The 140,105-nt window shown below is 51.3% G+C and overlaps 14 protein-coding genes across 14 annotated transcripts in view; all 14 read left to right on the forward strand.

The window, feature by feature from the left end:
• The first annotated feature begins 1,235 nt into the window (after window positions 1-1,235).
• LOC135578737 (feather keratin-like) lies at window positions 1,236-2,153 on the forward strand. Its single transcript, XM_065054655.1, has 2 exons — window positions 1,236-1,324; window positions 1,537-2,153. Exon 2 carries the CDS (start codon window positions 1,557-1,559, stop codon window positions 1,857-1,859), a length of 303 nt encoding a protein of 100 aa, XP_064910727.1. The 5' UTR covers window positions 1,236-1,324; window positions 1,537-1,556; the 3' UTR covers window positions 1,860-2,153.
• Window positions 2,154-7,307: 5,154 nt separating this feature from the next.
• LOC135578738 (feather keratin 1-like) lies at window positions 7,308-8,174 on the forward strand. The gene is made up of 2 exons (XM_065054656.1): window positions 7,308-7,345; window positions 7,558-8,174. Exon 2 carries the CDS (start codon window positions 7,578-7,580, stop codon window positions 7,878-7,880), a length of 303 nt encoding a protein of 100 aa, XP_064910728.1. The 5' UTR covers window positions 7,308-7,345; window positions 7,558-7,577; the 3' UTR covers window positions 7,881-8,174.
• Window positions 8,175-14,354: 6,180 nt separating this feature from the next.
• LOC135578739 (feather beta keratin-like) lies at window positions 14,355-15,198 on the forward strand. Its single transcript, XM_065054657.1, has 2 exons — window positions 14,355-14,385; window positions 14,598-15,198. Exon 2 carries the CDS (start codon window positions 14,618-14,620, stop codon window positions 14,918-14,920), a length of 303 nt encoding a protein of 100 aa, XP_064910729.1. The 5' UTR covers window positions 14,355-14,385; window positions 14,598-14,617; the 3' UTR covers window positions 14,921-15,198.
• A 3,452-nt stretch (window positions 15,199-18,650) lies between these two features.
• LOC135578740 (feather keratin-like) lies at window positions 18,651-19,519 on the forward strand. Its single transcript, XM_065054658.1, has 2 exons — window positions 18,651-18,683; window positions 18,897-19,519. Exon 2 carries the CDS (start codon window positions 18,917-18,919, stop codon window positions 19,217-19,219), a length of 303 nt encoding a protein of 100 aa, XP_064910730.1. The 5' UTR covers window positions 18,651-18,683; window positions 18,897-18,916; the 3' UTR covers window positions 19,220-19,519.
• Window positions 19,520-24,672: 5,153 nt separating this feature from the next.
• LOC135578887 (feather keratin 1-like) lies at window positions 24,673-25,520 on the forward strand. Its single transcript, XM_065055260.1, has 2 exons — window positions 24,673-24,705; window positions 24,920-25,520. The coding sequence occupies exon 2, from the start codon at window positions 24,940-24,942 to the stop codon at window positions 25,240-25,242; it is 303 nt and encodes a 100-aa protein (XP_064911332.1). The 5' UTR covers window positions 24,673-24,705; window positions 24,920-24,939; the 3' UTR covers window positions 25,243-25,520.
• A 3,502-nt stretch (window positions 25,521-29,022) lies between these two features.
• LOC135578742 (feather keratin 1-like) lies at window positions 29,023-29,883 on the forward strand. The gene is made up of 2 exons (XM_065054660.1): window positions 29,023-29,053; window positions 29,267-29,883. The coding sequence occupies exon 2, from the start codon at window positions 29,287-29,289 to the stop codon at window positions 29,587-29,589; it is 303 nt and encodes a 100-aa protein (XP_064910732.1). The 5' UTR covers window positions 29,023-29,053; window positions 29,267-29,286; the 3' UTR covers window positions 29,590-29,883.
• Window positions 29,884-36,061: 6,178 nt separating this feature from the next.
• LOC135578741 (feather keratin-like) lies at window positions 36,062-36,921 on the forward strand. The gene is made up of 2 exons (XM_065054659.1): window positions 36,062-36,092; window positions 36,305-36,921. The coding sequence occupies exon 2, from the start codon at window positions 36,325-36,327 to the stop codon at window positions 36,625-36,627; it is 303 nt and encodes a 100-aa protein (XP_064910731.1). The 5' UTR covers window positions 36,062-36,092; window positions 36,305-36,324; the 3' UTR covers window positions 36,628-36,921.
• A 5,095-nt stretch (window positions 36,922-42,016) lies between these two features.
• LOC135578888 (feather keratin-like) lies at window positions 42,017-42,883 on the forward strand. Its single transcript, XM_065055261.1, has 2 exons — window positions 42,017-42,047; window positions 42,261-42,883. The coding sequence occupies exon 2, from the start codon at window positions 42,281-42,283 to the stop codon at window positions 42,581-42,583; it is 303 nt and encodes a 100-aa protein (XP_064911333.1). The 5' UTR covers window positions 42,017-42,047; window positions 42,261-42,280; the 3' UTR covers window positions 42,584-42,883.
• Window positions 42,884-49,376: 6,493 nt separating this feature from the next.
• On the forward strand, window positions 49,377-50,267 carry LOC135578743 (feather keratin-like). The gene is made up of 2 exons (XM_065054661.1): window positions 49,377-49,438; window positions 49,651-50,267. The coding sequence occupies exon 2, from the start codon at window positions 49,671-49,673 to the stop codon at window positions 49,971-49,973; it is 303 nt and encodes a 100-aa protein (XP_064910733.1). The 5' UTR covers window positions 49,377-49,438; window positions 49,651-49,670; the 3' UTR covers window positions 49,974-50,267.
• A 6,210-nt stretch (window positions 50,268-56,477) lies between these two features.
• Window positions 56,478-57,332, forward strand: LOC135578744 (feather keratin-like). The gene is made up of 2 exons (XM_065054663.1): window positions 56,478-56,505; window positions 56,718-57,332. Exon 2 carries the CDS (start codon window positions 56,738-56,740, stop codon window positions 57,038-57,040), a length of 303 nt encoding a protein of 100 aa, XP_064910735.1. The 5' UTR covers window positions 56,478-56,505; window positions 56,718-56,737; the 3' UTR covers window positions 57,041-57,332.
• A 5,639-nt stretch (window positions 57,333-62,971) lies between these two features.
• LOC135578889 (feather keratin-like) lies at window positions 62,972-63,834 on the forward strand. Its single transcript, XM_065055262.1, has 2 exons — window positions 62,972-63,004; window positions 63,218-63,834. Exon 2 carries the CDS (start codon window positions 63,238-63,240, stop codon window positions 63,538-63,540), a length of 303 nt encoding a protein of 100 aa, XP_064911334.1. The 5' UTR covers window positions 62,972-63,004; window positions 63,218-63,237; the 3' UTR covers window positions 63,541-63,834.
• An 8,411-nt stretch (window positions 63,835-72,245) lies between these two features.
• On the forward strand, window positions 72,246-73,108 carry LOC135578890 (feather keratin-like). Its single transcript, XM_065055264.1, has 2 exons — window positions 72,246-72,278; window positions 72,492-73,108. The coding sequence occupies exon 2, from the start codon at window positions 72,512-72,514 to the stop codon at window positions 72,812-72,814; it is 303 nt and encodes a 100-aa protein (XP_064911336.1). The 5' UTR covers window positions 72,246-72,278; window positions 72,492-72,511; the 3' UTR covers window positions 72,815-73,108.
• A 6,276-nt stretch (window positions 73,109-79,384) lies between these two features.
• On the forward strand, window positions 79,385-80,281 carry LOC135578891 (feather keratin-like). Its single transcript, XM_065055265.1, has 2 exons — window positions 79,385-79,446; window positions 79,659-80,281. Exon 2 carries the CDS (start codon window positions 79,679-79,681, stop codon window positions 79,979-79,981), a length of 303 nt encoding a protein of 100 aa, XP_064911337.1. The 5' UTR covers window positions 79,385-79,446; window positions 79,659-79,678; the 3' UTR covers window positions 79,982-80,281.
• A 19,623-nt stretch (window positions 80,282-99,904) lies between these two features.
• Window positions 99,905-140,105, forward strand: part of ARHGAP39 (Rho GTPase activating protein 39) — a 159,533-nt gene continuing 119,332 nt past the window's right edge. Inside the window, exon 1 of the mRNA XM_065054666.1 lies at window positions 99,905-100,062. Within this exon, the coding sequence (XP_064910738.1) occupies window positions 100,052-100,062 (11 nt within the window). The 5' untranslated portion in view covers window positions 99,905-100,051. The remainder of the gene's footprint in view (window positions 100,063-140,105) is intronic.

The raw sequence follows: 140,105 nt of genomic DNA on the forward strand, positions 1-140,105 counted from the left end.
GTCCCTTCATCTTATATAAGCAGCACATTTGCCAACCTCCAGCCAAGTAGGACCTCCCTGGTGAGCCAGGACTGCAGATAAATGAAGCAAAGTGGCTTGATGAGCGCCTCCGCCAGCTCCCTCAGTACCCTTGGCTGGATCCCATCAAGCCCCATAGTTCAGTGTGTGTCTAACTGGTTTAGGAGGTTTCCAACCATTTCCCCGTGGATTCTGGGGGTTTGTTCTGCTCCCTGTCTTCTACATCAGAGGCTTGGTGTCCAGAGAACAACTGGTCTTATTAGAAAGGCTGAGGCGTAGAAAGTATGAATTTTCCTCATCCTTTGCTCTGCGTGAGTGCCCCCACATCCAGTGAAGGATGGAGATTCTCATTAGCCCTCCTTTTGTTGATAATGTGTGTCTGGAAAAAAATTCTTGTATTTTAAAACAGTACCCAGATTATGTTGTACTTGCACATTCCCAATTCTAATTTTCCCCTGCATAACCTCATGACATCCCTGTAGCCCTCCTGAGGTACCTGCCCCTTCCTTTAAAAGTCATAAACTCTCTTTGTTTTCCCCGAGATCCAGCTAAAGTTCTCTGTTTAACCTGGATGGTGTTCTTCCCCACAGCTTCATATTTCTGCACATAGGGACTCTCTATGAACATTACAGAACCTTTGAGAACCTTACCTCAGAAACCACCCCTGCAGCTCTCTTGCTCCAAAAACTGGTGTCATATAACAAATCCACACAACTACAAGTTTAAAAGCAAGACGGGCACCAAGACACAAACAGATCAAACCCAATCAGGGAAGCCAGGCCTAAAGACAGGCTTAGAGAGATGTTAGCAAAGAAGAGAGAGACCAAAGACCACGTAAGAGGCAGCTCCTCATGCTCGTCAGAGCTCCAGAGCCCACAGCAGCCTGCCAGGGCTGTGAGAAAATGAGGCACCATCCACACAATGCAACCGCAAACCACACGAGAGCTGTGGGATGACCTCACTGACGACACCCCACCTCTCCTGTGCTTCAGCCGCATCCTCTGCCCGACCCGATACACACCATCAACGCCAAGTCTTTGGCCTCTAATGCTCGCACTTCAAAGCTGCCGCCAGGGCCAAGTGGACACGTCCTCAAGACAGGAACAAGAAATTGGAGCATTGTGGGAAGGAAAACACACCCTCCTCAATCCTGGCCAGGCTGTGGCATCAGAGAGCTGCTGGCTGCAAATTGTCGCCATGCGCAAAGGCTGTCCCGCCCCTCGGGGACCAGCATAAAAGTCGGCCCAGCGCCTCTCTCCCTCACACACTTCTCCTGACACCTTCTCCTCCCTCCGCGCTCAACAAGGTGAGCCTCAACCCCCTTCCCCTCCTTCTCCTGCCCCGCCTGGCCCCTCTCTTCCAGCACGCTCTGCCCCAGCCTCAGCAGCCCTCACGCCTCCCCACCGCCACGCTCCCCACAGCCCCACACCAGCCTCCCCACTCCCTCGCCCTCCTGCAACACCGCTCCTCGCACCCCCACGCCCCTGCGCTTGCTCAACAGCCTCTCGTCCCTTCCAGGGCTCCTCCACACCACACACATGGCCTGCTACGACGTCTGCCGCCCCTGTGGACCCACCCCGCTGGCCAACAGCTGCAACGAGCCCTGTTCCCTGCAGTGCCAGGACTCCCGCGTCGTCATCCAGCCTTCCACCGTGGTGGTCACCCTGCCAGGACCCATCCTCACCTCCCACCCCCAGAGCACCGCCGTCGGATCCTCCGCATCGGCTGCCGTGGGCAACGAACTCGGTGCTCAGGGAGTTGCCATCAACTCCGGCGCTTTTGGCTATGGCTTCGGTGGCCTGGGCTGCTTTGGTGGCAGAAGGGGTGGCTACATCTGCTAAGGGCTCTCGCCACCACCCGTGATGCCAACCACACACACCCTGGAAGCCACGCCACACATTCAGGACATGCACCTCTAGGCCCTTCCTGGCACATGGACCTGCTGTCCATGGCTCCTCGTCTGCAGGCACCAAGCACGGAAGCAGGGAAGTTGCCAGCCTGGGCTGCCTGCGTACCTCGATGAAGGTCCTTCTCCTCTTCTCCCACATCTTTCTTTGCACCTCAGACTTGTGCTGTTCCACTTGGCACTCCTGCCTTTTCACACTTCTCCCTCAATAAAGTTCTCCTTCATCCCAGCTTGAGATGCAGCCTATTGTCTTTTTCTCCTACGGCTCATCCAACCTCACTTGAGAACAACCAGGACTCAATAGCCAATCATGGTGGGTGGAAAAGAATAACACGACCTCTTCCAGGAAATATGCCACCACCACCACCACCAGTGCCCACTGGCATCCAGGATGTGACACAAACCCATCCCTGGCTCAAGCAGAGCCTTCCACATGACAATGCTTCCCTGTGCACATCTTGGACAAGATCATGCCAACACACACATCATTAACTCTCTTCCCCAGCTCTCTCAGCCTCTCCTCCGGTGGAACATGTTCCAGACCCTTTAGCATCTTCATGAAACTGCACTAACACATCCATGTCCTTCTTCCACTGGGGAACTCAGTCCTGCACGCACGACTCCACATGGGACCTCACCAGTGCTGGGGAGAGAAGAACAGCCACCTTCCTTAACCTCCTGTCAAGTCTTTTCTCAATGCTGCCCTGGAGACTTGATGGCCCCTATTGCGTAGAGGGTTGATTTCCAGCTTAGGGCCCATTTCTTCTCCACCAGAACCACAAGACCCTTCTCTGACAAGCTGTTTTCTGTTCAACTGTCCCGCAGTCATTCCTGCTGCCAGCTCTGAGTCCTCCCCAGAACAGGACTTGGCCTCTCCCCTTGCTCAGGTCCATGAGACTCCTCTGTGGCCACGGAAATCAGGAAGCTCCATCGTCAAACGTGTGTTTAAACCACATTTTCCCACAGATTTATACAGATCCATATACACAACATCTCCCTTTCTAGGGGGCAGATATGAGTCCACTGGACTCACCGGCTCCACCAGCCCAGCCCTGCACTGGCCCAACCTGCCTCTTGCCTGCCAGGTGCTCCAGCACCATCAACACACACACACAGAGACCCTTCCTGCCCCACCTCATCTTCCTCACCAACAAACACTGCTCATGCGCTGAACAACCCTCACAACACTCACGACACATCTCGGGACTCCAGAGATGTTCTCACTCACTGCAAGCCAGCCAACGTTATTCCAGTTTGTAAAAAGGGTGTGAGTGAAAAGCCAGGAATCTGCAGACCTGTTAGTCTGACCACAGGACCTGGAAAATTATGGAGAAGGTGCAACCAAGTTATGCTGAAAGGCATTTAAGGGCAATGTAATCATCAGGTACAGTCAACAGGGGCTCACTACGTCCTGTGTAAGTGATTTCCTTTCCTTCTACAAAAAGGTCACGTGCCTCGTGCATGAAGGGAAGATGGTGGACGTAGCTTTTCTGGATTTTAGTAAAGGTTTTGATCTATCCGAATGGGGGGAATATTGTGAGGTGTTGTGCGAGGTGTTTAAGACGAATGTCAAGGTACTTGAAAGCACCCACAGGAGGGTAACAAAGTTGTACGAAGATCTGGAAGGCATGTCCTAAAGGAGCAACTGAGGACAGCGGGTTGGTCTAGTTTGGACAGAAGGAGGCTGAGGGGCGACCTCATTACTCTCTACAGCTTCCTGAGGAGGGGATGTGGAGAGGGAGGTGCTGACCTCTTCTCCATCAGATCCAGTGACAGGACATTTGGGAATGGATCAAAGCTGCACCACTGCAGGTTTAAAATTGACATTAGAAACATTTATTTACAGGGACAGTGGTCAAACAGTGGAACAGGCTTCCTAGAGAGGTGATCGATACCCCAAGCTTGTCAGTGTTTCAGAGGCATTTGGACACTGCTCTTAACACCACGCTTTATCTTTTACTCAGCCCTGATGTGCTCAGGCAGTGGGACTACATGGTCACTACTGGTCCCTTCCAACTGGCTTGCTATGGTCCCGTTTGTTCTGCTTCCCCAACCCTTTCCCATGCAAACATCCCCTCAAGGGTCTCAGCTTCACAGCCCCAGGCACCACGCACACCTCCCATTGCCCCTGCGCTACGCCCAGTCCCACTCTGGCCCCACAAACACTGCACACAGAAATGGCCTCACCCCTCGGCGCTCACCCCACATTCACCCCCAAAGCCGTCACTCACCAGCCTCCCCTGCCTGCCGGTCCCGCTCCCCTGGGCCTCTCACCGGCCTCACCAGCTCTCCCAGACCTCACCAGCCTCAGCCCCCAGTCGCAGCCTCCCCTCCCCACAGCCAGGCACTGCCTCAGCACTCACTGACCAGCCAGTCAGGGGGCAGGTAACAACCTGACCATCAGGCAGCAGGTAACAACCTGCCAATCAGGGGACAGATAACATCCTTACCATCAAGCCACAGGTAGTTTACCTGCCAATCAGTGGGCAGCTTACAGGCACTATAGAAGCACCTGGAATGTTCCAGAAGGTGCCTTTCAGGACCTCAAAATCAACACTTCTTTTACAATACAAAGACCTCAGACTAGTGTAGTTCAGGGGACTTGGAAGAGTAAGATGGAGAGAAATTGTCCTGATTAAATAACACCCCAAAAAACTGTGATCAGTAAATACATCAACAGACCCTGCACTGCTTGCCTGCTCTAGAGGTGCCAGGGCACCCATGTGGGGTCCCTGTCATGGCCCCCCCTTGCTGTGGTCCCCAGCCCAACCACCTGGCAGTGCCCATGACCCCATCTTCACTCACGGTCAGGTTCCAGGGACAAAACCACGGAGTCCTGTATCCTGCGTCCCCTTGCTGCCAGGACCCCGGGCAACACATGCTGGGTCACCCCCCCCTTGCTGTGGGGTCCTCAGCTGACCCAAGTGTGGGTCCTTGTTGCACTGTCCCCCTGGCCCCACAGTCCCAACTCCACCTACGCAGGAGTCCCCAGACGTCTATCTCACCTTGCTGTGCGGGACATAAAGCAACCCTCCCTGTGCTCTGAGGTCACACAGAAAGCCCCTTTGTGAGGTCACCGTCCCCCTCAGTGTGGGGTCCCTGAGGCACAGCCTGGGGCACTGAGGACCAGGAGCAGGAACAAGCCTGTGACCCTGCTCTGCTGGCAAGATGGGGCTCTGGGCTGGCCTGACCTTGGCTGGATGGCAGGTGCCCACCAAGCTGCTCTATCACTCCCCCTCCTCAACTGCATGAGGGGAGAAAATCTGAGGAAAGGCTCCTGAGTCTTTGTAAGGACAGGGAGATCTCCAGAGGCTGCAGTGGGACAATCTGCTCCAGCGTGGGGTTCACAACGGGCTGCAGGGGAATCTCTGCTCCAGCACCAGGAGCTCATCCTGCACCTCATTCCTCACTGAACTTGCTGGTTGTAGAGATTTTTTCTATCACATCCATCCATCCCTCTCTCTCTTCCGGTTACAATTGTGCAATCATTTTCCCCCTTCTTAAAGATGTTCACACCTCTGTGCTACCACCATTGCTGATTGGCTCAGGTTTCACCAGCAACCAGTCTGGTTGGAGCTGGCTGGTGCCTTTGAACAGAATCAAAGAATTGTTTCAGGTACAAAAGACCTTTAAGATCATCATCCCAAGTGTTTACCAAGCAATACCAAGGTCACCACTAAACCATGTCCTCAAGCACCACATCTACACATCTTTTAAACACCTCCAGGGATCATGACTCCACTACTACCCTGGGCAGTAAATGCTTGACAACAATTTTGGTGAATAAATTTCCCTAATATCCAATGTAAATCTCCCCTGGTGCAGCTTGAGGGCATTTTCTCTTGTCCTGTTCCTTGTTCCTTAGGAAAAACACTGACGCCTACCTCACTACAACCTCCTTTCAGGTAGTTGCAGAGAGCGAGACAGTCTCCCCTCTGCCTCCCTTTCTCCAGGCTACGCTTACCGAGGGTCCACTCGATCCCCTCATCAGACCATGGAGACAGATATTAAACAGAACTGGCCCCAGCACTGAGCCCTGGGGAACACCACTTGTGAGCAGCCACCAACTGGATTTAACTCCAGTCACCACAGATATTTGGGCCCAGTCATCCAGCCAGGTTTTTTGCCAGTGAAGGATACACCTGTCCAAGCCATGAGCAGCCACTTTCTCCAGTTGAATCAGTGTCAAAGGCTTTAATAAACTCTAGGTAGACAACATCCACAGCCATTCCCTCCTCCACTAAGTGGGTCACCTTGTCATAGAAGGAGATCAGGTTGGTCAAGCAGGACCTGCCTTTCATCACCCCATCCTGACTGGGCCCGACCCCCTGGTTGTCCTGTACTTGCTGTGTAATGTCACTCAACATGATCTGCTCCATGACCTGAAAGACTAAGGGGAAGAAATCATTTTCCCCATCCTTTGCCCTGTGATTGCCCCCACAACAAGTAAAGGATGGAAATTCTCATTAGCCCTCCTTTGGTTGATAATGTATGTCTAGAATCATTTTATTCTATTTTGTAACAGCACACAGATTTTGTTGTAGTAGCGTCTTTGCAATCCTAATTTGCTCCCTGCACAACCTCATGACATCCCTGTAGTCCTCCTGAGTTACCTGCCCCTTCCTGTAAAAGTCATAAACTCTCTTTGTTTTACCAAGTTCCAGCTAAAGCTCTCTGTCTAGCTAGGATGGTCTTCTTCCCCATAGCTTCATATTATTGCCCAGGGGGACTCTCTACGAACATTACAGAATCATTGTGAACCTCATCTCAGAAACTACCCCTGTAGCTCCCTTGCTCCAAAACCCTGTGTTGGATAACAAATCCACACAGATACAAGCTTAAAAGCAGGAGGGGCACCAAGACATGCACAGATCAAACCCAATCAGGAATCCAGGCCTAAAGACAGGCTTAGAGAGATGTTAGCAAAGAGTAACAGACCAAAGCTCATCTTAGTGGCAGCTCCACATGCCTGGCACAGCTCCAGAGCCAAGACCAGCTGGCCAGGCCTGAAAGGAAATGAGGCCACCTCTTCACAAAGCACCCGCAAACCACACGAGTGCCATGGGATGACCTCACTGACGACACCCCACCTTCTCCTACGCATTCGCTGCGTCCTCTGCCCGCCCTGACATGCGCCATCAACGCCAAGTCTTTGGCCTCTACTGCTCGCACTTCAAAGCTGCTGCCAGGGCCAAGTGGACACGTCCTCAAGACAACAACAAGAAATTGGAGCATTGCAGGAAGGAAAACACACCCTCCTCATTCCTGGCCAGGCTGTGGCATCAGACAGCTGCTGGCTGCAAATTGTCGCCATGCGCAAAGGCTGTCCCGCCCCTCGGGGACCAGCATAAAAGCCGGCCCAGCGCCTCTCTCCCTCACACACTTCTCCTGACGCCTTCTCCTCCCTCCGCGCTCAACAAGGTGAGCCTCAACCCCCTTCCCCTCCTTCTCCTGCCCCGCCTGGCCCCTCTCTTCCAGCACGCTCTGCCCCAGCCTCAGCAGCCCTCACGCCTCCCCACCGCCACGCTCCCCACAGCCCCACACCAGCCTCCCCACTCCCTCGCCCTCCTGCAACACCGCTCCTCGCACCCCCACGCCCCTGCGCTTGCTCAACAGCCTCTCGTCCCTTCCAGGGCCCCTCCACACCACACACATGGCCTGCTACGACGTCTGCCGCCCCTGCGGACCCACCCCGCTGGCCAACAGCTGCAACGAGCCCTGTTCCCTGCAGTGCCAGGACTCCCGTGTCCTCATCCAGCCTTCCACCGTGGTGGTCACCCTGCCAGGACCCATCCTCACCTCCCACCCCCAGAGCACCGCCGTCGGATCCTCTTCATCGGCTGCAGTGGGCAACGAACTCGGTGCTCAGGGAGTTGCCATCAACTCCGGCGCTTTTGGCTACGGCTTCGGAGGCCTGGGCTGCTTCGGTGGCAGAAGGGCTGGATACATCTGCTAAGGGCTCTCGCCACCACCCGTGATGCCAACCACACACACCCTGGAAGCCACGCCACACATTCAGGACATGCACCTCTAGGCCCTTCCTGGCACATGGACCTGCTGTCCATGGCTCCTCGTCTGCAGGCACCAAGCACGGAAGCAGGGAAGTTGCCAGCCTGGGCTGCCTGCGTACCTTGATGAAGGTCCTTCTCCTCTTCTCCCACATCTTTCTTTGCACCTCAGACTTGTGCTGTTCCACTTGGCACTCCTGCCTTTTCACTTTTCTCCCTCAATAAAGTTCTCCTTCAACCCAGCTTGAGATGCAGCCTATTGTCTTTTTCTCCCACGGCTCGTCCAACTTCACTTGAGAACAACCAGGACTCAATAGCCCATCATGGTGGGTGGAAAAGAGTAACACGACCTCTTCCAGGAAATATGGCGCCACCACCACCAGTGCCCACTGGCTTCCAGGATCTGACACAAACCCATCCCTGGCTCAAGCAGAGCCTTCCACATGACAACGCTTCCCTGTGCACATCTTGGACAAGATCATGCCAGCACACACATCAATAACTCTCTTCCCCACCTCTCTCAGCCTCTCCTCCGGTGGAAGATGTTCCAGACCCTTTAGCATCTTCATTAAACTGCACTAACACATCCATGTCCTTCTTCCACTGGGGAACTCAGTCCTGCACGCAGGACTCCACATGGGACCTCACCAGTGCTGAGGAGAGAAGAACAGTCACCTTCCTTAAGCTCCTGTCAAGTTTTTTCTCAATGCTGCCCTGAAGACTTGATGGCCCCTTTTGCGTAGAGGGTTCACTTCCAGCTTAGGGCCCATTTCTTCTCCACCAGAACCACAAGACCCTTCTCTGACAAGCTGTTTTCTGTTCAACTGTCCCCCAGTCATTCCTGCTACCAGCTCTGAGTCCTCCCCAGAACAGGACTTGGCCTCTCCCCTTGCTCAGCTCCATGAGACTCCCCTGTGACCAGGGAAATCAGGAAGCTCCATCGGCAAATGTGTGTTTAAAACACATTTTCCCACAGATTTATACAGATCCATATAAACAACATCCCCCTTTCTAGAAAACAGATGTGAGTCCACCGGACTCACTGGCTCCACCAGCCCAGCCCTGTACTGGCCCAACCTGCCTCTTGCCTGCCAGGTGCTCCAGCACCATCAACACACACGCACAGAGACCCTTCCTGCCCCACCTCATCTTCCTCACCGACAGACACTGCTCATGCGGTGAACAACCCTCACGACACTCACGACACATCTCGGGACTCCAGAGATCTTCTCACTCACTGCAAGCCAGCCAACGTTATTCCAGTTTGTAAAAAGGGCGTGAGTGAACAGCCAGGAATCTGCAGACCTGTTAGTCTGACCACAGGACCTGGAAAATTATGGAGAAGAAACAACTGAGTGCTGCTGAAAGACAATTAAAAGACAATGCAACCATCAGGCAGTCAACATGTGTTCACTAAGAGGAAGTCACATTTAGTTATTTTGATCTTCTTCTACAATAAGGTCACCTGCCTCGTGGATAAAGAGAAGGAAATGGATGTAGCTTTTCTTGATTCTAGCATGTTTTTTGATTCTATCCATCAATGCGTAATTCTGGACAAGTTGTCCAGCTGTCAGATGAGCAGGCACCTGGTACACTGTGTGAAGACCTGGCTGAAGGCCAGAGCTCAAAGTGTTGGAGGCAATCTGGCTACGCATGGCTGGTGACTGGTCACCGGCGGTGTTCCTCGGGACTCGGTCCGAGAACCAGCTCTTTTCCAGATTTTTATCTACGATCTACATGAAGGAGCTGATTGCATCATTAGCAAGTTTTCTGATGATACCAAACTCTGAGGTTCTGTTGATTCTCTTGAGGTACAAGAGGCCTTGATCAGAACAATGGGCAAACATCAATTGCATGAAATGTAAAAGGAACAAATGCCAAATCCTTCACATGAAATGAAGCAATTCTGGACACAAGTACAGACTGGGAGAAGAGTGGCTGGAGAGCAGCCCTGCAGAAAGGGATCTGGAGTACTGGCTGACAGCCGCTGAACATGAGCCAGCAGTGTGTGCCCTGGCAGTCAAGAGCACAAAACCCATCCCGGGAAGCTTCAACCACAGAATCACCAGCAGCTCAAAGAGATTATTATCTCATTGTATTCTGTGCTGGTGTGGCCTCATCTTGAGTACTGTGGGAACTTCTGGACCCCACAATTTACAAAGGATCTCAAAGTGCTTGAAAGCATCCAGAGGACGGCATCAAAGTCGCTCAAAGGGATGTAAGGCAAGTCCTAGAGGAACAGCTGAGGACAATGACTTAGTCTAGATTGGAGAGAGGGAGGCTGAGGGGCGACCTCATTGCTCTCTGAGGCTTCCTGAGGAGGGGACGTGGAGAGGGAGGTGCTGAGCTCTTCTCCATCAGATCCAGTGACAGGACACACAGGAATGGTTCAAATCTGCACCACTGCAAGTTTAGACTTGACATTAGGAAATATTTCTTCACTGAGCTGGTGGTCAAAGACTGGAAGAAGCTTCCTAGAGAGGTGTTCAATACCCCGAGACTGTCGGTGCTTCTGAGGCATTTGGACACTGCTCTTAATTCCATAATGTAACGTCTACGGAGCCCTGACGTGGTCAGGAATTTGGACTCAATAATCACTGTCCCTTCCAACTGGAGCACTGTAGCGTCATCTATTCTCCTTCACCAACCCTTTCCCATGCAGACATCCCCACCAGGTTCTCAGGCTCACAGCCCCACACACCACGCACGCCTCCCATTGCCCCTCCACTACGCCCAGTCCCTCTCTGGCCCCACAAACACTGCACACAGAAATGGCCTCACCCCTCGGCGCTCACCCCACATTCACCCCCAAAGCCGTCACTCACCAGCCTCCCCTGCCTGCCGGTCCCGCTCCCCTGGGCCTCTCACCGGCCTCACCAGCTCTCCCAGACCTCACCAGCCTCAGCCCCCCGTCGCAGCCTCCCCTCCCCACAGCCAGGCACTGCCTCAGCACTCACTGACCAGCCAGTCAGGGGGCAGGTAACAGACTGACCATCAGGCAGCAGCTAACAACCTGCCAATCAGGGGGCAGATAACAATTTGACCATCGAGGGCAGCTGACAGGCACCAGCTGCTCTAGAAGCCCCTGGAAGGTTCCAGAAGGTGCCTGTCAGGACTTGAAAATCAGCAGCGCCATTAGAATAAATAGATAATCTTCAGCAGACAAACACAAAACAACTGCTGGGAGGGCTGGTGAGTGAACAAGGAAATGAATGAGTAGAAATGCTGCTGAAAACTAAACCAAAGGCCTCGCAGGACAGCAGCTGGGGGACTTAAGAGGACCAAGATGGTGTGAAAATGCCCTGATTAAATACCAATGCCGCTGAAAAAAAATTCACTAAATCAATATATATCAACAGACACTGCACTTTGTGCCTGGCCTGCAGGTTCTCAGGTCCACCCATGTGGGATCCCGTCTCCACATCTCCCCTTCCTGCCAGGAACCCGTACAAACCAGACAAGGTACCCAGGTCACAACGCCCTTGCTGAAGGGTCCTCAGCTGGCCCAGGTGTGGGTCCTTGTTGCACTGTGAGCCTGGATGAACAGTCCCTGCTCCACCTACAAGGGAGTAACCGGCCACTGACTCACCTTGTTACAGGGTGGAGCCCGGGGTAGAGCATCCCATCTTCATAGCAGGGCGACACAGTGACCCATGCAGGGGGTCTCTGGACCACCAGCCTCCCTGCTGCAGGGTCCATGGAGCACCAGTGCAGGGGACACCAAGCAACTGTCCCTGTGCTCTGAGGTCACACAGAAAGCCCCTTTGTGAGGTCATCGTCCTCCTCAGTGTGGGGTCCTTGAGGCACAGCCTGGGGCACTGAGGACCAGGAGCAGGAACAAGCCTGTGACCCTGCTCTGCTGGCAAGATGGGGCTCTGGGCTGGCTTGACCTTGGCTGGATGGCAGGTGCCCACCAAGCTGCTCTATCACTCCCCCTCCTCAACTGCATGAGGGGAGAAAATCTGAGGAAAGGCTCCTGAGTCTTTGTAAGGACAGGGAGATCTCCAGAGGCTGCAGTGGGACAATCTGCTCCAGCGTGGGGTTCACAACGGGCTGCAGGGGAATCTCTGCTCTAGCACCAGGAGCACATCCTGCACCTCCTTCTTCACTGACCTTGCTGTTTGTAGAGATTTTTCTATCACATCCATCCATCCATCTCTCTTCCAGTTAAAATTGAGCAGTCATTTTCCCCCTTCTTAAAGATGTTCACATATTTGTGCTACCACCCTTGCTGATTGGCTCAGGTTTCACCAGCAACCAGTCTGGTTGGAGCTGGCTGGTGCCATTGAATAGAATCAAAGAATTGTTTCAGGTACAAAAGACCTTTAAGATCATCAAACCCAAGTGTTAACCAAGCAATACCAAGGTCACCACTAAAACATGTCCCCAAGCACCACATTTACACATCTTTTAAACACATCCAGGGATGATGACTCCACCACTACCCTGGGCAGTAAATGCTTGACAACAATATTGGTAAATAAATTTCCCTAAAATCCAATGTAAATCTCCCCTGGTGCAGCTTAAGGCCATTTTCTCTTGTCCTGATGCTTCTTCCTTGAGAAAGACACTGAGATCTACCTCCCTAAAACCTCCTTATAGGTAGTTGTAGAGAGCGAGATGGTCTCCCCTCTGCCTCCCTTTCTCCAGGCTACACTTACCGAGGGTCCACTCGATCCCCTCATCAGTCCATGGAGACAGATATTAAACAGAACTGGCCCCAGCACTGAGCCCTGGGGAACACCACTTGTGAGCAGCCACCAACTGGATTTAACTCCAGTCACCACAGCTATTTGGGCCCAGCCATCCAGCCAGGTTTTTTGCCAGAGAAGGATACACCTGTCCAAGCCATGAGCAGCCACTTTCTCCAGTTGAATCAGTGTCAAAGGCTTTAATAAACTCCAGGTAGACAACATCCACAGCCATTCCCTCATCCACTAAGTGGGTCACCTTGTCAGAGAAGGAGATCAGGTTGGTCAAGCAGGACCTGCCTTTCATCACCCCATCCTGACTGGGCCTGATCGCCTGCTTGTCCCGTACATGCAGTGTGATGTCACTCAACATGATCTGCTCCATGACCTGCCCTGGCACCAAGGTCAGACTGACAGGTCTGCAGATCCTCAGATCCTCCTTCTGTCCCTCCTTCTTACATAAGCAGCACATTCGCCAACCTCCAGCCAAGTGGGACCTCCCTGGTGAGCCAGGGCTGCAGATAAATGATGCAAAGTCGCTTGTACAGCGCCCTCGCAAGCTCCCTCAGTACCCTTGGCTGGATCCCATCAGGCTCCCTAGATTTGTGTCCAACTGGTGTAGGAGGTTTCAACCATTTCCCTTTGGATTCTGGGTGCTTCGTTCTGCTCCCTGTCTTCTACATCAGAGGCTTGGTATCCAGAGAATAATTGGTCTTATTAGAAAGACTGAGATGAAAAAAGGCATTATTTTCTTCATATTTTGCCATGAGATTGTGCCCACAAGCAGTAAAGGATGGAGATTCTCATTATCCCTCCTTTTTTTGGAAACGTATCTCTAGAAAAATTTTATTATATTTAATAACAATAACCAGATTATGTTGTAATTACGCTTTCGCAATTCTAATTTTCCCCCTGCATAACCTCATGACATCCCTGTCGTCCTCCTGAGTTACCTGCCCCTCCTCTAAAAGTCAGATACTCTCATTATTATCCAGAGATCCAGATAAAGTTCTCTTTTTAGCCAGGAATGTCTTCTTCCCCGAAGCTTCATATTTTTGCAAATAGGGATTCTCTATGGAAATTACAGAATCCTCGTGAGCCTTATCTCAGAAACTACCCCTGTAGCTCCCTTGCTCCAAAACATTCTGAATGTATAACAAAACCACACAGCTACAAGCTTAAAAGCAAGAGGGGCACCAAGACATGCACAGATCAAACCCAATCAGGAATCCAGGCCTAAAGACAGGCTTAGAGAGATGTTCGCAAAGAGGGGACAGACCAAAGACCATGTAAGAGGCAGCTCCTCATGCCTGGCACAGCTCCAGAGCCCAGATCAGTCTGCCAGTGCTGCAAGGAAATTGGGCCCCCTCTTCACAACACACCCTCAAACCACACGAGTGCCATGGGATGACCTCACTGACGACAGCCCACCTTCTCCTGCGCTTTGGCCGCGTCCTCTGCCCGCCCTGACACACACCAGCAACGCCAAGTCTTTGGCCTCTAATACTCGCACTTCAAAGCTGCTGCCAGGGCCAAGTGGACACGTCCTCAAGACAACAACAAGAAATTGGAGCATTGTGGGAAGGAAAACACACCCTCCTCATTCCTAGCCAGGCTGTGGGATCAAACAGCTGCTGGCTGCAAATTGTCGCCATGCGCAAAGGCTGTCCCGCCCCTCGGGGACCAGCATAAAAGCCGGCTCAGCGCCTCTCTCCCTCACACACTTCTCCTGACGCCTTCTCCTCCCTCCGCGCTCAACAAGGTGAGCCTCAACCCCCTTTCCCTCCTTCTCCTGCCCCACCTGGCCCCTCTCTTCCAGCACGCTCTGCCCCAGCCTCAGCAGCGCTCACGCCTCCCCACCGCCACGCTCCCCACAGCCCCACACCAGCCTCCCCACTCCCTTGCCCTCCTGCAATACCGCTCCTCGCACCCCCACGCCCCTGCGCTTGCTCAACAGCCTCTCGTCCCTTCCAGGGCTCCTCCACACCACACACATGGCCTGCTACGACGTCTGCCGCCCCTGCGGACCCACCCCGCTGGCCAACAGCTGCAACGAGCCCTGTTCCCTGCAGTGCCAGGACTCCCGCGTCGTCATCCAGCCTCCCGCCGTGCTAGTCACCCTGCCAGGACCCATCCTCACCTCCCACCCCCAGAGCACCGCCGTCGGATCCTCCGCATCGGCTGCCGTGGGCAACGAACTTGGTGCCCAGGGAGTTGCCATCAACTCCGGCGCTTTCGGCTACAGCTTCGGAGGCCTGGGCTGCTTTGGCGGCAGAAGGGCTGGATACACCTGCTAAGGGCCCTCGCCACCACCCCTGATGGACACCAACTACCACACTGAAGCTACACCATGGATTGTGGACTCACCTCTGGACCCTTCTTGGCATGTAGGCCTGCTCTCCATGGTTCCTCCTCTAAAGGAGCCAGGAAGATCTTGGTGCTCTGGCAAGATCTATGTCACAGAAGCAACCTCAGCTGATGGTCACCCTACATGCAGCTTATACTTGCCACCTTCTCCTTGGTGCTCCTGCCTTTTCACTCTTGTTTTTCCTCAATAAACTTCTCTTGCATCCCAGCCTGAGACGTCTCACTTTACTTTCTTCTATCAAGGCTCTTCCAACCTCACCCAGCACAAAGCCAGGGCTCAAGAAGCAAACTGGATAGGGGGAAAAGGGCCACAAGACCTGTCCCAGGAAACATGTCACCACCTATATCACCAAGAACACAGACGAGAATCTGGGGGTCTTCCACAAAATGATACAAGCCCATCACTGGATCAAAGAAAGATTTTGACACGACCACACTCTCCTCAACATGCCTCTGGTGAGACCTCCCTATGACAACACACACTTGACCATCTTTCTTCCCCAGCATCACCCTCTTGCTCCACGAGAAGCAGAATCACAGAATCATTTAGTATTTAGACTTTCCTCACAGGTTCATGGGTCCTGCCAATTCTGTGGTCCAACACAGGCTTCCTACAGGATCACATTTCCTGTGGGTGCACCCACCTGCTCCAGCGTCAGGTCCTCTACAGGCTCTACGTGGTTATCTCCTGCACTGTGGACATCTCCTGCACTGTGGACCTCCATCAGCTGCAGCGGGACAACCTGCTTCAGCCCAGTTCTTCACCACAGCCTGCAGGGCAATCTCTGCTCCAGAACCTAGAGCACCTCCCGCTCCTCCATCATCGTTGATCTTGGTGTCTCTCGAGATTTGTCTCCCACATTTATTCCCTCCCCTCTTACGGTTACTATTCTCAAGTAGTTTTTTTCCCCTCATAAACATGTTTTCACAGAGGTGCTACCACCATTGCTGGCTGGCTCAGCTTTAGCCAGCAGTGGCTCTGCCTTGGAGCTGGCTGGCCAGTCTTGTAGAATCATAGAAATGTTTGGTCTACTAAAGAACTTTTGGATCAACAAGTCCTGCTGTTAACCTAACAATAGTCTACCACTATTAAACTAACACAAGTCTACCACTAAGCCCTGTCATCAAGCACCACATCTACGCATCTTCTGCACACTCCACCACTGCCCCGGGCAGCCTGTTCCAATGCCCCAAAGCCCTTCAGGAAAAGCCATTTTTCCTAATAGCCACACTAAACCTCCCCTGGGGCAACTTCAAGCCACTTTCTCCAGTTCTGTCGGTTGGGAGAAGAGACCGTCACCCGCCCCTCTACAACCTCCTTTCAGGCAGTTGCAGAGAGCGAGAAGGTCTCCCCTCAGCCTCCTGTTCTCCAGATTGAACCCTCCAACTCCCTCAGCTGCTCCCCATCCCAACTGTGCTCCAGACTGTTCACAAGATTCCTTCCCCTTTTCTCAATTCGCTGCAGAACCTCAAGCTCTTTCTTGTCATTAGGGGCCCAAAAATGAACCCCAGATTCTGCGTGCAGCCTCACCAGCACCAAATACAGGGGGATGCTCACTGCCCTGCTCCTGCTGGTCACAATTGTGATGACACAGGCCAGAATGCTGTTGGCCTTCCTGACCACCTGGCAACACACTGGCTCATGTTCTGCCAGCTGGTCACCAGTAGCCCACGTCCTTTTCCAACAGGCAGCTTTACAGCCTGTCTTCCACCAAGCCTCTAGTGTTCCATGGGGTGGTGGTGATGCACGTGCAGAAACCGACACTTGGCCTTTTTGAACCTCAGACAATTGGCAGCTTATCATCGATCCAGCCAGCCCAGATCCTTTTCTAGACCATTCTTACTGTCCAGCACATCAGCATTCCTGCCCAACTTGATGTCATCTGCAAACTTACTAAGGGTGCACTCCATGCCCTGGTCCAGATCACGAAGAAACAGAACTGGCCCCAGTACTGAGCCCCAGGGAACACCTCTTGTGAGCGCCCACCAACTGCATTTAACTCCAGTCATCACAACTCCTTGAACACAGCCATCCAGCCAGTGTTTTAGCCAGTGAAGATTACGCCTGTCCATGCCATGAGCAGACACTTTCTCCAGGAGAATTTATGTCAAAGACTTACCAAAATCTTACTACATAGCATACACAGCCATTCCCTCATCCAATAAAGTGGGTAACCTTGTTCATACCAGGAGATCAGGTTGGTCAAGCAGGACCTGCCTTTCATAAACCCATGCTGACTAGGTCTGATGACCTGCTGGTCCTGTACCTGCCATGTGATGGCACTCAGGATAATCTGTTCCACGACCTTACAAAGCAACAAGGTCCAACTGACACATCTGTAATTCCCCATATCCTCTTTTCAGTCCTTCTTCTAGACGGGTGCCACATTTGCTGACTTCCAGTCAACGGGGACCTCCCCAGAGAGTCAGGTCTGATGATATATGACGCAAAGTGGCTTGGGGAGCATCTCAGCCAGCTCTCTCAACTCCTGGGGAGAACCAATCTGGCCCCATTCACGTGTGTGGGCCAAGTGGTGTAGCAGGTCACCAACCATTTCCCCTTGGATTCCTGTGCTTTGTTCTATGCCCCATCCTCGTCTTCCAGCGCAGGGAGCTCGGTGCACGGAGAACAACTGGTTTTATGCTTAGAGACTGAAATAAAGAAGGCATCAAGGCCTTTTCCTCATCCATTGTAAATGGGTTGCTCCCTGAATCCACTACAAGTTGGAGATTCTCCTTAGCTCTCCTTCTGTTGCAAAAAATATACCGAAATAAGTTTGTATTGTCTTCTATAGCAGGAGCTGGATTAGGTTCTAGTTGGGCTTTGGCCCTTCTAATTTCCCCAATGAATAACATCAAAATACCCTGGTGTTCCTCCTGAGTATCTTGTCTTATCTGGCAGACATCAAAAACTCTCTTTTTTCTCATCAGTTCAAGCCAAACCTCTCAGTTAAGGCCAGGCCAGTCTGCTTATCTGCCAGCTTGTCTTTTGGCATACGGGGACTGTCCCTCACACATGGGGAATCTTCTGGTACCTTCTCACAGAAGAAAACCATGACACCCATATGCTAAAAAATCTGTGCTGCATAAAATTAATACACACAGCTATAAGCTTACAAGAAATAGGGCACCAACACAACCACAGAGCGCAATCAAGACCAAAGGCCAGGCCTAATGAGACGCTTAATGAGATGGCAGCAGTCAGGTGAGGGATCAAACACCATGGAACAGGCAGACCCTCAAGCCCACCACAGCTCCAAAGCCCAGACCACTCTTCCAGCTATGCAGGAAATGAGGCCCCATCCACACAATGCAACTACAAACCACACGAGTGCCGTGGGATGACCTCAGTGACGACACCCCACCTCTCCTACTCTGGCCGCGTCCTGTGATCGACCTGACACACACCATCAACGCCGAGTCTTCAGCCTCTAATACTCGCACTTCAAAGCTGCTGCCAGGGCCAAGTGGACACATCCTTAAGACAAGAACAAGAAATTGGAGCATTGTGGGAAGGAAAACACACCCTCCTCATTCCTGGCCAGGCTGTGGCATCAAAGAGCTGCTGGCTGCAAATTGTCGCCATGCGCAAAGGCTGTCCCGCCCCTCGGGGACCAGCATAAAAGCCGGCCCAGCGCCTCTCTCCCTCACAGACTTCTCCTGACGCCTTCTCCTCCCTCCGCGCTCAACAAGGTGAGCCTCAACCCCCTTCCCCTCCTTCTCCTGCCCCGCCTGGCCCCTCTCTTCCAGCACGCTCTGCCCCCAGCCTCGGCAGCCCTCACGCCTCCCCACCGCCACGCTCCCCACAGCCCCACACCAGCCTCCCCACTCCCTCGCCCTCCTGCAACACCGCTCCTCGCACCCCCACACCCCTGCGCTTGCTCAACAGCCTCTCGTCCCTTCCAGGGCCCCTCCACACCACACACATGGCCTGCTACGACGTCTGCCGCCCCTGCGGACCCACCCCGCTGGCCAACAGCTGCAACGAGCCCTGTTCCCTGCAGTGCCAGGACTCCCGCGTCGTCATCCAGCCTCCCGCCGTGCTGGTCACCCTGCCAGGACCCATCCTCACCTCCCACCCCCAGAGCACCGCCGTCGGATCCTCCGCATCGGCTGCCGTGGGCAACGAACTCGGTGCCCAGGGAGTTGCCATCAACTCCGGCGCTTTTGGCTACGGCTTCGGAGGCCTGGGCTGCTTTGGTGGCAGAAGGGGTGGCTACATCTGCTAAGGGCTCTCGCCACCACCCGTGATGCCAACCACACACACCCTGGAAGCCACGCCACACATTCAGGACATGCACCTCTAGGCCCTTCCTGGCACATGGACCTGCTGTCCATGGCTCCTCGTCTGCAGGCAGCAAGCACGGAAGCAGGGAAGTTGCCAGCCTGGGCTGCCTGCGTACCTCGATGAAGGTCCTTCTCCTCTTCTCCCACATCTTTCTTTGCACCTCAGACTTGTGCTGTTCCACTTGGCACTCCTGCCTTTTCACATTTCTCCCTCAATAAAGTTCTCCTTCATCCCAGCTTGAGATGCAGCCTATTGTCTTTTTCTCCCACGGCTCGTCCAACTTCACTTGAGAACAACCAGGACTCAACAGCCCATCATGGTGGGTGGAAAAGAATAACACGACCTCTTCCAGGAAATATGCCACCACCACCACCACCAGTGCCCACTGGCTTCCAGGATGTGACACAAACCCATCCCTGGCTCAAGCAGAGCCTTCCACATGAGAACGCTTCCCTGTGCACATCTTGGACAAGATCATGCCAACACACACATCAATAACTCTCTTCCCCAGCTCTCTCAGCCTCTCCTCCGGTGGAAGATGTTCCAGACCCTTTAGCATCTTCATTAAACTGCACTAACACATCCATGTCCTTCTTCCACTGGGGAACTCAGTCCTGCACGCAGGACTCCACATGGGACCTCACCAGTGCTGAGGAGAGAAGAACAGTCACCTTCCTTAACCTCCTGTCAAGTCTTTTCTCAATGCTGCCCTGGAGACTTGATGGACCCTATTGCGTAGAGGGTTCATTTCCAGCTTAGGGCCCATTTCTTCTCCACCAGAACCACAAGACCCTTCTCTGACAAGCTGTTTTCTGTTCAACTGTCCCCCAGTCATTCCTGCTGCCAGCTCTGAGTCCTCCCCAGAACAGGACTTGGCCTCTCCCCTTGCTCAGGTCCATGAGACTCCTCTGTGGCCACGGAAATCAGGAAGCTCCATCGTCAAACGTGTGTTTAAACCACATTTTCCCACAGATTTATACAGATCCATATACACAACATCCCCCTTTCTAGGGGGCAGATATGAGTCCACTGGACTCACCGGCTCCACCAGCCCAGCCCTGCACTGGCCCAACCTGCCTCTTGCCTGCCAGGTGCTCCAGCACCATCAACACACACACACAGAGACCCTTCCTGCCCCACCTCATCTTCCTCACCAACAAACACTGCTCATGCGCTGAACAACCCTCACAACACTCACGACACATCTCGGGACTCCAGAGATGTTCTCACTCACTGCAAGCCAGCCAACGTTATTCCAGTTTGTAAAAAGGGTGTGAGTGAAAAGCCAGGAATCTGCAGACCTGTTAGTCTGACCACAGGACCTGGAAAATTATGGAGAAGGTGCAACCAAGTTATGCTGAAAGGCATTTAAGGGCAATGTAATCATCAGGTACAGTCAACAGGGGCTCACTACGTCCTGTGTAAGTGATTTCCTTTCCTTCTACAAAAAGGTCACGTGCCTCGTGCATGAAGGGAAGATGGTGGACGTAGCTTTTCTGGATTTTAGTAAAGGTTTTGATCTATCCGAATGGGGGGAATATTGTGAGGTGTTGTGCGAGGTGTTTAAGACGAATGTCAAGGTACTTGAAAGCACCCACAGGAGGGTAACAAAGTTGTACGAAGATCTGGAAGGCATGTCCTAAAGGAGCAACTGAGGACAGCGGGTTGGTCTAGTTTGGACAGAAGGAGGCTGAGGGGCGACCTCATTACTCTCTACAGCTTCCTGAGGAGGGGACATGGAGAGGGAGGTGCTGACCTCTTCTCCATCAGATCCAGTGACAGGACATTTGGGAATGGATCAAAGCTGCACCACTGCAGGTTTAAAATTGACATTAGAAACATTTATTTACAGGGACAGTGGTCAAACAGTGGAACAGGCTTCCTAGAGAGGTGATCGATACCCCAAGCTTGTCAGTGTTTCAGAGGCATTTGGACACTGCTCTTAACACCACGCTTTATCTTTTACTCAGCCCTGATGTGCTCAGGCAGTGGGACTACATGGTCACTACTGGTCCCTTCCAACTGGCTTGCTATGGTCCTGTTTGTTCTGCTTCCCCAACCCTTTCCCATGCAAACATCCCCTCAAGGGTCTCAGCTTCACAGCCCCAGGCACCACGCACACCTCCCATTGCCCCTGCGCTACGCCCAGTCCCACTCTGGCCCCACAAACACTGCACACAGAAATGGCCTCACCCCTCGGCGCTCACCCCACATTCACCCCCAAAGCCGTCACTCACCAGCCTCCCCTGCCTGCCGGTCCCGCTCCCCTGGGCCTCTCACCGGCCTCACCAGCTCTCCCAGACCTCACCAGCCTCAGCCCCCAGTCGCAGCCTCCCCTCCCCACAGCCAGGCACTGCCTCAGCACTCACTGACCAGCCAGTCAGGGGACAGGTAACAACCTGACCATCAGGCAGCAGGTAACAACCTGCCAATCAGGGGACAGATAACATCCTTACCATCAAGCCACAGGTAGTTTACCTGCCAATCAGTGGGCAGCTTACAGGCACTATAGAAGCACCTGGAATGTTCCAGAAGGTGCCTTTCAGGACCTCAAAATCAACACTTCTTTTACAATACAAAGACCTCAGACTAGTGTAGTTCAGGGGACTTGGAAGAGTAAGATGGAGAGAAATTGTCCTGATTAAATAACAGCCCAAAAAACTGTGATCAGTAAATACATCAACAGACCCTGCACTGCTTGCCTGCTCTAGAGGTGCCAGGGCACCCATGTGGGGTCCCTGTCATGGCCCCCCCTTGCTGTGGTCCCCAGCCCAACCACCTGGCAGTGCCCATGACCCCATCTTCACTCACGGTCAGGTTCCAGGGACAAAACCACGGAGTCCTGTATCCTGCGTCCCCTTGCTGCCAGGACCCCGGGCAACACATGCTGGGTCACCCCCCCCTTGCTGTGGGGTCCTCAGCTGACCCAAGTGTGGGTCCTTGTTGCACTGTCCCCCTGGCCCCACAGTCCCAACTCCACCTACGCAGGAGTCCCCAGACGTCTATCTCACCTTGCTGTGCGGGACATAAAGCAACCCTCCCTGTGCTCTGAGGTCACACAGAAAGCCCCTTTGTGAGGTCACCGTCCCCCTCAGTGTGGGGTCCCTGAGGCACAGCCTGGGGCACTGAGGACCAGGAGCAGGAACAAGCCTGTGACCCTGCTCTGCTGGCAAGATGGGGCTCTGGGCTGGCTTGACCTTGGCTGGATGGCAGGTGCCCACCAAGCTGCTCTATCACTCCCCCTCCTCAACTGCATGATGGGAGAAAATCTGAGGAAAGGCTCCTGAGTCTTTGTAAGGACAGGGAGATCTCCAGAGGCTGCAGTGGGACAATCTGCTCCAGCGTGGGGTTCACAACGGGCTGCAGGGGAATCTCTGCTCCAGCACCAGGAGCTCATCCTGCACCTCATTCCTCACTGAACTTGCTGGTTGTAGAGATTTTTTCTATCACATCCATCCATCCCTCTCTCTCTTCCGGTTACAATTGTGCAATCATTTTCCCCCTTCTTAAAGATGTTCACACCTCTGTGCTACCACCATTGCTGATTGGCTCAGGTTTCACCAGCAACCAGTCTGGTTGGAGCTGGCTGGTGCCTTTGAACAGAATCAAAGAATTGTTTCAGGTACAAAAGACCTTTAAGATCATCATCCCAAGTGTTTACCAAGCAATACCAAGGTCACCACTAAACCATGTCCTCAAGCACCACATCTACACATCTTTTAAACACCTCCAGGGATCATGACTCCACTACTACCCTGGGCAGTAAATGCTTGACAACAATTTTGGTGAATAAATTTCCCTAATATCCAATGTAAATCTCCCCTGGTGCAGCTTGAGGGCATTTTCTCTTGTCCTGTTCCTTGTTCCTTAGGAAAAACACTGACGCCTACCTCACTACAACCTCCTTTCAGGTAGTTGCAGAGAGCGAGACAGTCTCCCCTCTGCCTCCCTTTCTCCAGGCTACGCTTACCGAGGGTCCACTCGATCCCCTCATCAGACCATGGAGACAGATATTAAACAGAACTGGCCCCAGCACTGAGCCCTGGGGAACACCACTTGTGAGCAGCCACCAACTGGATTTAACTCCAGTCACCACAGATATTTGGGCCCAGCCATCCAGCCAGGTTTTTTGCCAGTGAAGGATACACCTGTCCAAGCCATGAGCAGCCACTTTCTCCAGTTGAATCAGTGTCAAAGGCTTTAATAAACTCTAGGTAGACAACATCCACAGCCATTCCCTCCTCCACTAAGTGGGTCACCTTGTCATAGAAGGAGATCAGGTTGGTCAAGCAGGACCTGCCTTTCATCACCCCATCCTGACTGGGCCCGACCCCCTGGTTGTCCTGTACTTGCTGTGTAATGTCACTCAACATGATCTGCTCCATGACCTGAAAGACTAAGGGGAAGAAATCATTTTCCCCATCCTTTGCCCTGTGATTGCCCCCACAACAAGTAAAGGATGGAAATTCTCATTAGCCCTCCTTTGGTTGATAATGTATGTCTAGAATCATTTTATTCTATTTTGTAACAGCACACAGATTTTGTTGTAGTAGCGTCTTTGCAATCCTAATTTGCTCCCTGCACAACCTCATGACATCCCTGTAGTCCTCCTGAGTTACCTGCCCCTTCCTGTAAAAGTCATAAACTCTCTTTGTTTTACCAAGTTCCAGCTAAAGCTCTCTGTCTAGCTAGGATGGTCTTCTTCCCCATAGCTTCATATTATTGCCCAGGGGGACTCTCTACGAACATTACAGAATCATTGTGAACCTCATCTCAGAAACTACCCCTGTAGCTCCCTTGCTCCAAAACCCTGTGTTGGATAACAAATCCACACAGATACAAGCTTAAAAGCAGGAGGGGCACCAAGACATGCACAGATCAAACCCAATCAGGAATCCAGGCCTAAAGACAGGCTTAGAGAGATGTTAGCAAAGAGTAACAGACCAAAGCTCATCTTAGTGGCAGCTCCACATGCCTGGCACAGCTCCAGAGCCAAGACCAGCTGGCCAGGCCTGAAAGGAAATGAGGCCACCTCTTCACAAAGCACCCGCAAACCACACGAGTGCCATGGGATGACCTCACTGACGACACCCCACCTTCTCCTACGCATTCGCTGCGTCCTCTGCCCGCCCTGACATGCGCCATCAACGCCAAGTCTTTGGCCTCTACTGCTCGCACTTCAAAGCTGCTGCCAGGGCCAAGTGGACACGTCCTCAAGACAACAACAAGAAATTGGAGCATTGCAGGAAGGAAAACACACCCTCCTCATTCCTGGCCAGGCTGTGGCATCAGACAGCTGCTGGCTGCAAATTGTCGCCATGCGCAAAGGCTGTCCCGCCCCTCGGGGACCAGCATAAAAGCCGGCCCAGCGCCTCTCTCCCTCACACACTTCTCCTGACGCCTTCTCCTCCCTCCGCGCTCAACAAGGTGAGCCTCAAACCCCCTTCCCCTCCTTCTCCTGCCCTGCCTGGCCCCTCTCTTCCAGCACGCTCTGCCCCCAGCCTCAGCAGCCCTCACGCCTCCCCACCGCCACGCTCCCCACAGCCCCACACCAGCCTCCCCACTCCCTCGCCCTCCTGCAACACCGCTCCTCGCACCCCCACGCCCCTGCGCTTGCTCAACAGCCTCTCATCCCTTCCAGGGCTCCTCCACACCACACACATGGCCTGCTACGACGCCTGCCGCCCCTGCGGACCCACCCCGCTGGCCAACAGCTGCAACGAGCCCTGTTCCCTGCAGTGCCAGGACTCCCGCGTCGTCATCCAGCCTCCCGCCGTGCTGGTCACCCTGCCAGGACCCATCCTCACCTCCCACCCCCAGAGCACCGCCGTCGGATCCTCCTCATCGGCTGCCGTGGGCAACGAACTCGGTGCCCAGGGAGTTGCCATCAACTCCGGCGCTTTCGGCTACGGCTTCGGAGGCCTGGGCTGCTTTGGCGGCAGAAGGGCTGGATACATCTGCTAAGGGCCCTCGCCACCACCCCTGATGGACTCCAACTACCACACTGAAGCTACGCCATGGATTGTGGACTCACCTCTGGACCCTTCTTGGCATGTACGCCTGCTCTCCATGGTTCCTCCTCTAAAGGAGCCAGGAAGATCTTGGTGCTCTGGCAAGATCTATGTCACAGAAGCAACCTCAGCTGATGGTCACCCTACGTGCAGCTTATACTTGCCACCTTCTCCTTGGTGCTCCTGCCTTTTCACTCTTTTCTTTCCTCAATAAACTTCTCTTGCATCCCAGCCTGAGACGTCTCACTTTATTTTCTTCTCTCAAGGCTCTTCCAACCTCACCCAGCACAAAGCCAGGGCTGGCTCAAGAAGCAAACTGGATAGGGGGGAAAAGGGCCACAAGACCTGTCCCAGGAAACATGTCACCACCTATATCACCAAGAACACAGACCGGAATCTGGGGGTCTTCCAAAAAATTATACAAGCCCATCACTGGATCAAAGAAAGATTTTGACACGACAACACTCTCCTCAACATGCCTCTGGTGAGACCTCCCTATGACAACACACACTTGACCATCTTTTTTCCCCAGCATCACTCTCTGGCTCTACCAGAAGCAGAATCACAGAATCATTTAGTATTTAGACTTTCCTCACAGGTTCACAGGTCCTGCCAAGTCTGTGGTCCAACACAGGCTTCCTACAGGATCACATTTCCTGTGGGTGCACCCACCTGCTACAGCATCAGGTCCTCTACAGGCTCTACGTGGTTATCTCCTGCACTGTGGACATCTCCTGCACTGTGGACATCTCCTGCACTGTGGACATCTCCATCAGCTGCAGTGGGACAACCTGCTTCAGCCCAGTTTTTCACCACAGCCTGCAGGGCAATCTCTGCTCCAGAACCTAGGGCACCTCCTGCTTCTCCATCTTTGCTGATCTTGGTGTCTCTTGAGATTTGTCTCCCACATTTATTCCCTCCCCTCTTACGGTTACTATTCTCAAGTAGTTTTTTTCCCCTCATAAACATGTTTTCACAGAGGTGCTACCACCATTGCTGGCTGGCTCAGCTTTAGCCAGCAGTGGCTCTGCCTTGGAGCTGGCTGGCCAGTCTTGTAGAATCATAGAAATGTTTGGTCTACTAAAGAACTTTTGGATCGACAAGTCCTGCTGTTAACCCAACAATAGTCTACCACTATTAACCTAACATAATTCTACCACTAACCCCTGTCACCAAGCACCACATCTACGCATCTTCTGCACACCTCCAGAGATGGTGACTCCACCACTGCCCCGGGCAGCCTGTTCCAATGCCCCAAAACCCTTCAGGAAACGCCATTTTTCCTAATAACCACACTAAACCTCCCCTGGGGCAACTTCAAGCCACTTTCTCCAGACCTGTCAGTTGGGAGAAGAGACCGACACCCGCCCCTCTACAACCTCCTTTCAGGCAGTTGCAGAGAGCGAGAAGGTCTCCCCTCAGCCTCCTGTTCTCCAGATTGAACCCTCCAACTCCCTCAGCTGCTCCCCATCCCAACTGTGCTCCAGACTGTTCACAAGATTCCTTCCCCTTTTCTCAATTCGCTGCAGAACCTCAAGCTCTTTCTTGTCATTAGGGGCCCAAAAATGAACCCCAGATTCTGCGTGCAGCCTCACCAGCACCAAATACAGGGGGATGCTCACTGCCCTGCTCCTGCTGGTCACAATTGTGATGACACAGGCCAGAATGCTGTTGGCCTTCCTGACCACCTGGCAACACACTGGCTCATGTTCTGCCAGCTGGTCACCAGTAGCCCAGGTCCTTTTCCAACAGGCAGCTTTACAAACTGTCTTCCACCAAGCCTCTAGTGTTCCATGGGGTGGTGGTGATGCACGTGCAGAAACCGACACTTGGCCTTGTTGAACCTCAGACAATTGGCAGCTTATCATCGATCCAGCCAGCCCAGATCCTTTTCTAGAGCTTTCTTACTGTCCAGCACATCAGCATTCCTGCCCAACTTGATGTCATCTGCAAACTTACTAAGGGTGCACTCCATGCCCTGGTCGAGATCACGAAGAAACAGAACCGGCCCCAGTACTAAGCCCCAGGGAACACCTCTTGTGAGCGCCCACCAACTGCATTTAACTCCAGTCATCACAACTCTCTGAACACAGCCATCCAGCCAGTGTTTTAGCCAGTGAAGATTACGCCTGTCCGAGCCATGAGCAGACACTTTCTCCAGGAGAAATTATGTCAAAGACTTTACCAAAATCTTACTACACAGCATACACAGCCATTCCCTCATCCAATAAAGTGGGTAACCTTGTTCATACCAGGAGATCAGGTTGGTCAAGCAGGACCTGCCTTTCATAAACCCATGCTGACTAGGTCTGATGACCTGCTGGTCCTGTACCTGCCATGTGATGGCACTCAGGATAATCTGTTCCACGACCTTACAAAGCAACAAGGTCCAACTGACACATCTGTAATTCCCCATATCCTCTTTTCGGTCCTTCTTCGAGACGGGTGCCACATTTGGTGACTTCCAGTCAATGGGGACCTCCCCAGAGAGTCAGGTCTGATGATATATGACGCAAAGTGGCTTGGGGAGCATCTCAGCCAGCTCTCTCACAACTCCTGGGGAGAACCAACCTGGCCCCATTCACGTGTGTGGGCCAAGTGGTGTAGCAGGTCACCAACGATTTCCCCTTGGATTCCTGGGGCTTTGTTCTATGCCCCATCCCCGTCTTCCAGCGCAGGGAGCTGGGTGCACGGAGAACAACTGGTTTTATGCTTAGAGACTGAAATAAAGAAGGCATCAAGGCCTTTTCCTCATCCATTGTAAATGGGTTGCTCCCTGAATCCACTACAAGTTGGAGATTCTCCTTAGCTCTCCTTCTGTTGCAAAAAATATACCGAAATAAGTTTGTATTGTCTTCTATAGCAGGAGCTGGATTAGGTTCTAGTTGGGCTTTGGCCCTTCTAATTTCCCCAATGAATAACATCAAAACACCCTGGTGTTCCTCCTGAGTATCTTGTCTTACCTGGCAGACATCAAAAACTCTCTTTTTTCTCATCAGTTCAAGCCAAACCTCTCAGTTAAGGCCAGGCCAGTCTGCTTCCCTGCCAGCTTGTCTTTTGGCATACAGGAGACTGTCCCTCACACATGGGGAATCTTCTGGTACCTTCTCACAGAAGAAAACCAGGACACCCATATGCTAAAAAATCAGTGCTGCATAAAATTAATACACACAGCTATAAGCTTACAAGAAATAGGGCACCAACACAACCACAGAGCACAATCAGGACCAAAGGCCAGGCCTAATGAGACGCTTAATGAGATGGCAGCAGTCAGGTGAGGGATCAAACACCATGGAAGAGGCAGACCCTCAAGCCCACCACAGCTCCAAAGCCCAGACCACTCTTCCAGCTATGCAGGAAATGAGGCCCCATCCACACAATGCAATTACAAACCACACGAGTGCCATGGGATGACCTCAGTGACGACACCCCACCTCTCCTACTCTTTGGCCGCGTCCTGTGATCGACCTGACACACACCATCAACGCCAAGTCTTCAGCCTCTAATACTCGCACTTCAAAGCTGCTGCCAGGGACGAGTGGACACGTCCTCAAGACAAGAACAAGAAACTGGAGCATTGTAGGAAGGAAAACACACCCTCCTCATTCCTGGCCAGGCTGTGGCATCAAAGAGCTGCTGGCTGCAAATTGTCGCCATGCGCAAAGGCTGTCCCGCCCCTCGGGGACCAGCATAAAAGCCGGCCCAGCGCCTCTCTCCCTCACACACTTCTCCTGACGCCTTCTCCTCCCTCCGCGCTCAACAAGGTGAGCCTCAACCCCCTTCCCCTCCTTCTCCTGCCCCGCCTGGCCCCTCTCTTCCAGCACGCTCTGCCCCCAGCCTCAGCAGCCCTCACGCCTCCCCACCGCCACGCTCCCCACAGCCCCACACCAGCCTCCCCACTCCCTCGCCCTCCTGCAACACCGCTCCTCGCACCCCCACGCCCCTGCGCTTGCTCAACAGCCTCTCGTCCCTTCCAGGGCCCCTCCACACCACACACATGGCCTGCTACGATGTCTGCCGCCCCTGCGGACCCACCCCGCTGGCCAACAGCTGCAACGAGCCCTGTTCCCTGCAGTGCCAGGACTCCCGTGTCCTCATCCAGCCTTCCACCGTGGTGGTCACCCTGCCAGGACCCATCCTCACCTCCCACCCCCAGAGCACCGCCGTCGGATCCTCTTCATCGGCTGCCGTGGGCAATGAACTCGGTGCTCAGGGAGTTGCCATCAACTCCGGCGCTTTTGGCTACGGCTTCGGAGGCCTGGGCTGCTTCGGTGGCAGAAGGGCTGGATACATCTGCTAAGGGCTCTCGCCACCACCCGTGATGCCAACCACACACACCCTGGAAGCCACGCCACACATTCAGGACATGCACCTCTAGGCCCTTCCTGGCACATGGACCTGCTGTCCATGGCTCCTCGTCTGCAGGCACCAAGCACGGAAGCAGGGAAGTTGCCAGCCTGGGCTGCCTGCGTACCTTGATGAAGGTCCTTCTCCTCTTCTCCCACATCTTTCTTTGCACCTCAGACTTGTGCTGTTCCACTTGGCACTCCTGCCTTTTCACTTTTCTCCCTCAATAAAGTTCTCCTTCAACCCAGCTTGAGATGCAGCCTATTGTCTTTTTCTCCCACGGCTCGTCCAACTTCACTTGAGAACAACCAGGACTCAATAGCCCATCATGGTGGGTGGAAAAGAGTAACACGACCTCTTCCAGGAAATATGGCGCCACCACCACCAGTGCCCACTGGCTTCCAGGATCTGACACAAACCCATCCCTGGCTCAAGCAGAGCCTTCCACATGACAACGCTTCCCTGTGCACATCTTGGACAAGATCATGCCAGCACACACATCAATAACTCTCTTCCCCACCTCTCTCAGCCTCTCCTCCGGTGGAAGATGTTCCAGACCCTTTAGCATCTTCATTAAACTGCACTAACACATCCATGTCTTTCTTCCACTGGGGAACTCAGTCCTGCACGCAGGACTCCACATGGGACCTCACCAGTGCTGAGGAGAGAAGAACAGTCACCTTCCTTAAGCTCCTGTCAAGTTTTTTCTCAATGCTGCCCTGAAGACTTGATGGCCCCTTTTGCGTAGAGGGTTCACTTCCAGCTTAGGGCCCATTTCTTCTCCACCAGAACCACAAGACCCTTCTCTGACAAGCTGTTTTCTGTTCAACTGTCCCCCAGTCATTCCTGCTACCAGCTCTGAGTCCTCCCCAGAACAGGACTTGGCCTCTCCCCTTGCTCAGCTCCATGAGACTCCCCTGTGACCAGGGAAATCAGGAAGCTCCATCGGCAAATGTGTGTTTAAAACACATTTTCCCACAGATTTATACAGATCCATATAAACAACATCCCCCTTTCTAGAAAACAGATGTGAGTCCACCGGACTCACTGGCTCCACCAGCCCAGCCCTGTACTGGCCCAACCTGCCTCTTGCCTGCCAGGTGCTCCAGCACCATCAACACACACGCACAGAGACCCTTCCTGCCCCACCTCATCTTCCTCACCGACAGACACTGCTCATGCGGTGAACAACCCTCACGACACTCACGACACATCTCGGGACTCCAGAGATCTTCTCACTCACTGCAAGCCAGCCAACGTTATTCCAGTTTGTAAAAAGGGCGTGAGTGAACAGCCAGGAATCTGCAGACCTGTTAGTCTGACCACAGGACCTGGAAAATTATGGAGAAGAAACAACTGAGTGCTGCTGAGAGACAATTAAAAGACAATGCAACCATCAGGCAGTCAACATGTGTTCACTAAGAGGAAGTCACATTTAGTTATTTTGATCTTCTTCTACAATAAGGTCACCTGCCTCGTGGATAAAGAGAAGGAAATGGATGTAGCTTTTCTTGATTCTAGCATGTTTTTTGATTCTATCCATCAATGCGTAATTCTGGACAAGTTGTCCAGCTGTCAGATGAGCAGGCACCTGGTACACTGTGTGAAGACCTGGCTGAAGGCCAGAGCTCAAAGTGTTGGAGGCAATCTGGCTACGCATGGCTGGTGACTGGTCACCGGCGGTGTTCCTCAGGACTCGGTCCGAGAACCAGCTCTTTTCCAGATTTTTATCTACGATCTACATGAAGAAGCTGATTGCATCATTAGCAAGTTTTCTGATGATACCAAACTCTGAGGTTCTGTTGATTCTCTTGAGGTACAAGAGGCCTTGATCAGAACAATGGGCAAACATCAATTGCATGAAATGTAAAAGGAACAAATGCCAAATCCTTCACATGAAATGAAGCAATTCTGGACACAAGTACAGACTGGGAGAAGAGTGGCTGGAGAGCAGCCCTGCAGAAAGGGATCTGGAGTACTGGCTGACAGCCGCTGAACATGAGCCAGCAGTGTGTGCCCTGGCAGTCAAGAGCACAAAACCCATCCCGGGAAGCTTCAACCACAGAATCACCAGCAGCTCAAAGAGATTATTATCTCATTGTATTCTGTGCTGGTGTGGCCTCATCTTGAGTACTGTGGGAACTTCTGGACCCCACAATTTACAAAGGATCTCAAAGTGCTTGAAAGCATCCAGAGGACGGCATCAAAGTCGCTCAAAGGGATGTAAGGCAAGTCCTAGAGGAACAGCTGAGGACAATGACTTAGTCTAGATTGGAGAGAGGGAGGCTGAGGGGCGACCTCATTGCTCTCTGAGGCTTCCTGAGGAGGGGACGTGGAGAGGGAGGTGCTGAGCTCTTCTCCATCAGATCCAGTGACAGGACACACAGGAATGGTTCAAATCTGCACCACTGCAAGTTTAGACTTGACATTAGGAAATATTTCTTCACTGAGCTGGTGGTCAAAGACTGGAAGAAGCTTCCTAGAGAGGTGTTCGATACCCCGAGACTGTCGGTGCTTCTGAGGCATTTGGACACTGCTCTTAATACCATACTGTAACGTCTACTGAGCCCTGATGTGGTCAGGAATTTGGACTCAATAATCACTGTCCCTTCCAACTGGAGCACTGTAGCGTCATCTATTCTCCTTCACCAACCCTTTCCCATACAAACATCCCCACTAGGTTCTCAGGCGCACAGCCCCGCACACCACGCACGCCTCCCATTGCCCCTCCACTACGCCCAGTCCCACTCTGGCCCCACAAACCCTGCACACAGAAATGGCCCCACCCCTCGGCGCTCACCCCACATTCACCCCCAAAGCCGTCACTCACCAGCCTCCCCTGCCTGCCGGTCCCGCTCCCCTGGGCCTCTCACCGGCCTCACCAGCTCTCCCAGACCTCACCAGCCTCAGCCCCCAGTCGCAGCCTCCCCTCCCCACAGCCAGGCACTGCCTCAGCACTCACTGACCAGCCAGTCAGGGGGCAGGTAACAGACTGACCTTCAGGCAGCAGGTAACAACCTGCCAATCAGGGGGCAGATAACAATTTGACCATTGAGGGCAGCTGACAGGCACCAGCTGCTCTAGAAGCCCCTGGAAGGTTCCAGAAGGTGCCTGTCAGGACTTGAAAATCAACAGCGCCACTAGAATAAATAGATAATCTTCAGCAGACAAACACAAAACAACTGCTGGGAGGGCTGGTGGGTGAACAAGGAAATGAATGAGTAGAAATGCTGCTGAAAACTAAACCAAAGGCCTCGCAGGACAGCAGCTGGGGACTTAAGAGGAGCAAGAGGGTGTGAAAATGCCCTGATTAAATACCAACGCCGCTGAAAAAAATTAACTAAATCAATATATATCAACAGACACTGCACTTTTTGCCTGGCCTGCAGGTTCTCAGGTCCACCCATGTGGGATCCCATCTCCACATCTCCCCTTCCTGCCAGGAACCCGTACAAACCAGACAAGGTACCCAGGTCACAACGCCCTTGCTGTAGGGTCCTCAACTGACCCAGGTGTGGGTCCTTGTTGCACTGTGAGCCTGGATGAACAGTCCCTGCTCCACCTACAAGGGAGTAACCGGCCACTGTCTCACCTTGTTACAGGGTGGAGCCCGGGGTAGAGCATCCCATCTTCATAGCAGGGTGACACAGTGACCCATGCAGGGGGTCTCTGGACCACCAGCCTCCCTGCTGCAGGGTCCATGGAGCACCAGTGCAGGGGACACCAAGCAACCACCCCTGTGCTCTAAGGTCACACAGAAAGCCCCTTTGTGAGGTCATCGTCCCCCTCAGTGTGGGGACCCTGAGGCACAGCCTGGGGCACTGAGGACCAGGAGCAGGAACAAGCCTGTGACCCTGCTCTGCTGGCAAGATGGGGCTCTGGGCTGGCTTGACCTTGGCTGGATGGCAGGTGCCCACCAAGCTGCTCTATCACTCCCCCTCCTCAACTGTATGAGGGGAGAAAATCTGAGGAAAGGCTCCTGAGTCTTTGTAAGGACAGGGAGATCTCCAGAGGCTGCAGTGGGACAATCTGCTCCAGCGTGGGGTTCACAACGGGCTGCAGGGGAACCTCTGCTCCAGCACCAGGAGCTCATCCTGCACCTCCTTCTTCACTGAACTTGCTGTCTGCAGAGATTTTTCTCTCACATATATAACCGCTCTCTTCCAGTTACAATTTTGCAGTCCTTTTCCCCCTTCTTAAAGGTGTTCACATATTTGTGCTACCACCCTTGCTGCTTGGCTCAGGTTTCACCATCAACCAGTCTGGTTGGAGCTGGCTGGTGCCATTGAATAGAATCAAAGAATTGTTTCAGGTACAAAAGACCTTTAAGATCATCAAACCCAAGTGTTAACCAAGCAATACCAAGGTCACCACTAAACCATGTCCCCAAGCACCACATTTACACATCTTTTAAACACATCCAGGGATGATGACTCCACCACTACCCTGGGCAGTCAATGCTTGACAACAGTATTGGTGAATAATTTTCCCTAATATCCAATGTAAATCTCCCCTGGTGCAGCTTGAGGCCATTTTCTCTTGTCCTGTTCCTTGTTCCTTAGGAAAAACACTGACGCCTACCTCACTACAACCTCCTTTCAGGTAGTTATAGACAGCGAGAAAGTCTCCCCTCTGCCTCCCTTTCTCCAGGCTACGCTTACCGAGGGTCCACTCGATCCCCTCATCAGACCATGGAGACAGATTTTAAACAGAACTGGTCCCAGCACTGAGCCCTGGGGAACACCACTTGTGAGCAGCCACCAACTGGATTTAACTCCAGTCACCACAGCTATTTGGGCCCAGCCATCCAGCCAGGTTTTTTGCCAGTGAAGGATACACCTGTCCAAGCCATGAGCAGCCACTTTCTCCAGTTGAATCAGTGTCAAAGGCTTTAATAAACTCCAGGTGGACAACATCCACAGCCATTCTCTCATCCACTAAGTGGGTCACCTTGTCAGAGAAGGAGATCAGGTTGCTCAAGCAGGACCTGCCTTTCATCACCCCATCCTGACTGGGCCTGATCGCCTGCTTGTCCCGTACATGAAGTGTGATGTCACTCAACATGATCTGCTCCATGACCTGCCCTGGTACCAAGGTCAGACTGACAGGTCTGCAGATCCCCAGATCCTCCTTCTGTCCCTTCATCTTATATAAGCAGCACATTTGCCAACCTCCAGTCAAGTGGGACCTCCCTGGTGAGCCAGGACTGCAGATAAATGATGCAAAGTGGCTTGGTGAGCGCCTCCGCCAGCTCCCTCAGTTCCCTTGGCTGGATCCCATCAAGCCCCATAGGTCAGTGTGTGTCTAACTGGTTTAGGAGGTTTCCAACCATTTCCCTGTGGATTCTGGGGGTTTGTTCTGCTCCATGTCTTCTACATCAGAGGCTTGGTGTCCAGAGAACAACTGGTCTTATTAGAAAGACTGAGGCGTAGAAAGTATGAATTTTCCTCATCCTTTGCTCTGCGTGAGTGCCCCCACATCCAGTGAAGGATGGAGATTCTCATTAGCCCTCCTTTTGTTGATAATGTATGTCTGGAAAAAAATTCTTGTATTTTACAACTGTACCCAGATTATGTTGTACTTGCACATTCCCAATTCTAATTTTCCGCCTGCATAACCTCATGACATCCCTGTAGTCCTCCTGAGATACCTGCCCCTTCCTGTAAAAGTCATAAACTCTGTTTTCCCTGAGATCCAGCTAAAGTTCTCTGTTTAACCTGGATGGTGTTCTTCCCCACAGCTTCATATTTCTGCACATAGGGACTCTCTATGAACATTACAGAACCTTTGAGAACCTTACCTCAGAAACCACCCCTGCAGCTCTCTTGCTCCAAAACCTTGTGTCATATAACAAATCCACACAGCTACAAGTTGAAAAGCAAGACGGGCACCAAGACACAAACAGATCAAACCCAATCAGGGAAGCCAGGCCTAAAGACAGGCTTAGAGAGATGTTGGCAAAGAAGGGAGAGACCAAAGACCACATAAGAGGCAACTCCTCATGCTCGTCAGAGCTCCAGAGCCCAGAGCAGCCTGCCAGGGCTGTGAGAAAATGAGGCGCCCTCCACACAATGCAACCGCAAACCACACGAGTGCTGTGGGATGACCTCAGTGATGACACCCCACATCTCCTACGCTTCTGCCGCATCCTCTGCCCGACGTGACACGCGCCAGCAACGCCAAGTCTTTGGCCTCTAATGCTCGCACTTCAAAGCTGCCACCAAGGCCAAGTGTACACGTCCTCAAGAGAAGAACAAGAAATTGGAGCATTGCGGGAAGGAAAACACACCCTCCTCATTCCTGGCCAGGCTGTGGCATCAGACAGCTGCTGGCTGCAAATTGTCGCCATGCGCAAAGGCTGTCCCGCCCCTCGGGGACCAGCATAAAAGCCGGCCCAGCGCCTCTCTCCCTCACACACTTCTCCTGACGCCTTCTCCTCCCTCCGCGCTCAACAAGGTGAGCCTCAACCCCCTTCCCCTCCTTCTCCTGCCCCGCCTGGCCCCTCTCTTCCAGCACGCTCTGCCCCAGCCTCAGCAGCCCTCACGCCTCCCCACCGCCACGCTCCCCACAGCCCCACACCAGCCTCCCCACTCCCTCGCCCTCCTGCAATACCGCTCCTCGCACCCCCACGCCCCTGCGCTTGCTCAACAGCCTCTCGTCCCTTCCAGGGCCCCTCCACACCACACACATGGCCTGCTACGACGTCTGCCGCCCCTGCGGACCCACCCCGCTGGCCAACAGCTGCAACGAGCCCTGTTCCCTGCAGTGCCAGGACTCCCGTGTCGTCATCCAGCCTCCCGCCGTGCTGGTCACCCTGCCAGGACCCATCCTCACCTCCCACCCCCAGAGCACCGCCGTCGGATCCTCCGCATCTGCTGCCGTGGGCAACGAACTCGGCGCTCAGGGAGTTGCCATCAACTCCGGCGCTTTTGGCTATGGCTTTGGAGGCCTGGGCTGCTTCGGTGGCAGAAGGGGTGGATACATCTGCTAAGGGCTCTCGCCACCACCCGTGATGCCAACCACACACACCCTGGAAGCCACGCCACACATTCAGGACATGCACCTCTAGGCCCTTCCTGGCACATGGACCTGCTGTCCACGGCTCCTCGTCTGCAGGCACCAAGCACGGAAGCTGGGCACTTGCCAGCCTGGGCTGCCTGCGTACCTTGATGACGGTTCTTGTCCTCTTCTCCCACATCTTTCTTTGCACCTCAGACTTGTGCTGTTCCACTTGGCACTCCTGCCTTTTCACTTTTCTCCCTCAATAAAGTTCTCCTTCAACCCAGCTTGAGATGCAGCCTATTGTCTTTTTCTCCTACGGCTCATCCAACTTCACTTGAGAACAACCAGGACTCAATAGCCAATCATGGTGGGTGGAAAAGAATAACACGACCTCTTCCAGGAAATATGCCACCACCACCACCACCAGTGCCCCCTGGCTTCCAGGATGTGACACAAACCCATCCCTGGCTCAAGCAGAGCCTTCCACATGACAACGCTTCCCTGTGCACATCTTGGACAAGATCATGCCAGCACACACATCATTAACTCTCTTCCCCAGCTCTCTCAGCCTCTCCTCCGGTGGAAGATGTTCCAGACCCTTTAGCATCTTCATTAAACTGCACTAACACATCCATGTCCTTCTTCCACTGGGGAACTCAGTCCTGCACGCAGGACTCCACATGGGACCTCACCAGTGCTGAGGAGAGAAGAACAGCCACCTTCCTTAACCTCCTGTCAAGTCTTTTCTCAATGCTGCCCTGGAGACTTGATGGCCCCTATTGCGTAGAGGGTTGATTTCCAGCTTAGGGCCCATTTCTTCTCCACCAGAACCACAAGACCCTTCTCTGACAAGCTGTTTTCTGTTCAACTGTCCCGCAGTCATTCCTGCTGCCAGCTCTGAGTCCTCCCCAGAACAGGACTTGGCCTCTCCCCTTGCTCAGGTCCATGAGACTCCTCTGTGGCCACGGAAATCAGGAAGCTCCATCGTCAAACGTGTGTTTAAACCACATTTTCCCACAGATTTATACAGATCCATATACACAACATCCCCCTTTCTAGGGGGCAGATATGAGTCCACTGGACTCACCGGCTCCACCAGCCCAGCCCTGCACTGGCCCAACCTGCCTCTTGCCTGCCAGGTGCTCCAGCACCATCAACACACACACACAGAGACCCTTCCTGCCCCACCTCATCTTCCTCACCGACAGACACTGCTCATGCGGTGAACAACCCTCACGACACTCACGACACATCTTGGGACTCCAGAGATGTTCTCACTCACTGCAAGCCAGCCAACGTTATTCCAGTTTGTAAAAAGGGCGTGAGTGAAAAGCCAGGAATCTGCAGACCTGTTAGTCTGACCACAGGACCTGGAAAATTATGGAGAAGGTGCAACCGAGTTATGCTGAAAGGCATTTAAGGGCAATGTAATCATCAGGTACAGTCAACAGGGGCTCACTACGTCCTGTGTAAGTGATTTCCTTTCCTTCTACAATAAGGTCACCTGCCTCGTGCATGAAGGGAAGATGGTGGACGTAGCTTTTCTGGATTTTAGTAAAGGTTTTGATCTATCCGAATGGGCGGAATATTGTGAGGTGTTGTGCGAGGTATTTAAGACGAATGTCAAGGTACTTGAAAGCACCCACAGGAGGGTAACAAAGTTGTACGAAGATCTGGAAGGCATGTCCTAAAGGAGCAACTGAGGACAGTGGGTTGGTCTAGTTTGGACAGAAGGAGGCTGAGGGGCGACCTCATTACTCTCTGCAGCTTCCTGAGGAGGAACGTGGAGAGGGAGGTGCTGACCTCTTCTCCATCAGATCCAGTGACAGGACACATGGGAATGGATCAAAGCTGCACCACTGCAGGTTTAAAATTGACATTAGAAACATTTATTTACAGGGACAGTGGTCAAACAGTGGAACAGGCTTCCTAGAGAGGTGGTCGATACCCCAAGCTTGTCAGTGTTTCAGAGGCATTTGGACACTGCTCTTAACACCACGCTTTATCTTTTACTGAGCCCTGATGTGCTCGGGCAGTGGGACTACATGGTCACTACTGGTCCCTTCCAACTGGATTGCTATGGTCCCGTTTGTTCTGCTTCCCCAACCCTTTCCCATGCAAACATCCCCTCAAGGTTCTCAGCTTCACAGCCCCGCACACCACACACACCTCCCATTGCCCCTGCGCTACGCCCAGTCCCACTCTGGCCCCACAAACACTGCACACAGAAATGGCCCCACCCCTCGGCGCTCACCCCACATTCACCCCCAAAGCCGTCACTCACCAGCCTCCCCTGCCTGCCGGTCCCGCTCCCCTGGGCCTCTCACCGGCCTCACCAGCTCTCCCAGACCTCACCAGCCTCAGCCCCCAGTCGCAGCCTCCCCTCCCCACAGCCAGGCACTGCCTCAGCACTCACTGACCAGCCAGTCAGGGGACAGATAACATCCTTACCATCAAGCCACAGGTAGTTTACCTGCCAATCAGTGGGCAGCTTACAGGCACTATAGAAGCACCTGGAATGTTCCAGAAGGTGCCTTTCAGGACCTCAAAATCAACACTTCTTTTACAATACAAAGACCTCAGACTAGTGTAGTTCAGGGGACTTGGAAGAGTAAGAAGGAGAGAAATTGTCCTGATTAAATAACACCCCAAAAAACTGTGATCAGTAAATACATCAACAGACCCTGCACTGCTTGCCTGCTCTAGAGGTGCCAAGGCATCCATGTGGGGTCCCTGTCATGGCCCCCCCTTGCTGTGGTCCCCAGCCCAACCACCTGGCAGTGCCCATGACCCCATCTTCACTCACGGTCAGGTTCCAGGGACAAAACCACAGAGTCCTTTATCCTGCGTCCCCTTGCTGCCAGGACCCCGGGCAACACATGCTGGGTCACCACCCCCTTGCTGTGGGGTCCTCAGCTGACCCAAGTGTGGGTCCTTGTTGCACTGTCCCCCTGGCCCCACAGTCCCAACTCCACCTACGCAGGAGTCCCCAGACGTCTATCTCACCTTGCTGTGCGGGACATAAAGCAACCCTCCCTGTGCTCTGAGGTCACACAGAAAGCCCCTTTGTGAGGTCACCGTCCCCCTCAGTGTGGGGTCCCTGAGGCACAGCCTGGGGCACTGAGGACCAGGAGCAGGAACAAGCCTGTGACCCTGCTCTGCTGGCAAGATGGGGCTCTGGGCTGGCTTGACCTTGGCTGGATGGCAGGTGCCCACCAAGCTGCTCTATCACTCCCCCTCCTCAACTGCATGAGGGGACAAAATCTGAGTCTTTGTAAGGACAGGAAGATCTCCAGAGGCTGCAGTGGGACAATCTGCTCCAGCGTGGGGTTCACAACGGGCTGCAGAGGAATCTCTGCTCCAGCACCAGGAGCACATCCTGCACCTCATTCCTCACTGAACTTGCTGGTTGTAGAGATTTTTTCTATTACATCCATCCATCCCTCTCTCTCTTCCGGTTACAACTGTGCAATCATTTTCCCCCTTCTTAAAGATGTTCACACCTCTGTGCTACCACCATTGCTGCTTGGCTCAGGTTTCACCAGCAACCAGTCTGGTTGGAGCTGGCTGGTGCCATTGAATAGAATCAAAGAATTGTTTCAGGTACAAAAGACCTTTAAGATCATCAAACCCAAGTGTTAACCAAGCAATACCAAGGTCACCACTAAACCATGTCCTCAAGCACCACATCTACACATCTTTTAAACACCCCCAGGGATCATGACTCCACCACTACCCTGGGCAGTAAATGCTTGACAACAATTTTGGTGAATAAATTTCCCTAATCTCCAATGTAAATCTCTCCTGGTGCAGCTTGAGGCCATTTTCTCTTGTCCTGTTCCTTGTTCCTTAGGAAAAACACTGACGCCTACCTCACTACAACCTCCTTTCAGGTAGTTATAGACAGCGAGAAAGTCTCCCCTCTGCCTCCCTTTCTCCAGGCTACGCTTACCGAGGGTCCACTCGATCCCCTCATCAGACCATGGAGACAGATATTAAACAGAACTGGCCCCAGCACTGAGCCCTGGGGAACACCACTTGTGAGCAGCCACCAACTGGATTTAACTCCAGCCACCACAGCTATTTGGGCCCAGTCATCCAGCCAGGTTTTTTGCCAGTGAAGGATACACCTGTCCAAGCCATGAGCAGCCACTTTCACCAGTTGAATCAGTGTCAAAGGCTTTAATAAACTCTAGGTAGACAACATCCACAGCCATTCCCTCATCCACTAAGTGGGTCACCTTGTCAGAGAAGGAGATCAGGTTGGTCAAGCAGGACCTGCCTTTCATCACCCCATCCTGACTGGGCCCGATCCCCTGGTTGTCCTGTACTTGCTGTGTGATGTCACTCAACATGATCTGCTCCATGACCTGAAAGACTAAGGCGAAGAAATCATTTTCCCCATCCTTTGCCCTGTGATTGCCCCCACAACAAGTAAAGGATGGAAATTCTCATTAGCCCTCCTTTGGTTGATAATGTATGTCTAGAATCATTTTATTGTATTTTGTAACAGCACCCAGATTTTGTTGTAGTAGCGTCTTTGCAATCCTAATTTGCTCCCTGCACAACCTCATGACATCCCTGTAGTCCTCCTGAGTTACCTGCCCCTTCCTGTAAAAGTCATAAACTCTCTTTGTTTTACCAAGTTCCAGCTAAAGCTCTCTGTCTAGCTAGGATGGTCTTCTTCCCCATAGCTTCATATTATTGCACAGGGGGACTCTCTACGAACATTACAGAATCATTGTGAACCTCATCTCAGAAACCACCCTTGTAGCTCCCTTGCTCCAAAACCCTGTGTTGGATAACAAATCCACACAGATACAAGCTTAAAAGCAAGAGGGACACCAAGACATGCACAGATCAAACCCAATCAGGAATGCAGGCCTAAAGACAGGCTTAGAGACATGTTAGCAAAGAGGGAACAGACCAAAGCCCATCTTAGTGGCAGCTCCTCATGCCTGGCACAGCTCCAGAGCCAAGACCAGCTGGCCAGGCCTGAAAGGAAATGAGGCCACCTCTTCACAAAGCACCCGCAAACCACACGAGTGCCATGGGATGACCTCACTGACGACACCCCACCTCTCCTACGCATTGGCTGCGTCCTCTGCCCGCCCTGACATGCGCCATCAACGCCAAGTCTTCGGCCTCTAATGCTCGCACTTCAAAGCTGCTGCCAGGGCCAAGTGGACACGTCCTCAAGACAAGAACAAGAAATTGGAGCATTGTGGGAAGGAAAACACACCCTCCTCATTCCTGGCCAGGCTGTGGCATCAGACAGCTGCTGGCTGCAAAATGCCGCCATGCGCAAAGGCTGTCCCGCCCCTCGGGGACCAGCATAAAAGCCGGCCCAGCGCCTCTCTCCCTCACACACTTCTCCTGACGCCTTCTCCTCCCTCCGCGCTCAACAAGGTGAGCCTCAACCCCCTTCCCCTCCTTCTCCTGCCCCGCCTGGCCCCTCTCTTCCAGCACGCTCTGCCCCCAGCCTCAGCAGCCCTCACGCCTCCCCACCGCCACGCTCCCCACAGCCCCACACCAGCCTCCCCACTCCCTCGCCCTCCTGCAACACCGCTCCTCGCACCCCCACACCCCTGCGCTTGCTCAACAGCCTCTCATCCCTTCCAGGGCCCCTCCACACCACACACATGGCCTGCTACGCCGCCTGCCGCCCCTGCGGACCCACCCCGCTGGCCAACAGCTGCAACGAGCCCTGTTCCCTGCAGTGCCAGGACTCCCGTGTCCTCATCCAGCCTCCCGCCGTGCTGGTCACCCTGCCAGGACCCATCCTCACCTCCCACCCCCAGAGCACCGCCGTCGGATCCTCCGCATCAGCTGCCGTGGGCAACGAACTCGGTGCCCAGGGAGTTGCCATCAACTCCGGTGCTTTTGGCTACGGCTTTGGAGGCCTGGGCTGCTTTGGTGGCAGAAGGGGTGGCTACATCTGCTAAGGGCTCTCGCCACGACCCGTGATGCCAACCACACACACCCTGGAAGCCACAGCACGGATTGAGGACACGCACCTCTAGGCCCTTCCTGGCACATGGACCTGCTATCCACGGCTCCTCGTCTGCAGGCACCAAGCACGGAAGCAGGGAAGTTGCCAGCCTGGGCTGCCTGCATACCTCGATGAAGGTCCTTCTCCTCTTCTCCCACATCTTTCTTTGCACCTCAGACTTGTGCTGTTCCACTTGGCACTCCTGCCTTTTCACTCTTCTCCCTCAATAAAGTTCTCCTTCATCCCAGCTTGAGATGCATCCTATTGTCTTTTTCTCCCACGGCTTGTCCAACTTCACTTGACAACAACCAGGACTCAATAGCCCATCGTGGTGGGTGGAAAAGAATAACACGACCTCTTCCAGGAAATATGCCACCACCAGTACCCACTGGCTTCCAGGATGTGACACAAACCCATCCCTGGCTCAAGCAGAGCCTTCCACATGACAATGCTTCCCTGTGCACATCTTGGACAAGATCATGCCAGCACACACATCAATAACTCTCTTCCCCAGCATGACTCTCCAGCCCTACCAGCAAATAAACTTCATTTCCTCCCCTCTGAAATTTCCACGTTAATAACATCCCCCATGTGCTCTTTTCCTCCTGGCTATACATCCCAGCTCTCTCAGCCTCTCCTCCAGTGGAAGATGTTCCACACCCTTTAGCATCTTCATGAAACTGCACTAATACATCCATGTCCTTGAACCACTGGGGAACTCAGTCCTGCACGCAGGACTCCACATGGGACCTCACCAGTGCTGAGGAGAGAAGAACAGCCACCTTCCTTAACCTCCTGTCAAGTTTTTTCTCAATGCTGCCCTGGAAACTAGATGGCCCCTTTTGCGTAGAGGGTTCATTTCCAGCTTAGGGCCCATTTCTTCTCCACCAGAACCACAAGACCCTTCTCTGACAAGCTGTTTTCTGTTCAACTGTCCCCCAGTCATTCCTGCTGCCAGCTCTGAGGCCTCCCCAGAACAGGACTTGGCTTCTTCCCTTGCTCAGCTCCATGAGACTCCTCTGTGGACAGGGAAATCAGGAAGCTCCATCGGCAAACGTGTGTTTAAACCACGTTTTCCCACAGATTTATACACATCCATATACACAACGCCCCCTTTCTAGCGGGCACATGTGAGTCCACCCGACTCACCGGCTCCGCCAGCCCAGCCCTGCACTGGCCCAACCTGCCTCTTGCCTGCCAGGCCCTCCAGCACCATCAACACACACACACACAGAGACCCTTCCTGCCCCACCTCATCTTCCTCACCGACAAACACTGCTCATGCGCTGAACAACCCTCACGACACTCACCTCCTCTGAATTCAGGCAGGTCTTGGGAGGCCAGAGATGTTCTCACTCACTGCAAGCCAGCCAATGTTATTCCAGTTTGTAAAAAGGGCGTGAGTGAACAGCCAGGAATCTGCAGACCTGTTAGTCTGACCACAGGACCTGGAAAATTATGGAGAAGAAACAACTGAGTGCTGCTGAGAGACAATTAAAAGACAATGCAACCATCAGGCAGTCAACATGTGTTCACTAAGAGAAAGTCACATTTAGTTATTTTGATCTTCTTCTACAATAAGGTCACCTGCCTCGTGGATAAAGAGAAGGAAATGGATGTAGCTTTTCTTGATTCTAGCATGTTTTTTGATCCTGTCCATCACAGCGTAATTCTGGACAAGTTGTCCAGCTGTCAGATGAGCAGGTACCTGGTACACTGTGTGAAGACCTGGCTGAAGGCCAGAGCTCAAAGTGTTGGAGGCAATCTGGCTACGCATGGCTGGTCACTGGTCACCGGCGGTGTTCCTCAGGACTCGGTCCGAGAACCAGCTCTTTTCCAGATTTTTATCTACGATCTACATGAAGAAGCTGATTGCATCATTAGCAAGTTTTCTGATGATACCAAACTCTGAGGTTCTGTTGATTCTCTTGAGGTACAAGAGGCCTTGCAGAGCCATCAACGTTGATCAGAACAATGGGCAAACATCAATTGCATTAAATGTAAAAGGAACAAATGCCAAATCCTTCACAGGAAATGAAGCAATTCTGGACACAAGTACAGACTGGGAGAAGAGTGGCTGGAGAGCAGCCCTGCAGAAAGGGATCTGGAGTACTGGCTGACAGCCGCTGAACATGAGCCAGCAGTGTGTGCCCTGGCAGTCAAGAGCACAAAACCCATCCCGGGCAGCTTCAAGCACAGAATCACCAGCGGCTCAAAGAGATTATTATCTCATTGTATTCTGTGCTGCTCCAGCGTGGGGTTCACAACGGGCTGCAGGGGAATCTCTGCTCCAGCACCAGGAGCTCATCCTGCACCTCCTTCTTCACTGACCTTGCTGTTTGTAGAGATTTTTTCTATCACATCCATCCATCCCTCTCTCTCTTCCGGTTACAACTTTGCAGTCGTTTTCCCCCTTCTTAAAGATGTTCACACATTTGTGCTACCACCATTGCTGCTTGGCTCAGGTTTCACCATCAACCAGTCTGGTTGGAGCTGGCTGGTGCCATTGAACAGAATCAAAGAATTGTTTCAGGTACAAAAGACCTTTAAGATCATCAAACCCAAGTGTTAACCAAGCAATAGCAAGGTCACCACTAAACCATGTCCCCAAGCACCACATCTACACATCTTTTAAACACCTCCAGGGATGATGACTCCACCACTACCCTGGGCAGTAAATGCTTGACAACAATATTGGTAAATAAATTTCCCTAAAATCCAATTTAAATCTCCCCTGGTGCAGCTTGAGGCCATTTTCTCTTGTCCTGATGCTTCTTCCTTGAGAAAGACTCTGAGATCTACCTCCCTAAAACCTCCTTATAGGTAGTTGCAGAGAGCGAGATGGTCTCCCCTCTGCCTCCCTCTCTCCAGGCTACGCTTACCGAGTCCACTCGATCCCCTCATCAGTCCATGGAGACAGATATTAAACAGATCTGGCCCCAGCACTGAGCCCTGGGGAACACCACTTGTGAGCAGCCACCAACTGGATTTAACTCCAGTCACCACAGCTATTTGGGCCCAGCCATCCAGCCAGGTTTTTTGCCAGTGAAGGATACACCTGTCCAAGCCATGAGCAGCCACTTTCTCCAGTTGAATCAGTGTCAAAGGCTTTAATAAAGTCCAGGTAGACAACATCCACAGCCATTCCCTCATCCACTAAGTGGGTCACCTTGTCAGAGAAGGAGATCAGGTTGCTCAAGCAGGACCTGCCTTTCATCACCCCATCCTGACTGGGCCCGATCCCCTGGTTGTCCTGTACTTGCTGTGTAATGTCACTCAACATGATCTGCTCCATGACCTGAAAGACTAAGGGGAAGAAATCATTTTCCCCATCCTTTGCCCTGTGACTGCCCCCACAACAAGTAAAGGATGGAAATTCTCATTAGCCCTCCTTCGGTTGATAATGTATGTCTAGAATCATTTTATTCTATTTTGTAACAGCACACAGATTTTGTTGTAGTAGCGTCTTTGCAATCCTAATTTGCTCCCTGCACAACCTCATGACATCCCTGTAGTCCCTCCTGAGTTACCTGCCCCTTCCTGTAAAAGTCATAAACTCTCATTGTTTTACCAAGTTCCAGCTAAAGCTCTCTGTCTAGCTAGGATGGTCTTCTTCCCCATAGCTTCATATTATTGCCCAGGGGGACTCTCTACGAACATTACAGAATCATTGTGAACCTCATCTCAGAAACTACCCCTGTAGCTCCCTTGCTCCAAAACCCTGTGTTGGATAACAAATCCACACAGATACAAGCTTAAAAGCAAGAGGGGCACCAAGACATGCACAGATCAAACCCAATCAGGAATCCAGGCCTAAAGACAGGCTTAGAGAGATGTTAGCAAAGAGGGGACAGACCAAAGACCAAAGCTCCTCATGCCTGGCACAGCTCCAGAGCCCAGACCAGTCTGCCAGAGCTGCAAGGAAATGGGGCCCCCCCTTCACAACACACCCTCAAACCACACGAGTGCCATGGGATGACCTCACTGACGACACCCCACCTTCTCCTATGCTTTGCCCACGTCCTCTGCCTGCCCTGACACACACCACCAACGCCAAGCCCTTGGCCTCTAATGCTCACACTGCCTTGGAGCTGGCTGGCCAGTCTTGTAGAATCATAGAATTGTTTGGGTTACTAAAGAAATTTTGGATCATCAAGTCCTGCTGTTAACCCAACAATAGTCTACAACTATTAACCTAACATAATTCTACCACTAACCCCTGTCATCAAGCATCACATCTACGCATCTTCTGCACACCTCCAGAGATGGTGACTCCACCACTGCCCTGGGCAGCCTGTTTCAGTGCACCAAAACCCTTCAGGAAAAGCCATTTTTCCTAATAGCCACACTAAACCTCCCCTGGGGCAACTTCAAGCCACTTTCTCCAGTTCTGTCAGTTGGGAGAAGAGACCGACACCCGCCCCTCTACAACCTCCTTTCAGGCAGTTGCAGAGAGAAAGGTCTCCCCTCAGCCTCCTGTTCTCCAGATTGAACCCTCCAACTCCCTCAGCTGCTCCCCATCCCAACTGTGCTCCAGACTTTTCACAAGATTCCTTCCCCTTTTCTCAATTCGCTGCAGAACCTCAAGCTCTTTCTTGTCATTAGGGGCCCAAAAACGAACCCCAGATTCTGCGTGCAGCCTCACCAGCACCAAATACAGGGGGATGCTCACCGCCCTGCTCCTGCTGGTCACAATTGTGATGACACAGGCCAGAATGCTGTTGGCCTTCCTGACCACCTGGCCACACGCTGGCTCATGTTCTGCCAGCTGGTCACCAGTAGCCCACGTCCTTTTCCAACAGGCAGCTTTACAAACTGTCTTCCACCAAGCCTCTAGTGTTCCATGGGGTGGTGGTGATGCACGTGCAGAAACCGACACTTGGCCTTGTTGAACCTCAGACAATTGGCAGCTTATCATCGATCCAGCCAGCCCAGATCCTTTTCTAGAGCTTTCTTACTGTCCAGCACATCAGCATTCCTGCCCAACTTGATGTCATCTGCAAACTTACTAAGGGTGCACTCCATGCCCTGGTCGAGATCACGAAGAAACAGAACTGGCCCCAGTACTGAGCCCCAGGGAACACCTCTTGTGAGCGCCCACCAACTGCATTTAACTCCAGTCATCACAACTCTTTGAACACAGCCATCCAGCCAGTGTTTTAGCCAGTGAAGATTACACCTGTCCAAGCCATGAGCAGACACTTTCTCCAGGAGAAATTATGTCAAAGACTTACCAAAATCTTACTACATAGCACACACAGCCATTCCCTCATCCAATAAAGTGGGTAACCTTGTTCATACCAGGAGATCAGGTTGGTCAAGCAGGACCTGCCTTTCATAAACCCATGCTGACTAGGTCTGATGACCTGCTGGTCCTGTACCTGCCATGTGATGGCACTCAGGATAATCTGTTCCACGACCTTACAAAGCAACAAGGTCCAACTGACACATCTGTAATTCCCCATATCCTCTTTTCGGTCCTTCTTCTAGACGGGTGCCACATTTGGTGACTTCCAGTCAATGGGGACCTCCCCAGAGAGTCAGGTCTGATGATATATGACGCAAAGTGGCTTGGGGAGCATCTCAGCCAGCTCTCTCAACTCCTGGGGAGAACCAATCTGGCCCCATTCACGTGTGTGGGCCAAGTGGTGTAGCAGGTCACCAACCATTTCCCCTTGGATTCCTGGGGCTTTGTTCTATGCCCCATCCTCGTCTTCCAGCGCAGGGAGCTCGGTGCACGGAGAACAACTGGTTTTATGCTTAGAGACTGAAATAAAGAAGGCATCAAGGCCTTTTCCTCATCCATTGTAAATGGGTTGCTCCCTGAATCCACTACAAGTTGGAGATTCTCCTTAGCTCTCCTTCTGTTGCAAAAAATATACCGAAATAAGTTTGTATTGTCTTCTATAGCAGGAGATGGATTAGGTTCTAGTTGGGCTTTGGCCCTTCTAATTTCCCCAATGAATAACATCAAAATACCCTGGTGTTCCTCCTGAGTATCTTGTCTTATCTGGCAGACATCAAAAACTCTCTTTTTTCTCATCAGTTCAAGCCAAACCTCTCAGTTAAGGCCAGGCCAGTCTGCTTATCTGCCAGCTTGTCTTTTGGCATACGGGGACTGTCCCTCACACATGGGGAATCTTCTGGTACCTTCTCACAGAAGAAAACCATGACACCCATATGCTAAAAAATCTGTGCTGCATAAAATTAATACACACAGCTATAAGCTTACAAGAAATAGGGCACCAACACAACCACAGAGCACAATCAAGACCAAAGGCCAGGCCTAATGAGACGCTTAATGAGATAGCAGCAGTCAGGTGAGGGATCAAACACCATGGAAGAGGCAGACCCTCATGCCCAGAACAGCTCCAAAGCCCAGACCACTCTTCCAGCTATGCAGGAAATGAGGCCCCATCCACACAATGCAATTACAAACCACACGAGTGCCATGGGATGACCTCAGTGACGACACCCCACCTCTCCTACTCTGGCCGCGTCCTGTGATCGACCTGACACACACCATCAACGCCAAGTCTTCAGCCTCTAATACTCGCACTTCAAAGCTGCTGCCAGGGACAAGTGGACACATCCTCAAGACAAGAACAAGAAACTGGAGCATTGTGGGAAGGAAAACACACCCTCCTCATTCCTGGCCAGGCTGTGGCATCAAAGAGCTGCTGGCTGCAAATTGTCGCCATGCGCAAAGGCTGTCCCGCCCCTCGGGGACCAGCATAAAAGCCGGCCCAGCGCCTCTCTCCCTCACACACTTCTCCTGACGCCTTCTCCTCCCTCCGCGCTCAACAAGGTGAGCCTCAACCCCCTTCCCCTCCTTTTCCTGCCCCGCCTGGCCCCTCTCTTCCAGCACGCTCTGCCCCAGCCTCAGCAGCCCTCACGCCTCCCCACCGCCACGCTCCCCACAGCCCCACACCAGCCTCCCCACTCCCTCGCCCTCCTGCAACACCGCTCCTCGCACCCCCACGCCCCTGCGCTTGCTCAACAGCCTCTCGTCCCTTCCAGGGCCCCTCCACACCACACACATGGCCTGCTACGACGCCTGCCGCCCCTGCGGACCCACCCCGCTGGCCAACAGCTGCAACGAGCCCTGTTCCCTGCAGTGCCAGGACTCCCGCGTCGTCATCCAGCCTCCCGCCGTGCTGGTCACCCTGCCAGGACCCATCCTCACCTCCCACCCCCAGAGCACCGCCGTCGGATCCTCCGCATCGGCTGCCGTGGGCAACGAACTCGGTGCCCAGGGAGTTGCTGTCAACTCCGGTGCTTTTGGCTACGGCTTTGGAGGCCTGGGCTGCTTCGGTGGCAGAAGGGGTGGCTACATCTGCTAAGGGCTCTCGCCACCACCCGTGATGCCAACCACACACACCCTGGAAGCCACGCCACACATTCAGGACATGCACCTCTAGGCCCTTCCTGGCACATGGACCTGCTGTCCACGGCTCCTCGTCTGCAGGCACCAAGCACGGAAGCAGGGAAGTTGCCAGCCTGGGCTGCCTGCGTACCTCGATGAAGGTCCTTCTCCTCTTCTCCCACATCTTCCTTTGCACCTCAGACTTGTGCTGTTCCACTTGGCACTCCTGCCTTTTCACTCTTCTCCCTCAATAAAGTTCTCCTTCATCCCAGCTTGAGATGCAGCCTATTATCTTTTTCTCCCACGGCTCGTCCAACTTCACTTGACAACAACCAGGACTCAATAGCCCATCATGGTGGGTGGAAAAGAATAACACGACCTCTTCCAGGAAATATGCCACCACCAGTACCCACTGGCTTCCAGGATGTGACACAAACCCATCCCTGGCTCAAGCAGAGCCTTCCACATGACAATGCTTCCCTGTGCACATCTTGGACAAGATCATGCCAACACACACATCATTAACTCTCTTCCCCAGCTCTCTCAGCCTCTCCTCCGGTGGAAGATGTTCCAGACCCTTTAGCATCTTCATTAAACTGCACTAACACATCCATGTCCTTCTTCCAGTGGGGAACTCAGTCCTGCACGCAGGACTCCACATGGGGCCTCTCAAGTGCTGAGGAGAGAAGAACAGTCACCTTCCTTAACCTCCTGTCAAGTCTTTTCTCAATGCTGCCCTGGAGACTTGATGGCCCCTATTGCGTAGAGGGTTGATTTCCAGCTTAGGGCCCATTTCTTCTCCACCAGAACCACAAGACCCTTCTCTGACAAGCTGTTTTCTGTTCAACTGTCCCCCAGTCATTCCTGCTGCCAGCTCTGAGTCCTCCCCAGAACAGGACTTGGCCTCTCCCCTTGCTCAGGTCCATGAGACTCCTCTGTGGCCAGGGAAATCAGGAAGCTCCATCGTCAAACGTGTGTTTAAACCACATTTTCCCACAGATTTATACAGATCCATATACACAACATCCCCCTTTCTAGGGGGCAGATATGAGTCCACTGGACTCACCGGCTCCACCAGCCCAGCCCTGCACTGGCCCAACCTGCGTCTTGCCTGCCAGGTGCTCCAGCACCATCAACACACACACACAGAGACCCTTCCTGCCCCACCTCATCTTCCTCACCGACAGACACTGCTCATGCGCTTAACAACCCTCACGACACTCACCTCCTCTGAATTCAGGCAGGTCTTGGGAGGCCAGAGATGTTCTCACTCACTGCAAGCCAGCCAACATTATTCCAGTTTGTAAAAAGGGCGTGAGTGAAGAGCCAGGAATCTGCAGACCTGTTAGTCTGACCACAGTACCCGGAAAATTATGGAGAAGAAACAACTGAGTGCTGCTGAGAGACAACTAAAAGACAATGCAACCATCAGGCAGTCAACATGTGTTCACTAAGAGAAAGTCACATTTAGTTAATTTGATCTTCTTCTACAATAAGGTCACCTGCCTCGTGGATGAAGAGAAGGAAATGGATGTAGCTTTTCTTGATTCTAGCATGTTTTTTGATCCTGTCCATCACAGCGTAATTCTGGACAAGTTGTCCAGCTGTCAGATGAGCAGGTACCTGGTACACTGTGTGAAGACCTGGCTGAAGGCCAGAGCTCAAAGTGTTGGAGGCAATCTGGCTACGCATGGCTGGTCACTGGTCACCGGCGGTGTTCCTCAGGACTCGGTCCGAGAGCCAGCTCTTTTCCAGATTTTTATCTACGATCTACATGAAGGAGCTGATTGCATCATTAGCAAGTTTTCTGATGATACCAAACTCTGAGGTTCTGTTGATTCTCTTGAGGTACAAGAGGCCTTGCAGAGCCATCAACGTTGATCAGAACAATGGGCAAACATCAATTGCATGAAATGTAAAAGGAACAAATGCCAAATCCTTCACATGAAATGAAGCAATTCTGGACACAAGTACAGACTGGGAGAAGAGTGGCTGGAGAGCAGCCCTGCAGAAAGGGATCTGGAGCAGTGGCTGACAGCCGCTGAACATGAGCCAGCAGTGTGTGCCCTGGCAGTCAAGAGCACAAAACCCATCCCGGGAAGCTTCAAGCACAGAATCACCAGCGGCTCAAAGAGATTATTATCTCACTGTATTCTGTGCTGGTGTGGCCTCATCTTGAGTACTGTGGGAACTTCTGGACCCCACAATTTAAAAAGGGTCTCAAAGTGCTTGAAAGCATCCAGAGGAGGGCATCAAAGTCGGTCAAAGGGATGTAAGTCAAGTCCTAGAGGAGCAGCTGAGGACAATGACTTAGTCTAGATTGGAGAGAGGGAGGCTGAGGGGCGACCTCATTGCTCTCTGCAGCTTCCTGAGGAGGGGGACGTGGAGAGGGAGGTGCTGAGCTCTTCTCCATCAGATCCAGTGACAGGACACACAGGAATGGTTCAAATCTGCACCACTGCAAGTTTAGACTTGACATTAGGAAATATTTCTTCACTGAGCTGGTGGTCGAAGACTGGAAGAAGCTTCCTAGAGAGGTGTTCGATACCCTGAGACTGTTGGTGCTTCTGAGGCATTTGGACACTGCTCTTAATACTGTACTGTAACCTCTACTCAGCCCTGACGTGGTCAGGAATTTGGACTCAATAATCACTGTCCCTTCCAACTGGAGCACTGTAGCGTCATCTATTCTCCTTCACCAACCCTTTCTCATGCAGACATCCCCACCAGGTTCGCAGGCGCACAGCCCCGCACACCACACACACCTCCCATTGCCCCTCCACTACGCCCAGTCCCACTCTGGCCCCACAAACACTGCACACAGAAATGGCCTCACCCCTCGGCGCTCACCCCACATTCACCCCCCAAAGCCGTCACTCACCAGCCTCCCCTGCCTGCCGGTCCCGCTCCCCTGGGCCTCTCACCGGCCTCACCAGCTCTCCCAGACCTCACCAGCCTCAGCCCCCAGTCGCAGCCTCCCCTCCCCACAGCCAGGCACTGCCTCAGCACTCACTGACCAGCCAATCGGGGGGCAGGTAACAGACTGACCTTCAGGCAGCAGGTAACAACCTGCCAATCAGGGGGCAGATAACAATTTGACCATCGAGGGCAGCTGACAGGCGCCAGCTGCTCTAGAAGCCCCTGGAAGGTTCCAGAAGGTGCCTGTCAGGACTTGAAAATCAACAGCGCCACTAGAATAAACAGATAATCTTCAGCAGACAAACACAAAACAACTGCTGGTGGGTCAACAAGGAAATGAATGAGTAGAAATGCTGTTGAAAACTAAACCAAAGGCCTCGCAGGACAGCAGCTGGGGGACTTAAGAGGAGCAAGATGGTGTGAAAATGCCCTGATTAAATACCAACGCCACTGAAAAATAATTCACTAAATCAATATATATCAACAGACACTGCACTTTGTGCCTGGCCTGCAGGTTCTCAGGTCCACCCATGTGGGATGCCATCTCCACATCTCCCCTTCCTACCTGGAACCCGTACAAACCAGACAAGGTACCCAGGTCACAACGTCCTTGCTGTAGGGTCCTCAGCTGACCCAGGTGTGGGTCCTTGTTGCACTGTGAGCCTGGATGAACAGTCCCTGCTCCACCTACAAGGGAGTAACCGGCCACTGTCTCACCTTGTTACAGGGTGGAGCCCGGGGTAGAGCATCCCATCTTCATAGCAGGGCGACACAGTGACCCATGCAGGGGGTCTCTGGACCACCAGCCTCCCTGCTGCAGGGTCCATGGAGCACCAGTGCAGGGGACACCAAGCAACCACCCCTGTGCTCTGAGGTCACACAGAAAGCCCCTTTGTGAGGTCATCGTCCCCCTCAGTGTGGGGTCCCTGAGGCACAGCCTGGGGCACTGAGGACCAGGAGCAGGAACAAGCCTGTGACCCTGCTCTGCTGGCAAGATGGGGCTCTGGGCTGCCTTGACCTTGGCTGGATGGCAGGTGCCCACCAAGCTGCTCTATCACTCCCCCTCCTCAACTGCATGAGGGGAGAAAATCTGAGGAAAGGCTCCCTGAGTCTTTGTAAGGACAGGGAGATCTCCAGAGGCTGCAGTGGGACAATCTGCTCCAGCGTGGGGTTCACAACGGGCTGCAGGGGAATCTCTGCTCCAGCACCAGGAGCACATCCTGCACCTCCTTCTTCACTGAACTTGCTGTCTGCAGAGATCTTTGTCTCACATATATCCCGTCCCACTTCCTTTTAAAATTGTGCAGTCATTTTTCCCCTTCTTAAAGATGTTCACACATTTGTGCTACCACCATTGCTGGTTGGTTCAGATTTCACCAGCAACCAGTCTGGTTGGAGCTGGATGGTGCCATTGAATAGAATCAAAGAGTTTTTTCAGATACAAAAGACCTTTAAGATCATCAAATCCAACTGTTAACCAAGCAATACCAAGGTCACCACTAAACCATGTCCCCAAGCACCACATCTACACATCTTTTAAACACCTCCAGGGATGATGACTCCACCACTACCCTGGACAGTCCATTCCAGTGTTTCACAACACTTTCGGTAAATAAATTTCTCTAATATCCAATGTAAATCTCCCCTGATGCAGCTTAAGGCCATTTTCTCTTGTCCTGATGCCTCTTCCTTGGGAAAGACACTGACACCTACCTCCCTAAAACCTCCTTTCAGGTAGTTGTAGAGAGCGAGACAGTCTCCCCTCTGCCTCCCTTTCTCCAGGCTACGCTTACCGAGGGTCCACTCGATCCCCTCATCAGACCATGGAGACAGATATTAAACAGAACTGGCCCCAGCACTGAGCCCTGGGGAACACCACTTGTGAGCAGCCACCAACTGGATTTAACTCCAGTCACCACAGCTATTTGGGCCCAGTCATCCAGCCAGGTTTTTTGCCAGTGAAGGATACACCTGTCCAAGCCATGAGCAGCCACTTTCTCCAGTTGAATCAGTGTCAAAGGCTTTAATAAAGTCCAGGTAGACAACATCCACAGCTATTCCCTTCTCCACTAAGTGGGTCACCTTGTCAGAGAAGGAGATCAGGTTGGTCAAGCAGGACCTGCCTTTCATCACCCCATCCTGACTGGGCCTGATCGCCTGGTTGTCCCGTACATGCAGTGTGATGTCACTCAACATGATCTGCTCCATGACCTGCCCTGGCACCAAGGTCAGACTGACAGGCCTGTAGATGCTCGGATCCTCCTTCTGTCCTTTCATCTTATACAAGCTGCACATTTGCCAACCTCCAGCCAAGTGGGACCTCCCTGGTGAGCCAGGACTGCAGTTAAATGATGTAAAGTGGCTTGATGAGCACCTCCGCCAGCTCCCTCACTTCCCTTGGCTGGATCCCATCAGGCCCCATAGATTTGTGTCCAACTGGTGCAGGAGGTTTCCAACCATTTCCCTTTGGATTCTGGGGGCTTCGTTCTGCTCCCTGTCTTCTACATCAGAGGCTTGGTATCCAGAGAATTATTGGTCTTATTACAAAGACTGAGATGAAAAAAGCATTAAAGTATTTTCTTCATATTTTGCCATGTGACTGCCCCCACAACCAGTAAAGGATGGAGATTCTCGTTATCCCTCCTTTTTCTGGAAACATATTTCTAGAATATTTTTATTGTATTTTATAACAATAACCAGATTATGATGTAATTATGCTTTCGCATTTCTAATTTTCCCCCTGCATAACCTCATGACATCCCTGTCGTCCTCCTGAGTTACCTGCTCCTCCTGTAAAAGTCATATACACTCATTATTATCCAGAGATCCAGCTAAAGTTCTCTGTTTAGCCAGGAATGGCTTCTTCCCCAGAGCTTCATACTTTTGCACATAGGGACTCTCTATGAACATTACAGAATCCTTGTGAGCCTTATCTCAGAAACCATCCCTGTAGCTCCCTTGGTCCAAAACATTCTGAATGTATAACAAAACCACACAGCTACAAGCTTAAAAGCAAGAGGGGCGCCAAGACATGCACAGATCAAACCCAATCAGGAATCCAGGCCTAAAGACAGGCTTAGAGAGATGTTCGCAAAGAGGGGACAGACCAAAGACCATGTAAGAGGCAGCTCCTCATGCCTGGCACAGCTCCAGAGCCCAGATCAGTCTGCCAGAGCTGCAAGGAAATTGGGCCCCCTCTTCACAACACACCCTCAAACCACACGAGTGCCATGGGATGACCTCACTGACGACACCCCACATTCTTCTACGCTTTGGCCGCGTCCTCTGCCCGCCCTGACACGCGCCATCAACGGCAAGTCCTTGGCCTCTAATGCTCACACTTCAAAGCTGCTGCCAAGTCCAAGTGGACACGTCCTCAAGACAAGAACAAGAAATTGGAGCATTGCGGGAAGGAAAACACACCCTCCTCATTCCTGGCCACGCTGTGGCACTAAACACCTGCTGGCTGCAAAATGTCGCCATGCGCAAAGGCTGTCCCGCCCCTCGGGGACCAGCATAAAAGCCGGCCCAGCGCCTCTCTCCCTCACACACTTCTCCTGACGCCTTCTCCTCCCTCCGCGCTCAACAAGGTGAGCCTCAACCCCCTTCCCCTCCTTCTCCTCCCCGCCTGGCCCCTCTCTTCCAGCACGCTCTGCCCCCAGCCTCAGCAGCCCTCACGCCTCCCCACCGCCACGCTCCCCACAGCCCCACACCAGCCTCCCCACTCCCTCGCCCTCCTGCAACACCGCTCCTCGCACCCCCACGCCCCTGCGCTTGCTCAACAGCCTCTCGTCCCTTCCAGGGCTCCTCCACACCACACACATGGCCTGCTACGACGTCTGCCGCCCCTGCGGACCCACCCCGCTGGCCAACAGCTGCAACGAGCCCTGTTCCCTGCAGTGCCAGGACTCCCGCGTCGTCATCCAGCCTCCCGCCGTGCTGGTCACCCTGCCAGGACCCATCCTCACCTCCCACCCCCAGAGCACCGCCGTCGGATCCTCCGCATCGGCTGCCGTGGGCAACGAACTCGGTGCTCAGGGAGTTGCCATCAACTCCGGTGCTTTTGGCTACGGCTTCGGAGGCCTGGGCTGCTTTGGTGGCAGAAGGGGTGGATATATCTGCTAAGGGCTCTCGCCACCACCCGTGATGCCAACCACACACACCCTGGAAGCCACGCCACACATTCAGGACATGCACCTCTAGGCCCTTCCTGGCACATGGACCTGCTGTCCATGGCTACTTGTCTGCAGGCACCAAGCACGGAAGCAGGGAAGTTGCCAGCCTGGGCTGCCTGCGTACCTCGATGAAGGTCCTTCTCCTCTTCTCCCACATCTTTCTTTGCACCTCAGACTTGTGCTGTTCCACTTGGCACTCCTGCCTTTTCACTCTTCTCCCTCAATAAAGTTCTCCTTCATCCAAGCTTAAGATGCATCCTATTGTCTTTTTCTCCCACGGCTCGTCCAACCTCACTTGAGAACAACCAGGACTCAATAGCCCAACATGGTGGGTGGAAAAGAATAACACGACCTCTTCCAGGAAATATGCCACCACCACCAGTGCCCACTGGCTCCCAGGATGTGACACAAACCCATCCCTGGCTCAAGCAGAGCCTTCCACATGAGAATGCTTCCCTGCGCACATCTTGGACAAGATCATGCCAGCACACACATCAATAACTCTCTTCCCCAGAATGACTCTCCAGCCCTACCAGCAAATAAACTTCATTTCCTCCCCTCTGAAAGTTCCACGTTAATAACATCCCCCATGTGCTCTTTTCCTCCTGGCTAAACATCCCAGCTCTCTCAGCCTCTCCTCCAGTGGAAGATGTTCCAGACCCTATAGCATGTTCATAAAAGTGCACTAATACATCCATGTCCTTGAACCACTGGGGAACTCAGTCCGGCACGCAGGACTCCACATGAGACCTCACCAGTGCTGAGGAGAGAAGAACAGCCACCTTCCTTAACCTCCTGTCAAGTCTTTTCTCAATGCTGCCCTGGAGACTTGATGGCCCCTTTTGCGTAGAGGGTTCATTTCCAGCTTAGGGCCCATTTCTTCTCCACCAGAACCACAAGACCCTTCTCTGACAAGCTGTTTTCTGTTCAACTGTCCCCCAGTCATTCCTGCTGCCAGCTCTGAGTCCTCCCCAGAACAGGACTTGGCCTCTCCCCTTGCTCAGGTCCATGAGACTCCTCTGTGGCCAGGGAAATCAGGAAGCTCCATCGTCAAACGTGTGTTTAAACCACGTTTTCCCACAGATTTATACACATCCATATAAACAACCCCCACTTTCTAGGGGGCAGATGTGAGTCCACCCGACTCACCGGCTCCGCCAGCCCAGCCCTGCACTGGCCCAACCTGCCTCTTGCCTGCCAGGCGCTCCAGCACCATCAACACACACGCACAGAGACCCTTCCTGCCCCACCTCATCTTCCTCACCAACCAGCACTGCTCATGCGCTGAACAACCCTCACGACACTCACGACACATCTTGGGACTCCAGAGATGTTCTCACTCACTGCAAGCCAGCCAACGTTATTCCAGTTTGTAAAAAGGGTGTGAGTGAACAGCCAGGAATCTGCAGACCTGTTAGTCTGACCACAGGACCTGGAAAATTATGGAGAAGAAACAACTGAGTGCTGCTGAGAGACAACTAAAAGACAATGCAACCATCAGGCAGTCAACATGTGTTCACTAAGAAAAAGTCATATTTAGTTATTTTGATCTTCTTCTACAATAAGGTCACCTGCCTCGTGGATGAAGAGAAGGAAATGGATGTAGCTTTTCTTGATTCTAGCATGTTTTTTGATCCTGTCCATCACAGAGTAATTCTGGACAAGTTGTCCAGCTGTCAGATGAGCAGGCACCTGGTACACTGTGTGAAGACCTGGCTGAAGGCCAGAGCTCAAAGTGTTGGAGGCAATCTGGCTACGCATGGCTGGTCACTGGTCACCGGCGGTGTTCCTCAGGACTCGGTCCGAGAACCAGCTCTTTTCCAGATTTTTATCTACGATCTACATGAAGGAGCTGATTGCATCATTAGCAAGTTTTCTGATGATACCAAACTCTGAGGTTCTGTTGATTCTCTTGAGGTACAAGAGGCCTTGATCAGAACAATGGGCAAACATCAATTGCATGAAATGTAAAAGGAACAAATGCCAAATCCTTCACAGGAAATGAAGCAATTCTGGACACAAGTACAGACTGGGAGAAGAGTGGCTGGAGAGCAGCCCTGCAGAAAGGGATCTGGAGTACTGGCTGACAGCTGCTGAACATGAGCCAGCAGTGTGTGCCCTGGCAGTCAGGAGCACAAAACCCATCCCGGGAAGCTTCAAACACAGAATCACCAGCGGCTCAAAGAGATTATTATCTCACTGTATTCTGTGCTGCTGCGGCCTCATCTTGAGTACTGTGGGAATTTCAGGACCCCACAATTTACAAAGGATCTCAAAGTGCTTGAAAGCATCCAGAGGAGGGCATCAAAGTCGGTCAAAGGGATGTAAGGCAAGTCCTAGAGGAGCAGCTGAGGACAATGACTTAGTCTAGATTGGAGAGAGGGAGGCTGAGGGGCGACCTCATTGCTCTCTGCAACTTCCAGCCAGTCAGGGGGCAGGTAACAGACTGACCTTCAGGCAGCAGGTAACAACCTGCCAATCAGGGGGCAGATAATGATTTGACCATCGAGGGCAGCTGACAGGCACCAGCTGCTCTAGAAGACCCTGGAAGGTTCCAGAAGGTGCCTGTCAGGACTTGAAAATCAACAGCACACCTAGAATAAATAGATAATCTTCAGCAGACAAACACAAAACAACTGCTGGGAGGGCTGGTGGGTAAACAAGGAAATGAATGAGTAGAAATGCTGCTGAAAACTAAACCAAAGGCCTCGCAGGACAGCAGCTGGGGACTTAAGAGGAGCAAGATGGTGTGAAAATGCCCTGATTAAATACCAACGCCCTTGAAAAAAAATTCACTAAATCAATATATATCAACAGACACTGCACTTTGTGCCTGGCCTGCAGGTTCTCAGGTCCACCCATGTGGGATCCCGTCTCCACATCTCCCCTTCCTGCCAGGAACCCGTACAAACCAGACAAGGTACCCAGGTCACAACGCCCTTGCTGTAGGGTCCTCAGCTGACCCAGGTGTGGGTCCTTTTTGCACTGTGAGCCTGGATGAACAGTCCCTACTCCACCTACAAGGGAGTAACCGGCCACTGTCTCACCTTGTTACAGGGTGGAGCCCGGGGTAGAGCATCCCATCTTCATAGCAGGGCGACACAGTGACCCATGCAGGGGGTCTCTGGACAACCAGCCTCCCTGCTGCAGGGTCCATGGAGCACCAGTGCAGGGGACACCAAGCAACCGTCCCTGTGCTCTGAGGTCACGCAGAAAGCCCCTTTGTGAGGTCACCGTCCCCCTCAGTGTGGCGTCCCTGAGGCACAGCCTGGGGCACTGAGGACCAGGAGCAGGAACAAGGCTGTGACCCTGCTCTGCTGGCAAGATGGGGCTCTGGGCTGGCTTGACCTTGGCTGGATGGCAGGTGCCCACCAAGCTGCTCTATCACTCCCCCTCCTCAACTGCATGAGGGGAGAAAATCTGAGGAAAGGCTCCTGAGTCTTTGTAAGGACAGGGAGATCTCCAGAGGCTGCAGTGGGACAATCTGCTCCAGCGTGGGGTTCACAACGTGCTGCAGAGGAATCTCTGCTCCAGCACCAGGAGCACATCCTGCACCTCCTTCTTCACTGAACTTGCTGTCTGCAGAGATCTTTGTCTCACATATATCCCGTCCAACTTCCTTTTAAAATTGTGCAGTCATTTTTCCCCTTCTTAAAGATGTTCACACATTTGTGCTACCACCATTGCTGGTTGGTTCAGATTTCACCAGCAACCAGTCTGGTTGGAGCTGGATGGTGCCATTGAATAGAATCAAAGAGTTTTTTCAGATACAAAAGACCTTTAAGATCATCAAATCCAACTGTTAACCAAGCAATACCAAGGTCACCACTAAACCATGTCCCCAAGCACCACATCTACACATCTTTTAAACACCTCCAGGGATGATGACTCCACCACTACCCTGGACAGTCCATTCCAGTGTTTCACAACACTTTCGGTAAATAAATTTCTCTAATATCCAATGTAAATCTCCCCTGATGCAGCTTAAGGCCATTTTCTCTTCTCCTGATGCCTCTTCCTTGGGAAAGACTCTGACACCTACCTCCCTAAAACCTCCTTTCAGGTAGTTGCAGAGAGCGAGACAGTCTCTCCTCTGCCTCCCTTTCTCCAGGCTACACTTACCGAGGGTCCACTCGATCCCCTCATCAGACCATGGAGACAGATATTAAACAGAACTGGTCCCAGTACTGAGCCGTGGGGAACACCACTTGTGAGCAGCCACCAACTGGATTTAACTCCAGTCACCACAGATATTTGGGCCCAGTCATCCAGCCAGGTTTCTTGCCAGTGAAGGATACACCTGTCCAAGCCATGAGCAGCCACCTTCTCCAGTTGAATCAGTGTCAAAGGCTTTAATAAACTCCAGATAGACAACATCCACAGCCATTCCCTCCTCCACTAAGTGGGTCACCTTGTCAGAGAAGGAGATCAGGTTGGTCAAGCAGGACCTGCCTTTCATCACCCCATCCTGACTGGGCCAGATCACCTGGTTGTCCTGTACTTGCTGTGTGATGTCACTCAACATGATCTGCTCCATGACCTTCCCTGGTACCAAGGTCAGACTGACAGGCCTGTAAATCCCCGGATCCTCCTTCTGTCCCTTCATCTTACATAAGCAGCACATTTGCCAACCTCCAGCCAAGTGGGACCTCCCTGGTGAGCCAGGACTGCAGATAAATGATGTAAAGTGGCTTGATGAGCGCCTCCGCCAGCTCTCTCAGTACCCTTGGCTGGATCCCATCAGGCCCCATAGATTTGTGTCCAACTGGTGTAGGAGGTTTCAACCATTTCCCTTTGGATTCTGGGTGCTTAGTTCTGCTCCCTGTCTTCTACATCATAGGCTTGGTATCCAGAGAATAATTGGTCTTATTAGAAAGACTGAGATGAAAAAAGGCATAATTTTCTTCATATTTTGCCATGTGATTGCCCCCACAACCAGTAAAGGATGGAGATTCTCGTTATCCCTCCTTTTTTTGGAAACGTATCTCTAGAAAAATTTTATTATATTTAAAAACAATAACCAGATTATGTTGTAATTACGCTTTCGCAATTTTAATTTTCCCCCTGCATAACCTCATGACATCCCTGTCGTCCTCCTGAGTTACCTGCCCCTCCTCTAAAAGTCAGATACTCTCATTATTATCCAGAGATCCAGATAAAGTTCTCTTTTTAGCCAGGAATGTCTTCTTCCCCGAAGCTTCATATTTTTGCAAATAGGGATTCTCTATGAACATTACAGAATCCTCGTGAGCCTTATCTCAGAAACTACCCCTGTAGCTCCCTTGCTCCAAAACATTCTGAATGTATAACAAAACCACACAGCTACAAGCTTAAAAGCAAGAGGGGCACCAAGACATGCACAGATCAAACCCAATCAGGAATCCAGGCCTAAAGACAGGCTTAGAGAGATGTTAGCAAAGAGGGGACAGACCAAAGACCATGTAAGAGGCAGCTCCTCATGCCTGGCACAGCTCCAGAGCCCAGACCAGTCTGCCAGAGCTGCAAGGAAATTGGGCCCCCTCTTCACAACACACCCTCAAACCACACGAGTGCCATGGGATGACCTCACTGACGACACCCCACCTTCTCCTGCGCTTTGGCCGCGTCCTCTGCCCGCCCTGACACGCGCCATCAACGCCAAGTCTTCGGCCTCTAATGCTCACACTTCAAAGCTGCTGCCAAGTCCAAGTGGACACGTCCTCAAGACAACAACAAGAAATTGGAGCATTGTGGGAAGGAAAACACACCCTCCTCATTCCTGGCCAGGCTGTGGCATCAGACAGCTGCTGGCTGCAAATTGTCGCCATGCGCAAAGGCTGTCCCGCCCCTCGGGGACCAGCATAAAAGCCGGCCCAGCGCCTCTCTCCCTCACACACTTCTCCTGACGCCTTCTCCTCCCTCCGCGCTCAACAAGGTGAGCCACAACCCCCTTCCCCTCCTTCTCCTGCCCCGCCTGGCCCCTCTCTTCCAGCACGCTCTGCCCCCAGCCTCAGCAGCCCTCACGCCTCCCCACCGCCACGCTCCCCACAGCCCCACACCAGCCTCCCCACTCCCTCGCCCTCCTGCAACACCGCTCCTCGCACCCCCACGCCCCTGCGCTTGCTCAACAGCCTCTCGTCCCTTCCAGGGCTCCTCCACACCACACACATGGCCTGCTACGACGCCTGCCGCCCCTGCGGACCCACCCCGCTGGCCAACAGCTGCAACGAGCCCTGTTCCCTGCAGTGCCAGGACTCCCGCGTCGTCATCCAGCCTCCCGCCGTGCTGGTCACCCTGCCAGGACCCATCCTCACCTCCCACCCCCAGAGCACCGCCGTCGGATCCTCCGCATCGGCTGCCGTGGGCAACGAACTCGGTGCCCAAGGAGTTGCCATCAACTCCGGTGCTTTTGGCTACGGCTTCGGAGGCCTGGGCTGCTTCGGTGGCAGAAGGGGTGGCTACATCTGCTAAGGGCTCTCGCCACCACCCGTGATGCCAACCACACACACCCTGGAAGCCACGCCACACATTCAGGACATGCACCTCTAGGCCCTTCCTGGCACATGGACCTGCTGTCCACGGCTCCTCATCTGCAGGCACCAAGCACGGAAGCAGGGAAGTTGCCAGCCTGGGCTGCCTGCGTACCTTGATGAAGGTCCTTCTCCTCTTCTCCCACATCTTTCTTTGCACCTCAGACTTGTGCTGTTCCACTTGGCACTCCTGCCTTTTCACTTTTCTCCGTCAATAAAGTTCTCCTTCATCCCAGCTTGAGATGCAGCCTATTGTCTTTTTCTCCCACGGCTCGTCCAACTTCACTTGAGAACAACCAGGACTCAATAGCCCATCATGGTGGGTGGAAAAGAATAACACGACCTCTTCCAGGAAATATGCCACCACCAGTGCCCACTGGCTTCCAGGATGTGACACAAACCCATCCCTGGCTCAAGCAGAGCCTTCCACATGACAACGCTTCCCTGCGCACATCTTTGACAAGATCATGCCAGCACACACATCAATAAGTCTCTTCCCCAGCATGACTCTCCAGCCCTACCAGCAAATACACTTCATTTCCTCCCCTCTGAAATTTCCACGTTAATAACATCCCCCATGTGCTCTTTTCCTCCTGGCTAAACATCCCAGCTCTCTCAGCCTCTCCTCCAGTGGAAGATGTTCCAGACCCTATAGCATGTTCATAAAAGTGCACTAATACATCCATGTCCTTGAACCACTGGAGAACTCAGTCCTGCACGCAGGACTCCACATGAGACCTCACCAGTGCTGGGGAGAGAAGAACAGCCACCTTCCTTAACCTCCTGTCAAGTCTTTTCTCAACTGGAGACTTGATGGCCCCTTTTGCGTAGAAGGTTCATTTCCAGCTTAGGGCCCATTTCTTCTCCACCAGAACCACAAGACCCTTCTCTGACAAGCTGTTTTCTGTTCAGCTGTCCCCCATTCATTCCTGCTGCCAGCTCTGAGGCCTCCCCAGAACAGGACTTAGCCTCTCCCCTTGCTCAGTTCCATGAGACTCCCCTGTGCCAAGGAAATGAGAAAACTCCATCGTCAAGCATGTGTTTAAACCACGTTTTCCCACTGATTTATACACATCCATATACACAAGCCCCCCTTTCTAGGGGGCAGATATGAGTCCACCCGACTCACCGGCTCCACCAGCCCAGCCCTGCACTGGCCCAACCTGCCTCTTGCCTGCCAGGCGCTCCAGCACCATCAACACACACGCACAGAGACCCTTCCTGCCCCACCTCATCTTCCTCACCAACCAGCACTGCTCATGCGCTGAACAACCCTCACGACACTCACAACACATCTTGGGACTCCAGAGATGTTCTCACTCACTGCAAGCCAGCCAACGTTATTCCAGTTTGTAAAAAGGGCGTGAGTGAACAGCCAGGAATCTGCAGACCTGTTAGTCTGACCACAGGACCTGGAAAATTATGGAGAAGAAACAACTGAGTGCTGCTGAGAGACAATTAAAAGACAATGCAACCATCAGGCAGTCAACATGTGTTCACTAAGAGAAAGTCACATTTAGTTATTTTGATCTTCTTCTACAATAAGGTCACCTGCCTCGTGGATGAAGAGAAGGAAATGGATGTAGCTTTTCTTGATTCTAGCATGTTTTTTGATCCTGTCCATCACAGAGTAATTCTGGACAAGTTGTCCAGCTGTCAGATGAGCAGGCACCTGGTACACTGTGTGAAGACCTGGCTGAAGGCCAGAGCTCAAAGTGGTGGAGGCAATCTGGCTACGCATGGCTGGTCACTGGTCACCGGCGGTGTTCCTCAGGACTCGGTCCGAGAGCCAGCTCTTTTCCAGATTTTTATCTACGATCTACATGAAGGAGCTGATTGCATCATTAGCAAGTTTTCTGATGATACCAAACTCTGAGGTTCTGTTGATTCTCTTGAGGTACAAGAGGCCTTGATCAGAACAATGGGCAAACATCAATTGCATGAAATGTAAAAGGAACAAATGCCAAATCCTTCACATGAAATGAAGCAATTCTGGACACAAGTACAGACTGGGAGAAGAGTGGCTGGAGAGCAGCCCTGCAGAAAGGGATCTGGAGTACTGGCTGACAGCCGCTGAACATGAGCCAGCAGTGTGTGCCCTGGCAGTCAAGAGCACAAAACCCATCCCGGGAAGCTTCAAACACAGAATCACCAGCGGCTCAAAGAGATTATTATCTCACTGTATTCTGTGCTGGTGTGGCCTCATCTTGAGTACTGTGGGAACTTCTGGACCCCACAATTTAAAAAGGATCTCAAAGTGCTTGAAAGCATCCAGATGAGGGCATCAAAGTCAGTCAAAGGGAAGTAAGGCAAGTCCTAGAGGAGCAGCTGAGGACGATGACTTAGTCTAGATTGGAGAGAGGGAGGCTGAGGGGCGACCTCATTGCTCTCTGAAGCTTCCTGAGGAGGGGACGTGGAGAGGGAGGTGATGAGCTCTTCTCCATCAGATCCAGTGACAGGACACACAGGGATGGTTCAAATCTGCACCACTGCAAGTTTAGACTTGACATTAGGAAATATTTCTTCACTGAGCTGGTGGTCAAAGACTGGAAGAAGCTTCCTAGAGAGGTGTTCAATACCCCGAGACTGTCGGTGCTTCTGAGGCATTTGGACACTGCTCTTAATTCCATAATGTAACGTCTACGGAGCCCTGACGTGGTCAGGAATTTGGACTCAATAATCACTGTCCCTTCCAACTGGAGCACTGTAGTGTCATCTATTCTCCTTCACCAACCCTTTCCCATGCAGACATCCCCACCAGGTTCTCAGGCTCACAGCCCCACACACCACGCACGCCTCCCATTGCCCCTCCACTACGCCCAGTCCCTCTCTGGCCCCACAAACACTGCACACAGAAATGGCCTCACCCCTCGGCGCTCACCCCACATTCACCCCCAAAGCCGTCACTCACCAGCCTCCCCTGCCTGCCAGTCCCGCTCCCCTGGGCCTCTCACCGGCCTCACCAGCTCTCCCAGACCTCACCAGCCTCAGCCCCCCGTCGCAGCCTCCCCTCCCCACAGCCAGGCACTGCCTCAGCACTCACTGACCAGCCAGTCAGGGGGCAGGTAACAGACTGACCATCAGGCAGCAGCTAACAACCTGCCAATCAGGGGGCAGATAACAATTTGACCATCGAGGGCAGCTGACAGGCACCAGCTGCTCTAGAAGCCCCTGGAAGGTTCCAGAAGGTGCCTGTCAGGACTTGAAAATCAGCAGCGCCATTAGAATAAATAGATAATCTTCAGCAGACAAACACAAAACAACTGCTGGGAGGGCTGGTGAGTGAACAAGGAAATGAATGAGTAGAAATGCTGCTGAAAACTAAACCAAAGGCCTCGCAGGACAGCAGCTGGGGGACTTAAGAGGACCAAGATGGTGTGAAAATGCCCTGATTAAATACCAATGCCGCTGAAAAAAAATTCACTAAATCAATATATATCAACAGACACTGCACTTTGTGCCTGGCCTGCAGGTTCTCAGGTCCACCCATGTGGGATCCCGTCTCCACATCTCCCCTTCCTGCCAGGAACCCGTACAAACCAGACAAGGTACCCAGGTCACAACGCCCTTGCTGAAGGGTCCTCAGCTGACCCAGGTGTGGGTCCTTGTTGCACTGTGAGCCTGGATGAACAGTCCCTGCTCCACCTACAAGGGAGTAACCGGCCACTGTCTCACCTTGTTACAGGGTGGAACCCCGGGGTAGAGCATCCCATCTTCATAGCAGGGCGACACAGTGACCCATGCAGGGGGTCTCTGGACCACCAGCCTCCCTGCTGCAGGGTCCATGGAGCACCAGTGCAGGGGACCCCAAGCAACCACCCCTGTGCTCTGAGGTCACACAGAAAGCCCCTTTGTGAGGTCACCGTCCCCCTCAGTGTGGGGTCCCTGAGGCACAGCCTGGGGCACTGAGGACCAGGAGCAGGAACAAGCCTGTGACCCTGCTCTGCTGGCAAGATGGGGCTCTGGGCTGGCTTGACCTTGGCTGGATGGCAGGTGCCCACCAAGCTGCTCTATCACTCCCCCTCCTCAACTGCATGAGGGGAGAGAATCTGAGGAAAGGCTCCTGAGTCTTTGTAAGGACAGGGAGATCTCCAGAGGCTGCAGTGGGACAATCTGCTCCAGCGTGGGGTTCACAACGGGCTGCAGGGGAATCTCTGCTCCAGCACCAGGAGCTCATCCTGCACCTCCTTCTTCACTGACCTTGCTGTTTGTAGAGATTTTTTCTATCACATCCATCCATCCCTCTCTCTCTTCCGGTTACAACTTTGCAGTCGTTTTCCCCCTTCTTAAAGATGTTCACACATTTGTGCTACCACCATTGCTGATTGGCTCAGGTTTCACCATCAACCAGTCTGGTTGGAGCTGGCTGGTGCCATTGAACAGAATCAAAGAATTGTTTCAGGTACAAAAGACCTTTAAGATCATCAAACCCAAGTGTTAACCAAGCAATAGCAAGGTCACCACTAAACCATGTCCCCAAGCACCACATCTACACATCTTTTAAACACCTCCAGGGATGATGACTCCACCACTACCCTGGGCAGTAAATGCTTGACAACAATATTGGTAAATAAATTTCCCTAAAATCCAATGTAAATCTCCCCTGGTGCAGCTTGAGGCCATTTTCTCTTGTCCTGATGCTTCTTCCTTGAGAAAGACTCTGAGATCTACCTCCCTAAAACCTCCTTATAGGTAGTTGCAGAGAGCGAGATGGTCTCCCCTCTGCCTCCCTTTCTCCAGGCTACGCTTACTGAGGGTCCACTCGATCCCCTCATCAGACCATGGAGACAGATATTAAACAGATCTGGCCCCAGCACTGAGCCCTGGGGAACACCACTTGTGAGCAGCCACCAACTGGATTTAACTCCAGTCACCACAGATATTTGGGCCCAGCCATCCAGCCAGGTTTTTTGCCAGTGAAGGATACACCTGTCCAAGCCATGAGCAGCCACTTTCTCCAGTTGAATCAGTGTCAAAGGCTTTAATAAAGTCCATGTAGACAACATCCACAGCCATTCCCTCATCCACTAAGTGGGTCACCTTGTCAGAGAAGGAGATCAGGTTGCTCAAGCAGGACCTGCCTTTCATCACCCCATCCTGACTGGGCCCGATCCCCTGGTTGTCCTGTACTTGCTGTGTAATGTCACTCAACATGATCTGCTCCATGACCTGAAAGACTAAGGGGAAGAAATCATTTTCCCCATCCTTTGCCCTGTGACTGCCCCCACAACAAGTAAAGGATGGAAATTCTCATTAGCCCTCCTTCGGTTGATAATGTATGTCTAGAATCATTTTATTGTATTTTGTAACAGCACACAGATTTTGTTGTAGTAGCGTCTTTGCAATCCTAATTTGCTCCCTGCACAACCTCATGACATCCCTGTAGTCCCTCCTGAGTTACCTGCCCCTTCCTGTAAAAGTCATAAACTCTCATTGTTTTACCAAGTTCCAGCTAAAGCTCTCTGTCTAGCTAGGATGGTCTTCTTCCCCATAGCTTCATATTATTGCCCTGGGGGACTCTCTACGAACATTACAGAATCATTGTGAACCTCATCTCAGAAACTACCCCTGTAGCTCCCTTGCTCCAAAACCCTGTGTTGGATAACAAATCCACACAGATACAAGCTTAAAAGCAAGAGGGGCACCAAGACATGCACAGATCAAACCCAATCAGGAATCCAGGCCTAAAGACAGGCTTAGAGAGATGTTAGCAAAGAGGGGACAGACCAAAGACCAAAGCTCCTCATGCCTGGCACAGCTCCAGAGCCCAGACCAGTCTGCCAGAGCTGCAAGGAAATGGGGCCCCCCCTTCACAACACACCCTCAAACCACACGAGTGCCATGGGATGACCTCACTGACGACACCCCACCTTCTCCTATGCTTTGCCCACGTCCTCTGCCTGCCCTGACACACACCACCAACGCCAAGCCCTTGGCCTCTAATGCTCACACTGCCTTGGAGCTGGCTGGCCAGTCTTGTAGAATCATAGAATTGTTTGGGTTACTAAAGAAATTTTGGATCATCAAGTCCTGCTGTTAACCCAACAATAGTCTACAACTATTAACCTAACATAATTCTACCACTAACCCCTGTCATCAAGCATCACATCTACGCATCTTCTGCACACCTCCAGAGATGGTGACTCCACCACTGCCCTGGGCAGCCTGTTTCAGTGCACCAAAACCCTTCAGGAAAAGCCATTTTTCCTAATAGCCACACTAAACCTCCCCTGGGGCAACTTCAAGCCACTTTCTCCAGTTCTGTCAGTTGGGAGAAGAGACCGACACCCGCCCCTCTACAACCTCCTTTCAGGCAGTTGCAGAGAGAAAGGTCTCCCCTCAGCCTCCTGTTCTCCAGATTGAACCCTCCAACTCCCTCAGCTGCTCCCCATCCCAACTGTGCTCCAGACTTTTCACAAGATTCCTTCCCCTTTTCTCAATTCGCTGCAGAACCTCAAGCTCTTTCTTGTCATTAGGGGCCCAAAAACGAACCCCAGATTCTGCGTGCAGCCTCACCAGCACCAAATACAGGGGGATGCTCACCGCCCTGCTCCTGCTGGTCACAATTGTGATGACACAGGCCAGAATGCTGTTGGCCTTCCTGACCACCTGGCCACACGCTGGCTCATGTTCTGCCAGCTGGTCACCAGTAGCCCACGTCCTTTTCCAACAGGCAGCTTTACAAACTGTCTTCCACCAAGCCTCTAGTGTTCCATGGGGTGGTGGTGATGCACGTGCAGAAACCGACACTTGGCCTTGTTGAACCTCAGACAATTGGCAGCTTATCATCGATCCAGCCAGCCCAGATCCTTTTCTAGAGCTTTCTTACTGTCCAGCACATCAGCATTCCTGCCCAACTTGATGTCATCTGCAAACTTACTAAGGGTGCACTCCATGCCCTGGTCGAGATCACGAAGAAACAGAACTGGCCCCAGTACTGAGCCCCAGGGAATACCTCTTGTGAGCGCCCACCAACTGCATTTAACTCCAGTCATCACAACTCTTTGAACACAGCCTTCCAGCCAGTGTTTTAGCCAGTGAAGATTACACCTGTCCAAGCCATGAGCAGACACTTTCTCCAGGAGAAATTATGTCAAAGACTTACCAAAATCTTACTACATAGCACACACAGCCATTCCCTCATCCAATAAAGTGGGTAACCTTGTTCATACCAGGAGATCAGGTTGGTCAAGCAGGACCTGCCTTTCATAAACCCATGCTGACTAGGTCTGATGACCTGCTGGTCCTGTACCTGCCATGTGATGGCACTCAGGATAATCTGTTCCACGACCTTACAAAGCAACAAGGTCCAACTGACACATCTGTAATTCCCCATATCCTCTTTTCGGTCCTTCTTCTAGATGGGTGCCACATTTGGTGACTTCCAGTCAATGGGGACCTCCCCAGAGAGTCAGGTCTGATGATATATGACGCAAAGTGGCTTGGGGAGCATCTCAGCCAGCTCTCTCAACTCCTGGGGAGAACCAATCTGGCCCCATTCACGTGTGTGGGCCAAGTGGTGTAGCAGGTCACCAACCATTTCCCCTTGGATTCCTGGGGCTTTGTTCTATGCCCCATCCTCGTCTTCCAGCGCAGGGAGCTCGGTGCACGGAGAACAACTGGTTTTATGCTTAGAGACTGAAATAAAGAAGGCATCAAGGCCTTTTCCTCATCCATTGTAAATGGGTTGCTCCCTGAATCCACTACAAGTTGGAGATTCTCCTTAGCTCTCCTTCTGTTGCAAAAAATATACCGAAATAAGTTTGTATTGTCTTCTATAGCAGGAGATGGATTAGGTTCTAGTTGGGCTTTGGCCCTTCTAATTTCCCCAATGAATAACATCAAAATACCCTGGTGTTCCTCCTGAGTATCTTGTCTTATCTGGCAGACATCAAAAACTCTCTTTTTTCTCATCAGTTCAAGCCAAACCTCTCAGTTAAGGCCAGGCCAGTCTGCTTATCTGCCAGCTTGTCTTTTGGCATACGGGGACTGTCCCTCACACATGGGGAATCTTCTGGTACCTTCTCACAGAAGAAAACCATGACACCCATATGCTAAAAAATCTGTGCTGCATAAAATTAATACACACAGCTATAAGCTTACAAGAAATAGGGCACCAACACAACCACAGAGCACAATCAAGACCAAAGGCCAGGCCTAATGAGACGCTTAATGAGATGGCAGCAGTCAGGTGAGGGATCAAACACCATGGAAGAGGCAGACCCTCAAGCCCAGCACAGCTCCAAAGCCCAGACCACTCTTCCAGCTATGCAGGAAATGAGGCCCCATCCACACAATGCAACTACAAACCACACGAGTGCCGTGGGATGACCTCAGTGACGACACCCCACCTCTCCTACTCTGGCCGCGTCCTGTGATCGACCTGACACACACGATCAACGCCGAGTCTTCAGCCTCTAATACTCGCACTTCAAAGCTGCTGCCAGGGCCAAGTGGACACATCCTTAAGACAAGAACAAGAAATTGGAGCATTGTGGGAAGGAAAACACACCCTCCTCATTCCTGGCCAGGCTGTGGCATCAAAGAGCTGCTGGCTGCAAATTGTCGCCATGTGCAAAGGCTGTCCCGCCCCTCGGGGACCAGCATAAAAGCCGGCCCAGCGCCTCTCTCCCTCACAGACTTCTCCTGACGCCTTCTCCTCCCTCCGCGCTCAACAAGGTGAGCCTCAACCCCCTTCCCCTCCTTCTCCTGCCCCGCCTGGCCCCTCTCTTCCAGCACGCTCTGCCCCCAGCCTCGGCAGCCCTCACGCCTCCCCACCGCCACGCTCCCCACAGCCCCACACCAGCCTCCCCACTCCCTCGCCCTCCTGCAACACCGCTCCTCGCACCCCCACACCCCTGCGCTTGCTCAACAGCCTCTCGTCCCTTCCAGGGCCCCTCCACACCACACACATGGCCTGCTACGACGTCTGCCGCCCCTGCGGACCCACCCCGCTGGCCAACAGCTGCAACGAGCCCTGTTCCCTGCAGTGCCAGGACTCCCGCGTCGTCATCCAGCCTCCCGCCGTGCTGGTCACCCTGCCAGGACCCATCCTCACCTCCCACCCCCAGAGCACCGCCGTCGGATCCTCCGCATCGGCTGCCGTGGGCAACGAACTCGGTGCCCAGGGAGTTGCCATCAACTCCGGCGCTTTTGGCTACGGCTTCGGAGGCCTGGGCTGCTTCGGTGGCAGAAAGGGTGGATACATCTGCTAAGGGCTCTCGCCACCACCCGTGATGCCAACCACACACACCCTGGAAGCCACGCCACACATTCAGGACATGCACCTCTAGGCCCTTCCTGGCACATGGACCTGCTGTCCACGGCTCCTCGTCTGCAGGCACCAAGCACGGAAGCGGGGAAGTTGCCAGCCTGGGCTGCCTGCGTACCTTGATGAAGGTCCTTCTCCTCTTCTCCCACATCTTCCTTTGCACCTCAGACTTGTGCTGTTCCACTTAGCACTCCTGCCTTTTCACATTTCTCCCTCAATAAAGTTCTCCTTCATCCCAGCTTGAGATGCAGCCTATTGTCTTTTTCTCCCACGGCTCGTCCAACTTCACTTGAGAAAAACCAGGACTCAACAGCCCATCATGGTGGGTGGAAAAGAATAACACGACCTCTTCCAGGAAATATGCCACCACCAACACTAGTGCCCACTGGCTTCCAGGATGTGACACAAACCCATCCCTGGCTCAAGCAGAGCCTTCCACATGACAACGCTTCCCTGCGCACATCTTGGACAAGATCATGCCAACACACACATCAATAAGTCTCTTCCCCAGCATGACTCTCCAGCCCTACCAGCAAATACACTTCATTTCCTCCCCTCTGAAAGTTCCACGTTAATAACATCCCCCATGTGCTCTTTTCGTCCTGGCTAAACATCCCAGCTCTCTCAGCCTCTCCTCCAGTGGAAGATGTTCCAGACCCTATAGCATGTTCATAAAAGTGCACTAATACATCCATGTCCTTGAACCACTGGGGAACTCAGTCCGGCACGCAGGACTCCACATGAGACCTCACCAGTGCTGGCGAGAGAAGAACAGCCACCTTCCTTAACCTCCTGTCAAGTCTTTTCTCAACTGGAGACTTGATGGCCCCTTTTGCGTAGAGGGTTCATTTCCAGCTTAGGGCCCATTTCTTCTCCACCAGAACCACAAGACCCTTCTCTGACAAGCTGTTTTCTGTTCAACTGTCCCCCATTCATTCCTGCTGCCAGCTCTGAGTCCTACACAGAACAGGACTTGGCCTCTCCCCTTGCTCAGTTCCATGAGACTCCCCTGTGCCAAGGAAATGAGAAAACTCCATCGTCAAGCATGTGTTTAAACCACGTTTTCCCACTGATTTATACACATCCATATACACAAGCCCCCCTTTCTAGGGGGCAGATGTGAGTCCACCCGACTCACCAGCTCCACCAGCCCAGCCCTGCACTGGCCCAACCTGCCTCTTGCCTGCCAGGCGCTCCAGCACCATCAACACACACGCACAGAGACCCTTCCTGCCCCACCTCATCTTCCTCACCGACAAACACTGCTCATGCGGTGAACAACCCTCACGACACTCACCTCCTCTGAATTCAGGCAGGTCTTGGGAGGCCAGAGATGTTCTCACTCACTGCAAGCCAGCCAACGTTATTCCAGTTTGTAAAAAGGGCGTGAGTGAAGAGCCAGGAATCTGCAGACCTGTTAGTCTGACCACAGTACCTGGAAAATTATGGAGAAGAAACAACTGAGTGCTGCTGAGAGACAATTAAAAGACAATGCAAGCATCAGGCAGTCAACATGTGTTCACTAAGAGGAAGTCACATTTAGTTATTTTGATCTTCTTCTACAATAAGGTCACCTGCCTCGTGGATGAAGAGAAGGAAATGGATGTAGCTTTTCTTGATTCTAGCATGTTTTTTGATCCTGTCCATCACAGCATAATTCTGGACAAGTTGTCCAGCTGTCAGATGAGCAGGGACCTGGTACACTGTGTGAAGACCTGGCTGAAGGCCAGAGCTCAAAGTGTTGGAGGCAATCTGGCTACGCATGGCTGGTCACTGGTCACCGGCGGTGTTCCTCAGGACTCGGTCCGAGAGCCAGCTCTTTTCCAGATTTTTATCTACGATCTACATGAAGGAGCTGATTGCATCATTAGCAAGTTTTCTGATGATACCAAACTCTGAGGTTCTGTTGATTCTCTTGAGGTACAAGAGGCCTTGCAGAGCCATCAACGTTGATCAGAACAATGGGCAAACATCAATTGCATGAAATGTAAAAGGAACAAATGCCAAATCCTTCACATGAAATGAAGCAATTCTGGACACAAGTACAGACTGGGAGAAGAGTGGCTGGAGAGCAGCCCTGCAGAAAGGGATCTGGAGTACTGGCTGACAGCCGCTGAACATGAGCCAGCAGTGTGTGTCCTGGCAGTCAGGAGCACAAAACCCATCCCGGGAAGCTTCAAGCACAGAATCACCAGCGGCTCAAAGAGATTATTATCTCACTGTATTCTGTGCTGGTGTGGCCTCATCTTGAGTACTGTGGGAACTTCTGGACCCCACAATTTACAAAGGATCTCAAAGTGCTTGAAAGCATCCAGAGGAGGGCATCAAAGTCAGTCAAAGGGATGTAAGGCAAGTCCTAGAGGAGCAGCTGAGGACAATGACGTAGTCTAGATTGGAGAGAGGGAGGCTGAGGGGCGACCTCATTGCTCTCTGCAGCTTCCTGAGGAGGGGACGTGGAGAGGGAGGTGCTGAGCTCTTCTCCATCAGATCCAGTGACAGGACACACGGGAATGGTTCAAAGCTGCACCACTGCAAGTTTAGACTTGACATTAGGAAATATTTCTTCACTGAGCTGGTGGTCAAAGACTGGAAGAAGCTTCCTAGAGAGGTGTTCGATACCCCGAGACTGTCGGTGCTTCTGAGGCATTTGGACACTGCCTTAATACCATACTGTAACGTCTACTCAGCCCTGACGTGGTCAGGAATTTGGACTCAATAATCACTGTCCCTTCCAACTGGAGCACTGTAGCGTCATCTATTCTCCTTCACCAACCTTTTCTCATGCAGACATCCCCACCAGGTTCTCAGGCGCACAGTCCCACACAGCACGCACGCCTCCCATTGCCCCTCCACTACGCCCAGTCCCACTCTGGCCCCACAAACCCTGCACACAGAAATGGCCTCACCCCTCAGTGCTCACCCCACATTCACCCCCCAAAGCCGTCACTCACCAGCCTCCCCTGCCTGCCGGTCCCGCTCCCCTGGGCCTCTCACCGGCCTCACCAGCTCTCCCAGACCTCACCAGCCTCAGCCCCCAGTCGCAGCCTCCCCTCCCCACAGCCAGGCACTGCCTCAGCACTCACTGACCAGCCAGTCAGGGGGCAGGTAACAGACTGACCTTCAGGCAGCAGGTAACAACCTGCCAGTCAGGGGGCAGATAACAATTTGACCATCGAGGGCAGCTGACAGGCAACAGCTGCTATAGAAGCCCCTGGAAGGTTCCAGAAGGTGCCTGTCAGGACTTGAAAATCAACAGCGCCACTAGAATAAATAGATAATCTTCAGCAGACAAACACAAAACAACTGCTGGGAGGGCTGGTGGGTGAACAAGGAAATGAATGAGTAGAAATGCTACTGAAAACTAAACCAAAGGCCTTGCAGGACAGCAGCTGGGGGACTTAAGAGAAGCAAGATGGTGTGAAAATGCCCTGATTAAATACCAATGCCGCTGAAAAAAAATTCACTAAATCAATATATATCAACAGACACTGCACTTTGTGCCTGGCCTGCAGGTTCTCAGGTCCACCCATGTGGGATCCCATCTCCACATCTCCCCTTCCTGCCAGGAACCCGTACAAACCAGACAAGGTACCCAGGTCACAACGCCCTTGCTGTAGGGTCCTCAGCTGACCCAGGTGTGGGTCCTTGTTGCACTGTGACCCTGGATGAACAGTCCCTGCTCCACCTACAAGGGAGTAACCGGCCACTGTCTCACCTTGTTACAGGGTGGAGCCCGGGGTAGAGCATCCCATCTTCATAGCAGGGTGACACAGTGACCCATGCAGGGGGTCTCTGGACCACCAGCCTCCCTGCTGCAGGGTCCATGGAGCACCAGTGCAGGGGACACCAAGCGACCATCCCTGTGCTCTGAGGTCACACAGAAAGCCCCTTTGTGAGGTCACCGTCCCCCTCAGTGTGGGGTCCCTGAGGCACAGCCTGGGGCACTGAGGACCAGGAGCAGGAACAAGCCTGTGACCCTGCTCTGCTGGCAAGATGGGGCTCTGGGCTGGCCTGACCTTGGCTGGATGGCAGGTGCCCACCAAGCTGCTCTATCACTCCCCCTCCTCAACTGCATGAGGGGAGAAAATCTGAGGAAAGGCTCCTGAGTCTTTGTAAGGACAGGGAGATCTCCAGAGGCTGCAGTGGGACAATCTGCTCCAGCGTGGGGTTCACAACGGGCTGCAGGGGAATCTCTGCTCCAGCACCAGGAGCACATCCTGCACCTCCTTCTTCACTGACCTTGCTGTCTGCAGAGATTTTTTTCTCACATATATAACCGCTCTCTTCCAGTTACAATTTTGCAGTCCTTTTCCCCCTTCTTAAAGATGTTCACGCATCTGTGCTACCACCATTGCTGCTTGGCTCAGGTTTCACCATCAACCAGTCTGGTTGGAGCTGGCTGGTGCCATTGAATGGAATCAAAGAATTGTTTCAGGTACAAAAGACCTTTAAGATCATCAAACACAACTGTTAACCAAGCAATACCAAGGTCACCACTAAACCATGTCCTCAAGCACCACATCTACACATCTTTTAAACACCTCCAGGGATGATGACTCCACCACTACCCTGGGCAGTCAATGCTTGACAACAATATTGGTGAATAAATTTCCCTAATATCCAATGTAAATCTCCCCTGGTGCAGCTTGAGGCCATTTTCTCTTGTCCTGATGCTTCTTCCTTGGGAAAGACACTGACACCTACCTCCCTAAAACCTCCTTTCAGTTAGTTGTAGAGAGCGAGACGGTCTCCCCTCTGCCTCCCTTTCTCCAGGCTACGCTTACCGAGGGTCCACTCGATCCCCTCATCAGACCATGGAGACAGATATTAAACAGAACTGGCCCCAGCACTGAGCCCTGGGGAACACCACTTGTGAGCAGCCACCAACTGGATTTAACTCCAGTCACCACAGATATTTGGGCCCAGCCATCCAGCCAGGTTTTTTGCCAGTGAAGGACACACCTGTCCAAGCCATGAGCAGCCACTTTCTCCAGTTGAATCAGTGTCAAAGGCTTTAATAAAGTCCAGGTAGACAACATCCACAGCCATTCCCTCCTCCACTAAGTGGGTCACCTTGTCAGAGAAGGAGATCAGGTTGGTCAAGCAGGACCTGCCTTTCATCACCCCATCCTGACTGGGCCTGATTGCCGGGTTGTCCCGTACATGAAGTGTGATGTCACTCAACATGATCTGCTCCATGACCTGCCCTGGCACCAAGGTCAGACTGACAGTCCTGTAGATGCTCGGATCCTCTTTCTGTCCCTCCTTCTTACATAAGCAGCACATTTTCCAACCTCCAGCCAAGCAGGACCTCCCTGGTGAGCCAGGACTGCAGATAAATGATGCAAAGTGGCTTGGACAGCACCCTCACCAGTTCTCTCAGTACCCTTGGCTGGATCTCATCAGGCTCCCTAGATTTGTGTCCAACTGGTGTAGGAGGTTTCAACCATTTCCCTTTGGATTCTGGGTGCTTCGTTCTGCTCCCTGTCTTCTACATCAGAGGCTTGGTATCCAGAGAATAATTGGTCTTATTAGAAAGGCTGAGATGAAAAAAGGCATTATTTTCTTCATATTTTGTCTTGTGATTGCCCCCACAACCAGTAAAGGATGGAGATTCTCGTTATCCCTCCTTTTTTTGGAAACGTATCTCTAGAAAAATTTTATTATATTTAATAACAATAACCAGATTATGTTGTAACTACGCTTTCGCATTTCTAATTTTCCCCCTGCATAACCTCATGACATCCCTGTCGTCCTCCTGAGTTACCTGCCCCTCCTCTAAAAGTCAGATACTCTCATTATTATCCAGAGATCTAGATAAAGTTCTCTGTTTAGGCAGGAATGTCTTATTCCCCGCAGCTTCATGTTTTTGCAAATAGGGATTCTCTATGAACATTACAGAATCCTTGTGAGCCTTATCTCAGAAACCATCCCTGTAGCTCCCTTGGTCCAAAACATTCTGAATGTATAACAAAACCACACAGCTACAAGCTTAAAAGCAAGAGGGGCGCCAAGACATGCACAGATCAAACCCAATCAGGAATCCAGGCCTAAAGACAGGCTTAGAGAGATGTTCGCAAAGAGGGGACAGACCAAAGACCATGTAAGAGGCAGCTCCTCATGCCTGGCACAGCTCCAGAGCCCACACCAGTCTGCCAGAGCTGCAAGGAAATTGGGCCCCCTCTTCACAACACACCCTCAAACCACACGAGTGCCATGGGATGACCTCACTGACGACACCCCACCTTCTTCTACGCTTTGGCCGCGTCCTCTGCCCGCCCTGACACGCGCCATCAACGCCAAGTCCTTGGCCTCTAATGCTCACACTTCAAAGCTGCTGCCAAGTCCAAGTGGACACGTCCTCAAGACAAGAACAAGAAATTGGAGCATTGTGGGAAGGAAAACACACCCTCCTCATTCCTGGCCAGGCTGTGGCATCAGACAGCTACTGGCTGCAAATTGTCGCCATGCGCAAAGGCTGTCCCGCCCCTCGGGGACCAGCATAAAAGCCGGCCCAGCGCCTCTCTCCCTCACACACTTCTCCTGACGCCTTCTCCTCCCTCCGCGCTCAACAAGGTGAGCCTCAACCCCCTTCCCCTCCTTCTCCTGCCCCGCCTGGCCCCTCTCTTCCAGCACGCTCTGCCCCAGCCTCAGCAGCCCTCACGCCTCCCCACCGCCACGCTCCCCACAGCCCCACACCAGCCTCCCCACTCCCTCGCCCTCCTGCAACACCGCTCCTCGCACCCCCACACCCCTGCGCTTGCTCAACAGCCTCTCGTCCTTTCCAGGGCCCCTCCACACCACACACATGGCCTGCTACGACGCCTGCCGCCCCTGCGGACCCACCCCGCTGGCCAACAGCTGCAACGAGCCCTGTTCCCTGCAGTGCCAGGACTCCCGCGTCGTCATCCAGCCTCCCGCCGTGCTGGTCACCCTGCCAGGACCCATCCTCACCTCCCACCCCCAGAGCACCGCCGTCGGATCCTCCGCATCGGCTGCCGTGGCCAACGAACTCGGCGCTCAGGGAGTTGCCATCAACTCCGGCGCTTTCGGCTACGGCTTCGGAGGCCTGGGCTGCTTTGGCGGCAGAAGGGGTGGCTACATCTGCTAAGGGCTCTCGCCACCACCCGTGATGCCAACCACACACACCCTGGAAGCCACGCCACACATTCAGGACATGCACCTCTAGGCCCTTCCTGGCACATGGACCTGCTGTCCACGGCTCCTCGTCTGCAGGCACCAAGCACGGAAGCAGGGAAGTTGCCAGCCTGGGCTGCCTGCGTACCTCGATGAAGGTCCTTCTCCTCTTCTCCCACATCTTTCTTTGCACCTCAGACTTGTGCTGTTCCACTTGGCACTCCTGCCTTTTCACTTTTCTCCCTCAATAAAATTCTCCTTCATCCCAGCTTGAGATGCATCCTATTGTCTTTTTCTCCCACGGCTCGTCCAACTTCACTTGAGAACAAGCAGGACTCAATAGCCCATGATGGTGGGTGGAAAAGAATAACACAACCTCTTCCAGGAAATATGCCACCACCAACACTAGTGCCCACTGGCTTCCAGGATGTGACACAAACCCATCCCTGGCTCAAGCAGAGCCTTCCACATGACAATGCTTCCCTGTGCACATCTTGGACAAGATCATGCCAGCACACACATCAGTAACTCTCCTCCCCAGAACGACTCTCCAGGTATCCCAGCAAATAAACTTCATTTCCGCCCCTCTGAAATTTCCACATTGATAACATCCCCCATGTGCTGTTTGCCTCCTGGCTAAACATCCCAGCTCTCTCAGCCTCTCCTTCAGTGGAAGATGCTCCACACCCTTTAGCATCTTCATGAAACTGCAATAATACATCCATGTCCTTCGTCCACTGGGGAACTCAGTCCTGCACGCAGGACTCCACATGAGACCTCACCAGTGCTGAGGAGAGAAGAACAGTCACCTTCCTTAACCTCCTGTCAAGTCTTTTCTCAATGCTGCCCTGGAGACTTGATGGACCCTTTTGCATCAAGGGTTCATTGCCACCTTAGGGCCCATTTCAACACACACACACAGAGACCCTTCCTGCCCCACCTCATCTTCCTCACCGACAAACACTGCTCATGCGCTGAAGAAACCTCACGACACTCACGACACATCTTGGGACTCCAGAGATGTTCTCACTCACTGCACGCCAGCCAACGTTATTCCAGATTGTAAAAAGGGCGTGAGTGAAGAGCCAGGAATCTGCAGACCTGTTAGTCTGACCACAGTACCTGGAAAATTATGGAGAAGATGCAACCGAGTGAAGCTGAAAGGCATTTAAGGGCAATGTAATCATCAGGTACAGTCAACAGGGGCTTGCTAAGGGAAAGTCCTGGCACTCGTGTGGTTTGCGGGTGCTTTGTGAAGAGGCAGCCTCACTCCCTCTCAGCCCTGGCCAGCTGATCTGGGCTCTGGAGCTGTGCCAGGCATGAGGAGCTGCATCTTACATAGTCTTTGGTCTCTCCTCTCTTTGCTAAACATCTCTCTAAGCCTGTCTTTAGGCCTGTCTTCCCGATTGGGTTTGATCTATGCATGTCTTGGTGCCCTTCTTGCTTTTAAGCTTGTAGCTGTGTGGATTTGTTGTACAACACAAAGTTTTGGAACAAGGGAGCTACAAGGGTGGTTTCTGAGATAAGGTTCACAATGATTCTGTAATGTTCGTAGAGAGTCCCCCTGTGCAATAATCACAGAATCACAGAATCACAGAATCGACTGGGTTGGAAAAGACCTCAGAGAGCATCGAGTCCAACCCTTGGTCCAACTCTAGTCCGTTTACTAGATCACGGCACTAAGTGCCATGTCCAATCTCAGTTTAAAAAACCTCTAGGGATGGCGAGTCCAGCACCTCCCTGGGCAGGCCATTCCAATGCCTGACCACTCTCTCTGTAAAGAATTTCTTTCTAATATCCAGCCTAAATTTCCCCTGGTAGAGTTTAAGCCCATGCCCCCTTGTCCTATTGCTAACTGCCTGGGAGAAGAGACCAATCCCCACCTGGCTAGAACTGCCCTTCAGGTAGTTATAGAGAGTGATGAGGTCACCTCTAAGCCTCCTCTTCTCTAGACTAAACAAGCCCAGCTCCCTCAGCCTCTCCCCATAGGTCTTATGTTCAAGTCCCTTCCCCAGTCTTGTTGCTCTTCTCTGGACCCGCTCCAGCACTTCAATGTCTTTCCTGAACTGAGGGGCCCAGAACTGAACACAATACTCCAGGTGTGGCCTCCCCAATGCAGAGCACAGGGGAAGGATCACTGCCCTTGTCCGCTATGAAGCTATGGGGAAGAAGACCATCCTAACTAGACAGAGAGCTTTAGCTGGAACTTGGTAAAACAATGAGAGTTTATGACTTTTGCAGGAAGGGGCAGGTAACTCAGGAGGACTACAGGGATGTCATGAGGTTGTGCAGGGAGCAAATTAGGATTGCAGAGGCGCTACTACAACAAAATCTGGGTGCTGTTACAAAATACAATAAAATTATTTTAGACATACAATATCAACCAAAGGAGGGCTAACGAGAATTTCCATTATTTACTGGATGTGGGGGCAATCGCAGGGCAAAGGATGGGGAAAATGATTTCTTCGCTTAGTCTTTCAGGTCATGGCGCATATCATATTGAGTGACATTACACCTCAAGTACAGGACAACCAGGCGATCTGGTCCAGTCAGGATGGGGTGATGAAAGGCAGGTCCTGCTTGACCAACCTGATCTCCTTCTCTGACAAGGTGACCCACTTAGTGGAGGAGGGAATGGCTATGGATGTTGTCTACCTAGAGTTTATTAAAGCCTTTGACACTGATTCAACTGGAGAAAGTGGCTGCTCATGGCTTGGACAGGTGTATCCTTCACTGGCAAAAAACCTGGCTGGATGGCTGGGCCCAAATATCTGTGGTGGCTGGAGTTAAATCCAGTTGGTGGCTGCTCACAAGTGGTGTTCCCCAGGGCTCAGTCCTAGGGCCAGTTCTGTTTAAAATCTGTCTCCATGGTCCGATGTGGGGATCGAGTGCACCCTCGGTAAGCGTAGCCTGGAGAAAGGGAGGCAGAGGGGAGATTTTCTTGCTCTCTGCAACTACCTGAGAGGAGGTTGTAGTGAGGTAGGCATCAGTGTTATTCCTAAGGAAAAAGGAAGAGGACACGAGAAAATGGCCTCAAGCTGCACCAGGGGAGATTTACATTGGATATTAGGGAAATTTATTCACCAAAATTGTTGTCAAGCATTGACTGCCCAGGGTAGTGGTGGAGTCATCATCCCTGGAGGTGTTTAAAAGATGTGTAGATGTGGTGCTTGGGGACATGGTTTAGTGGTGACCTTGGTATTGCTTGGTAAACACTTGGATTTGATGATCTTTAAGGTATTTTGTACCTAAAACAATTATTTGATTCCATTCAATGGCACCAGCCAGCTCCAAACAGACTGGTTGCTGTTGAAGACTGAGCAACGGTGGTAGCACAAATGTGTGAACATCTTTAAGAAGGGGGAAAACGACTGCAAAGTTGTAACCGGAAGAGAGAGAGGGATGGATGGATGTGATAGAAAAATCTCTACAACCAGCAAGTTCAGTGAGGAAAGAGGTGCAGGATGTGCTCCTGGTGCTGGAGCAGAGATTCCCCTGCAGCCCGTTGTGAACGCTGGAGCAGATTGTCCCACTGCAGCCTCTGGAGATCTCCCTGTCCTTACAAAGACTCAGGAGCCTTTCCTCAGATTTTCTCCCCTCATTCGGTTGAGGAGGGGGAGTGATAGAGCAGCTTGGTGGGCACCTGCCATCCAGCCAAGGTCAAGGCAGCCCAGAGCCCCATCTTGCCAGCAGAGCAGGGTCACAGGCTTGTTCCTGCTCCTGGTCCTCAGTGCCCCAGGCTGTGCCTCAGGGACCCCACACTGAGGGGGACGGTGACCTCACAAAGGGGCTTTCTGTGTGACCTCAGAGCACAGGGACAGTTGCTTGGTGTCCCCTGCACTGGTGCTCCATGCAGCAGGGAGGCTGGTGGTCCAGAGAACCCCTGCACTGGTTACTGTGGGGCCCTGCAGAGAGGAGGGGATGGTGGTCTGGGGATCCCCTCCTAGGGATCATATGTGGACCCCACAGCAAGGTGAGACCGTGGTCTGGGGACTCCTGCGTAGGTGGAATGGGGACCATGGGGCCAGGTGGACAGTTCAACAAGGACCCACACTTGGGTCAGCTGAGGACCCCACAGCAAGGTGGTGGTGACCCAGCATGTGTTGCCCGGGGTCCTGGCAGCAAGGGGACGCAGGATACAGGACTCCGTGGTTTTGTCCCTGGAACCTGACCGTGAGTGAAGATGTGGTCATGGGCACTGCCAGGTGGTTGGACTGGGGACCACAGCAAGGGGGGGCCATGACAGGGACCCTACGTGGATGCCCTGCCACCTGCTGCATAGGGAAGCAGTGCAGTGTCTGTTGATGTATTTACTGATCCCGTTTTTTTTGGGCTTGTTATTTAATCAGGACAATTTCCCTCTATCTTACCCTTCCAAGTCCCCTGAACTACACTAGTCTGAGGCCTTTGGTTTGGTTTTGGCAGCATTTCTACTCCTTTATTCCATCATTCACCCTTCAGCAGTTGTTTTGGGGCCATTTGCCGAGGATTATCTATTGTAAAAGAAGTGTTGATTCTGATGTCCTGAAAGGCACCTTCTGGAACATTCCAGGTTCTTCTATAATGACTGTAAGCTGCCCACTGATTGGCAAGACCTGCGGCTTGATGGTCAGGTTGTTACCTGCCCCCTGACTGGCTGGTCAGTGAGTGCTGAGGCAGTGCCTGGCTGTGGGGAGGGGAGGCTGCGACTGGGGGCTGAGGCTGGTGAGGTCTGGGAGAGCTGGTGAGGCCGGTGAGAGGCCCAGGGGAGCGGGACCGGCAGGCAGGGGAGGCTGGTGAGTGACGGCTTTGGGGGGTGAATGTGGGGTGAGCGCTGAGGGGTGAGGCCATTTCTGTGTGCAGGGTTTGTGGGGCCAGAGTGGGACTGGGTGTAGCGCAGGGGCAATGGGAGGCGTGCGTGGTGTGCGGGGCTGTGAACCTGAGAACCTCGAGGGGATGTTTGCATGGGAAAGGGTTGGGGAAGCAGAAAGGACGGGACTAGGCCAGTCCAGTTAGAAGGGACCTACAGCGATTATTGAGTCCAAAAGCCTGATCAGGTCCACTCAATCCCCACATCGGACCATGGAGACAGATATTAAACAGAACTGGCCCCAGCACTGAGCCCTGGGGAACACCACTTGTGAGCAGCCACCAACTGGATTTAACTCCAGTCACCACAGCTATTTGGGCGCAGTCATCCAGCCAGGTTTTTTGCCAGTGAAGGATACACCTGTCCAAGCCATGAGCAGCCACTTTCTCCAGTTGAATCAGTGTCAAAGGCTTTAATAAAGTCCAGGTGGACAACATCCACAGCCATTCCCTCCTCCACTAAGTGGGTCACCTTGTTAGAGAAGGAGATCAGGTTGGTCAAGCAGGACCTGCCTTTCATCACCCCATCCTGACTGGGCCAGATCACCTGGTTGTCCTGTACTTGAGGTGTAATGTCACTCAATATGATCTGCTCCATGACCTGAAAGACTAAGGGGAAGAAATCATTTTCCCCATCCTTTGCCCTGTGATTGCCCCCACATCCAGTAAAGGATGCAAATTCTCGTTATCCTTCCTTTGGTTGATAATGTATGTCTAGAATCATTTTATTGTATTTTGTAACAGCACCCAGATTTTGTTGTAGTAGCGTCTTTGCAATCCTAATTTGCTCCCTGCACAACCTCATGACATCCCTGTAGTCCTCCTGAGTTACCTGCCCCTTCCTGTAAAAGTCATAAACTCTCATTGTTTTACCAAGTTCCAGCTAAAGCTCTCTGTCTAGCTAGGATGGTCTTCTTCCCCATAGCTTCATATTATTGCCCAGGGGGACTCTCTACGAACATTACAGAATCATTGTGAACCTCATCTCAGAAACTACCCCTGTAGCTCCCTTGCTCCAAAACCCTGTGTTGGATAACAAATCCAACCAGCTACAAGCTAAAAGCAAGAAGGGCGCCAGGACATGCACAGACCAAACCCAATTGGCAAGCCAGGCCTAAAGACAGGCTTAGAGAGATGTTAGCAAAGAGGGGACAGACCAAAGCGCTTCTTAGTGGCAGCTCCTCATGCCTGGCACAGCTCTAGAGCCAAGACCAGCTGGCCAGGCCTGAGAGGAAATGAGGCCACCTCTTCACAAAGCACCCGCAAACCACACGAGTGCCATGGGATGACCTCACTGACGACACCCCACCTTCTCCTGCGCTTTGGCCACGACCTCCTAATTTTCTCCTTCATCTTCTCTTGCATCATCCATTCTGCTTTGTCCAGTACTATCCATAGCCAACACCTTCTCACAGCTAAAGACCACCAGGGACCTCTAGTGTGGGGCAGGAAGATCTTGGTGCTCTGGCAACATCCATCTCACACAAGAGACCTCGGCTGCTGGTCACCCTACGTGTACCTCAGACCTTCTCCTTTCTATTTGACATTCCTGCTTTTAAGTGTTTTCTCTCAACAAAGTTCTCTTGCTTCGCAGTATGAGACATCTCCTCTTGCTTTCTTCTCCCAAGGCTCTTTCAACCTCACCTGGCACAAAACCAGTTCTCAAGATGCCATTGGCGTGCACAGGCAAAGATCCGGGGCTCAGTGTCCTTCAAGCCTGGCAAAGCCATTCTGTCCCAGGATATATACACACATTGAGATTGTTGGCATCAGCTGTGCATTAGTGCCCCAAGGTGGCACGACCTCTTCTGGGAAATATTTCTCGCCCAACAACACAGATTGGCACATTTTCTCCTTTCAGCACATAACACAAGCACTTCACTTGCCCAAACAAAGGCTTAGGCACAGGAATGCTCACCTGGTCATGCCTCTTATACAATCTCCCTTTGTCAGGATGCTCTTAATCAACTGTCTTCTCCGGCACCACTCTCCAGCCCTAACAAGAAATGGTATCAGTGATGGAGAAATTAAAGCTGGAATATGCAAAACATATAAAAAGGAAAGAGGAAATGACAGAGGAAAGGACAGAGGAACAATGTGTTATTTCCTAACAGCGGCTTCACATCGGCCTCTGTGTCCCCAATTCCACAATATGCAAGACACCGACAAAAAGGGCTCAGCTCCCTTCCCCACAGGGACCAGCACTGCTTGCGGCATCTGCCTTGTACCACACAGAGGCAAAGAATCACAGAATCACAGGATGGTTGGGGTTGGAAGGGACCTCTGGAGATCATCCAGTCCAACCCACCTGCTAAAGCAGGTTCAACCTAAAGTAGATTGCAAAGGAATGTGTACAGGTGGATTTGAATGTCTCCGGAGAAGGAGGTTCCACTGCCTTTCTGGGCAGCCTGTTCCAGGCTCTGCCACCCTCAAAGAAGTTTATCCTCATATTCAGATGGAACCTTCTGTGCTTCAGTCTGTGCCTGTTGCCCCTCATCCTGTCGTTGGGCACCACTGGAGGAGTCTGGTCCCATCCTCTTGACATCCACCCTTGAGTTATTAATAAACATTGATGAGATCCCTTCTCAGCTTCTCTTCTCCAAGCTGAACAGACCCAGCTCTCTCCTCACACTAGAGATGCTCTGGTCCCTTCATCATTCTCATGGCCCAACACTGGACTCTCTCCAGTATGTCCATATCTCTCTGGTACTGGGGAGCCCAGAATTTGATGCAGTACCTCACATGTGGCCTCACCAGTGCTGAGTACAGGGGAAGAATCCCCTCTCTCAACCTGCTGGCAGCACTTCAGCAGCAGCACACAGCCACACAGCCCAGGACATCATTAGGCCCCTTTATAGCAAGAGCACGTTACTGCCTCATGTTCAACTTGGTGTTCACCAGGACCTCCATGTCCTTTCCTGCAGAGCTGCTTCCCAGCTGGGTGACCCCCAGCATGTCCTGGTGCCTGTGGTGGGTCCTCTCCAGGCACAGGACTTTGCAGTTCTGCAGAAACAATGTGGCCAGCAGGACCAGGACAGTGACTGTCCCCCTGTGCTGGGCACTTGTGAGGCCGCACCTCTAATCCTGAGGTCAGTTTGGGGCCCTTCATAGCAAGAAAGACCTTGAGTTGCTGAAGAAAGTTGAGAGAAGGGAACGGAGCTGGTGAGGGGCTGGAGCACAAGTGTGATGGGAGCAGCTGAGGGACCTGGGGGTTCAGCTGGAGAACAGGAGCTGAGGGGAGAGCTTCTGATCTCTGAACTGCCTGAAAGGAGCTTGGAGCCAGGGGGGTCGGGCTCTGCTCCCCAGGAACAAGCACCAGGACCAGAGGAAATGGCCTCAAGTTGCCCCAGGGTATGTTTAGATTGGATATTAGGAAAAAAAATCATCACCAAAGCACTGGAACAGGCTGCTCAGGGAAGTGCTGGAGCCACCATCTCAGGAGGTATTTAAAGATGCGTAGATGAGGTTCTTAGGGACACGGTTTAGAGGTGGACTTGGAAGGGCTAGGCTAACACCTGGACTTGATGATCTTAAAGGTCTTTTATAATCTAAATGATTCCATGATTCTATGACTGTTGAACTGCATGAGGCTTCTGTCAGCCCATTTCTCCAGCCTGGCAAGGTTCCTCTGGATGGCAGCACAAGCCTCTGGCATATCAGCCACTCCTTTCAGCTTGGTGTCATCCACAAATATGCCTAAGCTATGCTCAGCCCCATCATACAGATCATTAATGAAGATATTAAACAGGATTTGAAACAGAACTGACCCCTGAGATACAGCTCTAATTACTGGCCTCACACTAGACCCTGGGCCCAGCCATTCAGCCAGTTTTAAGTCCACCTCGCTGCTCATTGAGCCCATATTTTATCTCCTCTATGAGGATTTTATGGGAGACAGTGTCAAAAGCCTTACTGAAGTCTAGCTGGACAACATCTGCTGCTCCCCCTCATCTACCAAGCCAGTCATAGAATCATTTCAGCTGGAAGAGACACTCAGGATCATCAAGTCCAACTATAACCTGACTCTGTCACCAAACCACATCCCTAAGAACCTTGTCTAAACACCTTTTAAACCCCTCCAGGGATGGTGACTCCATCACAGGATCACAGTATCACAGTATGTTTGGGATTGGAAGGGACCTCAAAAGATCATCCAGTCCAATCCCCCTGCTGGAGCAGGAACGCCCAGGTGAGGTCGCACAGGAACATGTCCAGGCGGGTTTTGAATGTCTCCAGAGAAGGAGACTCCACAACCCCCCTGGGCAGCCTGTTCCAGTGCTCTGTCGCCCTTACTGAGAAGAAGTTTTTTCTCAAATTTAAGTGGAACCTCTTGTGTTACAGCTTGATCCCATTACCCCTTGTCCTATCATTGCTTGCCACCGAGAAGAGCCTGGCTCCATCCTCGTGCCACTCACCCTTTATATATTTATAAACATTAATAAGGTCACCCCTCAGTCTCCTCTTCTCCAAACTAAAGACACCCAGCTCCCTCAGCCTTTCTTCATAAGGGAGGTGCTCCACTCCCTTAATCATCTTTGTTGCCCTACGCTGGACCCTCTCCAGCAGTTCCCTGTCCTTCTTGAACTGAGGGGCCCAGAACTGGACACAATATTCCAGATGTGGTCTCACCAGGGCGGAGTAGAGGGGAAGGAGGACCTCTCTCGATCTACTAGCCACCCCCCTTGTAATACACCCAAGGATGCCATTGGCCTTCCTGGCCACAAGGGCACAGTGCTGGCTCATGGTCATCCTGTTGTCCACCAGGACCCCAGGTCCCTTTCCCCTACACTGCTCTCTAATATGTAATTTCCCAACCTACACTGGAACCTGGGGTTGTTCCTGCCCAGATGCAGGACTCTACACTTGCCCTTGTTACATTTCATTAGGTTATTCCCCGCCTAACTCTCCAGCCTGTCCAGGTCCCACTGGATGGCAGCACAGCCTTCTGGCTGTCACCTTCCAGGGCAGCCTGTTCCAACACCTGACAACCCTCTCCATGAAGACTCTTTTCCTAATATCCAATCTAAACCTCCCTGGTGCAACTTGAGACAATTTCCTCTTGCCCTATCACTTGCTATTTGGGAGAAGAAACCAACACCCTCCATAGTAATTTCGTTGCTAAAAGTTATTAGATTGGGATAAGCAAACTTTCCCTTGGTGAAGCCGTGCTGACTACTCCTGATGACTTACTTGTCCTTTGTGTGCCTGGAAATGGTTTCCAGGATTACCTGCTCCAACATCTTCTCAGGGATCCAAGTGAAGCTGACTGGCCTGCAGCTCCCTGGGTCCTCCTTCCTGCGCTTCTTCAAGACAGGAGTGACATTTGCTTTCGTCCAGTCCTCAGACACCTTCCTCGCTCCCTAGGAGAGTTCAAACATTCTTGAGAGTGACCTCACAATGACATTAGGCAGTGACATCAGCCAGCAACATTAGCATTTTTGGGTGCTTCCCATCATGGTCCACGGACTTCTGTACCTCCATGTTGCTGAAGCTTGTCTAACCTTATCCCCTTCCACCAACCGTAAAGCTTCCTTGCTCCTGACATCCCACTGGGTTCTAGAGCCTGGCATGGAAGTGAAGGTGGTGTTAAGTACCTCCACCTTTTTCTTACCCTGTGGTACAATGGACCCTGCCCCAGTCCACAATCCCCCTCAACCCCCTTTTGTCACTTCATAGAATAGAATCATACAATCATAGAATGTCCTGAGTTGGAAGGGACCCACAAGGATCATGGAGTCCAACTCCTGTCCCTGCACAGGACAATCCCACAGGTCACACCGTGTGTCTGAGGACGTTGTTCAGTCTCTTCTTGAACACTGTCAGGCCTGGAGCCATGATACCTCCCTGGGGAGCCTGTTCCAGTGTCCAGCACCTCTGGGTGAAGAACCTTTTCATCATGTCCAACCTGAGCCTCCCCTGGCACATCTTCTGCCATGCCCCAGGGTTCTGACATTGGTCACTAAAGAGAAGAGCTCAGCCCTGCCCCTCCTGCTCCCCAAGTGACTGCAGCCACTCCCCAGACGGCTTCCCCTCCAAACCCTTCACTAACTTGGTGTCCCTCTTCTGGACACGCTCCAGTAGCTTTAGATCCTTTTTATCCTGTGGCACCCAGACCTGCACAGAGTGACTCAGGTGAAAGCAGAGTGTGACAATCCTTCTTGTTGCCTTTGACACCCCTCAATGACTGCTAGCCTATGGATAAAAGTTCTCTTCCTTCACTGTATCACACACATCCCACCCCTCCTCAGAGCCCCAGCAGCACCCACCACACAGCCCAGCCCGGACTGGATCTCCCTGACAAGCAGGATCAGCTCCAACAGCACAACACAGTAGAAGTTGGGGAAGAACCTATTAGAGAGCAGCGTATGGGAAAGGGACCTGGGGGTCCTGGGGACAGCAGGGTGACCATGAGCCAGCACTGGGCCCTTGTGGCCAGGAAGCCAATGGGACCTGGGGTGGGTTAGAAGGGGGTGGTCAGTAGGTCAGAGAGGTTCTCCTGCCCCTCTGCTCTGCCCTGGGGAGACCACACCTGGAATATTGTGTCCAGTTGTGGCCCCTCAGTTCCAGCAGGACAGGGAACTGCTGCAGAGAGTCCAGCGCAGCCACCAAGATGCTGGAGGGAGTGGAGCATCTCCCGTGTGAGGAAAGGCTGAGGGAGCTGGGGCTCTGGAGCTGGACAAGAGGACACTGAGGGGTGACTCATTAATGTTTACAGATATATAAAGAGGGAGTGTCAGGAGGATGGAGCCAGGCTGTTCTCGGTGACAACCAGTGACAGGACAAGGGGCAATGGGTGCAAACTGGAACACAGGAGGTTCCACTTAAATTTGAGAAGAAACTTCTCAGTGAGGGTACCAGAACACTGGAACAGGCTTCTCTGCAAACATTCAAAACGCACCTGGACACCTTCCTGTGTAACCTCATCTGGGTGTTCCTGCTCCATGGGGGGATTGCACTGGATGAGCTTTCGAGGTCCCTTCCAACCCCTGACGTTCTGTGAGTCTGTGAACCCCAGTGCCACGGCTGCCACAATATGTCTCACCAATGAGGCCACGGGCACCCCAGCACCAAGGGTGGTGGGACACGGTCTCCACAGCAGCCACACATGGGACAGAAATGGGGTTCCAGACCCTCGATGTCCCCTATCAGTCCCCACTTCAACCCTCCAGCCACAGCCTTCCCGCCCCACAACCAGGCCCTACCTCAGTGACCAGCCAATCAGGAGGCAGCTAACAACATAATCATCAGGAGGCGGCAACAACCTGCCAATCAGGGGGCAGATAACAACCTGGCAATCAGGGGGCAGCTGACAGGCACCAGCTGCTGTAGAAGCCCCTGGAAGGTTCCAGAAGGTGCTTGTCAGGACTCCAAAATCAATACCACCATTACAATAAATAGATAATCAACACCAAACAGCCCCAAAAACAACTGCTGGGAGGGGTGGGGCGGTGAACAAGGGAATGAATGAGTAAAAAAGCTGCCAAAAATCAAACCAAAGACCTCACACAACAGTAGTTGAGGGACTTGGAGGGTTAAGAAGGTGCCAAAATGCCCTGATTAAATAACACCCCCCCAAAAAAAGCCGCAATCAATAAATACATCAATGGACCCAGCAAGCAAGTGATGGGGATGGAAAAATAACCCGCCAAAGACACAAAAACCCCACGTGTCAGACGACTTTGAATAAATACATAAAACCCCAGCAGAATACATGGCAACAAAACCACCCTGCAAAGCCATTCTAGGGGGAAAATCTGCTAAAATAAGATGAAAAAATCTGTGGTTAGAAAGCCCCGACTGAACAAATCGTTAAGATCAACCAAAGGGCCCACAAAACGCTGCCAAAAATAGAGGGGAAGGAGAGAAAAGAATCAAGCAAAAAATGAGGATAAAAGGCAAGGAGGCATCAAACCATGGGAAAAAAAAAAGGGGGGGAGTAATGACAAAATGTTGTTAGAATGGTGATAACAGCAAAAACAAAACCCAAAACTCTCAAAAGTGGACGTCTGTCCTGCTACGTGCCATGAAATCCTCAGTACAGACGTCCTGTGCCCATCATATGTCACCGTTCCTCATCCATGGGGTCCTTGGACCAACCACGTGGTGTCCTGTCACTGTCCTCCTGGCTGAGGCGTCCCAAAGCCACTGTCCCCACCACTTCTGGTGTCTATGTCACCTTTCATCCATACCACAAGGTCACTGGGATGCCCATGTGCAGTCCCCTGACATAGGATCATGGAATCATAGAATGTCTTGAGTTGGAAGGGACTTGCAAGGATCATCGAGTCCATCTCCTGTGCCTCCACATGTCATGGTCCACTCCTTGGTGTGGTCCCCAGCCCAACCACCTGGCAGTCCCCATGACACCATCTTTCCTCACCAAGAGTCCTGTGTCCCTGTCCCACACCTTGATGGGAGGTTTTGGGGCAATGGTTGCAGGGTCCCTGGATCACCACCACCTTGGATGCAGGGTCCCCACTGACCCACGTGGGAGGTCCATGCGCCACTTTCCTATCCGTATGTTCCCCACATGATCTCTGTGGGGGTTCCCAAAATACTGCCCCATCTTCCTATGGAGTCCAGCACCCACCTCAGCTGAATGTGGGAAGTCTTGCATTTATCAGACCTTTCCACCACCCACATGGCCACAACAACCTGAGGACTGTAGCCCAGAAGCCACATTCACCTCCAGTTCCTTTCTGCACTGTCCTCTTGTGTGACAATGACTGTGACCGTGGCAGTGAGTCACAAGGCATCAGGGATTGTGACATTTTCTCACCTGCCCCTTACCCTGAGCAGATGTAACCCAGGCTCCTAAGTGAACCGGGATGGTCACATCTTTGTCATCAGCGTGGTGCTTGAGGGCCTTTGGTGGGCCATGTGGATGGCAGGACACCGTGAACCTCCTCAGCCCCTCTCCCATGTCCCACTATGGGCACATCATTTTGTTGGTTGCATCCCACCTTGGCTTGGGCTTGGGATAAGCAAGCTGGGTCTAGAAGAGGTAAAACCCATCAGGATAGACAGGACCTGCGTTTAGCTCTGACCGGGTAGACCTGGGCACCACGAGGATGCTCCTTCTGAACCCTCCTCAGCAGGGAGCAGCCATCCCATTGGCAGGAGAACATTGTCCCTGTGCTTGCCCACATCTTCATGTCCCTGCAACCCCTGGCTGATCCCAGAACCTCCCTCTCCCAGCACATGAAGAATATTTTGACACCGCATGTGACAGGAGATGTAGATAAATATAACTGGGGTGGAGCTGGTGAGGGGGGAGTTGATGCTGCTGTGGCTTTTGCAAACGTACCTTGATGGAAGGGTGCATTTATTCCTTTTTCTTTGCTTCTCTTGTTTAATCGTTGGGGGGGTTGAGAGATATTTCAAGTCTTTATATAGCTTAAAAAATTAAAACATAATAGTCTTCTGTTTCCATGGCAACAGAGGCAGCGGGTATTCATGGGGCTGAGATGTTGGCATCTTGCATTCGTCACGAGGTTTAAAAGACAGAGCAATTTGCTTCAAGGTTGCCACAAAACACGACACAGAGAGAATGGAGGCCGTGGCCTGGAAGGGACGAGCAGAGGCCAAAGCCCAGTCCCAGGGCTGGGGCTACGAGCTTGGGTGATCTCCATCTTGTAGGGAGCTGGGGCTCTGGCACTGGTTTCCATCCCTCTTACCCATAGAATCACAGATTGGTTTGGGTTGGAGGGGACCTTGAAAGGTCATTTAGTCCAACCCCTGCCATGAGCAGGGACATCTTCACCAGCTCAGGTTGCTCAGAGCCCCGTCCAGCCTGGCCTGGGATGTATCAGGGATGGTTCATTCACCACCTCTCTGGGCAACCTGGGCCAGGCTCTCACCACCCTCTTCATAAAAAAATTCTTCATTATGTCCAGCCTGAATCTCCCTCCTTTCGTTTAAAACCATCACACCTTGTCCTGTCACACCAGGCCCTGCTCAAAAGTCTGTCCCCATCTTTCTTATAGGCCCCTTTGAAGAACAGAAAGGCTGCACTAAGATCTCCTGAAGCTTCTCCTTCCCAGCTCTTAGCCTTTCTCCCCCAGAGCTGTTCAGCCCTCGGCCCATTCCTGTGTCCCTCCTCTGTCCCGCTCCAACAGCTCCATGTCTGGCTGGTGCTGGGATCCCAGAGCTCCACGCAGAGCTCAGGGGGCTCAGGACATGGGGCACAGGGGCAAGATCACACCCTTCACCTGCTGCTCACGCTGCTCTGGGTGCAGCCCAGGACACGGTGACTGTGAGTGGTGGGCTGTGCCAGTGGGAGGCAGGAAATCTCTGGAACATCATCTGCGAGCTCCTGCTGCATCCTGGACCAGGTTGCCCAGGGAGGTGGTAGATGTCCCCAGGTTATGGTGTCTTCAGGTTCTCCCAGTGGTGCAGGATGAAAGTAGAAGACAAAGCTGAAAACAGAAGACAAAGCTTTTCCCTCCTCAAGTGTGTTCTCCTTGGGAACTCAAGAGGACCGTCCCGGCACTTGGTGCACCTCTCTGCCATTCTCCCCAGCAAGGGCTGTGCAGGACATTGCAGCTACATGGGGACAGTCATAACCCTGCAGTTATTTCCCCTCTCTCCAGGGAAGGTGATCTCCAAAGTCGCCAGGACCATCCGGCCTAAATGCCAAGAGCAGCAGGTACAGACTCGCTAAGCTTGACCCACCTTTCTTGCTTAAGTATGTTCATAGAATCAAAGAATAGTTTGGGTTGACAGGGACCTTCAAAGGTCATCAAATCCAACCCCTCTGCAATGTGCAGGGACATCTTCAACATCTTCCGTGTTGATTACCAGTGACTGGGTGAGTGCTTCTCCACGAGACCCACTGCTCTGGCCATCCCAAGCGATGCTGAGAAACCATCCCAGATGTCCCTCTGCAGAAACCCTGAGCACGGGGCTGGGAGTGTGAGCAGCACTCCAAGCTTCATCTTCTCTCCAGATGCATCTTAGTTTCTCAACTCTTGTAGGAGCCTCCAGCCTTCCCCTCCCTCCCGCTCCATGGTACTTGCAGCTCACTTGCTGGGACCAACACCATCCTGTACTGGGATTCCAAATCCTCTTGCCTCAGGTAGAATCACAGAATCATTTTGGTTGGAAGAGTCCCTTAAGATCGAGTCCAACCATAACCTAAATCTAGCACTAAAGCATGTTGTCTATATGTCTTGCCCAGTGCAGGCATCCTTGTGCTTTTCAGTGCTTCTCACATTACCTGCAAACCCCAGGGAAATATTGATGCATCTGTTCTTCCTCTGCAAGGCAACTTTTCTTGTGGAGAAAGAACACGCTTTTTTTAGTAAGTAAAATTCTAAGATCTGCCATTCCCTGGGCACCTAAAGTGCGTTTGATCATGTTCAAGTGACACCATGGGGACTGAAGGTATGTAATTTAAGTAATTACAGGAGAGCTTTAAAATTCAACGCAGTTCTTACTGCTCAGAAATGTGTCCAGATATTCACATTTCTGTTGGGTTAAAGCGTGCGGGACACCTGCAGCTTTTGTCGTGACTGTGTCTGCAGGCGTTTGCTGCAAAGCTTCAGCATCTGGAGTCGTGGGAAACCAATAAATCTCCTGCTTTCAGCTTACAAAAGAAAGATAGAAAGAAAGTGCTAATAAAAACCTAGAAGACCTCAAAGCAGGATCTGTATCATCTTACTTTTTAATCAAAATCCCACTATTTGAGGAAGCGGAGCTGAAGTTTTTTACACTGAGGGTGATGAGACACTGCCCAGGTTGCCCAGAGTGGTGGTAGATGAACCATCCCTGGGGACATCCCAGGCCAGGCTGGACGGGGCTCTGAGCAACCTGAGCTGGTGAAGATGTCCCTGCTCATAGCAGGGGGGCACTGGGGGAGCTTTGAAGGTCCCTTCCAACCCCAACCACTTTATGAATATCTGATGACTGCCCATGTTCAGTCTTTCCTCTTCATCTTCAGAATCAGGCTTCTTTGGAAACCTCTTTCATATCTCAATGGCTCAAGGTGTGTCTGTGTGTGTCCACCATGTTTCTGCGAGCATCAGTAGAACGTTGCTCTCCATTGTTCTCCGTTGTGGTTGGACTCGATCTTGAGGGTCTTTATCAACCGAAACGATTCTATGATTCCATTCTATGATTGCACTGACCTCAGAGCTGCTCAACTATTTCCACTGTGACATCCCTCCCAGCCTGCTCTGGAGGACCTGGTGACATATTCTATGTGCTGGGTGGCCCCTGCTGGCCTTAGCAGAAGGTGACTCCCAGCGCTGGCCCTTCTCTGCCAGGACGTTGAATGGAGCAGAATCAATCTCCTGCCACACACAGTCGCTCTGCAAACGCACAGCGAGTTCGGGATTGCTGGGTAGACACAACAAAGTGTGGCACAGGGTTTGGGACGTCCTGGAAAGGTGACTCGTTGGAGATGTAGCAGTGCTGGTGTGCAGGGGGCAGAATGACCTGGGCTGCAGGCTGCTCCGGATCAACGTCTTCGTTAATGATCGTAGAATCATTTTGGTTGGAAAAGATCTTTAAGAGTCCAACCATCCCTCCAACCCCAGTACTACCCCATGTCCCTGAGAACCTCGTGTCCGTCTGTCCAGCCCTCCAGGGATGGTGACTCCAGCACTGCCCTGGGCAGCCTGTTCAATGCCCCACAGCCCTTTGGGGAAGAAATTGTTCCTAAATCCAACCTCAATCCCCCCCCAGCGCAACTTGAGGCCGTTTCCTGTCATATGAATGTATGGGTGGAGGTCAGGGGGGCACAGGATCCAGGGGGTGCTATGGGGCACAAGGGGTCACTGGGGAGGCGCAGATCCTGGGGGACCTGTGGGTCACAGGGCACAGCATGTCTGTGCACGCACACGCAATGTGTATGTGCTAATATGTACGTCCATTCGCAGTGTGTGGCGCGTTTGTGCATACGTGGACCATGTGTACATATGTGCGTGCGTGGGCAGCGTGTTGGACAAGCCATACATGTGCGTGTGTGGACATATATGTGCACTGCGCACACGTATGTTCAGTGCATAAGAGTCCACACATCAGCACCGTGTGCAGCGTGTGCGTATGTGCCCATGTGGTGTGTATATGTAACACACGTGTGCTGCGTGTGCACATATGCGTGCGTGTGAGTGCACAGTATTGGTGAATGCACGGTGCGTATACATTCCAATGCATGTACAGATGTGTACTATACAGTGTGTGCACGTATGTGCATCATGTGTGCCTACGTGTACCTGCGTGCAGTGTCTTTGCATATGTATGTGCACCTATAGCATGTGTATGTACTGTGTGTAGGTGTGCAATTCTCCAGGACGTGTGTGCATATGTGTGTATTGCTTGCACTAGGTATATATATATGTGTGCAGTGTGTAAGTGCACATATACCATGTGTACATGTTTGCATACTGTGTGCATTCTATACATGTGCACATGTGTGTGCAGTGGGCATATATACATGCATGTGCCACGTCTGTGTGCTGCATCCATATGTATGTGTTTGTGCACATGCACAACCATGGTGTGGACGATGTCTATAGGTGCATGGGGCGTGTTTGCATATGTTTGCATATGTGCACACACATGTACATGTGAGGGAACTGTATGTATGCATATGCGTCTGTGACTGCGTGCAGTGCTCAAGGTACGTATAGCTGCATGTATATATATATGCATGCACGTGCACTGTGTACACACGTGCGCTGTACATGCACACGTGTGTGCACATGCGTGTACATTGTATATGTATGTGCATACGCATGCAACTGAGCTGTATGGATGTGTGCTGCATGCATACTTGTGTGTCCATGACCACACATGGTGCTCAATGTACATATAGCTGCATGTGCACCTATGTACTGTGCTGTGCACACACATGCACTATATGTGCATGTGAGTGAACCGTATGGATGCATGAGGTGTTCTGTGCACAGACGTGTGTGTCAGTGACTGCACACAGTGCTCGAGCTATGTATAGATGCTCGTACAAGTATACACGAGCACGTGCACTGTGTACATATGTGCTCTATACATGCACACGTGTGCGCACATGCATTTATACTGTGCACATATGTGCACACATGCACACGAGTGAGCTCTATGGACAGTGTGCTGCGTGCATACCCATGTGTCTATGACTGCACACAGTGCTCGAGGTACGTATAGCATGCACATGCATGTGCACTGGGTACACATATATGTGCACATGCGTGTGCATATGCATTTACACTGTGCAGGTATGTGCACACTTGTGCGTGAGAGTGAGTTGTATGGATGCATGCACAATGTGCTGCGTGCATATGTGTGCGTCTGTGCACACAGTGCTCGAGGTACATATAGCTTCATGTGTACCTATGCACACACATGTGCACTTTGTATGCATGTGCTCTATACATGCATATGCGTGTGCAAATGTGCAGGTTTGTGCACACTTGTGCACATCAGTGAGCTGTATGGAGGCATGCACAGTGCACTGCGTGCAGACGTGTGTGTCTGTGCCTGCACGCGGTGCTCAAGGTACCTATAGCTGCATGTGCACCTATGCATACGCATGTACACCGTATACATGTGCGCTATATATAAGTACATGCATGTGAGTGAGCTGTATGGACCCATGCACAGTGCCCTGCGTGCAGACGTGTGTGTCCGTGACTGCACGCGGTGCTGTAGGCACCTATAGCTGCATGTGCAGCTATGCACACGTATGTGCACCGTGTACGCATGTGCTCTATACATGCACATGCGTGTGCATGTCCATTTGAACTGTGTATGTATGTGCACGCCAGTGAGCTGTATGCCTGCGCACACAGCGTGCGCTGTTCCGCGCCATACAAGCGCGCACGGGACGTATAGACACGTATATCCGCGCGTATATACACCGCAGGCGCGCACCGCGCATGCGCCCGCCGCCCGAACTACCCCTCCCATCAACCCCCGCGTCTTGCCCCGCCCACCCCCTCAGGGCGCGGTGGGATGGAGGCGGGGCCTGCGGGAGGCGGAGGCCACGCCCCCTCCGCCCGTCCCCATTGGCGGCGCTGCCGTTGTCGCTGGTGACGGGGACGCGGCGGGGCCGCCGCGCTCAGTGAGCGGCGGAGCGGCCGCGGGGGAACGCGGGGAGAGTGGGGGGGGGGGGGGGCGGTGGGTCCGGCGGTCACCGGGGCCATGGGAGGCCGAACCGGGGCCGGGGCCACCGGCGAGCGGTGAAGCCCCCGGGAACATGGCGGAGAGGTGAGAACCGGCACCGCGGGGGCGGGGGGGGGGGGGGGTCTGAGGGGGGTGAGGCCTCTGAGGGGGTTTGAGGCCTGAGAAAGGGGGGTGGGGTGGGGGCTGCTCCCCCTGTGTTAACACCCAGACCCTTCTCTGAACCCCCCGGGGGCGCTGAGAGGGGTCTGGGCCGCTTTTTATTACCCTTGGCGGGGGGTCTCCTCCGTCCCTACTTCTCTATATATGTTTATATAGGGGTTATGGGGGTGCCCCCACTTTTTTGCGGTGTTTCCCCCCCCCCCCCCCCCCCCCCCCCCGCCTTGGCGATATCTGTGTCATTTTTTGGGGAGGGGGTGTTTTATCCACCTTCTCTCGTCCTTCTGGATGAACATGGGGAGGGACTTAATGGGGGGGGGGTTGGTTGGGTGTCAGCACCACCTTGATTTGGGGGGGGGTTTTGGGGGAGGGGGATCCCCCCTGGTTTGCATGGCGTGGGCTTGGATCCTCACCCCACTCTCCTGTTTTGGGGGGTTGAAGCCCAACCCCACTCCCCCCCCTAAAATGTGGTGCAAGGTGGGGGGTGGGGGCTGGATGCACCCACCTGGTTCTCTGTGGTTGCGGGGAGGGGGGATGGATCCCAACCCCACCCTGATTTCCAGGGGGGACATTGGGAAATGGAGGGGGGGATGGATCCCACGTTGCTCCCCGTGGAGGGAGGGGGGGTGTGGAGGGGCTGGATCTCCCCCCTGTTCCCCATAGAGGGGCTGAATCTCCCCCCTGTTCCCCATAGAGGGGCTGGATCCCACCCCCTGTTCTCCACAGGGGGGCTGGTTCTCCCCCCACCCCTGCTCAATCAGAGGGGTTATGGGGGGGCTGGATCCCCTCTCTTCCCCATAGAGGAGCTGGATCCATCTCTGTTCTTCATCGGGGGTCTGGGTGGGGGGGGGGGGAAGCTGGATCTCACCCTGCTCCCCATGGAGGGTTAAATCCCCCCCTTACTCCCTATGGAGGGGCTGGATCCCCCTCCTGTTCTCCATGAAGGGGCTGGATTGCATGCTGATCCCTATGGGGGGCTGGATCCCCCCTGCTCCCTATGGAGGGGATGGATCCCCCCCTGCTCTCTCGGGGGGATTATAGAGGGGCTGGATCTCACCCTGTTCCCCATAGAGGGCTGGATCCCACACTGTTCCATATGGAGGGCTGGATCCCACGCTGATCCTTATGGGGGGGGGGGTTGGATCCCCCCCCATTCCCTCATGGGGGTTATGGCAGGGTTGGATCCCACCCTGTTCCCTATGGAGGGGTTGGATCCCTCCTTGTTCCCCATAGAGGGGCTGGATCCAACCCTGTTCCATATGGAGGGGCTGGATCCCCCACCCTTCCCTATGGAGGGGTTGGATCCCACCCTACTCCTTCAGGGGTGTTATGGAGGGGCTGGATCCCCCCCTGCACCCCACAGAGGGGCTGCATCCCCCCCTGTTCTCCAGTGAGGGGGCATGGAAAGGCTGAATCCAGTCCCATCCCGCTCCCCATGGCCGCTCTGCGGGGGGGGGTTACGCACGGGCTGGATCCCACCCCATGGGATGCAGCCAAGGGAGGGATTTTTATGGAGGTGTAAGGTGTGGCAGGGCGAAAAGGGGGGGTCTGGGGCGGCGTGCGAGTGGGTGTGGATGCAGGGATGGGGGGGCTGCAGGGATGGGGGGGGATGAACTGATCTAGGAGAGGGTCGAAATGGCCGAGTTGCCGGTGTTGGCGCTGGACCGGGGTTTATTTATCTCACATGTGCGGAGGATTGCGAGCCGCTGGTTCTTTTTTATTATTATTCTTCTGATTTATTTGATTCTTTCCCCTCTCTGCGCTGCTCTGCTGCCTCCCCAGACCCGCATCCTCCGGCTGCAAAACTGCACGATGGGAATGTTTAAATCTGTTTTATTCCCCCCCCCCCCGCCCCCCCAATTCCTCCTTCCTTGGCGATCGCGGTTTAATCAACACTTGAGTGACCTCTACAGATAAACCCGCAGCTGCCGCCCTCCGCTCCCTCACCTGGCGCATGCAGCTGGCCGGGCTTAACGGGGTAAATAAAACACATTTCTACCAGAAAATTAATGGCGATGAGGAGCTTGGGGTGAGCTCTTGGGTACCTGCAAGCAGCAGGTGGCTTGGCCAGGGCTGTGGGTGTATCTGACCCGCTTGGTGTCGGTGGATGTGCCGTTGCCGTGACCGGTTGGTCGCTGTTTTCCGTGAAGCGTCTTCCCCGGGCGGCAGCTGCGGCTGAATGTTAATACACCGCGTGATGCTTTAAAACGGGTGTGATTGCACCTCGCTGCGAATCCGTCGGACACCGAGGAGCCGATTTCTTCGGGGGCGGGGGGGCGCAACACCCTCGCGATTCCACGAAACGTCTCGCTGCCGAATTCGGGGGGAGGAAAAAGTGCCAGTATTTGGTATTTGGGGCTCATGGATGCGAATTAAGTCTGTGGATGTGACATTTTGCCTTAGGCTTGCAAGGCGCGATCTTAACGTTGCTTCTTGTAGTTCTCTGAGTATTGCTCCATGCTGTACACCTTTATTTGTGGGTTTTTTTTGGGGAGGGAGAAGCTTAATATTTCTTTCCCATTGCTTAGGGATGCTGCGAGAGGGAGAGCTCAACATATCTAGTGGCATTACAAAGCCCAAGTAGATCCTTGCCCATTGGCAACCAGTAACTTCACTTTTCCCTGCGTATCTTACACGCTCAGCTGATCGGGATCTATGTTCCCAGCCTAAAATTTAGATTAATCCAACTCCGCGCTAGAGTTTGAATGGCTGATTGCAGCGCAACTCATTCCACCGGTACCTGGGGTGGCTTTCAAGTCTAAATGAGTCTTTAATGTTCATCATGCCGACTTGAGTTATGCGAATACCCTTGGGAGAGAGAATTTTAGTGTTCTTCCTTTGGGAAGAAATGCATATGTTGGGGCCTTCAATATCTATAGGGAAATCTTTGCTCTCGCACTAAAGATGCTGCTGATAGGGTATTTCCCACCGAAATGTCTGGTTGCTGCAGATCGAGATGAAATCATGGTCTGGGGTGTCTGCGAGCCAGATGTCTTCATGTAGCTCCAAAAGAGCTGGAGATGGGCTCAAAGGAGCTTTTCAAACGCGGCCGCGAGCGAAATAGTGAAATTAAGAAAAAGAGGGGAGGGACCCAACTTGTCGTCCGCCCGGTAAAACTGATATTGCTGATATGAAAGTACCTGAGAAACACTCCTGGCTGAATTCCCGTGATTTATCACTAACAGCATTTGAGGAACCTGTAATTCCTGGCTATACCCTACGTGGCTTAAATGAGGTCGTTAACTATCCTAATAAGAGAAGCAGAAGTGCCGTATTCTCCTATAACCTGCAGCTCTAAGGTCCCAACTGTTGACCTGTATCCAAATCCTTGCATTTCACAACAGATTTTCCCGATACCCACGACGGTGAGTGTGTGATTGATGGGTGTGAGTTCTTATTTTGATTGTTCACCGTTTTGTTGTTGTCTTGTTGGGACGGGAGCCACTTTCTACCCTCTTTGCAACCACAACATGGTTTTGATGGTAAGTCTCAAACAGCTGCTGCAGCTGTTCAGTTTAACAGTGACTCCAGGGATAGTCTTGACCGGATTTATTAAGATTAACTAATATATATACGCTAACGAACTCGGCAACGTAAGAGCAGTGAGATGATACAGGTTGTGTGGGTAGCAGGGTCGCCTTTTTATTCCGATTTCTGCCTTGTTGTTCCTGGCCTATATTGGGCGTTTTGGACATGCGATTGTGACTTTTATGTATATTAGTGGTGAAATAGCATCATTTTAAAGCTGAAATATAGTCCCTATAGGCTGAGAAGGCTTCCCCAACCCATCAATTAGTTGTAGAGTTTCCAGATGTTTTAGATAATTTTAAATTTAGGTTATTCTCAAAATAATACATTTTTTAAAGCATTTTATGGAATTTCTGGCTTGTGAAAAATAGGAAAATAACCTCTGTGTGTGTGTGTGTGATGGGTTTGATATCAGACCTGCTGGGTGTGTGTTGTCAAGTGCCGCTCATGATGGACTTGGTGCCTGTTGCTGCTCCTCCACCTCTTTAATATTACAATTAAAATATCATAACATCTGTTGCAATCCCAGCAACTTTTCTCTTGTCTTCAGAGCTGCGGCTTTCAGTGCTTGAAAGCTGCTTTATTGCCTGTGCTTGCGATATCGTAAAATCAGAATATCTACAGCTCATCTCTCATTTAGCCCTCTGAGTCTCTGAAATCCTTAAGCTGGGTCTAGTAGAACTATCGAATGGTTTGGGTTGGGAGGGACCTTAAAGATCATCCAATCCAACCTCCTGCCACGAGCAGGGACATCTTCAACTAGACCAGGTTGCTCCAAGTCCCGTCCAACCTGGCATTGAACACTTCTAGGGATGTCTGGGCTGCGTGTTGAGCACGTCCTAACAGACTAAACTTTGCCGTAAAACCTTTCTTCCTAGAGAAATGGAGCCTTGTTTGTTGAAATATTTTGTCTTAGACTGGACAAAGCAGCAGAAAGTCTCGTTGTAAGGACCAGCGTGACCTTTCTTTGGTATGAAGGTGGAGGAGACCTGTTGCATCACGTAGGTCCTCTCCAAGGATAAGCCTGATATGCTTGGGTCAAACTCCAGGGCAGGAGTTTTCTCAACTTAGGCCTTGTTTAAAGCTTTTTGAGGAGCTATCCTGGAGAATTGGGTGAATCCACAGTTTTGTAGTTGGATTTGAAGGTCAACTGCTTTGGTCTTAAGTCCTCAAGCTTCAGGCCATCACCTCCTGCCACCACATGGGAGTTGCCATCTGGGAAATATTTGTGGGCTTGAAATCCTGAACTGTAGAAACATGCAACATGTTGCTGTAGAAAACTTCCCCGCACAAATTCCTTTAAATAGGAGCAGCTTCCTAAACCCTGTTCCAGCACCGTCATCTTGCGGCTTCTCCTTCAGGTCAACTGATTTGACCATTATCTCAACGCACTCGGTCCAATCTGCGTTTAGGCCTGTAAAGCCGATCCAGGACAAGTTTTTCTGGGTCAGTTTTTTAGGTAAACTATAATCTAGATGGAAAACATTGTGTCTTGTGAATAGGTATCGTGGTTTAAGACTGGTTTGGGCAAGGCTCAAGTCCGTGAGTAGGTGTCTTGGTTTAAGACCAGTTTGGGCAAGGCTCAAGTCCTCAAACCCTTCTGGCAATTATGTTACGACCAAAGACTCGTGATGTGTTCATCTTCTGAAAGACGAAGGTTTTAGCAGCTCTAGAAACTTGTGAATACACAATTAAAATAAAATAAAATCCCTACCCAACCACATTTAAACAAAAACCCACAAACCAAACCAAACCACCACATACAACTGAGAAGTCTCGAGGGACTGGGCTGGTTCCAGGAGTAAAATTGATGTAGAATCCGGTAAGATTGGAAGTTCCCCAACACTGCGGCAGAGCCGGGGAGGGGACGGATCCTAAAGTGTCAATTGTAGGAATTTTAGGCTTGACTGTCGCTGTACAGTGACATTTTTACAGCACGTTTATTTGCACACGTTTGCCCCCAAATAATATCAGTGAGAACTTCATTTTGGCTGCCAGTCAAGATCACTACAAATGTTCCAACAACATCTTCTTTCCAGCACCTTCAAAACAATAATTTCTGGTTCCAGTCGTCAGCAGCCACGCTCCCCATCCCGCGTTTTTGCTTCAGTGATGATTTCCTTACATGCTCTAGATAACGCATTGAACCTCGACCTTTCCTCCTCTCAAAAATAAACAGTTCTGCTCTCATATTTTCTCTTCTTTTTTCCCCACTTTGCAATTAATCCAGGCTGGCTATTTTTAATTCCTGTTGCCAAGGAGGGATAAATGTACTCCAGGTGCTGAGGGGAAGAAGTGGAGCAATCTTGAGATTAACATCTGCCCCGTGACTTTGGAATTAATCGTAACTGGTGCAAGAACCGCATTGTGCTGTTACAATGGGAGGTGCCTTGTTTGAGTGTGGAGCTGCTGGAAGGCAGGAGGGCTCTGCAGAGGGATCTGGATAGACTGGAAAAATGGGCCGATTCCAATGGGATGAAGTTCAGCAAGGCCAAGTGCCGGGTCCTGCACTTTGGCCACAACAACCCCCTGCAGCGCTCCAGGCTGGGCACAGAGTGGCTGGAGAGCAGCCAGGCAGAAAGGGACCTGGGGGGACTAATGGACAGGAAGCTCAACATGAGCCACCAGTGTGCCCAGGTGGTCAAGAAGGCCAATGGGATCCTGTCCTGTATCCAAACTAGTGTGGTCAGCAGGACAAGGGCAGTGATCCTTCCCCTGTACTCTGCATTGGGGAGGCCACACCTAGAGTATTGTGTTCAGTTCTGGGCCCCTCAGCTCAGGAAAGAGATTGAAGTGCTGGAGCGGGTCCAGAGAAGAGCAACAAGACTGGGGAAGGGACTTGAGCACAAGCCCTATGGGGAGAGGCTGAGGGAGCTGGGCTTGTTTAGTCTGGAGAAGAGGAGGCTTAGAGCTGAGCTCAGCACTCTCTAGAACTACCTGAAGGGCAGTTCTAGCCAGGTGGGGATTGGGCTCTTCTCCCAGGCAGTCAGCAATAGGACAAGGGGCCATGGGCTTAAACTCTGCCAGGGGACATTTAGGCTGGAGATGAGAAAGCAATTCTGTGCAGAGAGAGTGGTCAGGCATTGGAATGGCTGCCCAGGGAGGTGCTGGACTCACCGGCCCTGGAGGTTTTTCAACTGAGATTGGACATGGCACTTAGTGCCATGATCTAGTCAATGGACTGGAGTTGGACCAAGGGTTGGACTTGTTGATCTCTGAGGCCTTTTCCAACCCAGTCCATTCTGTGATTCTGTTTCTCAAGTTCTTCATCCCTCGCTCTTTCTCCGGCCTTAATACACCTGATAATTGTATTTATTTTCCTCTTCTTGCTTCTGGGGCTGCTCCTGCCCTTTAAATATTCGCACAAACAGCTTTGCAAGAGATAATCCATATGGATGCCCAATTTTTAAGGAGGCAAACACATCACTCTGACTCTCGTTACTGTCCCAGCTGATTGCCAGGCAACTGGATATGGAAAAAACCAAAGTTGTTTTCAAATTGTTAAAGTATTTTTAAACGATAAATAGGAAGGAAATGTCAAGGGGCAGAGAGGGCTCGTGAACTGTGACGTGTAGTAACCCAGTGGTGTCATTTAGAGAGCAGAAACCGCTATTCGTGCAGCGGGAGACGTGGAAATTTTTGATTGTTGATTAACATCTCATAAAACTCGTGGCAAATGAGGCCTGAAATCGACTGTCAGAGGGAAAAGGCTTCGCTTATTGTATTTTACAGACGGTGTCATCCTTCGAAGGTTTCGTTCCTGCGTCGAACCTTGATTGGAAATGATGATTCCAGTGCGGAGCGGAACTTTTTGACTTCTGGGGAATGTTCAAGTTTGCTCCTTAGTGCTGAGTTCATGAAACCCAGTTGGACTGGGAGGAACGTCTGTGTTGGAAGGGAGGGACGGGGGTTGGTGGCATCTGGGCTTGGATGTGGCAGAGAGGAAGGATTTGGATCACTGGGGACTTTGCCAGTGTCACTGGTGGCTTGGCCAGCCCTGGACCAGTCGATACCTGAGGAGAAGGTGGTTTATAGGCTGCTCTTCTTCCTTGGCGCCCCCGCCCCCCCTTTTCCTTCCTTGTCACCTCCCCGCCCTCTTTTCCTTCCTTGTCACCTCCCCCCCAGTTTTCCTTCCTTGTCACTTCCCCCCCCCCTTTTCCTTCATTGTCGCCTCCCCCCCCCTTTTCCTTCATTGTCGCCTCCCCCCCCCTTTTTCCTTCCTTGGTGCCTCCCCCCCACCCTTTTCCTTCCTTGGCACCTCCCCCCCCCCTTTTTCCTTCCTTGGCACCTCTGCCCCCCCTTTTCCTTCCTTGGCGCCTCTGCCCCCCCTTTTCCTTCCTTGGCACCTCCCCCCCCGCCTTTTTCCTTCCTTGGCGCCACCGCCCTCCATTTCCCTCCTTGGTGCCTCCCCCCCCACACCTTTTCCCCTTTTCCTTCCTTGATGCCTCCCCCCACACCTTTTTCCTTCCTTGGCGCCTCCCCCCACACCTTTTTCCTTCCTTGGCGCCTCCCCCCCCACCTTTTCCTTCCTTGGTTCCCCCCCGCCTTTTTCCTCCCTTTGCGCCCCCCTTCCTCCCCTCTCTCCTCCCTTTACGCCCCCGCTCCCTCCCCTCCCTCCCCAGGTCCCTTGCATCCCATTCTATCACCAGTTCTGACCACACAATCTCCTTCCTCTTTACCACCAGCTACAGAAAAATCTCCGAATGGAATCTGGGTGCCTTCCATATCCTGTAGGCCCTACAAAAACACAGGCGCCCGGTCCGTTTGTGCTCCTGTCGGATCCACGCGGTTCCTGCGCTGCCTCTTCCCGGGGTGATGACATTTCTCTGTCTGCCTCGTTGCGTTCTTATTGATCTTCCCCCTCTGCTCTGCGTCCTGTTTGAATGTAAATGACTTCCACGGGCGACGTGGTTGGAAACTCAAGCTTTTCCCCGGCCAGAAACGTTACTTACCCTGCGAATCGAAGCGATCGGTATTATGATTTCTATCGATCTTTCCGTAGCGCGTCTTGCAAGCCCGAGAGCCCTTTGCACACAGTTGGGAGCGATCATTGCGCGAGATGGAAAAGTGCAATCGCTCATCGACCACGATGTGGCGGGTTCCTCTATGGAAGAGAAGGATGGACAATAGGGTACGTTTAAATAACGGCGGAATTTAGGTTACTAGAGTCAACCCCGTGGTCCGTGCGGGACGTTTAGACAAATAGTCCCTCTTTGAAGTCTAAATCTTTTAAAAGACAACACATGAAACAGCAACGCGCTGTCCCTGATATGCAAAGTTACACATGGACTTGAAAGGGAAAATTCTGCTTCTTGAAGAGCCGGCTTTGCTTCCTCTTGGTTTTCTGGGGTTGGTTTGGTGTTTCGTTTTGGTTTCTTTTGTGTCCAACTGTTGAATTACTCACCTTGAGGAATGCATCTCAAGCTGGCCGAGCACACACGCAAGGCTTTGGAGGATAGACGGATGTATCATCGGTTTTATTAGCAATTAAGCCGTCTCTTAAGTAGTTTCTGGATCCTGTTGCCGACCTGAAGTTGGCTTTTGAGCTGCTGCTGCTTCTGCTTCGTAAGCTCCTTTGCTCCTTTTAATCTACCGTGTGCGTCTGTGAATCCGCGTCCCCTCATGGGCAGGAGAACCTGGTGCGCCGCGGTGGCTGAGGCTTAAAACAAAGGGTAATATAACAAAACCAAACACGCCTCTTACTCTGGCAACGCGTAATGTGGGCAAGAACATTTGGGAAGAATTAGGAGGAAAAATAACGCTGCAAACTCCCTGTTGAGGGATTTGTGTGTGTGCATCTCCGAGCAGATCAGGCTCTCGGCGAGGCGTGTGGTTTCCACTCACTTCCCAGTAAATTGGTGAGATTGGGGTGAAATGAGGTTTCTTGCCTTTCTGCTTCATGGAAATACACCTCAATGCTTATTTGAAGGGTGATGCTGCTTCTCCAGTTCCTAAGAAACCTTCTTTTTTGAATTTTTGAGTTCTGTCTAGCAAGTAGCAAGTGATAGGATGAGAGGAAACGGCCTCAAGTTGCTCCAGGGGAGGTTGAGGTTGGATCTGGGGAACAGTTTCTTCCCCAAAGGGCTGTCGGGCATTGGAACAGGCTGCCCAGGGCAGTGCTGGAGTCACCATCCCTGGAGGGGTTGAACAGACGTTTCTTAGGGACATGGTTTAGTGCTACTGTTGGGTTACGGTTTGACTTGATGATCTTGAGGGTCTCTCCTAACCCAAATGATTCTATAAGGGTCTGCTCTGGGAAATAAGAGCAGGCTTATCTACATCCAGGCTTAATATCAAAGCACTGGGATTGTTAGAGCTCATTTTCTTGTATTGTTTTCTTTTTCCTTCGCCTGGCTTGCGCGGAGCAGGAAGACTTTTCTTTCCTTCCTCGCATGAGGCATTTAGGAGGATCTCCACCCTGAGTTGTGCATTAGGACTTGACATTGAGAATCATCGAATCGTTTGGGTTGGAAGGGACCTTCAAAGCTCACTCTGTCCCGTTTTAAGTATGGAAAGGCTGCGATGTGGAAGGATCCCCATCCAGAGCTTTGTCCTGGGACTGACTGAGTAGCGACCACCACAGATCCGTTGTATTTCTGGCGGAGGCTGCAGGCTCAGGTTTGCTGTCCAAGCCACTTTCATGGTGCTCCATCTCCCGTGCGAAAGCTGTGCGGCGCTTACGATGAGACGCTGAGCCTCGATGGAGCTTCTTGACCTGGGCTGTGCCGTGCCTGGGTAGTAAAAGCCCACAGGAATCTCTTTACCTTTTAAAATTTCAGATTAAAATGACTTTCATTACACCCCCCACTCCACCCGAGGCTGCCGAGAGGATTCTGTTCCCTATTTCCACCTTCTGTGCTGTTTTCGAGAGATGCTCCTGAATCTGTCAGAGCTCCCAACAGCGCTGCCGTAAGGGGAAAATTGCAAATGAATCCATCAGCGCCGCTTTCATTTAGAAGCCTTTTCTTTTCCCCTTCTTAATTCTGCATATCTCACATCTCCCGAATGTCACCTTGAGGAATCTGTGTTGTCACGTGGCTGTTCAGTGCAGTGGATTTAGTGTGTGGAAATAGGTGTGCTCAAAGGAAATATCCCCCTCTGCAAAAATCACAGTGGTTCAGAGAACATATTCTGCCTTAGACTTTTCCTTTTTTACAGCAGGAAGTTCTCTAGGTCCTTTGTTCAAGGTAAATAATGTGCCTACAACTTCAAACCCTGACAAGCGCCTCTGCAGTAATTAGTTTCTTCTGTCAAACTTGAGCTTGCCTAAGCAATGCATCGCTCTTCTCGGCTGGAAGAAGGGACGTGGACCGGGTTTTTCATGGCAAATCGACGCACACATGGGCTCTGTGAGGAGAAGAGCCTTGATCTGGGTTTTAAACCCACCTGTATTGAGAAAAGACACCACCAGGCTTACTCAAAACCTATCCTAGGTTTCAGCAACTTGTAGCTTTTTCTTAAGGATCAAGGATCTCTTGATAAATTCTTGCACCTCTGCATCACCTCTGCTTCTAGTGCTGCTGTTCTCCAGCGCTGCGTTTCACTCCTGTGAAACTGGGTTTTAAAGCCACCTGGATTGAGAGGATACGATGCCGGCCTTGCTCAAAACCTGTCCTAGAAATCCGGCAACTTGATTTTTATGGCTTTTTTTCCTAAGGGCAAAGAATTTATTGGTAAATTCTTGCACCTCTGCTTCTAGTGCTGATGTTCTCCACCACTGTTTTCGCTCCCATGGGATGGGCTTCCAAGCTGAGGCAAGAATTCGGAAAAAAGTGCCTTCTCTATGAATTCACACAGAATCGCAGAATGTCAGGGGTTGAAGGGCCCTGGAAAGCTCATCCAGTGCAATCCCCCCATGGAGCAGGAACACCCAGATGAGGTTACACAGGAAGGTGTCCAGGCGGGTTGGAATGTCTGCAGAGAAGGAGACTCCACAACCGCCCTGGGCAGCCTGGGCCAGGCTCTGCCACCCTCACCCCAACAAGTTGCTTCTCCTCTTTCAGTGGAACCTCCTGTGTTCCAGTTTGCACCCATTGCCCCTTGTTCTGTCACTGGTTGTCACCCAGAAGAGCCTGGCTCCATCCTCCTGACACTCACCCTTTATATATCTGTAAACATGAATGAGGTCACCCCTCAGTGTCCTCTTGTCCAGCTCCAGAGCCCCAGCTCCCTCAGCCTTTCCTCACACGGGAGATGCTCCACTCCCTCCAGCATCTTGGTGGCTGCGCTGGACTCTCTCCAGCAGTTCCCTGTCCTGCTGGAACTGAGGGGCCACAGCTGGACACAATATTCCAGGTGTGGTCTCCCCAGGGCAGAGTAGAGGGGCAGGAGAACCTCTCTGACCTACTGACCCCCCCTTCTAACCCACCCCAGGTACCATTGGCTTCCTGGCCACAAGGGCCCAGTGCTGGCTCATGGTCACCCTGCTGTCCCCAGGACCGCCAGGTCCCTTTCCCCTACACTGCTCTCTAATAGGTCATTCCCCAACTTATACTGGAACCTGGGGTTGTTCTGCCCAGATTCAAGACTCTACACTTGCCCTTGTTATATTCCGTTATTTTTCTCCCTGCCCAGCTCTCCAGCCTGTCCAGGTCTCTGATGGCAGCACAGCTTCCAGTGTCACCACTGCTCCCAGCTTGGTGTCATCAGCAAACTTGCTGATAATACACTCTAATCCCTCATCCAAATCATTGATGAATATATTGAATAACATGAATATTAATTGCTGTGAGAAATCAAGATGCGGATTCTTAGACTGGAAGATGAAAAGTCAGGCCTGGGAATGGGCTTGACTTTGACTGTTCACGACTGAAAACAGAGGAGAAAATGAGATTGGGGAAGGCTTTTGTGGAGAAGACAGTAGGAGGAACATACAGCGGGGGGAAAACAAGGTTTGTTTTGTCATCTCCACAATCCTCCGGGTTGTCTTCTGAGCCAATGATGCTCCGAACAGGAGACTAAACACAAACCCTTGGTAGAAACCGAGGGTGGAACAGGTTTGGCAGCAGAAGCGGCTGTTGTCTGATGCTCCTCTCCGTAGGAAGCAGCTGATCCAGATCTGGAAGCCACGGGTGAGATTCATCTCGCCGCGGCCGCCGCGTTTCATGTGGCTGGTACCGATAGATGTACTTGGAATATTCCTGTTGAATAAACGAGAATCTGTTAAAAGCTGCTCCAAGAACAAATCAAAGATGGTTAGAGGTAGCGCTTCAAGACACAAAGGAAATTTGGCTGGAGTTTATGGGCTGTGGCTCTTCTTTTTGGATCTTGTCAACAATTTTGCTCGATTTTACCTAAATACGGATGAATTTTCCACCAGCTCTTGCCCATGCACCACGGTGGGTGTTATTTCTTCCTCAAGCATGTTGCATTAGTGAATCAACGCATCTTCTAAGCCAACGGAGGGGTCTGTAGCCATTTGAATCCCTAATCCTTTTAGGAATAGGGAAAATATTAGAAATACCTACTTTTGGATACTCCTGGCATATGTCTCTCCATCTGCACTTGCAACATGTGCATAATCTGGTTAAAAACACACTTGCAGATAACACTGTATAAATATCTTTAATTAAGACATTTAAGTAGGGAAAATCAAGTTTTTTGGGGTATAATTTTGCCATGTATGAAGCAAATCTACTCAAGTGCTGCAGATAAATCTTGTGTCTCGCAGCATAACCAGGTGTTTCAAAGCATCCTATGAGTGGCCAGTGACAAGGGAAGCCTTAAAATGGAAGCGTTCTCGCTTTGCATTACCTTGGAAAACAGCAAACATCATGCATAGCTGCCCGTGTGGCCAAAACCACATCATTTTGGCACCCTGGGGTTGGATGCCACAAGGTAGTTTCAAAGCTAAATAGGCTGAGCTTAAGACTAGTCCCTCTCTGTTTCCGATCCCACTGCTACGACTTGAATTTTAATGCCTTTCTTTGCTCCCTTTCGCAGAAATAAAAGATGTGAAATACCTAAATGGGGGAAATTGAGGCTAGAACAGTGTGTTTAATGTGCAAGTGCCATGAACAGATTTCCTGGGGTTGGTTTCATTCTGGAGAACTTGTGAGCTTGGAAAAGGGACCTACAGAGGCTGCAGAGCTGCACGTCGAAGTAATTAAAGGTTATTGATGACTCCTGCATCTCCACCCACGTAGCTGTGATACGAGTGCTTGATTTCTCTTTTCATAAAGCGTTTCAGACTGTCCTGTGCTGTAGAAATCATGTAACCCTCAGGATTATCTTGGCGGTTTCATCTCCCATCCCAAGGGAGGCCTTTGGCTTTAGTGTCTGCGTGACAGGAAAGCGACTGGCACGTAGCTACTTTCATCTTGGCTCCAAAATGCTGTCTTAGCTCTAAAATACCTTTTCTTTCCTTGATTCTTCAATATATTGACAACTTAAAGTCAGCGCTTAAAGTGCTGACCCACCGTTCTGAACACAGCCACAGGATTTATCGCAAAGAGGCTCAAAATTAAGGATATTTGGGGTAAGTTCGCATTCGGTCACCCCGCGCTGATTGTTTGAAAATTAGAGATCAAATGATTTCTTTAGCCGGAGCTTTGAAAAGCCAGAAGTTTTCTGGTAATCCGTTGATTGATTTTCTTTATTCCTGGTTTTGTTAGATCACGACTGGCTTGAAACCATTTGATCTATTTGAGGGAAGTGTCAGAGATGTCACGGCCCAAGCTTGGGCTTAGGTGTGAATTTGGGAGGGAAAGGAGCCAAAATAAGGTTATTTACACCAAGTTGGAGCAAATATTGACCCGCCCAATATCCTGTCTCCTTACATTGGACCTGATACTGTAAAATCAGCAAATCAAAGAAACCTCTAAAGCCAGGGTTTAAGGTTTTAAAAGTGTTGCGGGCTTACGAATTAAATACCTTGGAGTTGAATATCTTGTAATGGTTTAACTATCCGGATCTTAAGTATTGCTAAGTAACCTTTGTTTTCCCGTTCCCTAAGTGAGATTTTAATAGTTTGCTGAAATATAATTGCAACGCTCTCCTGTGAGTCGACTCTTGGAGGGTCTTTATCCCAGAGCTATGTGAAAATTGGTAATCTCCTGGTTTTTAAGGGCACTTTTTATGGGAAGCAGAGACACAGCTCCCTCCAGAAGGTGAGAGACCTTTGCTTCTTCGTTAGCTCGCTAATTTAGACACAAACGAGCAGTGATAATGAAGTTTTGGACAAGGTAACTTGCTCCGTAGCATTCAAAAGTCTATCCAAAGAGCGTTTCACGCCGTGAAGTATCCCAGCCGTGTTATAAAATGAACTTGCTTGCCAGGAAAGCAAAGAATTGGCTGCTGGAAGACAAGATGCAATTAACCGCCGTGATCTATGGCAATCAATTAAAAATTGCGCTCCCTGGACTATGGAACATCTGTCCATAAGGCAAGACGGGGCTGTTTGAGCCAGTTTTTTGATAGTACTTTTTAAGTTAACTGGTTTTAACTTAGTAAGAACTTAAGGCTGTGTGAAATTTTAAACTTGACTTAAGCAGCAGCCTTGCCAAGTGTCCTACCCACTTCAGGGCTATGAAATTCTCTTTTCCATCCCTAAAAGGTGCTTAGACTGGAACTAGAAAGGCACAAATGGACAAGAGGGCTACAAAAACCCATAAAAAAACAGGGATCAATGAACAGGAGATAAAAAACGAGCAATAAATGACTTAATCCCAATATAGATGACAAGTGGTAGGGACGAGGTGGTAGGTCGGGAAGACAGGATTGGTCCGCAAAATAGAAATGTGATGGAAAACCAACACAACCGGAGTGTTAATACAGAGGGACGTGAAGTGGCGAGAAGAAAACTGGATGTGAAGGAGGGAGAAGATGCTCCGGGCTACGCGTCCGAGTTGCGTGCGGTGAGAGGACACGGGGGTTTGATAGTGATAAGGGATGAAGGGGAGGAAGCGCCGTGAGATTCAGAGCGGTTGCCATGAGGACACGGGCAGCACTCGGGTTCCCAAGGGAATGCTGCATTCCTAAATAATATTTGTATTTAATGCGTTGTCTTTACATCGTTAATGCAACTCTGAGAGAAGGCATTTGGGTCCAATGGTGATAGCAGAGAATGTGAAAATATTCCAGCAAAACTGAATTCAGGGAGAAAATAGGGAGATTTAACATCTCTTCTGGGGTTTTTTTAGCTATTCTTGTCCTGGAAAGTCACGGCATTAGGAATGTCCTCAAGATACTTGGTGAGGCAGTGCAGAAATACATGAGCTGAAGAATTTCTGCCCTGGGGATTTCACAGAATCACAGAATGGACTGGGTTGGAAAAGACCTCAGAGATCATCCAGTCCAACCCTTGGTCCAACTCCAGTCCATTGACTAGATCATGGCACTAAGTGCCATGTCCAGTCTCAGTTTAAAAACCTCCAGAGCCGGTGAGTCCAGCACCTCCCTGGGCAGCCATTCCAATGCCTGACCACTCTCTCTGCAAAGAATTGCTTTCTAATCTCCAGCCTAAATGTCCCCTGGCAGAGTTGAAGCCCATGGCCCCTTGTCCTATTGCTGACTGCCTGGGAGAAGAGCCCAATCCCCACCTGGCTAGAACTGCCCTTCAGGTAGTTCTAGAGAGTGATGAGCTCACCTCTAAGCCTCCTCTTCTCCAGACTAAACAAGCCCAGCTCCCTCAGCCTCTCCCCATAGGGCCTGTGTTCAAGTCCCTTCCCCAGTCTTGTTGCTCTTCTCTGGACCCGCTCCAGCACTTCAATCTCTTTCCTGAGCTGAGGGGCCCAGAACTGAACACAATACTCCAGGTGTGGCCCCACCCGAAGCGACAGAATCTAGAGTGGACCAAACAAAATATGGAAGCAGGATTCTCATCTGGGCCTTTTGGATCCGTGACAATTATTGGTTGTAGAAACATGAATGTCTAATACACGTTTTTGCCTCAGCAAAACGTACGGTAGAAACTACTGGAGCAAGAACAGCGTATACCTCAGTACACTGGCAAAAGTAGAAGAGTGAATGGGGTGGTGTAAGGGGAAAAATTATTGAAAAGTATCATTTTTCTCTGCAGGGAGCGTTACTGGATGACCGGGGTTAACTGTGACTTGGAATAATTTGATTTGTACAAAGTACCATTTAAGCTGTTTAGTAAATGCTCTTTGCATCTGCTCACACAGCCAATCTTATGAAAGATAATGTCCTATTAGCTTGGAAATAATTCAAAGGATAAATCTTAGCGAGCAGAAACTAAGGCGGTGGCAGAGCTCGGGTGAATGTTAGAAGGTTTCTATACGTTATGTATGGAAAAGAACTGAGTGCTGAATAGCACAGGTTAACACATGGATGCCACTACCACTTGCCTTCTGTGCAGTTCTAAGTTTCTACTCAATGGAGTAGAAATTTTCTACTCAAGAAAGTCGAAATAACGTGGCCAACTCTCCTCTTTCTTGGGGTGGAATGCGTGGGGTTGCTCCATGTGCTCATGGGCAGGTATTTTACTGGAAGTAGCTGCACTCGCGGCGCTTCCCTTGCTCTTTTTTCCGAGTCGCTTTTAACGCTACGGTTGGAATGAGCGTTTGAGCATCTTAGAGCTCTTGCTCCGCTGGATTCGTAGAATCGACTCAAAGGGAAATCATGAGGTTGGGAAGAAGTATCATCATTCATCCTCAACAAGTGAGAGAAGCAAACTGCGTTAACGGGCAAGATGCTGAAGAGAGAAGCCGGTTGTACTGAAGTACCGAAAGATGCTCTGAGGATGCTGTAAAACAGAGGCAGATGTTCCCGACCCTTCTCCATGAATGGGAGTTTGTATCGTAGACAAATGCTTCACTTAGAGATGTTTTCTACGCATTCAAAGCTGGAAGTCGGGTTTTTTTAGCAAGCAGCAAAGTGATGGTGCTTGTATCCAGTGATTAAAAGTTGGATACTAGCTGTTGGTTGGGCGTATTATTTTAAAGACCAAACTAGGCAACGCTTGGGTATTGAGTGCTTGGGGGTGACGTGCAGCACTCTCCAATTTATTGCCTTTATTTTATTTTTTCATTGACAGAAAGATTTACAAGGATGAACAAAGAGAGGAAAAATAAAGGGAATTATTTGAAGGTTAAGTATCTCTGTTGTTTTAGAAAAGCCATCAGGTTGAATCCACAGTGGTTGCGCCATTGCGGAGGCAAAAAGAATAACATTTGAAATAGACAGAGTAGAACTGATCCCAAGTTGGACTCTGTACTCGCTCCCATGGTTGTAGATCCTGATCAATATCGGTGGGGGAGGAAGATTAAACCAAAGCTCTCCTGATGGTGGTTGTAGCTGAATTTTACGTTCCTTTCTCCCCTTGAAAATCCCGAAGCCAACAGAGCTGTTGAGATACTCGGGGTATTTTTGGCTAAGAAAGATAATGAAGTCTTAATGCGCCAATCTGTTCAATACAGAAGATCAAAAGGCACCAAGAACTCCAGATTTCCAGGGAGAGGGAAGACGTGCTTGTGGGTGTCCACCTTGCCAAGGTGACTACGAGGTTTAGATTCACTTCTTGTTCACAAATTATCTGCTAAAAAGAAGGAAAAGCCTTAAACTACTCCATAGGGTAAAAATGTTTGGAGCAGATTTTTCCATCTGACTCAGTAACTCTTGTATCAGCTGAAGGAGGAGAAAGAAGAGTAATTGAAAATATTCAATACTTCATGAGCCACAGTCCAGGAAAATTTCTAATGGAGCTGTAATATAATTTGGCTTTTTAGAGCTCTCTGTATTGATTTGTCATTTAAAAAGCTGTCCTGCTCTGTGTTCGTCGTACGAGGAGGGAGGAAAAAGAAAGTGCTTTCTAAATACATTTCTGAGGACGTACAGAGTGCACTTGGCACAATGGCTGGACCGTGGCACAGTTGTGTATTGGCTCTCGCAGCGTGTTTTGCCTCCTAATGCTGTGTACATCTTACTTCTATTTAAAGCCACGGTGGGACTTATTTTTTTCACGTTTTGAGTGCAAAGAGAAAAATGGAGGAGCAGGCAGCATCTCTTTAGAATGCATCTCACTGGATAGCCACACATTTCCCCACCTCAAATCCTAGTCTTGCCTGATTTTGTGGAAACAGGAACATTTTCTACTCAACATATGTCTCACGCTTCCCTCTACTTATGGCACTTGGGTCTAGTGCCATTTATCAGCCTAAGTAGCTATAAATTATAAATGTGCTGCTGCAAAGAAAACCACCTTGATGTATAAGAAATTTTCTTCCTCTATTCATCATCTCGCCTCATTTTTAGCTACAATTTAGGCTGTGTGACCGTGGCTTTTGAGAGCGCGGGTCATTGGCTTTCAGATTGGCAGGCGGGCTCCCTTCCAGCTCTGATGTTGCTCTGAGCAATTAGTGTCCGGAAAGGCTGAATCGAGCAGAATGGGCACGTTGGGTGAAACGATCAGTGGTACCGAGCACAGTGGAGGTTTTGCTTAGAGCTGTGTAGAAAGAGCTCTCGACCCGTGTCTGGCACCTCCTGTTATTCATTTGAAATTTGGTGTCCAACCTTGTGAATTAGTCTTTTCTCAGGACTGGGGATCTTGTGTTTGGTTGAGGTGGGACTGTCAGGGTATCTGGCTTTGGGGAGGGATCTTCTGCGTGCTCGGAGTGCCACACCATCTGGCAATCTTACCTTGAACTTGTGAGCAGGACTTGCCTGGTTCTCAAAAGTTTCCACCCTTTTCAGCACGAGCATTGGGTTTATGGTATCTCGGTTGCGATGGTGTCAAGGGTTGGGATGAGTTGTCCCTCAAAACACTGGAGGTGTTTAAAAGTTGAGGTTCTTAGAGACACAGTTTAGGGGTTTTTAGAGATGTGGTTTAGAGGTGGGCTTGGTGGTGTTGGGTCAACGGTTGGACTTAATGGTCTTAAAGGTCCATAGAATCAAAACAATGCTATGTTGAAGGAGTCCATGGAGTAGAGGGCATAGCCAAAACATTCCATGTGCTTGTGGAAGATGCACAGAGAAACCTGTGCTGTTGTCTAGCAAAGCTGGGAGGTCCAACTTCTGAAGGCCAATGCAATTCATGCTGCTTGACAGCTTGGCAATGAAGGTTTTGTTGCCTTCCCTTCTGGGATTGCAGCTAAAATGCCGTTTTTCCCCTTTTTTTGGGGCATACTTGTGGTGTTCAGCTGTGCTGAGGTCCAGCTTAACAGGCCAGAGTGTCCCTCTCCATGTAGGCAGACAGGAACAGACATCAGCTAGTGACAGAGCTCCTTTTGGAAGGATGCCCCTTGGAGAGAGCATCCCTTGGACCACAGTCCAGGCCATATCCCGCCTGGCATCTGTCCTGACAGCTGTCGACATCCACACGGTGTTGATGAACCCAAAAGGAAAGGTCTCATCACCCAACAAAGAGCCAGACCCTCCAACCAACAAAAAGACTCTTCATCGATTCACATTGATCTGTCTTGGCCAGCAGTGCCAGGTCTCCCGTCAGATGCGCTAATGCTTCTGCTTCTGGCTCCTCACCAACCTATAGAATTATAGAATAGTTTGGGTTGGAAGGGGCCTTCAGAGCTCAACCAGTGCCACCCCTGCCATGAGCAGGGACATCGTCAGCAGCTCAGGTTGCTCAGAGCCCCGTCCAGCCTGGCCTGGGATGTCTCAGGGATGGTTCATCCACCACCTCTCTGGCCAACCTGGGCCAGGCTCCCACCACCCTTATTATAACAAATTTCTTCCCTATATCTCATGTGAATCTCCCCTCAATTTAAAACCATCGCCCCTTGTCCTATCACAACAGGCCCTTCTATAATAAAAGGTCTGTCCCCGAAGAGATTTACTCTGAAGTGGCCGATCGGTTTAACTTGTAGCTCCATTTGTGGTGATCCCCTCTTCTAGGTGTTGAGAAACAAGTCAATAAAAGGAGCCGAAAATCTCATCTGGAGGCCCGGGTGGTACAAGGTTGAATGAAAACAGAGACTTCTGATTCTGTCATGACTTCAAAGGATTTTTTGCTGGATTTTTTCCAGAATGGCTTTTTAGATCTACAGACTTACTCACTTTGCCTTTCATTGTTGGCTTGCAGCACGTTTTATTTTTAATTTTATTGTTTTTTGAAGCAGTACATTCTTTGATTGCCTCTGCATTAGATAATCTTCATCTCCAACACCTCCCAACCGAAACCGTGGCCTGTGCGTAGCCATTGCAAGCTGCCCACAGACCTTCTCCATCGACACACAAACTTGCTTCTCTCTCTTGGAGAACATCCAGAGCAGTTCAGACTCGGCAGTTCCTCATGGTTTCTGGTGGGAAATGTTTCTGCTGAACCGCACGAGGGGTGGATGCGAAGAGCGCTTTGATATTGCGAGTGTCATATGAAACCCGCGCTCTGCAGGACGGGCAAAGCCAGTTCTGAAGACAAGGACGACGTCTCGTTGTGCCTAAATAACAACCATTGTCCCTCAAGCTCCTGAAGATACTGCGGGAAGATCACTTATCCTGAAAGGCAACGAGCAGCCAGTCGTTAAGTAGTGTCTGGGTGATGATTTGACTAATTTTCGGCGCTCTGCTCGAGGGATCTAATCAGCGAGCAAATTGCAGGTCTGGCTGATTCTGCAGACCGTGCCTTATCTCCCTGTCTTGCTTTTCAGCTTCGAGGGACCTGCTTGGCTTTGGCATTTGAAACAAAGCTCCCAAACTACTTCTTTTTTAGGGTGGTATTACTGGATTAAAGGCTTTACCGGAAGGCTTGAGCACACAATAGCTGCTGGGTTAAGTCGTTTCTCCGGCGAAGCTGCACTGCTTTCTGTCGGCAGACTTGGTTTAACTGCAGGAAGCTTATTGAGCTCTTGAATGGCCATGGCAGGTTAAGAACCTTTATGGAGAGTCCCCGTGACTCAGCTGCTGCGTAGCAGCATCAGCTTGAATCACCGCTGCACCCATAATCACGTTAAATATAGAAATTCTGCCCGAATTCTCCTGTCATTCTTAACAATTCCATTACGTAGCATCCTTTTAACCTGGTTCCCTGCTTTTCTGTGGCCTTTCAAAGGGATCCCTTCATTTCCTCCGCCCTATTTTTCTTGGCCATCTCCGTTGCGAGGATGACACGGATAGAAGAGAAATTTCTGCCCTCCCACAGGGACAGAAATCTGATTTACTCCCGCTCATGTAATCAAGCCTTTCTAGTTCTTTGTTCTAGGCACCTATTATTGGAAGAGAACGCTGCTGTGAATTGCTGAGGATTCTTACAAAGAACTAGGGAGGTTTAAATAAAAAGGTAGCAGGTTCAGAAGGAGGATTTGGTAGCCTGTAGTCTTTTCTTTCTCACTGCGTATAATACGTGGGAGTTGAGACTTGGATCATTTGTCAGTGCTACGTAAGAAAAACGGATCCTAATTGCCCGCAGTGCTTGGCCATGTGATACCAAAAGTGCTGTGACAGGTAACAGTTTTCAATAGTGTCATTCCAAAAATCACAATATAGAAAATTCACAGAATCACAGAATGGACTGGGTTGGAAAAGCCCTCAGAGATCATCCAGTCCAACCCTTGGTCCAACTCCAGTCCATTGACTAGATCATGGCACTAAGTGCCATGTCCAGCCTCAGTTTAAAAACCTCCAGGGCCAGTGAGTCCAGCACCTCCCTGGGCAGCCATTCCAATGCCTGACCACTCTCTCTGCAAAGAATTGCTTTCTCATCTCCAGCCTCAATTTCCCCTGGCAGAGTTGAAGCCCATGGCCCCTTGTCCTATTGCTGACTGCCTGGGAGAAGAGCCCAATCCCCACCTGGCTAGAACTGCCCTTCAGGTAGTTCTAGAGAGTGCTGAGCTCAGCTCTAAGCCTCCTCTTCTCCAGACTAAACAAGCCCAGCTCCCTCAGCCTCTCCCCATAGGGCTTGTGTTCCAGTCCCTTCCCCAGTCTTGTTGCTCTTCTCTGGACCCGCTCCAGCACTTCAATCTCTTTCCTGAACTGAGGGGCCCAGAACTGAACACAATACTCCAGGTGTGGCCTCCCCAATGCAGAGTACAGGGGAAGGATCACTGCCCTTGTCCTGCTGACCACGCCAGTTTGGATACAGGACAGGATCCCATTGGCCTTCTTGGCCACCTGGGCACACTGGTGGCTCATGTTGAGCTTCCTGTCCATTAGTCCCCCCAGGTCCCTTTCTGCCTGGCTGCTCTCCAGCCACTCTGTGCCCAGCCTGGAGCGCTGCAGGGGGTTGTTGTGGCCAAAGTGCAGGACCCAGCTCTTGGCCTTGCTGAACTTCATCCCATTGGAATTGGCCCATTTTTCCAGTCTATCCAGATCCCTCTGCAGAGCCCTCCTGCCTTCCAGCAGGTCGACACTCCCTCCCATCGCGTTTGTAACAATAACTTCCCTCTTTCTCCAGTCCTGAGCTCCAGGTCTTCAAGGACGTGGGCGATGGGTGGGCTGGCTTGAAACTCTTCCAGTCCAACAGCAGCTTCTCTCCTGTTTTGTTCTGCAGGAGCTTGGCCTTCAGCATCTTGATTTTGAGGTGTTAAGGGTTTGAGAAAGCCTGGGGAAAATGGGCCAGGAATAACTTTGCCTTAAAATCAGCTGCTGGCTTTCGGGTAGGGAATGATTCAATATTAAATGGAATGAGGGCGAGGGAAGTGGGGTCTGTACTAGGAGGTTGATCGGGGGCTTTGCTTTAAAGTAACTGATTACAACTGGAGATGATTAAAATGTTTTACTTAGTGGGTCTTCTATGAGCACCCAAGATGGTGCTGTCAGCCTGTTCTTCCTTCAAAAAAATGAATTAAATGACACTTAATACTACCTTGAATTTGCTATCTACTGGCCAACTTAATTTTCTACTCTGGTAACCCAGCTTAAACTGAAAAATACCTATTTAAATATGCCTATGCAAAGTGAAGTTCCTGACTTGACTAGTACTGCCGGTATTCCCGTGACGAGCCTGGTTTTCCAGCTTGGTTTAGCCCACAGCAGTCTAGCTTCCAGCCGGTAGGTCTAACCACAAATGCCAATGTTTTGAGTCAACTCCTCGTCTCTGCTGGCTCCGGACTATTTCTCTACCCCCAACAACACCTCTTCACTTGGCTTTCCCATTTGCCAGCGCAGCAATCATTACCTGCGCTGAATAAATAGCAATTAATCATAGTGATAACTTCCAGGGCACCTACTATTAAATGTGTAAAACCAAATCTTATTTAACTGTGTCTACCTCAGCCAGTCAGCTCTTCGTCCTCCTTTCCTTTGTTTCTCATGTGCTGTAAAGTTTTTCCTATACATGATTTAGCCTGTTCCATTAGTATAATATTAATAAGTTAAGTATAATATTAATAAGTTGAGTATAAGTTGGGGAATGACCTATTAGGGAGCAGTGTAGGGGAAAGGGACCTGGGGGTCCTGGGGACAGCAGGGTGACCATGAGCCAGCACTGGGCCCTTGTGGCCAGGAAGCCAATGGGACCTGGGGTGGGTTAGAAGGGGGTGGTCAGTAGGTCAGAGAGGTTCTCCTGCCCCTCTGCTCTGCCCTGGGGAGACCACACCTGGAATATTGTGTCCAGCTGTGGCCCCTCAGTTCCAGCAGGACAGGGAACTGCTGGAGAGAGTCCAGCGCAGCCACCAAGATGCTGAAGGGAGTGGAGCATCTCCCGTGTGAGGAAAGGCTGAGGGAGCTGGGGCTCTGGAGCTGGAGGAGACTGAAGGGTGACACATTCCTGGGGATCAATATGGAAAGGGGGAGTGTCAGGAGGATGGAGCCAGGCTCTTCTGGGTGACAACCAGGGACAGGACAAAGGGCAACAGGTTCAAACTGGAACACAGGAGGTTCCACTGAAAGAGGAGAAGAAACTTCTTCCCAGTGATGGTGGCAGAGCCTGGCCCAGGCTGCCCAGGGAGGTTGTGGAGTCTCCTTCTCTGCAGGCATTCCAACCCCCTGGACACCTTCCTGTGTAACCTCATCTGGGTGTTCCTGCTCCGGGGGCTTGCACTGGATGAGCTTTCCAGTTCCCTTCCAATCCCTGGCATCCTGTGATCCTGTGAAATAATTCCTATATGCTTGTGCTAGTCTTACTACTGCGTAGACATTTGCTTCTGGCGAGACTAATGCTATTTTTCTAGTGATTTGTCATTTCAACAAGTTCCGATGAGGCCTGGATGCCCGGGGAAGGGGATGGGGATGTGTTTGTAACAAGTTTTACATATCTCAAGCCTTTCTGTGAGTTACAATGCTGGTATGTTTCTTTTCTTCCATTGCCCAAGAGCATGGAAAGCCCTGACATAAAAAACACGTGTGTCCCACGATGGTTGGGTTATGTTTTTACATCTCAGGATTTCCTGGACACATCAAGAATTGTTTGTATGTGTGTTACTCATCTGCACCTCCATAACCATGAGGTTCTTAGGGACACAGTTTTGAGGTGGGCTTGGCAGCGTTGGTTAATGGTTGGACATGATAATCTTAAAGGTCTTTTCCAGCCAAAGCAATTCTATGATTTTCTGCATTGCTGGCGTGTTTTCGCTGCACTTGATCAGTGGATCCTCACTTGGAAAGGTACTCAGGTACTGGTTCTGTGTTGCCAGAACAGCAGCCCTAGACACGTGTTTTCAGCTGGGAGAAGGGTTAAAACTCCATTGACCTTCTGTCTGTTCATGCAGTCTACTAACCTGAGTTTTAACATTTTCTCATTGAGCTGTAGGCTCTTTTGTAGCAAGCTTGTGTGTTTATGGCTATAAATCTAATGCTGGGTTCTAGCCAGAGTGTTTCTAGAGCATCGTGTCTGTTGGGTTACAGCCCTACAAAGCACTTAAGGGATAGCAAACTAGACGGAGGGTCCAGCAGGTCAGTGCTCCGTGGTGAGTACTCATGCAAATGTGCACGTGGAGCAGTGTACGAGTCTTTTGGTTTGTGTCGAGTTGAACTTTCAGCACACAATGTGTCACCTACTCTACAGTGACTCCCTCGGTCCCCATTCTCAACTCATTAACCTGCCCACAGCTTCATTATCGTGCTTTGAGACAATCAGCTGCAGCAAAGCTCTCAAGGTTGTAAGTTCTTCAAGTTACATATGTATCTACATCTGGTGTAAGAAGCCAAACAGATCATTAACCCAAAGCCTGCTGGTTTGATATGGAATCATAGCATCATTTTGGTTGGAAAAGACCTTTAAGATCGAGTCCAACCATTAACCCCACACTGCCCAGGCCACCATGTCCCTGAGAACCACATCTCCATCTGTCCAAGCCTCCAGGGATGGTGACTCCACCATCCTGTTCCAATACCCAACAGCCCTTTGGGGAAGAAATTGTTCCCAGATCCAACCTCAACCTCCCCTGGCGCAACTTGAGGCCGTTTCCTCTGCTCCTGGCGCTTGTTCCTGGGGAGCAGAGCCCGACTTCCCCCCAGCTCCAGGTTTTGCTATGGAACAGGGACCCTCATCTTGAACATCAACCTCACATGGAAAACCCCTGATGAATAAGCCGTTCGAACCAGCCACCATGCAGAATTACGCTCTTAGTATATATCTCTGTAGATGTTTTATTTCTGTAGTAGTTGGCTCAGCCTTGCTCCAGCTAACGTTACAAATGCCACCAATAATGCTATTTTCTTAAACTCATTACTGTTGCTGGGCTCTTTGTCCCTGAAGACCTTGATCTGCCATATTATCTGTTAAAATATACATATATATATTTAATTTCCCCCCCCACTTTCTTAATCTTAAAATCCATGTTGTTGCACTCAACCTTTGTTTCTGATTCTGCCTTTCATATGTGCGGCCGCTAAGCCAAGATTTGCTGGGCTGTCCCTGGAGTTTTAACAGGCTGGGGAGGGCTGAGAAATGGACTGGGTGCCCATGTGAGATTTGCTGGAAAATTTGCCACCTTCTGCCTGTATTTCTCACTTCTTTTATTCCGCTCCATTTCTACCCTCTTGCTTTTTCGCGCCTTTCGCATCCTCCTTCTCAGCTCGAGCAGAAATCCCTCAACCACCCTCATCCCCGGGATGAGAAACTTGGAATTCTGGTGGAAAGCTGCAGAAATAACAAAAAAAGCACCATTTTGGCTGCTTATTCTCCAGCTGCTGGAGTCCTGTGGCACTGCAGAGGTTTGTTAACTCCATCTGCAGATGAGTTCACGAAGCTTTTAATTTTGCAGCACGAGATCCTCTGTCCCGCTCCCCTGGGAACAACCTTGTGGTTTTGCTTCTCCTTCTACCGTTTTTTGCTCCTTCCTTGCATGAGCTGAATTGCATCTTGCTGCAAGTGCCTGAATATCACTCTTCCCAATTTATATATATTTATCTTTTCTTAGCATAACTGCTGCTCTTGTGCCCGAGTTGCTTTTTCTTCCTTTCTCTTAGCTTGCTTTTTCCTCCATCTGCTGACATCCTGCAACAGTTGCAGAATCCCAGGATGTCAGGGGTTGGAAGGGACCTGGAAAGCTCATCCAGTGCAATCCCCCCATGGAGCAGGAACACCCAGCTGAGGTTACACAGGAAGGTGTCCAGGGGGTTGGAATGTCTGCACAGAAGGAGACTCCACAACCTCCCTGGGCAGCCTGGGCCAGGCTCTGCCACACTCACCCCAACAAGTTGCTTCTCCTCTTGCAGTGGAACCTCCTGTGTTCCAGTTTGCACCCATTGCCCCTTGTCCTGTCACTGGTTGTCACCAGAAGAGCCTGGCTCCATCCTCCTGACACTGCCCCTTTCATATTGATCCCCAGCAATGAGTCCCCCCTCAGTGTCCTCTTGTCCAGCTCCAGAGCCCCAGCTCCCTCAGCCTTTCCTCACACGGGAGATGCTCCACTCCCTTCAGCATCTTGGTGGCTGCGCTGGACTCTCTCCAGCAGTTCCCTGTCCTGCTGGAACTGAGGGGCCACAACTGGACACAATATTCCAGGTGTGGTCTCCCCAGGGCAGAGCAGAGGGGCAGGAGAACCTCTCTGACCTACTGACCACCCCCTTCTAACCCACCCCAGGTCCGATTGGCTTCCTGGCCACAAGGGCCCAGTGCTGGCTCATGGTCACCCTGCTGTCCCCAGGACCCCCAGGTCCCTCTCCCCTACACTGCTCTCTAATAGGTCATTCCCCAACTTATACTGGAACCTGGGGTTGTTCCTGTCCAGATTCAAGACTCTACACTTGCCCTTGTTATATTTCATTATTTTCTCTTTGCCCAGCTCTCCAGCCTGTCCAGGTCTCTGATGGCAGCACAGCTTCCAGTGTCACCACTGCTCCCAGCTTGGTGTCATCAGCACAATTGCTGATAGTCACTCTATTCCCTCGTCCAAATCATTGATGAATATATTGAATAATATAGGCAATATATTGAATAATATAGGCCCCAGCACTGACCCCGGAGGCACCCCTTTTGTCTTTTTTTTAATCTTCTGTCCCCCCACCCTTGTTGCTCTCGCTACCGTTCCTTCGGTATCTTATAGGGGAAAAGATGTTTTCGTGCTTCAGGATCCCATGGAGTCTTTGATGATCGCATATGCAAACCTATTTACATCTTCTTTGTACCGCCGTACCTCGCTGCATCTTTTTGGTGGCGTATTGTTGATTTAGCTCTGCTGTATCCTGGTGGGAATTAACTGTCGTGCTGAGAGACTACTGCTAGCAGCTAATCCCTAAAAAAATAATTTAAAATGTCAATAAAAAGGCATTTTTTGGCTATTTTAGTGAGTTGAGGGAGTTGTTTGACCACTGTGTGCTCAAACGACATGTTAACAAGAGGCCAAAATGAAAATCCAAGGTGTGGGATTTGGAAAAACACGGTGAAAACATAAGATAGGCAAAGAATGTCCTCTGATCTTCATTCTCACCACAGTGAAATGGCTCTCGGTGGTGTCGCGTGGGATTAAATGGTAAATTTGACGTAAGTAACAAGGTGCTGAGGGTTGTTTGAGGTTCTGCCCTTGCTGGGTGAGGTGCCTTCAAAGTGGGGATTTTGAAGGTTCTCTTAGCAACGCGTCTATATGTTCATCATGGTGGAAGGTAAATTGTTCTTGATTTCATTAAAACACGAGCTTTTCGCCACTGCTCTGCCTTTACATCCATGTTGGAGTCATGTGTGCCAAAGTCATTGCTGCATATCTCTTCTCCTAATGATTAGAACGATCACAAATGACTCCTGGCCTTGAATGTCCATCCCATTATTCTTGGGGAAAAATACAACCGTAATCCCTCCAAATTTACCATTTGGAAAGCGTTTGGAGGGAAAAAGTAGGTTGGAGCAGACTTGGGTAATTCAGCTCCTTGTAAATGAGTTTTAATAAGGGGAATTCACGCTGCAGGTGATGGAGATGGGAACATGATCCGATGGGCAAGCTGGGATACCCAGATAAAGAGTAGGGAGTAGGAGGAGACAAATTTTGATGTGGTAGGGACCAAAAACTGGTGTAGGCTGGTGTGGAGTTGCATTGAGCCTTGAGGATGGGAGGAATTTAACCTGGATTCTTGCTCTGAACATGAGTTGGTATCTCAATGGGCAATGTTGTTTTGCCCTCCTGCCAATCGATAGGTAATTTATTTTTATAGATAATTTATTCTAGTAGAACTGCAAGTCAAGAGGAATGGTCTCGTATAGAAGAATCCTTGGGGGGGTGGACTAAAATGGGCTTGTGGACGTGATCTCACAAGCTCAACAGTGTTTTGGGGAAGACACAAACCATGTTCGGCGCCAGATCTGTACGTCATATTTTAAGGTGACTCCCTGAGCTTCCCCTCAGTGACACCCACAGCAGGATTTTGAAGCTCTGAAGCAAAACCGGGTTCATGCTCCGGCTTCACAGGTACACGACAGAGCTAATAATGGATGTTGAGAAACGTTCTGGCTGCTGGCAATTAAACGCTGCTAATGCTGAAGTTTCTCATTACCTCCCTCGTGATTGCAGAGGGACGTTCTTGGTGCAGCCCCCTCGTGCCGCAGCCATTTTAAGAGCATCTTCAAAAACAGTTATGCAGCAATAACAAAGAATAAAATGTGCATATCTTAAGGAGCCAGATTGCTGCCTTCATCTGTCTCCCTGATGAGATGCCAGGGCTGCACTGTGCTACAGTAACTTCATTTTCTTTGCGTTTTTCGGCAAGTACCTCCCATATATCACTATCTTTTATTGAACTATTAATCTGCTGGGTGATTTAGACCATCTAGAAAGATTGTAGGCAGGTACCCAGCTGTCTGAACTTGGGAAAACCTTGAAGAATTCAGGTCCTAACGTGACCTGCAAAGCAGCGGGAGTATCGAGGAGCGGGGGAAACAGTGCAGACATTGCACTTGGCTCCGGAAAAGGCTGATTTAAAGCAAAACTTCTGCTTGTTCGACCGTCATGTTCCTCATCAAAATCTGAATTTGTAATGTGGTTTCTCAAAGGTTTCTAAGCAACGCCACGGTTTGGTTTGGCTTGGCATGGTCCCAGCATCCGCTCTCTTCCTTTGGGTTGTCACCAGCCAGGAAGCTTCCCACCGACTTGGAAGGGTAGGACGTGGTCATTAACGTCCTCCGCTTCGGAAACCTGCTGCTGGTTTAGTTACTCTGCCGAGTACGACCGTGCTGATAATAAGGGTTAGAGCCCTTCTGAGATCCCATGTGGATCATGGTGGTGGTTTAACCCGAGCTGACAATACAACCATGACAGCCGCTGGCTCACCCCCTTCCCACCCTCACCCCCCAAATAGGGCAGAGAATCAAAGGGGAAGGGAAGCTGGATCAACAAGAGCATTAAGGTCTTCAACACATCATCGCAAGTCTATTTTCTTGGCCATAAGGTGGAGAGTTGAGAATGCAAAGCAAGGAAATAACCCAAAAAGTTATCAGCATGACATGATCTGGCTGAACACCTACTCTTGGTCACTGTGAGAAGAGCCGGAGCTGCCAAGGCCCAGGGTGTTTTCAGCCTTGGAAGCTGTTCCCAGCCCATGCCCAGCAGGCAGGAGGTCCAAAATTTCTGTATCTTATCAGGCTAAGCCTAAGTCCTATCAGCAAGGACTCTGCCATGCAGGAGATCCTGGTTTCACCACCTGGTAGCTGGACCAATGAGGACATTAAGCTCTTCAACAGATCTCACATCATCGCAAGTCTATTTTCTTGGCCGTAAGGCAGAGAGTTGAGGATGCAAAGCAAGGAAATAACCCAAAAAGTGATCAGCGTGACAAGATCTGGCTGAACACCCGCTCTCGGTCACCGTGAGAAGAGCCGGAGCTGCCAAGGCCCGGGCTGTTTTCAGCCTTGGAAGCTGTTCCCAGCCCGTGCCCAGCAGGCAGGAGGCCCAAAGAGCCGAAACACGGTGTCCTACTGATGTTCCCAGCGTCTTGTACTGACTTGTGAGGCTTTCCCCACAATTTATGCAAGCTCTTGGCCATCACGTCAAAGCCACAGTCTTCCAGTTGACATTTAACTCTTTAAGAATCATATAGCGGAGTATGTAAACGGGCATATGGATACATTTCAGAAGGATCTTGCTAGTAAAATAATGCTAAACTTTAACCCTTAAAGTTATAGAGTTTTCTCTCAGACTTCTCCCGTATCCCCACCGCATCCTGCCCTGCAGCATCTTTTTCAGACAGAAAGCAGCTTCACAGAATTACAGAACGGTTGGGGTTGGAAGGGATCTCTGGGGACCGTCTAGTCCAACCCAGCTTCGCTCTGACAAAGGTCTTGCCAGGAAGGCACATTTCCCTGCTCCGCTTTCCCCATCCATGTGGTTACTTTGCCAAATTCTGCAGCTAGTTCCATCATTTTACTGTGCATTTGTCTTAGTCCTACAACAGCAGGCACCAATCTGCAGCCAGGTGGTTGAGTTCATAGAATCAGGAAAATGGGTGTAAATAAGTGATTCCAAGCAAGGCTGGACTTTTCCAGACTTTTTCTCCTTCATGACCTCCAGAGAACGGGGTTGGAAGGGACTGTTGAAGACCATCTAGACCATCCCGCTTCAATAAGGGACATCTTCAACCAGATCGGGTTGAGCACAGCCCTGTCCGTAGCATCACAGAAGGCTCTGGGTTGGGAGGAACCTTTGAACATCATCTAGTCCAGCCTCCTGCATTTGTCCTAGTTCTGCAACTGCAGGCACAAATCTGCAGCCAGGTGGTCCAGTTCATAGAATCATTGAATGGTTTAGATTGGAAGGGACCCCTAAAAGTCATCTAGTCCATGAGGTTTGGGTTGGAAGGGATCCTTGAAGAACATCTAGACCATCCTCCTTCAATGAGGGACATCTTCAACCAGATCAGGTTATGCAAAGTCCTGTCCATAGCATCACAGAAGGGTTTGGGTTGGAAAGGACCTTCAAATGTCACCCAGTGCCACCCCTGCCATGAGCAGGGACATCTTCACCAGCTCAGGTTGCTCAGAGCCCCGTCCAGCCTGGCCTGGGATGTCTCCAGGGATGGTTCATCCACCACCTCTCTGGGCAACCTGGGCCAGGCTCTCACCACCCTCAGTGTAAAAAATGCCTTCCTTATATCTCACCAGAACCTTCTCTCTTATAGTTTAAAACCATCAACCCTTGTCCTGTTGCATTTAGGATCGTGGTTTAACCTGCTCTGCCCCATCCATTCCCTTCCTTGCTGCCTCACACCTGTGGGCCAAGCTCAGAGTGTCCTTGGCTCTCACACCAGAGCAATTAGAAGCATTAACTCTGTGCTGGGGTGTTACCTCTTGTTCTCAAATTAAGTCCAAATAATGAGTGTACTAGCTAGGAAAAAAAGAGCTTTCTAACTGCATAAAGAAAATTAACTCGTTTTCAGTCAAACCAGCACAGGGCACAATCCCCTTGACCTTGTCATTGAAGGGAAACATGATCCCACCTGCACCACCCTCATCTTGGGGATGGCTCGCTACCATGAAACAAGCTCCATTTGGCAAGTGTCCATTGTGGTTATTAACACAGTTTGCTCTTTTATATGATGGTCTGCTTTTTCTTGTTTGCTACACATACTGGGTCTAAAAACTAATACTACAGGTTGACCATGAGTCAGTAATGTGCCCTTGTGGCCAAGAAGGCCAACGGTACCTGGGGTGTATTTAGAGGAGTGTGACCAACAGGTGAAGGGAGGTTGTTCCTCCAGCTCTGTCCTGCACTGGTGAGGCCACATCTGGAGTTGTGTCCAGTTCTGCACTCCCCAGTTTAAGAAGGACAAGGAATTACTGGAGAGAGACCAGCGGATGGACACAAAAATACTGAAGAGTCTGGAGCATCTTTCTGACGAGGAAAGACTGAGAGAGCTGGGGCTGTTTGGCCTGGAGAAGAGAAGCCAAGAGGGATCTGATCAATGTGATCAATATCTCCAGGGTGGGTGTCAAGAGGATGGACCAGACTCTGTTCAGTGGTGCCCAGCAACAGAGTGAGGGGCAACAGGCACAGACTGAAGCACAGGAGGGTCCATCTGAACATGAGGAGAAACTTCTTTACTTTGAGATGGCAGAGCCTGGACCAGGCTGCCCAGAGAGGTTGTGGAGTCTCCTTCTCTGGAGACATTCAAACCTACCTGGACACCTTCCTGTGTGATCTGCTCTGGTGACCCTGCGTTAGCAGGTGGGTTGGATTGGATGATCTCCAGAGGTCCCTCCCAACCCCAACTATCCTCTGGTTCTTTGATATCCAGCTGTGTCTCTGATGTCCAAATCTTTGAGTGCTTATCTTGAACGCCATCGTTGGGCATGCTGCTTCCTCTTCGTTCCTCCTGTTGCAAACCTGACTTTTAAGAATGAAGGTGGAAAACAATATTTGTTGTGTACTGGATAACACATTTTTGGGGGTCAGTTCTTTGCTGTATCAGTGACGTGGCATTACTGGCTCTCCTGATGTTGCACACGATGCTGAATAAGTATCTAAGTGCAGGTAATGATTCCTGTTTGCATGGTTTCTTAGAAAGGTGACCCCGTTTAACTGTGAAATTGTGCAATGTTGTTGTTTTTCCACCTGTGGGCAGGAACCGTGGGAGTTCAGCCACTCTTCAAGAAGTCCTCTTGTGTAATACTGAATTTAGGGAAATGAAAAGATAATATATGCCATTGAGAGCATGTACTTAAGTCCTCCACTGGTTCTCAGTTCAGTTGCTTATGCAGTCTGCCTAGGAAATAATACAAATTGGTAAAAAAGGTACAAAGGATCCTGCTTTATATATTTGAATAAATGAGGCACAGAAAGCAACCTGTATGACTCCCTGTAAAGAGTCATTTTGTCAAGGTTAACACACCGTGCTCTTAAATCACTACCCCAGTCTCTTTATTCTGATACCCGTTCTATAAAATGGTGAATTCTTATGGCCTTAGGATTCAGTTTAGGCACAACTTGGCATCTGATGAGGTTCCTCCAGTGTGGGAGAACCTAAAGCTCCATCCTCTTGGGGTGGGATGTGGTCCCCCAGCAGTAACGACCTTCTGACGATAGAATTTTGGAGTGAAGGAGTGCGGCCGATGAACCCTCTTCTTGCTGGAGCCATTCGTGTTTCCTGTGAAAAGTTTGGCTTGAATAAAAACCACTCATAAATCACAACAGCAGCATTTTGCCGAGGGCCGCGGTTGAACTCGGTGCCCTTTTGCGCGAGTTAAATGACAGCAGAGGGAGGAAAAGCTATGTGATGTCTTCTGGTGGGGGATAACGATGCTCAACTGTCTCATAACCAAAACATCGCTGCTGTTCGTGCTGAATATCTCTGTTTTGCAAGATAGAAGGTTGGGAGGAGCGCTGCGGCAGTGGCCCTCTGAGGATTGCACAGAGCTGGTGCCACAATGGCCGTGAGGACGTCTGAACCGCTGCACTACCTTCCCTGTATTTAACACACTCAACATCCGAAGCCACCGTGTGATGACAAGCTCCTGTGTACCGAGCAAAGCGTAAGGACTACAAGAGGCATCTGACACACCAATGATATTAAACTATTTCTAGCAACTGTCCCCGTCGTGGCATATGACCTAACTGGCAATACGCAGCTGTCATGGCAACTGTAAAGGTCAGCATACTTTCTAACTAATATTTAAGGTGGGCAGATAATAATTTTCTGCCTTGGGCAAACAAGCGTTTATTTCGTTTGAAACTTGGGATGAGAAATCTGGGTTGGGTTGTCTGAGCTCTTCTTGAACCTACAGGACTCCAGGTGGCCCTGAAAGGAAAGGAGGTTGTTCAGCTTTCCTAATGGACAGCTAAGAGATTACTAGGAGGCAATTAAAATGACTTGTCATCATCCCTTGCATTTGTTTGCTACTTGAGACGTGGCAGCTGTGTTGTAAGCAGAAGAGTTTAGGTAGATTGAGGCCTGCTGGTAGATTGGGCATTTGTCTCCATGTTTGTTGGGTTTTGCAAAGCCAAACCATCAAAGCTTGATGAGTTTTGATGCTTCATTGAGCTCCGGAGAAGGGCAACCTCACTAACGAGGTTGGGGAATGACCTATTAGAGAGCAGTGTAGGGGAGAGGGACCTGGGGGTCCTGGGGACAGCAGGGTGACCATGAGCCAGCACTGGGCCCTTGTGGCCAGGAAGCCAATGGGACCTGGGGTGGGTTAGAAGGGGGTGGTCAGTAGGTCAGAGAGGTTCTCCTGCCCCTCTGCTCTGCCCTGGGGAGACCACACCTGGAATATTGTGTCCAGTTGTGGCCCCTCAGTTCCAGCAGGACAGGGAACTGCTGGAGAGAGTCCAGCGCAGCCACCAAGATGCTGGAGGGAGTGGAGCATCTCCCGTGTGAGGAAAGGCTGAGGGAGCTGGGGCTCTGGAGCTGGACAAGAGGACACTGAGGGGTGACCTCATTAATGTTTACAGATATATAAAGGGTGAGTGTCAGGAGGAAGAAGCCAGGCTCTTCTCGGTGACAACCAGTGATAGGACAAGGGGTAATGGGTTCAAACTGGAACACAGGAGGTTCCACTTAAATTTAAGAAGAAACTTCTTCATGGTGAGGGTGGCAGAACCTGGCCCAGGCTGCCCAGGGAGGTTGTGGAGTCTCCTTCTCTGCAGACATTCCAACCTGCCTGGGCACCTTCCTGTGTAACCTCTTCTGGGTGTTCCTGCTCCGGCGGGGTGATTGGACTGGATGAGCTTTCCAGGTCCCTTCCAACCCCTGACATTCTGGGATTCTGTGATTCTGTGTAATGAACAACCTGTGTGGCAGGATTTCACCAAAATTGCCAGTAACTGCAGCCAATAGCCATAGAGATCCTGGATTTTGGTTGTACCTTCTTTGTCTTGGTGACAACCAATGTTTCTGGGAGGGACAGTGTAGCTGTAAGTGGGTGTCTGGTGATGGTGAATGGGAGGTTGGAGCCATTCTAGTTTAGGATTTGTTTTCTTTTTATGGAAGGATAGTGGAAAGACGATAGATACTAAAACCATAGAGTCACTTGGAGACACTTGACTGCAGACTTCAGAGGCTCCAAAACAGTTTGGATTTTGATTTTGGGGGCTGGTTTTCTTTCCTTTTGAACATACCAGCACCAGTGACACAAGCTTGGCTCACTAGAAGTTTAGGGTTGGTTTGTTGTTTTATATGTAGAATCATAGAATAGTTTGGGTTGGAAGTGACCTTCAAAGGTCTTCTAGTCCAACCCCCCCTCGCCAAGTTTGGATCTCCTTGGCATGGTTTTTCAAATCCTGCATCTCAAGATGTTCTGAAGGCACCCTACAGAGGTTGGAGGGCAAGAGCTGTCCCTTGTGCTCGTGTTGGCATAGGATGCTGTAAATCTGCTGGTGACCTGATTCAGCTGAAAAGTCACCAGACAGAAACATAATGCTCAGGTGAGACAGGGTGAGAAGGGCCTCTTGGTGTGGAAGAGAATGTGGGGAGGAAGGACGAAGACCATGGTAAGGTTGTTCTTTTCTTGGCCAGCATTTGTTGACCGTTGGAAATCGCAAATCACAGCACTGGGTAAAGTTTCTAATGACTGAGGATGTCTTTGCCGATTCTTCCAACAATGACAGAAGTCTGTGTCGTGGACTTCTGCATCCTGATGGGTTTTCCTTGATTTTGAGGAATAATCCAACCATTGAAGCCAATTCTGTGCACAAAACACCTGGGTAGTTCTCAGCCCTCAGGTCCAGAAGTTACATCTCCGTTTTGATCCTACACAGATGAAAAGAACTTCTCCCAGTAGCTTTTTTATGAGGTATAGAACCAAATATAAACTCTGATTTTATTAAGCAGACTAAAGGCCTAATTAAGAAGGGTATACAATAATCTCTCTGAATAAGTGGAGTCATGTTATCCCTCCTACCTGTGGACTGAGCCTTGCTGCTTTTGGGGAGGTTTTGTAATACGACTTCTGTAATATTGTTTTCTGAAGCACTTGTGGACTGAGGTGGATTGTGAACTGGCTGAAGGGAAGAAGCCAGAGAGTCGTGGTCAATGTGGCAGAGTCCAGCTGAGGCCTGGATCTAGTGCAGTGCCTCAGGGGGCAGTGCTGGGGCCTGTATTATTCAATATATTCATCAATGATTTGGACGAGGGAATAGAGTGACTGTCAGCAAGTTTGCTGATGACACCAAGCTGGGAGCAGTGGGTGACACTGGAAGCTGTGCTGCCATCCAGAGACCTGGACAGGGTGGAGAGTTGGGCAGGGAAAAATGTAATGAAATAGAACAAGGGCAAGTGTAGAGTCTTGAAACTGGGCAGGAACAACCCCAGGTTCCAGTGTAAGTTGGGGAACGAGCTGTTAGAGAGCAGCATAGGGGAAAGGGACCTGGGGGTCCTGGGGACAGCAGGGTGACCATGAGCCAGCACTGGGCCCTTGTGGCCAGGAAGCCAATGGGACCTGGGGTGGGTTAGAAGGGGGTGGTCAGTAGGTCAGAGAGGTTCTCCTGCCCCTCTGCTCTGCCCTGGGGAGACCACACCTGGAATATTGTGTCCAGTTGTGGCCCCTCAGTTCCAGTAGGACAGGGAACTGCTGGAGAGAGTCCAGCGCAGCCACCAAGATGCTGGAGGGAGTGGAGCATCTCCCGTGTGAGGAAAGGCTGAGGGAGCTGGGGCTCTGGAGCTGGACAAGAGGACACTGAGGGGGGACTCATTCCTGGGGATCAATATGGAAAGGGTGAGTGTCAGGAGGATGGAGCCAGGCTCTTCTGGGTGACAACCAGTGACAGAACAAGGGGCAATGGGTGCAAACTGGAACACAGGAGGTTCCACTGCAAGAGGAGAAGCAACTTGTTGGGGGTGAGGGTGGCAGAGCCTGGCCCAGGCTGCCCAGGGGGGTTGTGGAGTCTCCTTCTCTGTAGACATTCCAACCTGCCTGGACACTTTCCTGTGTAACCTCATCTGGGTGTTCCTGCTCCATGGGGGGATTGCACTGGATGAGCTTTCCAGGGCCCTTCAACCCCTGACATTCTGTGTTTCTGTGATTCTGTGATTGTGTCCCTTTCTGACTAAGAATTTACTCACAAAGCTGTCCCTCCCAGATGATGACAGAGAAAAGGTCCAGCGGAGTGTGGTGGAGTCATTTTGTGTTGATTTATAAGTTAATATATCTGAAGTACTTTGTTTCGGCTTTTTCGAGTCACTTTTTATTTGGCATACGCGAAGTGAGCTGCATTTTACCGGACTGAAATTACCGCCTCGCCCACAGTAATTCAGCTGAGTCTGGGAAGTGGTCGGTGACTTTAAAAAAGCAGCATGACAAGATATTGTTGTTAGAGAGGGAGCGGTGGAATCCATGAATGTGCACTTTCACATTTTCACTGCTTTCCTACGCTTGCCCACAATCACCCAACCAAGTGGGTTTTCTGCCCTGTCAACCTTCGGAGATTAATATTCCCTTTATCACGCTGATTTTTCTCTACCTATGACAGATGTCCCAAAATATGATGTTGGAGAAGCTTAAATATTGCAGGGTGACAAATACCCTGTTTCCCCGAAAATAAGACCTACCCCAAAAATAAGACCTACCCGGAAAATAAGTCCTAGCATGATTTTTGAGGATTTTTGATGATGCTTGAAATATCAGCCCTACTCCAAAAATAAACCCTAGTTATTGTTAATTTCAAAAGTTCAATTTACATAGTGTCCAGGCAGCTATCCATGTACAAAAGTAAACATCTTTTGGAGCAAAAATTGTATACAACCCTGTCTTATTTTTGGGGAAACAGCGTGAGCGCTGTGAGGTCTGGAACTTGTGGCTGGTTTTGTGGGGCTGGCGATTCAGTAAGAGCTCAGGGTCTTGCAAAATGCAGTTGAGAGCATTTGCTTTGAAGGACGAGGGGAATACGAGGCTGCTCTTCTAATGGGATCGACTATTCAGTCGCATCTAATTTTATTTTATACTGATTCTTTGAAGGACTCGTATCCCCAGCAGAAAACACAGTCCAGCGTCTTGGACTGAAGTTCCGACGAGTAAAAGTTTAAGTGATGAGATCTTCATGAACGTGTTGTCCCAGAGGCACGAGAAGGGGAAGGCGACTTAAGCAGCTTTTCTAGAAAGACGAGCATGAATCACTTGGGTTTCTGTGCTTTGTGAGTAATGCTGTAAATCTGTGGTGCTTGCAATGATGCTTTCACAACCCACCCATGCCATCCTGCGTGTATCTCAACTCCGACAGAGCGGCATCTCTTGGCTGTGCATCCAGTTGGGTGAATGAAAGTTTAAAGTAAAATTAAATAACACCAAAACAACAAAAAGTGTTGACGTCCTCATGTGCTTTCTAAAAATACGAGCACGCTTTCCTGCACGTGGTATTAACGTAGTTAAACCATTGTCGTTGGCATCACTGTTTTGTGAGGAGCCAAACGGGGGCAGCTGAGGGAATGTGTTTGAAACAGGATTCGTCATCTGCAAACTGTCATGGTTCCCATGACTTGCTGTTTCGTGGGAAACCCTTCAGGTTGTACATTTGCTTTATGGTCACAAATGTACCTAAGGAGTGGGTCACTACTGAGGATTGTTTATTTTCTTGTTATTTTTTGCATAGTAGTTCAAAGAATCACAGAATCTCAGAATGTCAGGGGTTGGAAGGGCCCTGGAAAGCTCATCCAGCCCAATACCCCCCTGGAGCAGGAACACCCAGATGAGGTTACACAGGAAGGTGTCCAGGGGGTTGGAATGTCTGCAGAGAAGGAGACTCCACAACCTCCCTGGGCAGCCTGGGCCAGGCTCTGCCACCCTCACCCCCAACAAGTTGCTTCTCCTCTTGCAGTGGAACCTCCTGTGTTCCAGTTTGCACCCATTGCCCCTTGTCCTGTCACTGGTTGTCACCGAGAAGAGCCTGGCTCCATCCTCCTGACACTCCCCCTTTCCATATTGATCCCCAGGAATGAGTCCCCCCTCAGTGTCCTCTTCTCCAGCTCCAGAGCCCCAGCTCCCTCAGCTTTTCCTCACACGGGAGATGCTCCACTCCCTCCAGCATCTTGGTGGCTGCGCTGGACTCTCTCCAGCAGTTCCCTGTCCTGCTGGAACTGAGGGGCCACAACTGGACACAATATTCCAGGTGTGGTCTCCCCAGGGCAGAGCAGAGGGGCAGGAGAACCTCTCTGACCTACTGACCACCCCCTTCTAACCCACCCCACGTCCCATTGGCTTCCTGGCCACAAGGGCCCAGTGCTGGCTCATGGTCACCCTGCTG

This window comes from Columba livia, chromosome 2 (genome assembly GCF_036013475.1).
Source record: "Columba livia isolate bColLiv1 breed racing homer chromosome 2, bColLiv1.pat.W.v2, whole genome shotgun sequence".
Lineage (NCBI taxonomy): Eukaryota > Metazoa > Chordata > Aves > Columbiformes > Columbidae > Columba > Columba livia.

Coding starts and splice junctions, on each gene's coding strand:
- LOC135578740 (XM_065054658.1), top strand. CDS start 18,917: ATGGCCTGCTACGACGTCTGCCGCCCCTGCGGACCCACCCCGCTGGCC.
- LOC135578741 (XM_065054659.1), top strand. CDS start 36,325: ATGGCCTGCTACGACGTCTGCCGCCCCTGCGGACCCACCCCGCTGGCC.
- LOC135578744 (XM_065054663.1), top strand. CDS start 56,738: ATGGCCTGCTACGACGTCTGCCGCCCCTGCGGACCCACCCCGCTGGCC.
- LOC135578739 (XM_065054657.1), top strand. CDS start 14,618: ATGGCCTGCTACGACGTCTGCCGCCCCTGCGGACCCACCCCGCTGGCC.
- LOC135578888 (XM_065055261.1), top strand. CDS start 42,281: ATGGCCTGCTACGCCGCCTGCCGCCCCTGCGGACCCACCCCGCTGGCC.
- LOC135578889 (XM_065055262.1), top strand. CDS start 63,238: ATGGCCTGCTACGACGCCTGCCGCCCCTGCGGACCCACCCCGCTGGCC.
- LOC135578891 (XM_065055265.1), top strand. CDS start 79,679: ATGGCCTGCTACGACGCCTGCCGCCCCTGCGGACCCACCCCGCTGGCC.
- LOC135578887 (XM_065055260.1), top strand. CDS start 24,940: ATGGCCTGCTACGACGCCTGCCGCCCCTGCGGACCCACCCCGCTGGCC.
- LOC135578743 (XM_065054661.1), top strand. CDS start 49,671: ATGGCCTGCTACGACGCCTGCCGCCCCTGCGGACCCACCCCGCTGGCC.
- LOC135578737 (XM_065054655.1), top strand. CDS start 1,557: ATGGCCTGCTACGACGTCTGCCGCCCCTGTGGACCCACCCCGCTGGCC.
- LOC135578742 (XM_065054660.1), top strand. CDS start 29,287: ATGGCCTGCTACGATGTCTGCCGCCCCTGCGGACCCACCCCGCTGGCC.
- LOC135578738 (XM_065054656.1), top strand. CDS start 7,578: ATGGCCTGCTACGACGTCTGCCGCCCCTGCGGACCCACCCCGCTGGCC.
- LOC135578890 (XM_065055264.1), top strand. CDS start 72,512: ATGGCCTGCTACGACGTCTGCCGCCCCTGCGGACCCACCCCGCTGGCC.